The following is a 127,546-nucleotide window of genomic DNA, read 5'->3' as shown; positions in this document are numbered from 1 at the left end:
ACATCAAAATTTACTAGAATTAATGGTAATAAATTTATCGGATATGGACTTAAAGCTTAGCAAGTACTTCTTTCATGAATCTGCCCCTTAGTTCCCATTTGCTGGTGCTATTTCAATTCAAAATGGGTTAGTTGGATTTTGCTCCTTAACTAATAATCTGGTCAAAGTTATTGAGAAATTTTGAGGGGTCATGGACCATATATGGTCACTAAACGTCCTTCATGTTTATTGCTACCATGTAAATTCAATGATCATATAAAGGACTACTGTATAGAGATATCATGGTAAAACAATGAACTGGTAATATGATCGATAAACTTAAGAATATATGAATATTATATACAATTGGCCGGTGGTAAATGCAATATAAGATTCAGATTGATTCAACAAACGAATTCTACTCTCCCAAATTCTTACAAACAAGTATCACTAAATCTAAAGAACCAAATTTTGACCCACAAAACAGCGCTTCAACGATAAAACCGATACCTTCTTCAAGAACCCTCTCTTCTTTGCAGCTTCTCTATGCTTCTCTATATCACTATACGGAGCTTGATCAATTGCGTCAACCTCTTTCTTCAAACCTTCACATCCATCCATCGGAGAAACACTGGACATGCTTTTGACGCGACAACCATTGGAATTTACTTTTGAGATCCCCATCAAATCACCCGAATGGCTAAGCAATGAATCATTTGTCCCTTTGCAATCGGGCTTTTCTAGTTTCTCGACCTTTGGGGACAAACATGGGAGTACTGCTTGTTGATCAGTTGTATTTAAGCCTACAGAAGCCTTTGGTGAACTACTCATTACTTCACTACTAGAACTAGATTTGTTACCACACGAAGGTTTCCATGTCGGCGCCAACTTCATGACTTGATCCTTGATCTGCTCTGCTATCGTAGCAACGTCATCGTGTACCTTGTCAACTTCTTCAACCATATACTTGGCTATAGTATCCGGATCATCAACTTCCAAATAAAATGGGAATTCAACCGTATAGCCACGACCATCAAAATCAACTACTCTCATCTTTAGCATCACCATGTTATCTGCTTCATTCTTCGAGAGATCATTGTTCTTCTTCACACATGGGCTACCAAGTGACATCTTATCATCGGGCTTTGGTACTTCAATCAAATTTACCTTGATCGCCTCATTATCCACGCTTTCTAATTCTACTTTTATACTTCCTGATTGGGCAAGAAACGGGTCTTTAAGAAGCTCGTTGGCAGGCAAACGTTGAGACACCGGGACCAAACACTTCTCTATGAACTCCTTGGCTTGTGGATCCTTAACTTTTGAAAGACAAAGCGGTTTTACACCTGAAGAAACTTTCCCACGTATTTCCGACGGATCTTTACATTCACTATAAGGATACTCACAAGTAATCAACTCCAACATGCACATTCCAAACGAATATATATCAACAAGTTCATCATACTCGTCTTCATAAAGTTCCGGTGCCATGAATTCAGGGGTTTTAATCAAACCATTAACCGCAGGGCGTTTCATAAGAGTTGCTAACCCTAAATCACCAATTTTCACCTCTCCATGATTCCCATTAACAAATAGATTATCACAACTTAAATTCCTATGAATAATCGGCGGTTCGTGACTATGAAGATAAACCAACCCTCCAAGAATTTGTCTAGCCCAATTCTTGATTGCTATTAAATCAATACCTTTGTGTTTCATACGAAATTCCCTCAAACTCCCCGAAGTGAACAACTCGGTTATCATGTTGATTGTTTTCTTCTTGTCATCCACCCAAGAAACATATGATTTGATGATGTTCTCATGTCTTAGTGTCTTCAAGAAACGAATCTCGGAACAAATTCTCTCCATGTTTTGAGAAGATTGCATGGAATCGTTTAACGAAACTTGATTCCATGCAACTTCAACTCCTTCATCTTCATCAAACCCTTTGTATACAGTCTTGAAGGCTCCTCTCCCTAGTACTTCATTAAACCGTACGTATCGGTTTTTATAACATCTTTCTACAATGACATCTTCACCATCTTCTTCCTCTTGATCAAACTCTTGTTTCGATTTCATGGCTTCGGAACCCATTAACACCATCTCGATTAGTCACCAAAATAGAGAATCCAGAAAACGTAATAAAAAGCTACGTACGTAAAAATATAACCCTAAGAATTATTTGTGATGTTTAAAAAACTCTTAGACAAGCAATATATATAAATATACTTACCACGATATGTTTTAAACCCCAAAGAATGCGGTACACTAGTTGTAGAGTTTTGGTGTAATTATAATACTACTTCATGTAAAGTACGTAAAGATGGCTCCAAGTTAAGGCCTTATCCAGCCCGAATATATAGGAGACTTCACCCCATGGATGTATTATTGTTATTAATTTTTTTTTAATCTGTTTAACATACTTATTAGACTACAACTCTAATTTCTTACCATTTATTAGTTAATTTAATATCATATTTATATGTTAGATTACTAATCCCGCACACGCAGAGAAATATGTAAAACTACTAAAAGTTTATGTTCAACAGTTTTTACATTGTTTTTCTTTAGGAATATTTTGAAATAATGCTAAAAGCCACCACAAACAACTAATTAAATATTATCTTTGTACACATTTTTATATTAATTGGTTAAACGAAAATAGAGATAATACAATTAATTACTCACGCATTCAATTCCCCAGGTGGGCACACCAACATAGAGGCTTCCACACCACTAAACCTCTTATTAGACCATTTATAAGGCTGAGGTGAAATAATAATATTAACAAATGACATGGTTGATGAAATGGGATGAAACTATGAAAGTGGTATTATAGGAAAGTGAAATGTCAGATAAAAAGGTGTAGGCGAGTTCATTCACTTTAAGGTAAATGGGTAAAAAAAGGTGGTACTAATTATAAGATCGATTAAGATCAGATCAGTTGTAACTAACATGATACCTGCACAATACCGTGATGAATATGGTGGAGGTGGTATCGAGTTGTGTAAATTATTAATGTAAAAGGTTAATGAAAATATTTTGAATGATAAAGAATTAATAGTGTAATTTAAATGTTAAGTATGTAGTGTAGATAAATATATTTTGAGTGTGAAATGAAAATATTACACAAATTTTAACATTTTTAAAAATAAGAAATTATTATTTTTTAGTAATATAGTATACAAGTATAAATACGAAAGTTTGGTAGTGAACTAGTGACACTACTAACAGAAGATAAAGTTATGGTTGGCCCAGGAGTGACATCAGTTACAGCCCATTGGACCATGAATGAGTATAGCCCAATTAAGTTGTCATGTTAACTCTGTACATGTTTACGTTGGTTAGACCACCGTGTTAATATGCAGAAGTCTACTAGTCAGTACAGGCACAGCCCAACTGACACAAATAACCTTTAACCAACTTCAAATATTAAAAAGTTTAGAATCGACAAAATCATGACAAACTGTAAAAAACACAGATGAATAAAAAGAATTAATATTCGTACGATGGATGTATCACAATTATATATTACTGATTTGTACAAACAGTTATACAATTTATATGTACATTGTGATACATTACTCAAAAATAATAATAGTACGAATATTATGTCTTTTAATAAAATAGTGTTCTGTTTTTGGAAAGAGAGATTTTTTTATTATTATTGTTACATATGATAGTGTATACGTATACATATTTCAATTCAGCCAGAATAGTTTTAGTTGCATCTTTTTGGTCCAAAATCAATCATATGCTCATAGTTTTCAACATTTGAGTTTTCAGTTTAAAAAATAATAATTAACTACATAATACAAGCGTAGATAATTTTTCTAAATATATTAATATCAGCACTACTTTTTTTGGGGGGCAAAACCAGACTTTTATTACCAAGGGAAATACACCATTTACAATATTTGTTTTATGTCGATTACACATATACTCGCCCTGTTTATAACTACCACGTGAAATCAATGATCATAAAATAGAAGTTTGATGTTAACTGGTAAATTGATAAACTAAAGAAGATAGATATATATACAATTGGTACTAAATGCAATTTAAGAATTCATATTGATGCAACAAACAAATTCTGTTTTCACAAATTCTTACATACAATATAGTCACTAAAGCTAAAGAACCAAGTTACATCAACTTTGACCCACAAAACAGCGCTTCAACGATAAAACTGATGATACCTTCTTTAAGAACCCTCTCCTCTTTGCAGCTTCTCTATACTTCTCTATATCACTATGCGGATCCGGAGCTTCAATTGCGTCAAGTTCTTTCTTCATACCTTCACCTACTTCCATCGGAGAAACACTAGACATATTTTTGACACGAGAACCATTGGAATTTACTTTTGAGATCTCCATCAAATAACCCGAATGTCTAACCAATAAATCTATCCCTTTGCAATCGTGCTTTTCTAGTTTTTCGACCTTTGCTGACAAAGATAGGACTTGTTGATCACTATTTACAAGTAGAGAAGTTTTCGGTGAACTCATTACTTCACTAGAACTAGATTTGTGATCACACGAAGGTTTCCATGTCGGCGCCAACTTCATGACTTGATCCTTGATCTACTCTGCTATCATAGCAACGTCTTCGTGTACCTTGTCAACTTCTTCAACCATATACTTAGCTATAGTATCCAGATCATCAACTTCCAAATAAAATGGGAATTCAACCGTATAGCCACGACCATCAAAACCAACTACTCTCATCTTTAACATCACCATGTTATCTTCATTCTTTGAGAGATCGTTTTTCTCATTGTGTTCTTCACGCATGGGCTACCAAGTGACATCTTATCAGCCTTTGGTACGTACTTCAATGAAATTTACTTTGATTGGCTCATTATCCACGCTTTTTAATTCTACTTTTATACTTCCTACCTGGGCAAGAAACGGGTCTACTTTTATACTTACTACTATGAAGGTGTACAGACATGAACAAAGAAGGTAAGAGGAAGGGGTACCACACATTTTTGAAAACGTGATTGCACTACAGACTCTGATAAATTTGCATTGGTGCCAGCCACCAAGATGCAGCTAATACGTAAACTCTAGTGGTAGTGTTATATGCTAAAACGAAATGTTATGCATACAAGTTATGTGTCCTTGAAAAAACTAGCAGTTAATGCCAATAATGAGAAATAAGATCAGCTTAGCCAGGAATCAGTTGTTAGCTAGGTACAAATTTGACTTCAAAGAAGATGATGACTCCACATGGAATGTTCACTGTTTAGTAATATAGCGCGAGCTAATTATGGCAAGCTTTTTAAAAAGGACATCATTGATCACTTGGGAGGTGTTTGGATGTAAATGACTATGTGCTGTTATGTAAGCATGACCAGATACTTAGCTTTAAAATAATGGTTGTCGAAGAGAGGGTTCGAGCTTGCATCTAACCATTGAAATTGTAATGATCAGAAGTCGTGTGCTTAGGTGTTTGGCAAGTTCTGACAATTTAGGGAACTAACAGAAAAAAATGGACTTCTGTGGGGAAAAAAATAAAGAAAAGGAGAGACGTCAAATGGGAGTAAGAGCCTCTTGAATTACGTTAAATGAGCGATAGACGGGTCATTTTATCCTATCCCTGAAATATTAGGTTTGTTTCCGGTTTGTAAATATCGGTTATCGGTGTATCATCTACCGACCATTGATAAGCGATATATCAGTTATATCAACGATATATCGGGTACCCTAAATTGTAAAAGGAGTTTATTTTTTTAAAATATACATTAACAATGTATTTAAGATTTGTATGTTTTACATATAATTCCGCTTGTATGTCAAAAATAAAAAAATAAAAAATACAAACTACCATCACTCTAAGCATAAGTATTACAGTATGTAACAATATAGTGCCCCAACTCGTGTTTTTGACTTGATTTGTTTTCAGTCAATAATTTCATAAATCATCACCAAATATGAAATATGTGCCATAATACATATATAATGCACTTAATAAGAAAAATAAAAGATAGATATAATCATCTCCAATCATCAAGGTTATTGAAGATGAAACATGTTTAAAATAAATGTTGGAGCATTAAAGATAAAAGATTGTTGAAGATGAACTAAAAATATAAATAATTGAATTATGAAAGAGAAAGCAGTGAATGGAATCATGGAAGTCAGAAACCTAATTTTTGTTTTAACCCATTTTCATTTCGTTATAAAAAAAGAAAAAGAAAAGAGAAGTCAATTTTTTTAACCGAAATTGACCGATAAATGCCGAGTTTAGAAATTTGACCAAAACAAAAAGTTGGCCCGATAACCCATTTTTCGTATCAATTGAAGGTCGATATCAGATATATCGGCCGATATCAGATATATCGGCCGATATTTGCAAAACTTATGAACTGGTTCTTCAAGACCAATTAATTAATCCGTGAAAAAGCATATATTATAAAAAAAAACAAAAAAAAAACAAAATCGATTTACCCAAACACTCAGAATTGACTTCAGTGATTTCAAATTTTCAAGTCACAATAATGAATTAGTCATATCCAACCCACAAATCCAAACATCCCTTGCGCATAGCAATTATTGCGATTCCTTGCACAACACTTGGGGAGTTTTAACTTAGAAGGAAATCATTAATTGAAGGGAGGGACGTTATTTCGTAAAGTTACTTAGGCCAAATTTCCTGCCCATAGTGAACATATTCAAACGAAAACTGCCGTCAAAGCTCACAAAGAACTACTCCCTTTCCACCCAACCCAATTTTCAAATTTCTTTAATGCAGTATTTCCAGTCCTTGAAGTTTGCTATACAATTTCCAACAAAAAAAACTAGCAACAAGCATTTTGAAGTGCTTGCAGTGAACTGATATGTTAATTGTGCAGCCAAATGAATCAAACTTCAGTAGTTCAAGAAGCTCAACAGTCAACAATAATAAAAACAGAACTCAAGTGGCTTCATTACCATATATTTAGGTCTGTTTTCCTTCAGTCTTCACTTCATCTGAATCCGAGTCGCTAGCAGTGTAACCTATCAGAAGATTATTTATAACATCAGTCACCAAACTACATAGCGTCCTTTAAAACTACACAGCACCAAAATCAAAGCATACACAGTTAAGAACCTGGAGGTTTATAGGCAACTTTCCAAACCGAGCTACGGCTCCTGGAAGCTGCCTCAATCCATTTTCGTCCCTAGCAACCAAACCATCACTAATTCATTTTCTCCTAGAAAATAAAATGCAAACATGGCAATGCGCAACATATAGCCAACATTGTTCCAACTACAACTGGCACTTCCCGATCAATACAAACTTAAGACAAAGTCAAAAAGGCTAAACTTGAAAACTGGTCAACACGACTAACCCGTTTATTGAATTCACCAGGTCTGTCTTGACTATTGAGCTTCCCAACATCCCCCAACTACTAAACAAAGTATTTTATGTGCAATGCTATAATATTTATCGTGTAACATTCGATATATTTTGACTCTCACCTTCTACAAAGTATCATTTACGCAACACCATACCTAATCTATTACAGTACTAAGTGACACCAAGATGCAGGGGCTAAGGTTCTACTTTTAAACTACGAATAACTAAACAAAAGTTTCAGCTTTCAGTGTTGAGATATATAACCCGTAAACCGAAACATTACAAGAATTGCCAGCCCTAAACCGATCAGACCCCCATTTCTCAGTACTTAACAAAGATTACAACTTGGGAAACAAACGATAGTCACAATCACATTAATAAATAGTTAGATAACTGTCAATAAACTGTAAAAAAAAAAAACATTTTAAGTGAGGCATATGGTCGAACACCTGTTGTGCATCTTTAGGAGTGCCATAACCACTATAATACATCTGACCGACCAACACCTGCATATTAACATCACCATTTACAGCCGCCAAAAGCGTTTCTCGAAACCACCGCATGGAGCAATCCGACACGGCCTCCGACAAAGGAACCCGACGGTTTGAGATTTCTGCCAGTGTCTTCATCCTCTGCTTTTGTTGTTTTTCTTCTTGTTGTTTTTGTTGTTGTACTGCGAGCCGGGTGATCCGTTTGGGTTTGGCGGGTTCGCGTGGCGGGCCAACCCGGGTCTGAAAAGCAACGGGTTTGGGGCGTTTGGATTGTGGTTTCATTTGATCGGATGTTATGATTCTCGCAGCAGTTTTGATGAAAATGGAATTGATTTTCCCATGTAATTAAATGTAAATATAGGTTATGTTTTGGGTGAAAATTTTTTGAAACAGCAGTTCCGATTTCTTTTCCGCCTTTTCTTCAATTTTTTTTTATTGTTGTATCATAAATAATAAAATTAGGGGTTTTTTTTATATATAATATGCCTTTTCTAATGTACAATATCAACATAAAATTAGGATGTTTTCTTAAATGACAAATATTAGTTTCCTTCAACTAAAGCATGTTTTGTTTATGTTTATAATTTAAATTCATGTAATTATAGTTTCCAAATAACCAATGATTAATTTAGTTGGAATATCGGAGTTTGGTAGTGAACTAGTAACACTCATATTCGTAAATCTTGACTTGACTTGAAATCTGATTTTTAACTCATGACTCGAAACGTGACCCGAATCGTAAAGTATTTTTATAATTATGTGCAATTATTTATTGTAGATACTTTGTAATGTATTAAGCTAAAAATAGAAGATATTAATAAAATCAAATCAAATTTAAAAGTATATAAAAGAATAATGTTTAAAAAAAATATAAAAATAAAAAAAATTAGAAAATTATTTTGTGATTCGTGACTCGGAACATGACTCGAACCAACTCACACCACAAACATGAATCATGTTATGAGTCTAGAGCAAATCGAGTCATCCCATCGAGTCACCTTGTTTTCCCTTTGTTTTGACTTGACTCGACTTGTATGAGTCACCTCGTGACTCGTAAGAGTTTGACAACTATCACTATTAACAGAAGATAAAGTTAATTATGGTTGGCCCAGGAGTGACAGCAATTATAGCCCATTAAACTATGAATGAGTAGCCCAATTAAGTGGTCATGTTAACTTTTACATGTTGACGACTTGACGTTGGTTAGACCACCATTTTATTATGCAGAAGTCTACTAGTCACTTAGTCAGTATAGGCACAGCCCAACTGACTCAAGTAACCTTTAACCAATTTCAAATATTAAAAAATTTGAAATCAACAAAAAGACAAAGTGTAAAACACAGATTAATAGTGTACTGTTTTTGGAAAGAGAGATTTTTTTATTATTGTTACATATGATAGTGTATATACATATTTCCCTTAATAAAATAGTGTACTGTTATTGTTAACTACATAATACATGCGTAAAGTTTCTAAATTAGAATTAGCACTACTTTTTTTTTTGGTCAAAAGCAGACTTTTATTACCAAGGGAAATACACCACTTACAATATGGTTTTCGAGATTCCAGACAATGAAAATGCCTCATCCAGTTACAAGGAGTGAAGTAGAATATGACGCACAATCAACCAAAGTGACTAATATTAGTAGTAGGCGGCTGGTATCCTGACCACTTTTTTGGTAACTAAATCAGACTATTTGCAGTGATTATCGCTACAAATAGTGGTGTACGTTTTTGTCCATATCCAACTATTTGCAGCGATTACTGACAGGGGACCGCTATTTTTTGCCAGATTTGTCATTATAGACAGAAGGACCCGCACTATTTGCAACGACTATCGCTACAAATAATATGTGTGGTCTAGATACCAAAAATGTTTGGTTGGGATATGAATCCCTTTAGTAGTATATTACATTAAAAAAAAAGGAAGCTTTCAATACATGAAATTTCATGTCATGAACTATCTGGGCCTCCAAAAGAAACTAGCAGCCCATCAAAATACATGATTGGGTCGTCAACACGCAGTAGTTATACAAAAATGAAAAAGTAAATCAGCTGTCAGCATCTATTTATAAAGTCACATACTCAACAAATTAATCAAGATAAAACACCTAATCCGAATATTATAACACCATTTTATTTTATGTTTGGTGCACTAAAATGGAAAAATATATACACAAATATACATTATATTGTATGTAAATACCTAATCAGAAGTTATGACAAGTAGCCATAAAACTAAATGAAGGATATTTACTTCTTCACAAGATGTTATATGAGGGCCAAAGGTGTAATTGGTACAAGTATATTTCTATCGGTTGTACTTTTCTTTATTTTTTTTTTTAAAACGGCTATCGGTTGTATTTATTGGTAAAAATTGGCACATTGGTTTCTTGCCCAGCCCGGACTTTGTGGCAAAATTCGGCAAGGTGAAATTTGACACTACGGAGCCGATACACATGACCGAAGTTACCTTTTTTTTTTTTTTTTTTTTTTTTATTGTTTTATTGTATATTTGTCATTTCATTGGCAAAAAATGATAAGAATTGGCACCACCCCATGAATTTGGTATAAAAAAACAAGCTAATTTTGGTTCCTATATTTAGTGTCACGTACATGTCGATTTTTTGTTGGCTGGAAATTCTTGTCAAAATGTGATTTTTGACATTACAATACATCCTTGCTCCTTAAAGGGCCCGACCTCACAAATTAATTTAGTGAGAATAACAGTACTTCTTGCACCTTGGTGGTGGTTTAACTTCATAAAAAAAAATAATATAAACTGTATATAAATTTTGACGGAAATCGACCAAGCCTTATATATGCTGGCGAACATGTATAAGATCAGTTTTAAATCATAATGGAGGGGAAATATAGAAGATAAGACAGCTATATAACGGTTGTCCGTTGTTTCACTTCCATATTAAGAAGAAATAATAATAAAAAAAAGAGTGACATGCTTGTGTCAATGGGGCCAATGAACAGAACACGCCTCTTAATTATGTTTGATAGTAGTCTTGATGATTATCATTATACTTTGATTATTTGTTATTGCTTAGTTTCTAATTATCACTTTTAAGTTGACATATTTACCATAATCATCAAGTGACAAGTTGTATCTGCCTGTACACTTAAATTTACTTGCTTTAATAGTAATTTTTTTGTATATATCAAATCAAATATGATCTATATATGCATTGGCCGGGTCTCTTTCGAAACAAACGTGTGCTCCTAATGTAGGGTATGTTTTTGGTGGCCGCTAATAGAATTTATGCGAGCTCGATCTCAAGGTTTCCATTAGGTTAAGCTCACAAGTTTAATTTTGTTTAGAGTTATGGAAACTATTAGTAGCTTATGACCTATGGAAGACATATTTTCGTAAACCATAGGCTACTTGAAGTAATACCTCAAGCTAGCAACAATTTACTTTAAACTCTAAGCATATTTTTTCTTTACTTTTAATTAACCATGGGTATCTTAGTGGATTTGAATGGTCGTGTACGTACATAGCTAAAAAGTAAGGCCTCTAACTCTCTAAGGTAATGAGACTACATAATTTATTTTTTTGGAATGACGGAATATTCTACTCCGGATACATAAATTTTTGTTCTTGTTTTTTGTTTTTCCTAATTTGATCTTTAGAAAGTCCACACACAATATATCAATAAAATCATTAATTAGTATTCTAAAAATAGATATAATGTGAAAATCTCGCATTCTTTGAATATCTTTGTGCAAATGCCATCTTAATATGTAAAAAAAAAAAAAGTGAAAGTCTTAATATCCGTACGCATTGACTGGGCCAGTGGGCTACACTTAATTGTGAGAGTAACTTTGGACATGCCCAGATCTGCCTGACTGCCTGCCTCTACTTTTATTTTCTACAAAGATGCGAAAACACGATTCCAAATGGGAGTGGGTGTCTCATTTCCATTTGTAGTAATTATGGTCTTCATGAATAATGATTCTGTTCTTAAAAGAGCACAAATCTATGTGCATTGAACTTAAAACACTATTCATATGGAGTATCACCTATCAAACATATACTAAAGTCAATAAAGTGGATAAGCCATCGGATAGCTAGATGTATAAATCTATCTTACTAAATAAGTAAGCATACTTCATATATCCGGCCAGGCTACCATTTCTATTATCTATCTTCAAATGAAGCTCCTTTTTTTTTTTTTCAAACTATTAACGATCTTTATTATATTCGAAGAAATATATATATTCTAGCAAAATGCTTAGAGCGTAACAATTACACGTATCAAAGGACATGTTATACATCTATATATTACTAATCCAATTAAAGACAAAAGTAACTCCCAAATGTCGTATTCCACGGGGTTTGGGTCCCAATATCGTCTTTGACGATGTATGGAGAGATTGGTATGTAGACAGCCTTACCCCTACTAAAGGTAGAGAGACTACTTCCAGGTTCTACTAAAGGTAGAAAAGAGTACACGGAGTTAAAGGTTTCTCGTTTTCCTTTGTGGAATCTTGTATCATAAGTTTTTAATTTGTGGAGTTAGTGGTAGACATACATCGTGTTCGATCTGTATGGTTACAAGTAAGAACGACGTACGACTTCTTTATAGTTTATATGCGCAGTCGATCTTCTTTCTCTTCTTCTTCTTCTTCATCTTTATTTTATTATATCAATTATAATATATTTGTTTTTTTCATGACTTGTATCCACGCAAACAAACTTAAACATTCATTAAGCAATTGTTCTTACCAAAAATTGGGTCCTATTTAATTATACCAATTAATTAACCGTGCGTCTTAGTCTTCATTCGAACTCTAAGAAGGGGACTTGGAAGGAGTAAATTCACCAAATGTGATAATTCTACTACAATACATTCTGTATATATATTTGAAGTGTGGAATGAGATCATTCTAAGTAAATTTTACCCTGTATTGCCATCTCGGCGTATGGCCTATATATGCCAAACAATTAAGCTAGACTCAGGGTGAGAACACCTGCTGGTGCATGGTGCGAGAAAAGTCTGGTCTTCCCAAAACTTGGCTCTAACTCGAAAAGATATTCCCTTCATCCAATTTTTTATGTCCTACTAGCTCTGACTTTGTAAGTCTTTTTATCTTAACTTTGACTACATATATATAGGTTTCTACGTACTATATAGTAGCTAATGAAAGTTATATTAATGTAAAATATATTTAAAACTCAATTAATTCATATAAACATGATGTCAATTTCAGGTATATATATTGAACTGGCCGGGGACACAAATGCTAGCATACAGCTGCTAGCTAGGGGATAATTAATATTGAGGTTTAATCCCACAATTACTAGATAGCTAGATGGCCGGGGAATAAATATGAAGATCAGTAGTTGGGTAACATGAAATCTCAACAAGCTCTAACTGTTCCTAGCTAATCATCTCTCGTTGCAATGGATCTTAATTGCTAGCGCATTCGATCAGTTTTCTTTTCAGCTATACATGTGTAAGAAAAATTAGAAATCGGCCGATCCCCAACATGAATTTTGACATCTCAACTTCATTCTCATAAGGTGGATGTATGTGACCATATATATATAGTTCTCTATCTATTCCATCAAATATATATCGTGATCAAACATAACAGGACCAATTGATTTGCTTGCAGATTAATTTGTGGTCGAAATTAAGCATGATCGAGATACCTAAATCCCAAAATATCTTTGCATTTTCTCAGATATTTTGTCCTTTTAATTATGTGATTGATCATGTATACCTAAATTATTGGTGAAACTTTGAAGTGAAGACTAATTAAGCTAATTAGTCTCAATGTTTATCTTAATACCTAGATTTAGACCAATTAATCAAGAATGAGAGAATTAATTAGTATATATATATGGCAATATCTATCTGTCTATATATATATAAGAACACGCACCATTTGAAACCCAAAAAACCTTCCATTACATAAATTTTACACCTTGATTTGAAGCTCTTGTATATACATATAACCCCTAGCTTTCAACAATCGTGTGCCACGTTATTTATATATATATATATATCATCAGCGACAGGGACTTACTATATATATACAAACATAGGATTGATCGAGTTTTGAGTTGAAAACGGTTAATTCCACAAGTAGTGGACGTCCATCGCGTTTTCAGCTGTATTCTCGTCGTGAATAGGATCAGGCCGTGGTGGGCTAAGAAGCATTCCTTGAGCCATATTTGCAAGCACATTAGGCATATCAAATATCAAATCTTCGTCCACAAATGCACCGGCCCCTCCAATCAACGGCGGTTCAGCTGTAACCACACCACCACCGCCATGGTCAATACCGGCCAGGTAGGCATCCATTGCTGCCCCGGCTGCTGCTGCTGCACCAGCCGCGGCAGCTTGGATGTCACGTGGATTAAGAGAAGCCGGTACAGGATATGAAGAAATTGAATCGGGGAAATTGACCTCTGCATCACCACCCTTGAGCGCCAATGCTGCAACATCGTAAGCCACCGCTGCCATTTCGGGGGTGGAGAATGTACCAAGCCAAATACGGTTAGGAGATTTGGGCTCTCGGATTTCTGAAACCCATTTTCCGCCACTTCTTCTCTGCCTCACCCCCTTATATTTGATGTGTCTACTTCGAGAAGAACTAGCTGCATCATTTTTCGACATTCTTTTTCGTCTTCAAGTATGTATTTGCATGACATATGATTGATGTCTTTGTGGATGAAATGGTCACCAAAGCCATGCATATTTATAGGAAATTAAAATACTACTGCAGGAAGTTAGTTTTTTGGATTAATTAGGGTTTAGAGAGTGGGAATTGCAAACCAGTAAGGGATGAACTGCGTTTTGTGAGGTTTTGAGGTGTAAGGCAAAATTAAAGTTTTTGATGGATTTTATTTAAGTCGCAAAATGTCAATCCGACCACAGTAGTTGAATCTATGTTTATGGCTCAGTTCGTGACTTGAAAAGGTATGACATGATGGTTGATACTTGATAGGCACTAGCTAGCTAGGACAATTTCACTTCACTATATATTAATTTCAAGTTTCAAGCCAAGTGTATGTATGTGTGTATTTTTAAACAACAATAACCACGGTAGTTAGTATTAATTTTAACGGATGTAAAAAGCTAGGGGTCGTATACCTATTTCTATTTTAAAAGTTAACGGATGATAAATAGGCCTAATTAATATGCTTAATGATAAAATCATGACACATTGCATAATAAGTGGTAAAGATTAAGAGAGAGAACACATGCATGATACATTTGTCAGACATCTAATCTATTAGACATATCATTTATGCATATATTTTAAGCATATCAATCATTTTTTTAAGTAGCAATATATAAATTAGTTTACAAAGGAGATAAAAATTTTGAGATTATAAACTTTTTAATTGAAAAAAAAGTGATATGATGCTTTATATATACGAGTAAAATGCAGTAAGTACAAATATAGATTATTAACTTATATCTCATATCCCAAAAGCATGAATTCATAATTCTATTTTCCCGATCAAATATTTTATCCGTTTAATAAGTACTAACATAATTTTATTAGGACTGAATTTAATCTTAGGCATCGCGGCTCTTAGGTAGACAGGCTAAGTCCAAGCCTAGGGCCCCATTATTTATAGGGGCCCAAAAATGAAATAGTATATACTTTCTTCCCTTGGTCATGAAGGTAATTAACTTCAAAAAGAGTATATGAATGAAATTGACGGGAAACTATATATATGTTGAGGTAAACTATATGTATTTTGATGTGAATTAATACTCGATGTTACCGTGCTTATGTTTTATTATTGATTCTTATTTAATTCACCGAATATCATTTCAAGGGCTCGTTTTTTCCTTTTTGCTTCCGGCCTCCTTTTCTTAACGCATTTTTGGAGACAGATTTGCTTTTAGGAGCACAATTTAAATCCACCCGATTGTGATTCTGTCAGGGATGTCTTAGTAGTGGCATCACACAATCAGATGTTGGTTAGCTAGCTAGTCCATATTAAGTCTCACCATTTAAAGGAAAACTTCTTAAGCCTTTTTAGATGTCGGGGCAATATATATTATCATTTTTGGCATTGATATTATTGATATTTATCGGGGCAATATATCATTTTTGGTAAAGTTTATCTATTTAAAATAGTGAAATATGCTATTTTTCATTTTTAGCCTTTAGGCAGTCCAATCTTGTTTTTAATTTTTTACAACGTTTTAAGCCATTTTTAATTTATGTGGTCGCGCGAATAGGCCAGCAACTCAGAATCACCATTGGCCTAATTAGTTGGTTGTAAATCTCAAAAAAGTAAACTGTTGGTGGCTTAGTGTTCTTATAATGGGCGAAGGTAAAATAGATAAACATATTTTTTTGCTTCTCCAAAGTACTAGTGGCTTCCAATTCATTATTGCCACCCAATAAGTTAAGTTTATATCATAAATAAATACTCAAACTGACGTGTCTTTATATGAATTACTACTTGTGCACTTTGAATTTACAAGTTTGCAATTATAACTTAATATATGTAACTTTCAACTTTAACGTACTATAATAATCACATTTTGATTTATGTGATAGAATTGTAAATCTTATTATTTGTTTATGAATTTAGTGTATTTTTATTTAACTTAAATTGCCAAGTTCCCATTTATACCAACGTGGACTCTTTTTGTTCCGATCAAATTAGGGAATTACAACTTTATATTACGATCACAAAACAGTTACATTTTCTAAGAATTCTTTGTTATTATATTTTTATTAAAATGTCAATTAAACAAAGGAGAAAAGTATGGGGTTTGAGTGTGGTTTTAGATTTTGTGTAACACACCCAGGGGGACAACAAATACAAACTAGTGGGCCTTATGGACCCACTTCACAAAAGAGTAGAACTTCATGTATGGGCCATTATCAAATTAAACCGTGTTGCCCCCGAGGCCCCGAGTGAGCTTTAGACGGCAAGTGACCATTTGTCCATTTATCTTCTTTTTATTATATTTCATTTTTATGTATAAAATACCGATAAAAAAAAAATAAATCAAAGTATAATGTATGCTAGATAATAAGGTAAATAAAAAATTGTATTCACAATAAGCGTATGGTGTTGTACTCTAAATTAGTATAAAACTGTTTGATTGTTTTTGAGTTGTGAAGCTAAAATTAATTCTGAACAAACTTAACATTGAAGTATAAATTAAATGGAGTTCTAACAAGTGCCCCCATACACATCGGATAATTAGCATTAATAAGTTATGATTTTTTTCTAGACCAATTTTGTCCTTTCCTTCTTAATCTTTTTTAACTCCTAATAACTCTAAATTTATTTAACAGAACAAATTTCTTCCAATATTTTGATTGATCTAATCATTTCCCCCCCTTTTCATTATTTATAAGTTCTATACATCCCTCTATAATTTAACACTCCCTCCATAAATATTTTACTTAATAAATTCCCTCTAAAATTTTTCTCTTCTTTTTAATAAAACCGATTTGTAGCCTCCAATTTCTTTATCATTCGTAAGTAGATCACAAATAATTATTTATTATTGTTTTTCTCAACATATTCTGATTGAGGTTTTTCCTTTAATTTCTAAAGGTAACTATAAATTTTGTTTGTTTGAATTAATGCTATTTACTGTTTGAAATTCTAATACTATTACTCTGTTCCTTTATATGTTTCTTGTTTGTGATGATAAAACTATTCATGTTGGTGTCGTTAAGATCAATGTTTGTTCTTTCATATGTATAACTAAATTATGCATTTTATCTTTTAATTAACAAATGTTAATAAGCTTGTGAATTACTAAAAAGAAAAACAAAGAAGATGGAACAAAGAAGGGTGCCCTACGGAAAAAAAAATGATACAGAGAGGTGGCTCGTGACTTGGTCAAACAATATCAAAGAGAAATGGAAATAATTTTAGGCTAGCTATTTATTTTATAGGAATACGAGCATAGTCTCAGCGCGTTGCGACGGCTAGATTGTGAGGACAATATAAAAGGGAGGCGGTGGTGGAGATCGAGGGAGGCGGTGGTGGAGATCGAGGGAGGCAGTGGAGAAGGAGGGTGATAGAAGGTCGATGAGAGCGTGTTATGATTAAAGAGAAGGAGAAATGAGGGTATATAAGAGTTTTATGCTTAAGTAAAGAGTATTATGAAAATAATGAAAAAAGTGCTTAAATTTCAAAAATAAAAAAGCCAATATGCTTTATAGAAAAGCATAGATTATAAGGATGAATTAAAAAAGATTAAAAAGGAAAGTGCAAAATTGTTCATAGCTTATTAAATGCTAATTATCCAATGCCCATGGGGCACTCGTTAAAAAACTCCAAATTGAATTACACTAATTAAACACTTTATTTCTTTTTGAACAGGAATTAAAAACTTTTTTGATTAAGAGAATAAGTTCAAATTTAACTTGTAACAACATTAGATCCTAACAAGCTAGCACTTTTATATCAAATCACATAGACATATATAATCTATAATTTGTATAAGTCAAAATGAACAATGTTGGACGTGACAAATGTCATGTATTAATTGAATAAAATAAAATTTTGGGCACAGACGAATGTTAAATCTATGCCTCGATTAATTCTTACAACCCCACTACCGTAATCTTATGGGCTTTATTAGGCAGCTTCAACTTTGTCCATTTATATGGGCAATTCTTTTTCCATTTTCGCCCAAATTTGTTAAACAAAATAAATTACATATATCAAAGTATCAGCATTCAAGAAATAGAGTGATGGAATGATAGAATGAACATGTACACAAAATGACTTCTTTTCTTCTTTTTTTTCTATATTAATCATATCTTTTAATTTCCAACACGCACATCAATTTCTACAATCTCAATTCTCAAACTTTCCACAATATTAAAACTTCCAACATTAATCCTGGTTGAACAACCATTTCAACAATCTCAAGATGATGCTAAACCTTATACGTAGTATATTCCAAAAACTAAGAATGAAAAATAGTTAATATATATATATATATTTCGTACGTGGTGTGACAGTGATAGAGATACTATTAGAAAAAAACTTTATTGACGTACATGTCAAAAGATTCAGAATCTGGAAACTCGATTATTTTGGAATAAAATGCGGACCACTTTCAAAGAGCATGCAATTACCACAAGAATCGACGATCAAGGACATGAAAGTGAAGCTATATAAATAGTAAAAGAACCAAGTTCAATATAATGCTTTTATGGAAAACGCATATTTTGAAATTCGTGTTACAAATGTATCTAGAGAATTAATTGTATATGATTAAGAATTGAGTAATGCTAAGTTGACAAACAGATTATAAACAAAAATTTACAAACAAATCTTCAACTAATTAAATCAAGTTATGTTTTTTTTTTTTCTTTGATGATTGGTCCACATCACATGAAACATGTGTTACAGTGTTAGTAACCATTTGTTTATAAATTGTTTATAGATCTAGCATTTCTTGAAAGAATTTGGTGATGTAAATATAAGGGAAGTTGTTAAAAAGAAAACCGAAATCATTAACTCCCGACTTGACGTCTCGACCCTCAAAAAGTCAAGAAGTCAACAAACATTTACGTTTCAAAGGAAAGTGGAACCCTACCATTAACATAAAACGGGCGGATTGACACACAAAGATGTTGAATACATGCTAGGGGAGGGGGGAGGGGGGAAACACATAAATTCGAGCTAAATATTCATTTCTTTTAACGTCGTTGTATATTTAGCAACTTAGATTTTTAATTATTGTAGTGTTCTATGTATCGCGCGCTTTAAAAATTTATGTTAATTACGTATTATACTGGGTTGAATCAGTGGTTGAAGCTCATGCCTCTGGAAACAGAGGTCATGGGTTCGATCCTCATGCCCAACAAGGCTGGAGGTCCTTTTCTACCTATGGTAGAACCTGGAAGCAGCCTCTCTACCTTTGGTAGGGGTAAGGCTGTCTACATATCAACCTCCCCCATACACCGTCGAAGACGGTATTGGGACCCAAAACCCGTAGAAGACGGCATTGGGAGTTACTTACTTACTTACTTTTTTACGTATTATGTCTTAATTATATTGATATATAAATATAAATAAATGTGTTTTTATTTAGGGGAAAATCCATAAAATAGTAACATTTTTACACAAATTTCGTATGAAAGGGAACCTATTTAGTTTTCGTCTAAGATTTCATTTTTAAAACAATTTCAATAAGGGGAATATCGTTAATTTTAAATGTCAACTCTCCGTTAAGTGATACGTCAGTTTGCCGACGTGACCTTACACGTGGAAAAATCCATCACACCTTTCTCTCCGCCTTTGAAAAGAAATAAATGATCGATATTTTGCTTTTATTGATGTGGCAAGTTTACATGTTACTTAACAGAGGGTTAGCGTTAAAAATTGACAATATTCCCCTTATTGAGAAAATTTTGAAAATGAAATCTTTTTAATAAATGAAAACCCCTTTCTTAAGAAATTCACGTAAAAAGGTTACCTTTTATGGATTTTTCCATTTATTGATAAGTAATGCTGTTGATCATCGATATATATAAAAATGTATAAACAAAGTTGGTTATTCCTTTTCAGGTTATGCGGGAAGAACGATTCTTTGAGTTAGATGTACGTGATCCAAGTACAATATTCCTATGGCCATTTTCAAACTAGTTTCCTTGAAAACCCAGTCTATTTACCGGCCAACGAAGGTTTGAACATGAAATCATTTGAGTACTTTACCACTATAGCCATTGGTGGTTGTTATCTCCTTGGGGATGGTTCTGGAGCTGAGTCAGCTTGGACTGATTCAAGTTGAGTCAGCCTGAAAATCTTTAAGGATATTTATAAGAAGATGTCCAGGCTGACTCATCTTGGGTTGGTTCAAGCTGTCTCAGCTCCAGAACTAAAGACTTAAGAATATTTCCGAATTTGTTTGTCATCTTCAACTCTTTTGAATGAACAGCTTGGCTCCAACAATAATTATTGTTTATATAACTAATAGTATTATAAAAAGTTTTCTTGTATGTAGAAGTATATATATTGAGCTACATACATTGACCTATCCAATGAAACAAATAATACTTTTTGAACATCTCATCAATCTAGCTTTCACAAAAAGATCATATGAAATAATGATCACAAAAGGCAAAAAAGGAAGAGAGCTAGCTAGAGGATGAACAAAATTTTCATAAAGATGTATATAAAAGACAGAAGGAAAGACTCAAAGGATCGAGCAATAGGAAAAGGTAGGGGGGGTCCTAGATGACACTGTTGATCACTGTTGATGCATAAGCAAGCAGTGGATCGATTCACAAGAACATGTGGTTTTTTTCCCGGTCTGTTCACCTGTCTGTTTTTCTTAATTTCCCTCTCTTCGATAGAAAAAAACTTTTGATATCACACATGTGAAGTTTATCATATATATATATATATATATATAGGTGCATGATACTACTGATCATACTGATACACACACATATATATAATTACAAAAAATATTGTACCTATCTATGTATTTAATTTAATCTCGACTATATATATACTTAGGGTATAGAATGCATTTTATTATTATGGGTCCGACCTAGCTAGCTACCTCATGGTTATAACCTAATTAATCAATCAAACATTTTCTTTTAGATATATATATATACCTCTTCCTCTCTAGCCATCTCTATTACATTATTCCAAATTCCATCTCATTAATTTTCAAAAAAAAAAAAGTTGGAAAAAACCAATAACTACTGAGTAATTAAGATGGGAATGGAAGAAAAGAATGGAATGATGATGGATCTAATGAGCCACTACTACATGAATAATAATAATAATGAAAGGCCCATATTATTTCCTTCCATATCCCCTCCACAGCCTCATGACCACCTACACTATGCAATGGTCATGTTGGGAGGGGGTAGTAGTAGTGTTGGTGGAGGAATGATGTTTGGATCTGATTCAACAAATTCAGGAGATGATCATTATAGTGGCGGTGGTAATTATAATAATAATAATAATAATAATAATAATAATAATAATAATAATGGTGAGATGAATAATATTGGTGGTAATGGAAGATGGCCAAAGGAAGAAACCCTAGTACTTCTTGATTTAAGATTAAGACTCAATTCTAAGTTTAAAGATGCTACTCATAAGAGCCCTTTGTGGGATGAAGTTTCCAGGTATATATACATCTTCCATATATCTCTTTTCTTTTTCTGGGTTTCAAACAAGAATATATTTTGGGTTTCTATGAACATAAAACAACTACATGATCGAGTCATCTTAATTAATTGCTTTTGGTTGATCAATATTTTTAGTTAATCATCATTGAACCCTAAGTTCAACAACTTTAACAATCAAACATCTAAATCTTTGTACCTAAGCTAATTATTTAAGGACTTCAATTATTTCCCTTTTATTCGCTTAAGTTTTTAAGTCAAAGATCGATTATGGTTTGATACTCCATTATGCTGCTTGAAGGGTTTGATTGAATTTTTTGAGGTGTAACAGTATATATATACTTTAAGAAAGACTTGAGTATGAAAATGAACATTTGCTAAAGAGAGTTACCTTTTTTTTTCAATTTGAATAGTCATAAATTAAAGATTACTCTAATTTGGCTGATTAATAGTTTCACACCTATATATTTATTCTTTCTCACCAAAAATTATGCATATTAATGTTGTACATATATAATTTTCAGGATCATGTGTGTGGAGCATGGCTATAGAAGAACTGGGAAAAACTGCAGTGAGAAGTTTGAAAACTTGTACAAGTATTATAAGAAGATTAAAGAAGGGAAAGCCGGTAGACAAGACAAGAAGCATTATCGTTTCTTTCGTCAATTAGAAGCTATATACGGCGAAACAAGCGTTGTTAGAATCACTCGTGACCCTAACCTTCCTTCAAGCAGCACTAATGATCAAAATCCATTTGGGTTCAACCAATCCTCACGCGACTTCCAATACCGCAATACAATTATTAACGAGAGGAAGCAAGAGAAAAAGCATTGGAAGACCAAGATAACAGACTTCATTGAAACAAAAATGAAGACAATTATGGAGAAACAAGATGCATGGATGGAAAAGATGATGAATACAATTGACCAAAAGGAAAAAGAAAGAATCTTGAAAGAGGAACAATGGAGGAATGAAGAGATTTCAAGGTTAGAGACAAAAAAGAAGTTTCATTTCAACGAAAGAGCACGAATGGTGTCACGAGATTCCACTTTAATGGATGCTTTGCACAAATTAACATCATCAACCCATGATCATAATAAGGCTTCTACTTCTCATAAGTATTGTGATATTAATGATCAAAATCAAAACTGGGGAGAAAATGAGATTACACAACTCATACAACTAAGAAGTAGCATGGAAACAAGGTTCGGATCACAAGGCGGGCGTATGGATCAAGAGCTTCTAACTTGGGAAGAGATTGCTTTAACAATGTCTTGTTTGGGTTACAACAGGAATGCTTTAAGCTGCAAAGATAAGTGGGATCAAATAAATGTTCTATTGAGAACCAAGAAAAGAAAGGAGAATAACAGATTATTATGCTCAAATAATATGTATACGGATCGCGATAATTGTTATATGTATAATCAAGAAGGATTAAGAAGTTGTGTTGCACAGAATGATTCAGAGAATGGTGGTGGTGGCTGTAAGGTCTTGATGAGTACTACTAATGATCCTGAAATCATGTGCTATGGTAATATGAAGATGACAAAAGGAGAGAAACCATTTGCTTGGCCTTATTAGTTGATGTTTATTTTTTATGTAGTAGGGTTGACTTTATGTAATTGATTAGAAATTAAAGAAAAAGTTGTTTGTGATTCTTGAATCTTGATTTGTGTCATATCACAGTATCTTAGGGTTTGTTTGTAAGGATTATAAAGGTCCACTTTATGTATTTAGATTTTAGACCATTAATTTGGTCCATTTGGTACCGGCGTTTTGTGGCCAACACGCCGAGCCTTTGGCCAGTGCTGTGTGTTACAGCCACTGGTAGCAATTTATTTGTAAGAGTATCTTCAGGGATAACCAACTCCAGTATTTAGAAACTTTTAATAAAATTATGAGTGCGATCAACATTAACTTATAAAAATTAAAATCAAAATTAAATAATAAAATTGTAGATACAAAGTATTTTTTATGTCAGGTGAGCTTGAGCTATAAAGTATTTATAAATTATTTCAAGAACAAGATTTGTATAAACAAGATGATGAATGTTCTAAGAATTATAAAGATTTGGTATTCTGTGATGGATCAAATATTCATGACAAACCTTCATTGTGTTTATTGATTAGTCAAAGTGTGATTTCATAGTATGTATCTGCATGGAAATATCAGACTAAAAGAGGTAGATGTCAGTGTAGTAATAAAGTAAGCAAATTTAATACTACTATTTGGTTGTTTGTTTCAGTAGTATTCGATAGATTCTATCTTGTTATTTAATTATACTTTAAGATACCAATAACATTTCCTCAGTTTTGTTTTATTTGAGAATAATTAATTATCTTAACTAAATACGAGCAACATTTTCAATTGTGATATCGAGGGTAGGATTTCCTCCATTTTTTATTTTTTTCATTGGTTTGGAAAAGATTGAAATTTAAGAGTGATAGGAGTTATATGTAGGGAATGCATGTAAATTGGTGTAAAATGAAGTGTGAGGCATGTATACATGATAGACAAGCCACTGCCACTTTCTACTCTTCTTACACAACCTTCCTTTTCTTGGTGGAATAAACCAAATTAAACCACACACACATATATATAAAACAATGAGTCAAGGATCAACAGAAGAGCTTACACCAGTGTCAATGTCACCCCTGCACATTACCAAAAACTGCTACTTACACCATGTGCTAATCTTAGACCCTTCTATCATTTTAGAATATGGCTAGGATCGAGAGACATCATCTTGATTTAGATATTACTATATATCTTCTTCTGTGTTACCTATATATATTTGTCTTAATTAAGTACTCTTGCTAATATTTGAGTAGTAATTTACAGATAATAAAAAAGTTAATTGGTTTAATGTCATCATCACATCAATTTTATTTTTTTTTATTAATCACATGTTTTTAGGCATATCCTTGCATTTAAATTTAATTATTCTAAAAAGTTTATGTTTCACAATAAAAGAACAAAATATATTAGAAATAGATTCAAAACTCATTTATCATTTATTTGGCCTTTACACATGTGAACACATGAATTCTAGGTTGTTATATATGTCAACTTGAATACCACTAATTAAGTAATTAAGCTAAATGCTCTTCGTATTTTAGGCTAAAATTTTGTTTGGCCTTAAGCCCTTAAGCTAAAATTAATATTGAATTCCAATGAGATCGAATAGTAATATATGTGATTAATTATATTTAAGTTTGAAAATATAGAGTACTTAAAAAGAAGTAGTTATAACATATGTGACTAATTCATCCTATCTAAATCTTAACATTTGATGTGTCATGTATGAGCATAAAAGTTTTAGTCATAGGATGAAATTTTATTTTATTTTTCTTCTTAAATGAGGCTATATACTATGAGAGAGTTGATGATGCAATCTGATTTGACTAGTGAATGAAACCAACCTGTGAGGCTGCTGCTTTTGCTAGAAACTCACTCTTCTCTGATTCCTAAAACTGGAAACTGTATTCGTTTCTTTCTTCAAACTAATACTTCCTTTTAATGGCAAACATCCACTTTACTTTAGTTTTACTACCAGTAAACGCTCCTATATGGTACAGTACCACTTTTGTTTTATTAAGATTATTTATTTACTTTGTGTCGCGGTTCGACAATGGGAGGTCTAGCATATGTTGTCTTAACCGAGCTAGAGAGCTTCCTCGATGGGAAACCCCCTACTAATCCGCCAAGAGGCACGACAATTAATAAGGGTAAATTGTGTTCCCTCAGACTTGAACCTGGGTATACCCAAGTCGATCTCTCATAAAGGGACTTAATTCCAATGTTCTTCCCAAGACTTGAACAAAAGACCTCATACAAGGGGATAGTTTTTCAACCATTGAGCTAAAGCTCAAAGACGACAATAACTAGTACAATATCCGTGCGTTGCTCGGGTATATTTGTAATATAGATATTTCTGCTCTTAAAATAACTATACTATTCCCTTTACATTAATTACTTTTACAATGATAATCACACAACCATTATCACCACCACCGCTTGACACCTGTTTTGCTTGTATTTGTATGGGCTAAGTCTTCGAAATTTTTAGTTTGATTCTTTGTTATATAGGTTTTTGTTATAAAAAGTTAAATAAATGTAAAAAAGAAGTTTAAATAAATTAAACGAGAGGAAAATAAGTATTTCATATATCTTTTATCAATTCATCACAATAATTAAATTACGCTTCAAAGGAATAAGAGGAAGAAAAGCACCTGAATTATGCACAGTGTCCTCTTAACAATGTGATCCAACTATATATTAGGTTAGCCTAATATAGATCAAACTGTATCAAGTTACTCTAATAAAGATCAGACTATATATTAGGTTATCCTAATAATGCAGTCGAACAAGAGAAGCTGACTACACGTTCTCACATCTTGAGATGAGCCCGTGTCGAGACCAGGGGACTAAGTGCATTGAGGTATCTTTTAAGGTTCAAATGGCTACCTTATTTTTGTATTATTATTTCAGTCTGTATCCTTGATAAAGCTGGAAGTTTTCTAAGGAGCAAATCTTTACATGTTCCTGACCCTAATTGCCTAAGTGACATTAAAGTATTGATTTCTTATTTCAACTGTTACTTTGTTTTGTATTCTATCTACATGATGCTTTATTTATTGGGTTTATAGGGTCAGTTTTTTAATGGGTCATTAGGTATTCTTTTTCAGTTTCAATAATGGGTTTAGGTTAGTTAGCCCAAGTTGTATATGTTGTCCAATCCTGGTAGGTTATGTGACTTAGTCTTTCTTTGTGAGACGAAGTCTGGTTTACACAACTTAACAAGGAATTCTCCCAAACTGTCAAACTGAGTAATGGCAAGAAGCTGGCAGTCAAACTGGGCTTGCCATGTATGGAACAGGTACTTAAGTAGAAGTACTGATGACAAAGTCCCTTAAGAATGCTGGTCGGGTGTCAAACCATAGTTAGATCACCTCAAAGTCTTAGGTTGTATTGGTTGTGTTCATATACCAACGCAATTCAGGACTAAATTTGATGATAGGAAGTACAAGTGTATATTCACCAAACTCCCATTAAAGTATCCCAGTCAGATGAGCCCCAACCGTTCAGACAGGCCTGCTACACTAGAAAATGAAGTGCCACATTGCCCGGTTACTGAAGCCACTGAATCACCGGCTGTTTGAGGAAGCAAGACACTGTGTGCATGTCATTGACTCATTGTGTGTGGTTGAAAGGGCAGCTTAATGATCTAGAAGATGAGGTACCCACGGCTGTTCGTATACTGTGTGACAACACCTCATTCATTACACTCTCAAAGAACCCTGTCATGCATCGCCGGACGAAGCATGTAGATGTTCGTTATCATTATCTTAGAGAATTGGTGGAACAGGAGATAATTCAGCTGGAGTTTTGAGGCACCAAAGACCGGCTTGCTGATTGCATGACAAAGCCACTGAAAGAAGAAGTGTTTGTTCAAGCTCGAGAAATCATGGGAGTACTGGAAATTAAACAAGGAGACTGATGCCAGGGGAGAAGTTATTGGGTCATTAGGTACTCTGTTTCAGTTTTAGTAACGGGCTAAGGTTAGTTGGCCGAAGTTGTTAATGTTGTCCAAGCCCGGTAGGTTATAAACCGGTGACTTAGTCTTTCTTTATGAGAGTTGTGTTAGGCCAGGTCAGGTCATGTTTGTCATGTTTCCTTTCTTTTCGAGGTCACCAGAGATCTTGGTAAAGTTCGTGGTGATAACCGTTAGTTGTTCAAGCTATATAATGCCTTCTTTGGTATTTAATAAATTCCAGTTCAATCTGAGTGTTAGTCTGTTAATTGCCGCTGCTTTATAATGGTTGAAAACCTTTTTTTATGTAGAGTTGAAGCCATCGCACACCATATTATTTTGTAGTTAGCCGACTCTTTTGGCACACCATATTCTTTATAGGACAAATGCCTTCCGTCACGAAGCTTGATTCTAGGTGTTGTAATGGGAAGTCGATCAGGAAGTCTGAGTTTCTCTGGTGGTGGTGGACTAATTGATTGATAAGCAAACACTAAAAACCCGATAAAGAGGACAAGTAGCAGTTTCGTGAAAATGCCTGAAAATAACTTAATTGTAACCAGGTCATAATCAATAACTTTCTAAATGTATCAAGTTAGCAAAGATCATGGTAGAGATTGTGGTGATAATTATTAGTGTTACTCTGTTGAGTGTTATACATATAATGCCTTCTTGGGAGATCGAGAGCTAATAAGTTGAGTGTGAAAGTCTGGCCATTGCTGAAGAAACAAGTCAGATTATGTCCACTGGAGTATGGTCACGGAGAACCTTCTGCGTTCAAGAGAGTACTGAGGAGTCATGGAGGAGGGGTATGCTAAATCAAGGGAGGAGAATGCTACAATCACACAGATAAAGAACTATGAAGAAAATCTATTGAAGAAACTTATGCACCCTATCGGTGGATGAGCTACAGAGCTCTCTCCTTGTACATGAGCAGAAGCTGGTTCGCAAGTACACAGTACTTAAGATTGAGCAAGAACAGTCCTATGGACATGGACGTGGACGTGGTAGAGGATGTGGGTGTGGTCAATTTGACAAGTCGGAATTCGAATATTACAAATGCAAGAAATTGGGGCACTTCCAGTATGAATTCCCCGGTGATGAGAAAACGGTTAATTAGGCAGCATATGAAGAGGTAGAGGAGTTACTGCTGATGGCTACTGTGGATCCTGAACATGAAAAGGGAGAGAAGCCACTACTAATGGAATCTGTGGCCCGGTTGCTGAAGCCACTGAAGCACGGCTGTTCGAGGAAGCAAGACATTGTGACACTCTCATCCATGAAACATGAATTATCTAGAAGATGAGGTACCCACAGCTGTTCATATACTGTGTGACAACGCCTCTCCATTAAATTCTCGAAGAACCCTGTTATGCATCGACCGACGAGATGCTCGTTATCATTATCTTGGAGAATTGGTGGAACAGAAGATGATTGATCTGTAGTTTTGAGGAACCAAAGAACGGCTTGCTGATTGCATGACAAAGCCACTGAAAGAAGTGTTTGTTCTAGCTCGAGAAAGCATGGGAGTGTTGGGAATTAAACAAGAAGGCTGTGTCAGGACTCAGGGGAGGAGCTTTCGAGTTTATTGTGTCAGGTTTTTATTTGGTTTGTTTCAGGTCCAATAATGGGCTTAGGTTAGTTGGCCCGAGTTGTTTATGTTGTTCAAACCCGGTAGGTTATCAACGGGTGACTTAGTCTTTCTTTGTGAGGGTCGTGGTAGTCTAGGTCAAGCCATATTTGTCATGTTTCCTTTCTTTTTGAGACCACCAAAGATCATGGTAAAGTTCTTGGTGATAACCGTTAGTCGTTCGGGCTAGGTGAAAGTTATCTTAGGACCACTCCTTATTTTAGGACCAATTAGGACATGTGTTTTTTGTAACTTACACACCACCACCATCATCTCCGACCACCACCATGATTTTCCGGAGACGGGGACCACCGGAAAATCATTTTTAAGTTAACTTACACATGTGTAAGTTATATACAACTGAAACATGATTTTCCGGAGACGGCGGTGGTCGCCGGAGCCGGAGGATCATGTTTTTGGTCGGAGATGATCATGGTGGTGGTGGTGGTGGTCGGTAATGATGATTATGATGTGGTCCTAATTGATCCTAAAATAACTCACCATATTATGCCTTCTTGGTTTTCAATAAATGGAAAAATTTCATATATACCAATATCAAGTTACAAATTATCATATATACCCAACTAAATAACTATATATCAAAAATGTCATTATTAAGCTTCAAATATATCAAAATGCCCAAATGATTAGTTTTAAGCAACTGAACAATGACTTGATATTACACAAAGCAAAGAATTTGTGTTAATGTTCTTGATTTCGTCCCTTAGGAGCTGCAACTACTCCTGCAGCTTCCCAATAGTTTAAAACCTTCAAAAGAGTAACATTATGCAAGTTCGTTTGTCATTGTTGTGTTTTTAAGCACTCGATGAACAAAATGATGCATGAGAGATGACTTTTCAAATTTACTTGAGAAAGTATTTCAGCATTCCACGTCAATCGTCAATTCCTAGTTTATCAGAAGTATCATTGAGCACCGTTTCATTCTCTTGCACAAAATTAATGAATGGCTATGGATCTTGAAAAAACAAAATGGTCGACATAATCTTATGTTGGTTTTCCCCTGTATACGTGAATGTGCTGTCGGACATACATGATTAGTAATCATTGATTACCTTGATGTTCCTAACAGTAGTTCATTTTGAAAGACATGCAGATCATGTATGTATACAAAGACGGTGTTCCCAAGACCGCTGTGCTCTCAGGATGCAATCTTGCAAGGTTCCCAATACTTTACATGCTAATTCTGAAGCAAGTGGCCTATGAACACAACCTCTGTATTTGTAAGTGTAAGAAGCAATTGGCCTATGATTTGTAAGTGTAACCATGCCATCCCAATGATCATTTATGATGTTATAACTTTGGGTGGTGTCTATGCCGTTGTGTCACCTCATTGCATGCCAAGGTTTCAATAAGTGCGACTCCAAACAACACAACGTTTTGCGCCTTCCTACTTTGGTACCATGAGAACACAAATCATCATATGTTAAAGCCATGACGTATTTTCATGTCAGGAGTTCATGGACAATTTGACCAACTTAATTGTGAATGAATTCCGGGTCTTCTTGTATCTTTACACAAGTCAAATGGATATCTGTAAATATAAGTGTCTAGATTTTACCTCAAGTTGGACTAAAGTGATTTTTGATTATATAACTCGGCATTATTCAACTGTTTGGTTAACTGGTTACATATTAATAGAGGTGAGGTGGTTCAGTAGTAGTCTCGCAAACCTTTTCAGAGATCTTTCTGCATCCACGCAATCAATATTTATTATTTACTAACAGTGTGTTACTAGAGTCAGTTGTATAAGATAGAGTGATGTAATCTTTTTACAATCATATTTTGAAGGTCAAGACTTAAGACATTGTATGTTTGTTAATTACTATGACTCACTTCAAAGTTTGATAAAGGTATGGTTGAAACATATGGCTTAGTAATTGGTAGAAATGTCTCCAATACAACATTGTTAAGCGACATAAAGGAAATATTATAACTGTGGTGGATGCTATTGATTGTAATAGTTGGCTTGTTAATGGTGTCGAGATAGTTTGTATGTAATATTTTGGTGTGACTCTAAAATTTGGTAGAAAAATGAAAAAAAAAAACGTAAATTGATCAACAATGCATTCAAAAAGTCCATCTGAAAGGGAACAGAATTGTAGAAAATGAAACAGAAAAGTAAACTTTCGATTATCTTATTTTTGTTGGCAAACACTCACTGGTTTAAAGCCAAAACAAAATAACACCACTTACTTTCGAGAAAAGATATTTATCTTTCCGCCTGATTTTTTTAGACGCACAGATTTAGCTTTTCCAAGCATAACAGGACAAATACACACACGAAACAAGTAGAAAAGCACCCAAAAAAAGCACTTTTTGATAAGAGTAACACAAACAAATAACCATAAGGCTAAAAAGCACTTCGATGAAAAGTAAACATTCAGGAACCTCTGAACCCTTTTAGACCCGTTCTTAACAACTTTCATCAGCCGTTCGGGAAAAAACCCACAGCCAGGTGCTATTACCCAATTTTGGAACTTATTAACTAATAAGCAACAAGATAATATAAAAACAACCAACTATAAATTCAATCACAAATGCTAACCTCAAAACTAAAGCATCAATTCACAAATCATTACTACCTGACCTCAGATGGCTCAGTTGTGTGAAGAAAAACTTCAAATTGCCAAAAAGGATGGATAAAAACAAACACAAATATGGAAAACTAAACCATTCATATTCATAATATAAATCAAACCTTAAAGCCGCCGATGTTTTTATCATATTTATTGTAACCATATCCTACTTGGATCAGTCAGTTTTAAAATAAAACGCAGCATAGAAATAGGTCCAAAACCACCTCAATCAGACAAAACTGTCATTTAAAAACACAAAAAATAGTAACCGTAAGCAAATAGACCAACCGGCAGCAGCTTAGTATTTGTAGTCCTTGACGTGGAGGCTTTCAGATGCACCTTCGCTCAAACCTGAACCTCCCTGATACTTTCCGAGAGTAGCCTCAGAGTTGGCCTTGCACCTGGTAAGAAACGCATCCTGAGCCTTCTTAACGTTCTCTTCCTTTCCAGCCCAAGCCTTGAGGGTACTTTGTTGTAGGGCACGTCCAAAAGAGAAAGACAGGCTCCATGGCTTCTTCCCCTTGTATTGGTTCATGGCATTGAGGTTAACAGTAGCCTCCTCTTCACTCTGACCACCAGACAAGAAAACAACAGCTGGGACAGCTGGTGGCATGGTTCGTTGCAGAGCCTTGACTGTGTACTCGGCTACTACTTCTGGTGCAACCTTCTTGGCATCAGACCCAGGTGTGACCATGTTGGGTTTCAAAAGGGTACCCTCAAGAAGCACATGGTGATCGTTCAGAGCTTTGTAGCATGCAGCTAGAACACGCTCAGTCACATCAGCACACTTGTTGATGTCATGGGGTCCATCAACAAGGATCTCAGGTTCAACAATTGGGACCAAACCATTCTCCTGGCAGATGATGGCATAACGGGCCAACCCGTTAGCATTCTCATTGATTGCAAGCTGGGATGGCTCGTTAGGACCAATCTTTAGGACTGCACGCCACTTGGCAAACCGAGCACCAGCAGTATAGTACTGAGCACATCGCTGGGCTAGACCATCAAGACCCTGGGTAGTGGTCTCACCATTGGTTCCAGCAAGCTCAACGGTACCCTTATCAACCTTGATACCGGGAAGGACTCCAGCTTCCTTCATGACATCAACAAACGGCTTACCTGCAATCATTTAATTATTATCAGAACTCTACAAGAATTAGCAATTGAAGATAAACATAAAATAAAGATTTACTAACACCTGTTAGTATCATTACATACACTGTTCCAATAGAAATTATACAAACGGAGTCAAATGCTTCAAAAAGAAATGTAACCGTGTACATTAGTTCAATAAAACAATTTACAAAATCCTACTATAGCACTAATGTAGAGGTAAATTTGTGAAAAACACACACCAAAATGTCTATCCAATTAACTGATACATGTGCACTACTTTGTTTTGCCCACTAACTGCAATATTTCTATGATGATTTTACTGGTTAAAAGGGTAAGAACAACATTCTAGTTTATATCAGATTGTTAAACATACAAGTAGCTTGAAATTTTAAGTTAACAAATTGCAACACCTGTAAAATGACCAATAAGACAATCAAATTAGCTTCGAATTATATGATATGGTACCTGCAGCAGTCTTCTGGTATAGAGTTTCCTCAAAAAGGATAACTCCGCTAAGGTACTGAAGGGCACCAGGAGTGCAGAAAAGAAGCTCACGGAGTGCCCTCCTGTTTGACTCGACATTCTCAACGTTAATGCTGGATAGACGTTTTCCAATTGTGCCAGTCGACTCATCAGCAGCGAGAATACCCTTACCAGGGGTACCAATGTAAGCAGCATTGGCAATTAGTTCATCTGATAAGAATCAAAACAGTTTCCCAATAGTTATAAACATGTTTATTTAAATGATCAACAATTAAACAGTTCACATAATATTTACAAACTGTCTGATCAGAATAAAACACACAAAACCGAACAAATGTTTCAAGCTAATTCCTAAACCAAATTAAAAGTTTTAAGGTGTTTCATAGTGAAACTGTTTCCAAAATAAAAATTCAGCTGTCTATGTCCTCAAAGCAATTGTTACAACGCTAAGTCCACATTTACAAAGATCAACAGATTGACTTTACAAAAGCAAAATAAAATACATCCACATGCAGATTTAGATATATATCAAAACAAGATAAAATCAAGTGATGTGCCTGAAGGAACATAATTGTCATACAAATAGCATTTTAATCCACAACTATTACCATTTAATACTGTATGAAACATTGATAAAACTAGTTACAGAAAATCAATGTGCACATAGAGATCATATTACTATATTATTGATGATCAAATATAAGTTCAGATTCCAATCAGATTCATATATTCAGAATACTATATATCCTAATATTACAAAACCTATAGATCAAATTTTTAATTATTATTTTACACACATGAAAATCTAAAGCAGTTGATAAAAATTGAAATTTTCATTTAACTCAATACAAATTGAACTCAAACTAACATAACTGCAATCAGAAACTATCTATATAGTTGTCCAAAAAATCAGAATAAACAAAAATTAACCTGATTAAAATAAGGTCAAGTATTTTCTTCTTTCATCTAAATAGTTTAAATTCAAAATTCATATCAGATCTGTATTAAAAAGATCATTTGATCACACTAAACACTGATTAAATAATTTTTTTATTTTTATATAAGCAAAAAAAAAAACAAATATATAGTTAGAGAAAATGTTTTGAAGTGATTCAGTATGGAATAATTAACTTAAATTACAATAAATTTAACAACTTCACAGCATAGATCATATCAAAATAACATAAAAAATCATAGATCTAAACATCAAAAAATCCAACTGCAGATAGACATAGCAGATCAAATAACTGAAATCAAGTATATAGATATATGTGTATATATGCATATGAAGAAGAAGAAGGATGATGAGAAATTATACCAGCATACTTTCCTCTGTAGCAAGACATGGTTGTTGAGATCTGAAAATAAAATTGAAGTTTTTTGGAGAGAAAATATATAGATATAGATTTTTGTATATAATACTATCAAGAGAAAATGAGTGGGGGTTTTATAGTAGGAGACATAGGTTTTATCGCCCACCGAATCTGGCATCTCGTATAGAATCGGGTCATTTTGAGGCGGTTTATGTGGTTGATTTTACAGTTTTGCCCTTTCTTGTTCTTCAAGATGGTTTAGGTTGGATTTTTTTATGTTCGGTTTCTTTTTCTTCAAGATGTGTCAACAGTTTAGGAAAAAATATTAGAGTAATAATTTAAGATTAAGATTTGAGGTCAAGTATGGTAAAAATATCACGAGATAATAAAAGTAGATACTTTCCAAAGTTTTGTTATAATATTAAAAAGTTTAAGTTTAGATTAACATATCAATTTAATTAGGATCATATCTTTTACAAGTATTACTTAAGATCTCAAATCTTGGGGTGGTTTGAGAATATTTTCATTGACAGGCCATTTCTATAACCATTAGTTTGTTTATGTTTATATCAATAAAAAAAAATTCAAACCCGGATACAATATCAAAAATATCTAATCACATAATAAAATCTTACACATAAATAAAGTTTAGAAAATAGTTAGAATTGGCTTGGTTAGCTAGCATGTATAATCTGTAAAAATGCTACTAAATTTATGCATTATTAAAATACCAACAAATAGAAACTTGTATTACATTAAAAGTAATGAGTATTAATTAGTTAAAATTTCAATTACAAAAAATTTATAAAAGTTATAAACTTCATAAGCAACACAAATTTATATCACCGTCCTCTTCATAAGGGATCTATGAGTCACCCAGTATTCTTTATTCTCACCTACTCCTTGGGGAAGTCACCGGGATGCTAATATGCGGTGGTGTGACATGGAACCCAAAGGGCTAAGTGGTTCTCTCTCAATTACCATTTTTTTTTATTTAACAACTGGACACTAAATACTTTACTTTTGACTATACAAATAATAAAAGGAACAAAAATAAAAACTTAAAATTGCCTTAAAAAAGGTTTTTGGCTTAAAAGATAAAAAAAAATTTTCAAAATAACATAACAAAATTGAAACAAGACTAGTATATCTGGCTAAAAAAATATATAGGGAAAAAAGAACGATTGAAATTCTTTGACATTGTATCAACTTAGACTGAAACATCATTAACCATTGAATTAAAATCAAATGTCAATATTAAAAAAATAAATTTACATTTTAATTCTTAACTTTGACTAATAAGTAATCTTTATCTAAAAAATAAGTACTAAATAATCTTCTTTCATCCTCAGATTTCGTTGTCAAACAAGGTTGCTAACTTTGTCTATTTAATAGTTTTCTGTTTTCCCACGAAACAATTTTTTTTTTAAAAGGTTGCTCGCAACAGGGGATCTAGCTTACGTTGTTTTAACCGGATCCGCGCTAGAGATCCCCTTCATCCTTAATACCTATTAGGAGGAGAAACTCTCAACTAAACCGCCCAAAGGCATAACATTTAATTGGGATAAAACTCTGCCCCCTCTGCAGGACTCAAACCTGTTTCACTGGAGGACTTTGTGAAAACTCCTTAAAATGACTTTCTCATGTCTTGAACTTGAGACCTAAAGCATGTAAAACTGATGCTTAACCATTGAGCTATAATGGGAATTGCTTTCCCACAAAACAAATAAGTTTAGTTTATTGTTGACATGTTTTAAAGGCAAAATAGGACAACAAATGTGCCATGGCAATCACCAACACACTACACTTTCTAATATATATCTCGAACGTTCATGTCAGTGATGTCATTCATTGGAGTTGAAAGCTTAAAATATAGGTGCTTATAGAGTTCGATCTAGTTGTAATAAATCCGATAAATGAATAGGCTAAAGACTAAAGAGGCCCCTCATTAACTTAACGGATACAAACAAGTTATAGAGCGAAAGTTTAGGCGTTTCTTGATTCATATGATACCTTTATTTGTCGGACGTGATATCTATGATACATTCGATTTGATATTTTAATCTGTGTTCGTTTATTTTTCAAAAATTATTTTTATCCATAAATCCATAATTATTTTTTGGGGCTTAAGCGAGCCACTAATTTTTTGGGGCCTGATCTTAAATTTTCCTACAATACCTTCTATATTTAGCAGGATTTGAAACCGATAAAAATAAACTAAACCATTTATATATGATTGAGTTAATTTTTCTTTATTTACCTTTTGTATGTACAAGAAAAGTTTAAAATATTTATACAAATTAAGTTTATTTTTCTAGTTTTTTTAAAAGTAAATTTTTAAGTTCCGAGTCAAAAGGTAAATATAAGCCCAAAATTAAAGATACCTAAATCCAATACAGAAAAAATTGGAGGCTATAACATGTGTAGGCCTTAAGCTACCACCAAACCCAAAATTGTTAAGCCGGCTGTGAGGTTGAGTTTGGATAACGAGTCAAAATGGGCCATTTAAAAAAAGGCACAATTGATATGAGCTTGATCATAAATATTTACATTACATAACCATAAACTGGTAAACACACATGGGACTCGACAAACTTCATTAAAACTGAAATTTAGTTTATGTGAACTCCTCATCTTGTTATTATATGAACTAGCTAATCGATACGGATTCAACCCGGGTGTTGTAATTAAAATTTTAAAACCAAAAAGAATGTATCTAATTTTTGTTATCGATATATTATAACTTGATATGAAGAATACCTATTACATTAACAAAGTATAGAAAAGCATTTCAAAATATTATATAGAAAAAATTAAAGGATTAGAAATTTTAAATAAGCATTAAATGAGTTTTTTTAAATATGACATCATAAATGAAAGATAAACATTTTTAAAAAATATATGATCTTGACACCTCATAATGTTTCTAAAAATAGTTGTAAAAAACAATCCTTCTTTATTAAATATATGATCTTGACATCTCATAATGTTTCTAAAAATAGTTGTAGAAAACAATCCTTCTTTATAAAGAAGATAAGTTTATATGCATTTAAAGATAGTATTCAAACTGAATGAAGTTTGACTCGAACCAGCTGAAAGTAAATTCAACCTAAAATTATTCAATAAAAAGAATTGGTTTGTGATGGGCATTTGCTAGCTCTTTCTCATTGACTCGGTGAAGCTTTCATATATGTACCCAATCCCACAACTAAGAAGCAAGAAACAAATGTCGATAAGCTAACGACAACTTTCTATCTCTGATTGGAGTGAACGCTAAAGTGTATCAAGACGCAACAAAATATATCATGATGGACGCTGCAACATTGGCACAATATAGAATGTAATTACATGCATTTCAGAACGGTAACTTTCAACATATATGAAAGGAAATACACATAGATCTGCTTTACCGTAAAATTCCTTTTGTTTTTAGAACACGGGTTTTACTTCAGCAAACACTACTATTTCTGTTGAGCATGGTACTTCTCAATACTTTTGTACCAAGTCCACTGAAAGCACAATGCTGCAATACGCGCTACCCCAATGAAAATAATCTCAATGAATGCCATGAGGACTGATTTTTGAGGAGAGCAACCACTAGTTGCTATAGACAACAACATCCCTACAGCGTTGCATGTGACAAAAAACCGACCAGCTTTTATACCATTTAATGCTATTTTTGCAACCTCGTCAGTTTGCATTGCAGGAGAGGATGATATTATGATGCCTGTCAGTCTCGGCCTTCTTTCTCTGTCTGCAACAAACATAAAAACTGGTCAAAAAGATGGGAGAACCAAAAGGGTGACGGGAGAATTGAGATGGAGGTTAAACCTTTCAACAAAGCAGCTGTCTCTGTCTCGGGAGGGCATATAAGTGACACATGAATGTTGTCAGCAATAACTTCTTGTTGCAGCGCTTCTGCTAAACCCCTTAGGCCAAACTTACTAGCTGCATATGCCGTAGAACCATAAATGCCCGCCTACAATTGAAAAAGTAGATTAACAAACAATAATATTTAGAGAATTATATGTAATAGCAGTAAACTTAGAAAACAGACACAGTACCTGACCGGCCTGAGACGACATGAATGATATAGAAACTGGCTCCCTACCCATCCGCTTTTTCATTCCTGGCAACGCAGCCTTAACCAGATGAAAATTTCCTATCAAATTCACATCAATCATGTTCTTAATGGCCTTCATATCCAGATTGTCAATCTCTTGAGCTTCAAAAACGCCTTGATTACAAACCAAAACATCAATGGGGCCAGCACTTTCAATGGCATTCTTAACAGCTTCAAAGTCACATACATCAGCACTCACAATAGCGACATCCATGCCAGTGGAGCGATGGATAGAGGTCTTAGCCTCCTCCAGCTTCTCAAGGTTGCGAGCTAATATAGTGACACGAGCACCTTCAGCTGCAGCAAGGCGAGCTAGAGCTAAGCCGATGCCAGTGGATCCACCGGTGATAAACACATGGCGCGATTTGATTGGAATTGTGACAGGGTGAGGACGGACAATGAATTTGAGGAAGATGAGAAAAAAGAATGGGATGAGAACACAAATTGCAAGAAACGAGAGATCAACATCCGCCATAGATGCTGCAAGGACTAATTAGTTTAAACCGCCTCTGCCCAGTATATTCAACTAGTGATCAATATGAGTTCCAGTATGCATTTATAAAAGTAACTGTTAACATCAAAGAGTGTCCCAAATAAACAAATACTACTATCTGATATAAATAGCTAAATACATAAACATCATAGCATACCTAAAGTAAACCTAACTTTAAAAACCACTGGCTATTAGTGTTATGTGAATAACTGAATGCATAAACATCATAACCTACCTAAAGAAAACCTAACTTTCAAAACCACTGTCTATTAGTGTTATGAGGCAGTAACTCAAAGCCATTGGATCCAAAGAATGAATAGAAAATAAACACTAAAATACAGCTTATGGGTACGATGTATCAATGGCAAAAAAATTAAATAAAAAAAAAAAAAACCGAAACAAACTAAGAAATGGGTTGATCAGGGCAAACAAGTTGAAGGCTTATTATTGAAATGCATCTTTAATGCATAAACCATCTTAAATCATTTTATAAGAAATAGTCATTGTTATTGAAATAATCTAGTTTTTGTAACCATATTCTACTCACTGCTTGATTATATAAATACATGGTAATGTGACTGAAAGCATCTCGGGTCAGATCTACTCACCCTAAAAGCTTATTGTTTTGACCCATTGCCCAACCCATCAGTTTGGATAGATCAAATTGGAGTTATAGTACTTATAAAGGGTGTAAGTTTATTCATCAATGGTTTGATATTGGACATTTTTTAGGACTTTCTCCAAACTTTTCATGGTTTGGGTTGTTACTTATTTCTTGGTTAAGCATGGTGCGGGTTCATGGAGAGGTGTTTTGTGCTAACTTTCCAATAATCAAGGGCCTTCATAAATAATACTATTTGCACACCAGTTGTGCTACAGAGGTTACATGGATTAAACATAAACTGTGGTCCATTATAATCTCAATCTACTACTTCACATCAATAAACTAAAGGATGCTTGATCAGACCAAATGTTTGTTCATTAGTCAAAACTATGAAATGAACAAGTGTGAAACAAAGAACACGGCAATAATCCCACTTTTGTAGAACGATCCATCACCCACCGGTTCTTCGTAAGAGTATTTTCCAAAACTTTTTAAGACAATAAGGAGCAAATGGAAAAGAATTCTGTGAAGTGCAATACACGCAGATGCTGCTAGTTTGGCCTCAAATTCAGTCCATAACTAGGATCCTTACGTATTGCAGCATATAGGCATCCCAGCTCCGAAGATTGGATGATCTGCAATATCAAATCAAAATGTTTGTTGAAACTGGAACGCTCATAAACTCGTAAAGTATGTATGTGCGTATTATTATTCCATACAAGTAACAAGAGTGCTTTGTCCAAAATATTTCATCATGAAAAAAATAAAGCATAAGTAGACCTGTTCAAATGTTTAAAACATACATCTAGGAGGGATGATTAACAATGCAAATTATCTCAAACAGGTTGAATATTAAAAATAGCTAACACGTACAATCTCTATATCATTTTAATCAGATATCTATAATTCATAATTTGATAACTGTTTTTTAAATCATAGTTAACACATCATCATTCAAGACGTTTAGAATTGGATGCAGAGTGTTAATGGGTCACAAAAAAGGGGAACACTATTGTCACTGAAACAGGAGAAAAAAATACATATATAGGTTAAGCGTCCCATTTTATATGTACTTTAATTTCATACCTTCTTTTTAACCTGATGAGATTAAGTAATCTTTTTGCAACTATGATCAATGGCCCATCTTCGCTTGTACCAATTCGGGACATACCAAAATTAACCTATTATCCAAACCCTCCCGTCTAGCCGCATCTACTTGTGTCATTTTTAAGTGTGGAAGGTATTCCTGCTGGCTGATACTATCTGAGAAAGGACAATCTTTCTACTCCTTATTGAGTTCGAACTTGGTCCATGTAATTTCAGTCAATCAATCTTCCTCATTTGATCTTAATGCTAATGATTTGTGGGTTTGGCTATTCTAAATTTGGAAATATATTGATTATCATACTAGAGCCAAGAACGATTTTGGATCAATATTTCACTAAACACTTACTATTTCGGTTGTGCATGAAACTTTTCAATGCTTCCGTACCAGGTCCACTGAAAACACAATCCTGCAATACGCATGAGACCGGCAGAAATAACCTCAACAAACGCCATGAGATATGATCTCTGAGGAGAGAGACCAGCTGTTGCTATGGACAACAAGAATCCTTCGAAGTTGCAGGGGACAAAAAAAGATCCAGATTTGATACCATTCAATACTTTCTTTGCAACCTCATCAGCTTTCATTGCACCAGAGGATGCTGCTATGATGCTTGTCAATCGTGGCTTTCTTTTGTTCTCTGTAACAGACAAATGCTTATCAAAATGAAGTGAGAAAAGGCAGACAGAGGAAGCTTGTGATCAGATTGCCACTACACATCTCAGCCAATCAAATTCGTATCACAGAAATGTTATATCCCGCAAGATGTTAATTAACTTCCCTACAAAATATCAAAAACATCTACAGCCTCAAATAAGAACAAAATCAGAAAGTTATAATGGTGCTAAAGCTCTAAGTCTAAACTCTTGGGACATAAAAGACATCTTAAAACTTAAGGCCTACTAAATATCAAAACCATGACACACCCGACCTGAAACACCGTCATAAAGCAGAGTTTCTTCAAGGTAAAAACATTACTGTATTAGCTGAAGAAGACTAGAACTGGCCAAACTTAAACTCCTAGCATAGCGTCAAAGGTTATGTTTGAACACCAACGTATTTTATCCACGTATATTCAAATGAACCAATAAAGGTTATGGAAGATAAATATATCAGATATATTGCTAAGCTTACAAGATTAGAACAGAGCAACTTGCAATTTTGCATTGTGAGCCCATGAACTCCAAAATGTTTAGCAAGTAGAAAGTGAAAGACTGCCTAGCTAAATGCTTAATAACTTTAAAGACCAACCCTTTGACATGGACTTATTATTTGGACATCTATTATGTGTTTATTATCTCTATACAAACTCCGCATATTAGAAGTCATTTATTGTAAACCTTTATAGATTTTCCTTCATGTTAACTACTAAGCATACTGAGAACAGAACTAAACTTTGTTAATGACAGAAAAAAGAACACTGAACACATAAAGGCAATTGCATATAGTATAAGTTGCATACTTGCATGGCTAATGACATCACATGCCAGAAAATTTAAAGAGAGAAGAGGGAGGTTGAACCTTCTGCGAGCCCAGGTGTATCTGTGTCTGGGGGGAATATAAGTGACACGTGAATGTCGTCAGCAATAACTTCTTGTTGCAGTGCTTCTGCCAAACCCCTTGGGCCAAACTTACTAGCCGAATATGCTGCATAACCATAAATGCCCACCTACAATTGAAAAAGTGAATCAAGAAACATAAAATTTAACCAAAGCATTAAAAACACACCATAAAATTTATCGCTTACTAACCAAAAGCAAAAGGCATACCATCTAACAACTATATAAGCGTTCATATGTCAGATCATTAAAAGGATTATGAAAGAGAGCTATAAAAAAATACGAGGGGTAAGGGCTTGGAATGTTCCCCAACATATCATGTAAAGCCCGCTAAGTGTATCATACTTCCAATTCATATTTTCTGCAAAACGAACTTTTAAGTTCTCGCAATTTAATGTCACCAATGATCTTTTCATCAAGTAATTGGTATCTTTCCAACTTTTGTAATCTTATCCATGAAACAAACATGCATTAGTAATTCAATTTTAATTTTAAAATCAATCATTTCTCTCTCTCGATGGCGAATTGGCGTGAAAGTTAGTTACTTTTGTAACCGCTTTTGCCATTGATAAATCCTTCAATTCCACCTCAAATCACCATCATTTTTCTTCATTCTTTTTATATTTCCACTCTATTTTACCGTCCGCACATCACTATCGGAGTAATTTTCAAAAAAAATTTACATAATAAAAACCCTAGAATTTGGGATTTTTTCTATAAATGACGAAAAGAAGATCATCTTCTAGAAATACCAAAACTCCACTGAATTTAGGTGATTATGTGCTAAATAATAAGAAGGTAAGCCAGAATAAAGGTGAAAATGATGTGAATAGTAATGATGGAGATGCTGACGTCAGCAAAAGGCAGGGGAAGAAGAATACTGAGTTTTTTAATGGAAGTGAAGGTTCTAATCTTGGTCAGAATGATGATGGTGGGAGCCTGAACTGTTCCATTGAAGAATTTAGAAGTGATGAGGGAAAAAAGAAACTGGGAAGGAAATGGAGACAGGAGGTATGCAAGGTGCAAATATGGAGAGCAATACAGGTGCTAATTCTGTTCCTATTGGTAATAATTTTGCTGATAATAGTGTTAATATTGAACAAACTGGAAATGATGATATGTCATATGCTAAGATTGTGAATAAGAATAGCCAAGAAGTAGGAAAAGATCTGTTCCTTGTACCTACTGCTATGAATGATCTAGGAGTATGAATGATCTAGGAGAAGAGGTTGTTATATTTGACTATTTGAGGAAGAATTAGTGCTTGAAGGAAGTAAGAAATGGCAATTTACTGCTTGTGGATTTTTTGTGGGCTGTAAGATGTCTTTGAATGAATTAAGGTATAATGTGAGAAAGATGTGGGGAAAATTTGGTTTAGGAGAAATTATGAAAGATAATAATGACATATGTTACTTCAAGTTTAGGAATATGGAAAGGATGAATATTGTGATTGAACAAAGCCCTTGGATGGTGAATGGTAAATCTTTGGTGGTGCATGAATGGAATCCTGAAGTCAATGTCGAGAAAACTGAACCTAGTAAGATTCCTATATGGATTAAGATAGTGCATGTGTCATTAGAAGCATGGACTGTAAGAGGCATTAGTACTTTGGCTAGTAGATTGGGTACACCTTTGAAAATGGATAGTATGACTACTGCTATGCATCATCATGGTTCTGGTAGGCTTGGGTATGCTAGAGTTATGGTGGAAATTGATGCTAGTAAGAGTTTGCAAGACAAAATTGAGATAGTATATAAGGATGTTTTGATGAATACCAAAAGAACTAAAATTGTGGATGTAGAGTATAACTGGAAACCAATGATGTGTAGTCACTGCAAAGTATTTGGGCATTTTAATGAGGCATGTAAGGAAAAGGTTAGTCTTAAGGAGAAAGGTAGTGAGTTTGTTATTAAGGATAATGAGATGTAGAATGACGATTTTAAATGGGTAAGGGGTAGAAGAAATAAGCAAATGAAACAAGGAATGAAGAATGCATATAGAAAGACCCCTAAACAGAAGGTATGGAAAAGCAAAGGTCAGGAGAAAGGTCAGAATAGAGATGAGGGTAGTAAAAAGAAAAAGAATAAAGGAGAAAATACTAATAAATTTGCAGTTTTAGAAAGAGGATAATGGAATGGATGAGCATAGTTCTGAAGTGGAATATGGGGAAAAATTGATTGTTGACAAGTATATTTTGAGGAAACAACAACCATCTATAGAAGTAACTAAGAACTGGTCTAAGAAAATGATAAATTACTTCAAGAATAGATGGGAGAATGGACACATGGAAGGTGTCAGCTGTGAAGAAAAGGATTTTATTATTGATGAGACTGAAACAACCATTAATTTGGTTGCTGATGAAATAATAGGTAGTGATACTCAACTATTTAATTGAGTATTGCTAGTTAGAAATTATTTTAATGGAGTTGAAAATTGCAAGCTGGAATATTAGAGGAATGAATCCTGAATTCAAACAGAATAAAGTGGTTAATTTTATTAAGAATGAGAGGCTGCAGGTTTGTGCAGCGCTTGAAACACATTTGAAAGTGAATGCAGTGAACAAAATTGGTAATAAAATCTTTAATAATTGGGAATGGAGTTCTAACAGACAGCATAGTCCTACATGTTGTAGAATAATGCTTAGATGGAACCCTAATATGGTGAAAATAATGGTGATTGATATGACCAAATAAGCAATGCTATGTAGTATTGAGGTAGTTAGTAGCAAATTCAAAGTGTATTGCAGTATTATATATGCAAGTAATAATGGAGTAGAGAGAAGAGTACTATGGAAGGAACTTGGTAAGCAAAAGGCTTTTGTTGATAACTTGATAAGTGTCCATGGATTTTGATGGGGGATTTTAATGTTCCCCTTGGCATTGAGAAGCATTCATCTCGAGGTTCTGCTGCCACAAATGAAATGAATGAGTTCAGGGATGCCGTTAATTTGCTCGAGATTGATGACATTGGGAGTAATGGATTTTATTTTACATGGACTAAATCTTTAAAGAGAAAACAGTGTAATATCTTAAAGAAGCTGGAGAGGATCATGGTTAATGAAGAATTTTTAAGGAGATTTCAGAAGGCTCATGGGGTATTTTTACCATAGCCCTGCTGTATTGAATATTAGAGATGTGATTTTTAGGAAAACAAGATCTTTCAGATTTTCAAATTTCATCACAGAGAAAGATGAATTTCTGGATGACGTTAAAAAAGAGTGGGATGATAATATTTATGGCTGTTATACATATAGGTTAGTGCAAAATCTAAAGAAACTCAAAAAGCCTCTTATTAAAATTAGTTGGAGTAAGGGGAATGTATTTGAGAATGCTAGAGTTTTGAAGGACAAGTTAAGAAAGGACCAAAAGCTTGTGACAAGGATCCTCATAATGTTGATCTTAGAAAACAACCAATTAATTCTTCAAATGGATATGTTAATGCTGCAAATGAGGAAAATAAGTTGTTACAGCAAAAAGTGAAGGTGAAATGGCTTAAAGAAGAAGATAGGAATACTTCTTACTTTCATAGCATGCTGAAAGCCAGAAGAAATAAGAATAAAATGGAATCTATTTGTGATGAAGATGGTAATAGATATGAAGGAGATGAGGTAGCACCACAGTTTGTGAATCATTTTAATAAGTTTCTTAGGAAAACTGATGATGTGGAGCCATTAGCCCATTAATGGAGAGAATCTTCAAAAATGTTCTGAATGAGGAGGATGCAAGAGGAATGACCAGAGATGTGACTGATATTGAAATAAAAGAAGCCATCTTAGACATAGATAGTAATAATTGGAAGAGATGTATGTCTTGTTGTTAAGGAATTTTTCAGAAAAGGAAAGCTGCTTAGTGAGATAAATGCTACCCTTATTGCTTTAATTCCTAAGATAGCTACTCCTAATAAGGTTAAGGTGTTAGACTTTAGATCTATTGCTTGTTGCAATGTGATTTACAAGTGCATAAGCAAAATTCTCACTAAGAGAATTCAGGAGGGTCTTGTAAAGATAATTCATATTAATCAGAGTGCCTTTATTACTGGAAGACACATTCAAGATAACATTTTAATTGCTCAAGAGCTTTTAAGGGGATATAATAGGAAAAGTGGTCCCAAAAGGTGTGCTATGCAAATAGACATACAAAAGGCATATGATACTATGAGCTGGAGTTTTCTGAAAAATATTTAGAAGAATTTTGGGTTTGATAAGAAAATGGTGGGTTGGATTATGGCTTGTGTTACATCTACTAAGTTTTCTATATGTTTAAATGGGGAAATACATGGATATTTTAAAGGTGGAAGAGGATTAAGGCAGGGGGATCCTATATCTCCATATTTGTTTACCTTGGTTATGGAAGTTTTCAATCTCATTATGTGCAAGAACATTGAGGAATCCAGTGAATATGAGTATCACTTTGGTTGCAAGGAACTCAAACTATCTCATATGTGCTTTGCTGATGACCTTTTTGTTGTATGCAAAGGCAATGTTGGATCTGCCAAAGTGGTTAAGAAGTCTTTGGATGAGTTCTCAAAAGTATCTGGTCTACTTCCTAATTTAGGAAAATTATCATTTTCTTTGGAAGTATACCAGGAAGAGATAAGCAGAATATGATTCAAATATTACCTTTCAAGTGTGGTAAGCTACCAGTTAGATATCTAAGAGTGCCATTATTAGCAAAGAAACTAGGAATAGCTGACTGTAAGGTATTGATTGACAAGGTTAGAAGCAAAATAGAGTGTTGGAGAAATAAAACTTTATCATATGCTGGGAGGATTCGGTTAATTGCTTCGGTACTGGCCTCAATGCAAAATTATTGGGCTTCAGTGTATATGCTTCCTAAATCTGTGATAAAGGACATTGAAAAGCTATTTAAAAGCTTTCTTTGGAACTCTGGAGATTCTGCTAAGGGGAAAGCAAGAGTGGCATGGAAGGATGTGTGTAAGCCTAAAGAACAAAGAGGATTAGGGTTAAGGGATATGAAGAAATGGAATGAAGTCTTGCTAGTTAGGCAATTCTGGAAAATCTTGGAAAATAAGGAGTCCTTATGGGCTAAATGGGTAAATATAGTCAAATTAAAAGGAAAAAGTATTTGGGTTGTTGCAGTAGATAATAATGACAGTTGGGGTTGGAAAACCATGTTAGAAATTAGAGATATGATTAGAGATCATGTTAGATATGTGATTGGTAATGGAATGAGTTTCTCTTTGGTATGATAAATGGTGTGATGAGGGTCCACTTTCTAATTTTATATCTAGGAGAACAATCTATGATGCTAGACTAGAGGATGAAATGAAAGTGGCTGATATGTACTTTGAAGGAAGGTGGAACTGCCAACTCAATGGAGAGAAAGATTTCCATGTCTCAGGAATATTAATATTCCTAATTGGCAGAATAACAGGGAAGATAAAGTGCAATGGATGAATAAAGAAAATCAGTTTTTGGAGTTTAGTACAAAACAAGCCTGGGTGGATTTAAGGGATAATAATCCTACTGTTAATTGAAAGAATGTTATATGGTTTAATCAGATGATTCCTAGGCATGCTTTCATTTTATGGTTGGCAGTACAAGGCAGATTGATGACACAAGAAAGAATGGAGAAATGGCAGCATGATGGTGTTCTCAAGTGTGCTTTCTGTAAAGGCGAAGGTGACAGCCATGAACATCTATTTTTTCATTGCTCTTATACCATGAAAATCTGGGATGATGTGAAGGGAATGACACATTTAATGGATAATGGATCAAGTATTAAGGAAGTGGTTGATGAAATTGCAGTTAAGGAGGGCCAAAATAATATCAAAATTGTTGTTAGTAAACTTGTTCTGGCTGCATCTGTGTATTATATATGGTAGGAACGAAACCTGAGAATCTTCAAAAAAAAAAAAAAAGAGGAACGGGGATGTTATATGCAGGCTAATAAAAGATAATGTGAGACACAAGCTGTTAGCATTAAAAGTGAAGAAAACAAGGAATGTACTGAGCGATGCTGAAAGATGGTACCTATGTTGGAGGAATAATGCTTTGGTTGCTAACTAAAGACTTAGTTGGTTGATTCTTTCAAATGATAGTTGGTTAATCAGCTATTACATGGAATGTAAAATACATGGAATTTAAGATGTAAGGATAACAACTTGGTGGCTGCTGCTGAATAAAGGAGAGGATGGTTTGAAAATTTGCAGGCTGTTATGTTAGTGTATGCGAATGGGAATAGAGAGCGGTGAAAGATGACGCTTCTTGGTCCCATTTTAACACTAACGTGGAGCTTGCTGGTTGAATTGCAGTGTAGACTTTGTACTTGAATTGAGTTTTTTTGGATGATTGTAATTGGTCAGGAATCTTGTGTTCATGTATGTTTTTCATGTTCCTATTATTGATCTGTACAGTTGTATTATTTGTGAATATTAATGAAATTCACCCTTTAAAGTTAAAAATAAAAAAAAAACTTTTGTAAGACTTTTGGTGACATGAAAGTGATATCAGCCATCTAGTCATCCTAACACGTCATTTTAGGAATTTTAAGTTGATACAGACAAAATCCTGTTCGGATGCATGATACACAATTACACATACCGGAAACATTTTGGTCCAGTTTGCCCAAAATTCACTATTAACAAAATAAACTGAGTTATAACAACTTTCATAAGCTTCTGCCTTTGGTATGTAGCCTAGTCGGTTCCAGAAAATGGGTCATTTAAAATGTATCTAGGGTTGAAACACTGGAGTCCATCGACAGATAACCAACCCATTAACAGTCTCTCACCGACTAGTCTTACAACCAACATAAGAGAAGTTAAAACACATAACACTATGTTTAATGAGACAGGGCCAGGACGGTCTATCGTGGGCCAATTATTGCGGCTGTCATAAAGTTGATAACATACATATACTTAAAGGGGAAAAGTATGTTATATACTATGTATAATTAAACCTAACCTAACGTCTGACGGTCTATCGTGGGCCAATTATTGCGGCTGTTGTAAAGTTGACACCATACATATACTTAAAGGGGAAAAGTATGTTTATATACTATGTATAATTAAACCTAACCTAACCTAACGTCTGACGGTCTATCGTGGGCCAATTCTGAGGGTTGTCGTAGAGTTGACAACTTACATATACTTATAGGGAATACTATGTTTATACACCATGTATAATTACACCTAACCTAACGTCTAACGCTATCGTGGGCCAATTTTGGGGGTTGTCGTAGAGTTGACAACTTACATATACTTATAGGGGAAAACTAAGTTTATATACCATGTATAATTACACCTAACCTTATGCCTTGTAATTATCTCCAGCTAACTAAAAAACATGTTCCAATTCCAACAACTTAATCACAATACTTTTTTTTCCCTTTCCTTAAATTTTGAAATACACATATCCACATATATCTTCAACTTCTCCACCATAAAGATCAATACTTGATGGGTTTACTTCAAATAATGCTAGGCCATATTCTTATATTTTACACATTATACTATCATAGTTACAAAGCAAACCTAGTATTTTGTTACAAACATACTAAAAACATGTTCAAATTTAACCGAAAAACAAACGATACCTGACCGGCTTGGGACGACATAAAAGCAATCGAAACCGGCCTTCTATCCTTCCTATTTTTCATACCAATTAAAGCAGCTTTCACAAGATTAAAACTACCAACCAAATTAATATCAATCATTTGTTTAACTTCACTAATTTCTTGTTCAACAAACTCTTGAGCAACAAACACACCCTCATTACAAACCAAAACATCAATCTCACCAACATTTTCAAAAACTTTTTTCACACTTTCAAAATCACACACATCAGCTGACACGATACCCACATCAATGCCTGTTGATAACCGGATTGAATCTTTGGCTTCTTCAAGTTTGGACAAATTTCGGGCCAAGATTGTGACCCGGGCACCTTCGAGAACGGATTGATGGGCTAAGGCTAGCCCGATGCCGCTTGACCCGCCTATGATTAACACGTGGCGGGATTTGATTGGGATTTTGATTGGGTTGGGTCGGGTTATTAGTTTGAGGATGATGAGTAGGATGGTTAGTGGGATCAGGACGATTAGTCCGAGGAAAGGGAGATCTATGTTTGACATTTTTGATTGATTGATGGTGTGTGTGTTTATCTATATATATGTGTGTGTGTTTGTGTCTTACGTTTGTATTTTGTTTTTAATTTTTTCTTTGTATTGCTTTGAAGATGAATCGAGCATTTTAATTTTTAACCTTTGAATAACACTTGAATTTATGGATAACAATGGAAGGGAGAATATTTTGTAACAAAGTATTTTTAACCCATTTTGAGAATTTGAGGGGAGTTTAGAATTGCCTTTGAAAAAAACTATTTAATCATTGGGATTACAAAAAGTAACAAAAAATGTTTGACAATAAAAGTGATTGTTTACGTTTTATACAGAGAAAAAATGCAATTTTGAAAAAATAAATACGAACATGTTTTTGCAAAACAAAGTTTTAAAAAGGTAATATAAATCGCCAATGTCAACACTCCTGAGTGGGCTTGGGGCCTTGGGTCATTACCAGTCAATCAAATTTGGAGTATTGTATATCAAATTTGAAAGTTTTATTAATTTATTTTATCACTTGTTGTATCTAGACGTTAATCATTTTTCCACATTAATTTTGTTATTACAGTACACCAACGTACAACTTTTAAAATGGTTGTGATCATTTTATATAAGTATACTGTTTTGCTAGTTAATGTTCTCGTATGCATAAAGTATAAGTCACACATTTTTATTCATTTACATGCAAAATCTTCTCACAATGTACTATGCAAACCACTCCTTGGTCTAAACAATTAAGTAAATCCCAATTAATCTTCGATCTCAAATGGGATTCCAATTTTTGTTTTGAAACCAACTTTCCATCCAAAAATAGGATTTGATTCCCTCGAAAATTCCACTCTAGTGTCTTCACTTGAATCACATTTTTGTTGTCAATACCAACATATATATATATATATATATACATGCTCAAAAGTTTAGACTCGTCTTCATCTGCCATGCACGAGATCATTATACCATGTCATGTCCCCTTGTCGTCTGAGACCTTGGCCTTTGTTGAAAACTGATCGATCGTTACATAACACATTCTCTTGTTTTGAGAAAGTAACGAGCTTTTTGCAGAAGGGTAGCCTAAAACCAATTTGTTTAAGCATGGATCATCCTTAATCTCACCAATTAGAACAAGCCCAGAGTTGATCAAGATTGCGACATACCACTCATTGACCAGTTTAGTCCCCCCATTTCATAGACGATATTTGAAAGATCTCATATAAGTTCAATATTTGAGGCAAAAATTTCAACCGATTTGGACCCTTAGTTTGATAATGTTTTTAACAAGAAAAGATTTAGAATGCTTAAAAGGGTCTTCAATGAAGGTAATTGGGAAATAATAGTCAATGTTGTGAAATGACCATGTGAGTTTGGTAAAAAAAAATGCATTTGTGTGGAGAGTTTGACTTTGTATAGGCTTGAAACTTCATTTTGGATTGATGGGATGAAGGTTGAAAAACGTTATCGTTACTTGAATTCTTGAAACGGTATGAATCAGATATTGTGATTGCTTGTTTGTGGTGCCACGCTGCTAAAATTGCCATATATCTTTCATCTTGTAAACTGACAAAAGATTAACACTTGACTATCAATCATCAGAAAATCTAGGAAGCTTTTGATCAGCGCATTCACTGTGATTCCATTTTACCCCTTTGTATTAGCTGTGTGATAACAACATAAAAGATTATGATTTCATTCACCGTTAGTCATGCCTCGAATTGACTGTGCTGGTGACGTAATCGATTTCTACCGGACAATGAAGAGACAATGTTACTGAGTCTAATCGATCACCACTGCTGTTAAAAAAAATATACTATTAAATAAAAAAGTTGTTGATGTTACATACGTTAAATAAAATAGCGTGTTATGCATAAAATAGTTGTATTTTTATTATAAAATTTAGGATTAGGCCGGGTTTTTAATGTAGAAAGTACTTTTTTTTTTATTCATATTAATTATGAGAGCCCATGTTGTAGTTAGCATTTTTCTAAGTACGAGTAATACATATCGAAGCCTGATATTCGGCAAACATCCAAGTTTAATTTTGAAAATTTGAAGCTGTAAAATTTTTTTGAATAACGAACACTCGAGCTAGTGTGAACTTGAAATAGTTGAGGAACTAATTACTTTTTGAACTAATATATAAGTACGTTAAAGAACTAAATTTTTTTCTTCATAAGCTACGATTAAATTAGTTTTGTGGATCAAAGATTATGATATATGTCATATATATGAACTCGTATACATGATAAAAAAAAAAAAATCTACTAATTACCAACTATCATTACATGATATATCATGTAAATTCTACTAAAAACATAACAAGTTATGATATGTCATATATGAATTCGAATACATGATTTTAAACATATATGATATATCAAGTTCTCATCGAAAATTTTTACATGAGTCATCACACTCGTATTTTCTTAGCGAACGTCAAGATATATGGCTTATTATTTGGTTAATGTGTCCCGTGGCCAACCATTTGGTTATAACATATCGTAAGTGAAATAAAATTATCTCCATAATTGTATCGTTTTCAATGATACTGTCATTTTCTAGCTTTTTATTTCACTTACGATATTTTATTTCACCTAGCTACTATGCAACTGCTGCATCATTTAGTTGGGTTTGTAAATCAAGGTGGATCACCATTTTTTGGATTCAGGAGAGGGTTTCAAATTCCAACTCATCATTCTTTCAATATTCATAAAATATTAGTTGACCCGTGAAGGTGGTTGGAGCTTAAATTTCTTTGACATCATATCATTTTATATTTAAAAATGATTAATGTGAGTAATTTAATTGGTTTAAAATCAAACATATATTTAAATATCTAGTGTTGATACATAACGGCTTAAATATTAATAGCAAGACAGAGATTGAATACAACAACTGTACTCATCTCATCGTAGACAAGGTAGATATGATATAAATAATTTTTTTTAACCGAAGATAGAGAGATCGTTTTTAAAAAATTTTAGATGGAAAAAGGAAAAGAAACAAGTGCATGACCATACTTGCCAAGCCAAATATCACTTGATACCATAAAATGAGAGAGAAAATGAATGAATTTCAGATATCTAACTAAATTTTAAAACATGTGTTTAAGTTTATCAAAAGTCATGTGTATCATTTTTCATCTATATTTTCAACTAATAAAATTAAACTATGTATATATATAATCCGTATACGAGTTGTATATATAAGTAATCTTTTGAAGGCGTAAAAGTCATAACTAACTGAAAAGATGAATTCAAATTGTACGACTTAAACAGCTCGTAATTTGTCTATTATAATTTACAACAACCGAGTGACCGACTACATACCTAGATTTCTTGAAGTCAATTAATTTATGTACTTCTAGACTTCTAGTTTAGACTCTAAATTAAAGATTGGACAAATCAAGTATACATTACTAACATTAGCGAGTTTGGTTAAGATCAGTAATTCGGTTTAGTATAAATACGTGACCTTTTTATCAATGGTCTTTTATGAATTTATATATGCATGCTTTTCTAAAAAATAAAATTTTGGTGGTCATGGGTAAGCTTTTTTTTTTTTTTCCCCCAAGAGCGGCAGAAGATATTAGAATAAACGCTAGCATAACGCTAGATGTTAAAAGTAAAAAAAAGCAATAAAAAAGTTAACACTTACAAATCCACATACTCTAGAGTCTTCTCGAGACTTAACTACGAGGTTCGTACTCGTACTATAAAATTTATGAGTCTCTTACTCATTTTGCAAATTAATTTAAGAGGTGCTTAATTTTTCTACTATTTTGATAATCCAACTCTTGTTATACATAATCGTATGCCCTTTGGGCTATTAATTAATTGGAAAAAAAATTTGAAATAACTACAACCATTAATTTGATATGTCGACCATCTAGATCTATTCTCACAGTGTATGTACTTTAAGATTTAATGTAGGAGAAAACTACATGTTAAATTGTTGATGATATACGCAAATGTGTGAAATGGGAATGATGACCACACAGGTATACATTTGTAAACAAACCATTAACCAAGATGTGCAATAAAAAAGATAATCACAGAATGTAAAATATGAACGAAACTTTCCACACATTTTTTCATATGTTATTAGAAAAATAACTAGTTGATTGCAGGAAAAAGAAACATTTCATGATGGTAAAAAACATGATAGATATGTCTATCAAAGCTGACAATACACAATATACTAGTGTGAACATGTCCAAAACAAAATTTAACATTTTGAAAGATATTTATAGATAAGAAAATAATTACAACACAAATAGTTTTATTTACATATCCATAGAAAAAAATCGCAAGTCCTGTCACGTTATGGCCGGGTACAACCTATAATTATTTAAGTTATACAAAATAAAAATTACAGAAAAATTAGTATCGCGTTTCTTGACCAGCATGGATGGGTCCCATCAAAATCCATTAACATATCTCGGCCCATAAAGCGACATAAAAGTCAAACATAGTCAAAGTTTAACATACAAAACATTAAAAAAACGTCATTGAATGCGTCACCTCTCACTTAACTCTATAGACTTAAAACTTGATGTACCCAAATTTTTATATGGACCCACCCCACCATTCATCCCATCTTCCTCTACATACCCTTTCACCCCTCTATTTTCCCTCTTGTATAAATACATCCCTCCAACTCCCAATAATAACAGAACTAACCCACATAATAATCCTAATCCAACCCATAACCCCACTAACGTATTGTCTTTTCCATGACCAGCCCTCACCTTAAAATAACCCATTTTGGTCACATCTAGTACCTCAACTATTGATTGTATGGGGTAATCTATAATGTAGCAAAATCCGGATGTGTTACTATACACCGCACCCCAACACGTGCATTTTTGCTCACATGTACTTTCACATTTTTCTAACGAACTCATGATCGTGTAAGCCATTATCTCTTTGTTTGGTAGCTCGACTCCGGTTCGTCTCAAAATGCCATATTTTGTCTGACAAAAGTTGTCATTAGAAAGTTTATTCTCTCCCGTGACACATTGTCCAGATTCGTAATCTGTACGGTTATCTAAACAAGAACATCCTTTGCCAGGCTGGCATAGACCATAAGGTCCACATGAGCTAGGTAGATCACACTGGTTCGAGATTAGCTTGAAATCTACGAGCCAGGATGATCTCGCCCAATAATACCCAACCAGGTTACCATCGGGTTCTAATCGAACTCGACGGTTACCTTTCCCAGGTTGTTGGAAACTACTAAAAGGCAATACATCAACAGGAGTTGACCCATTTTGATACATACCTAAAAATCCATCCGGACTAACCATTGCCCGGATAGGACCCTGACCTTTCATAACTTGAGCTTTGGCTTCCATTGGATTATGTTGAAAGTAAAGATGACCCTGATCCGAGTTCGAATTTGCATCATATTTGGCATAGAACCCAATAAAATCGGGTCCAAGCTTCATCGAATACATCCCATTCGAAGAAACTAGTGTCATGGTACTAGTGAAATTTTGATTCTCCATAAGGGTATTATAGGGAAAGTCAAAACTTTGCCATAACATTAGTTTTTGGTCTCCACTACTTTCTATCAACAAATTAGACGTGTTAGATAACCAAACTCGATCCCCATCGGTATAACTTGACCATAATACCCCTACCCGTTTATCCGAAACCACAAGACTGCCATTAAACAACAAACGAATATCGGATGACCATTTAGCCAATGGACTCTTTCCTGCGATCCAAACTTGCTCTAGCGATTGAACATGGATCACTGCAAGAGCTAGCTGAGTTTGATCAACTCGGACAAAGCCGAACGAGTAGTTACCAAGTGAGTCACTCAGTAAAGGCTGAAATGACTTCACTGATGAATCAGGGGTGGCTGTGAAGCCTTTCAATAACTCTTGTTCCTTGGCAAAGATCGGTTGAGATATAAAAATGATCACAATGATAATAATGAACATATAAATCTGAGTCAACTCAACCATGGTGAAATGTGGAAGAGATTATATCATATTTATGTGGGAGTGTGTGTGTATATAAATATAAATGGAATAGTATATATATATATTGAGATATGTAGTAGAGCAAATGGGGTTTACTTGGTTTGATATGCATGGAAAATGATATATAATATTATAGTGTAAGTAGTAGTGCAACTTGGAAATCAAAAGTTATTTGTGTCTTAAATGAGGTGTGACTTTTTGCTTATGGGAAAACATAAGTGGTTGCTCATATAAACATTTATTGTTTTTTGACAATGAAAATGTCAATAAAAGATATCATTGACTTATTGTTAAATATAATAGTAATTGATAAACTTCTAGTGGCCCAAAAAAGCCGTAGCGGATGTATACGAGCCGAAATTTCGAGTACCGACCCATGTTACATCGACATATATCGAGATATAGTTATACGTAATAATTTTTCAGGAAATAAGCATTTTATTCTGTTAAATAATTATTAACATACGATATAGGATTGGCTATAATTGATGGTTTCAGGAAAAAAATTGATGTTTGCGATGTGTTTTGCCGTTATAGGAAAAAATTGTTATCGACACTACTATTCTTATGGAAATCAAATAGAACACACAACCTTATATATAAGGATAGATTTGAGCCTGTAAAACATGATATATGAAAAAATATTATGAATAAATATTAGATGGATGTCCATATATGTAACAATATCTTTGTATTATGTTAGAGATATTTATATATTGGAGAAGACTCCATCTTATATCTATATAAACAAATGTAATGATGAGATTAATAATATAAAACTACATTTTTTCTATATCACTTGTCTTTTATTCTTTAATGTATTGTTCTTGTTTTATAGTTTTACAACACTTTATCACGCTCTAAACCCTAAAAACGAAAAAAAAAATCAGTCGAACAAAAAATTTTTTTAAGCATCCCCTCTGTTTTGAATCACTATGTAACAAAATTCAAGTTTTTAATAAATTATGTTTTCGGTGGTCAAAGTTCTTTTCATACCAAGACATTTGTTTGTGAATTACTAATGCGTAAAGGGGAATTCAAAGTTAACTTTGCATTATCGACTAAAAATCTTCCATCAAAATTGAGTTATTGTTGGCTGAGTTTAGAGGTCCTATAGATGCAAGCAACTTTGATTAATAGAAGCTGATAGGTTAAACCGTTACGCATATATTTTTTTTTTTTCCATCGATCTGCCAATAACAAAATAAGAAAAGAAACAAATTTTTTGGGTTTGCTATTCCAGCCGTCAAACTCTACAATAATAATTGTTAATGTTATACGTACTAACAATAGTTTTTTGTTTTGGAGTTTTTAGTCGATGGAAACAATATAGAAAAGAAGTGATGTTTCAATGTAAATCAAGGCGGTGGAGTTCCAAGATCGGGTGGGAGAGCAGACGACTTTGATAAAAAATATTCGGATACGCTTCAGGTAAATAGTTCCACTTTATATTTCATATACCCGTTTGATAGTAAGGTTAAATAAAAACAATCGGATATATGCTCATTGAATTTGTTTAAGTAATGATATAGGTACACCTTCGACTTCTCTTTGAATATTCACGGCATGCATGATTTATATTTTACTACTATTTGTTTTACGGAGGTGTAGTATAAGTCACAATATGCATGGTACCTTGATATATTTAATTTATAATTTATATTGTTATTGAGAGTTTTTGGCTTTGACGATCTTAAGTTACGATAAACATAGGGTAAGTAAAATTTGAATAGAATCACGAAGCTATGACTACTTTTAATTACTGGCCCAATATTGAGGTAAATTATTTCGTTATTAATTGATTCATCCATGCATGATTATTTGATGTATTACTATGATGCAAACTTATAATATATAGTCCTATGTAATGTTCTTCTAAGAGATTATTTGCAAAAGCTTTCAAGTAAAGCAAATACAAATGCACGTTTTATACAAATATTTCGTTCGATCACTATTTTTACACTTTTACTAACTTATTGCGTTTATGAGTTTTGATTTTATATTTGAGAGAAAAAAAATACTTGAAGTCGACATTTAAGTAATCAATACATGCATAACTTTTAGACCATGAAACCTATATGCTATGTGTTATCAATATGATATACTTGAATTGATACATCGATAAGCAGTTATTTATCATGTGTGCTTCACGAATAATGCAACTTTATTAGTAGTAGTAGTAGTATAAAACATGTCTTTCCGATAATGCTATGTGTTCATAAGATATTATATCAAATGATGTGAAAATCCTCCAAGTGTGCACTCATATATAAATTTGTTTGGGAAAATAGAATTTAAAATGTGATGACACCCTACTGTTAAGGGATTTAGTATTATGCATGTTTTGTCATATTGAGAAAATTTATAGGTTATATTTTGACACGTAGAAAAAAAATTATATAACATAAGATTTTTAATTACACTCGCATTACAGGAGTTCATGCCTACATTGTGTTTATACTCAATATAGAATTCAAATGTCATGAGTATATGCTAAGTTGGTTAATGACATGTGAATTATTATGACAATACTGAAATAATGTAGAGTACATATATGTATTTGTCCATGACGCCCTCAAGATGGTAGTATTTTACATAATGGTTAAATATATGCGATTGCATGATATGTTATATCTCAATGTGGATATTATATTCTCTATTTAATTGTACTATTTTATTTAAAAGGCTATATGAAAGATATATAGATTTATCATAAGAAATAACTATCTTGAGATGTGATGATAATACATATGGCTTGTATAAAGCACATGTGAGTCTAAAACGGAAGTTGATAGACTTTGATTTAATTGATTAATTGGCATGAACGGATAGACCATCCCGGGTCAATGATGATGCGAAATATATTGAAAAGTGAAGAGATTATTCAACGTGATTATTTAAATTGAGGTCATTTGCTCCATAAGAAAGTGTATGCCAAGAAAGATAAGGATTGAAATCTTTTAAGTTAATGGAACATACGCAAAGGAAATGTAAGTAGGCCTATACATCGTCCAAAAGACCATTTAGTATTTTAAATCGATGCATCGTCTAAATGGGTCACTAAAGTCGCAACATGATGTTTGCGTAATTAATTGCTCATCCTGTAAGATTGAGAGCATGTTCCATATTGTATTTGCAATAAGGATTAATTTGGTAATGATTAATTAGAGCAAAAATGAATATGATTTGGGGCCATGTTATTTAACATGCAATAATATGAACTCGCATCATGCCAATAGTGTTCCTCCCCATTGAAATTGGTTTATGGTCAGAAAACACATATGTCTCATAAGAGTTTTGGATGTGCAATATATGATTAAGTTGCTCCACCACAATGCACAAAGATGAGACTTCAAAGAATGTTGGAAATAATGTTGGGAAAATAGGCGTACCTTGGAAGTGTGTAGACTCATGCTTTGATTCAGTTCGAAACGGTCTAATTTAACTAGACATTAGTATGGCTGTTTTGGGTATGAGTTAAAACATGAAAGAAGTGTACGTATTCTATCAAGCCATCATTGGAAGATTTGTATATGGCTAAAGTTTATCATTGACATGATTTAATTTCCCAACATTAGGGGGAGATGTTCCCAACATTAGGGAAAGTGGAAAACAACTAAAGAAGGTAAGAATGAATTATCAAAGATCCTCACACCAATGAATATAAGCTTAAAGTTTGTAGGATAATTCATTGAGAATATTTAGTAATTGCCAGCAATGTTAACTGACCCAAAAAGCTGCTTATGCTCCTATTGATAATGAGTAATATAAAAGTGGATTCCAAAATAAAAGCCTCGAAATAAAAGGAGCATAGAATTTAGATGGTCAAAGTCGAGGTATAAAAGACCCCATAAGAGATTGATAATGAGAAACTAGACATGAAGGTTTTGAGAAACCCAGGATACTTGTAAATAATGAGATCTCAATGACTTGTGACATGTCTAGATACTTTTGGAATTGAAAATAGATAAAACGACGTCGAGATTGAACGAATATGATAGCACTAAAAGTATATATCGTGAGGATCTTGAAAAGCATGCATGTACATAAATTGAAATGATATGGAAAATTGGCCAAGATGAAAAGACGCTAGTAGTTTGGGACATGAACTCCAAGCACTTTAAAGTGCAGAAATTATATGGTGGAAGCAACTAAATTAAAAGTCTGGTAAAATGAGAAAGTATTGATTCGCGTCTAAAGTATAAAAATAGAGCTCGTTTGATATTGAGATTCCATGAGGGATATATAATGAATGAAGCATGTCTCATGATTTAGAATGCTTGAAACACGCATGAAAAATTCTCGAGAATAGAAAATATTATGTTTGAAACTTATAAAGAAATCCGGATATGAATATGATATAAGTTTTATGTATTTTGATGATTTGATTATTAATAGACTCTAAAAAAATGTCAAATGATGATTGAATAATTAAATGTGAAATAAAAGACAATGTTTGTCTTGTTTATGAATCTTAGTGATAAATGACGTTCATGCTTATGAGGTCAAATGATAATGTAATGCCCCTTTTTGACTTTCAAGATAATGATCACAATGTTGAGTTTGAAAGTGTCACTGAAGCACTGAAATTGAAATAAAGAGATTTATTCTATTCAGACACTTAATATGTCAAACATCGAATATGTTTGAGAATGATAAGTATTTTAAGTGATGTGATCATGAGGGGGAGAAGATACGCGTTGCACTCTTTTTCTCTTGAGCAAGGCTTTGTCCCACTGGGTTTTCCTGTCAAGGTTTTTAATGAGGCAACATCCCTAAGCGTATCAAAAAAATTATGTACTCTTTTCCCTTCACTAGATTTTTGTCCCATTGGGTTTTCTCTAATAAGGTTTTAACGAGGCATAATGTCTTTAATGGATGGACATCCAAGGGGGGTATTATGAATAAATATTAGATGGATGTCCATATATGGTAACAATATCTTTGTATTATGTTAGAGATATTTGTATTTTGGAGAAGACTCCATCTTGTATCTATATAAACAAATGTAATGATGAGATTAATAATATAGAACTACATTCTCTCTATATCTCTTATCTTTTATTCTTTATTATATTGTTCTTGTTTTATAATTTTACACAAAAAACTCATTTTGGCGAATATTCCTTGTTTTTGTATACTGAGTATTTCCTAAGCAAACAATGCAAGTATGCAACTGGAAGACAATGAGAAATATTTATGATTTGATTGAATTTTAAATATATTTTTATTAAATAACTTTTATCAACTAATATATAATACAAACAAAAATATTTACAATCAAAATTGAAGAAAGAATCCAACTATCGCAATAAAATTGAAAGAGAAAATTTTGACCACTCAAAATAAAACAATGAAAATATAATGGATAAAGTACCACATTAATTTTCCTGAGATGCTCACTTAAAAATTTTCTTTGGGGAATAATATATTTACAACAAGTTTTTGTCATCTACAACAATATATGATTTATACAGTTGTACACTGTGCAGTATAATATGTACGTTTGTTATAGATGGTAAAAAATTGATGTAGATATATCATTTTCCATTTTCGTTTTAGTGCAATGTAGATGGGTAAAACATTTAGTACTTACCTTAGGTAAAGCAGGGAGATTATGTAAAATTCAGAGAAAATTATGTAAATTTAGAAAGCTATATATATTTATCAAATTTAAATGTTTAATTTGTAATATTTTATAAAGTGACAGTACCTAAACTTAAATAAAATCTACGGATTATTTTCCCATATCCTTTTCTTTATAAATTCCTTAACATAGAAGTTTTTCATTTTGCACGAGATCCTTCCTCCGCATACCAATACTAAACCCTGATTGGTCATTCCCACATACAATATATTATATTCAAAAAAACAAAACAAAAATATCTGCCACACAAACTATGGTCGGGCCGTCCAGTAACAACCAACAGTGGTGTTCTCCACCGCCATTCTCACCAGATATTTTCATTTCTTTATCACATACACATTACCTATATATATCTCATTTCCCCTATCTAACCCACCGACCATTCCTCTCAAACTCTCTTTTTCTTCAATGAATCCTTCAAGTTCTTCAGCAGGATCCGACCCGATTCCACCTGGGTGGTTTTTTTCGCCGGTTCCGGTCCAGCAAAAGCTTCCGAGTTCAGCTGAATATGGTGAGTATTCTTTAATTTTTATCATGATTTCTTCTTAGTATTTTTTGCCCTGCATTTTGATTATATATTATAATAAACTGGTGGTCAACTTAATAAGATAAAGAAAATGGGGGAGTATAATTTCACAAGTTTTACAATAATATCATTAGTTTTATTATACAAAAGCTTTTAGCAATTTAATTTATATTTATGAATGTAGTATTGAAGTTCACACATTATGTATTCAACAAAAACATATTTTATTGTAGGGATAAGTGTCTAAATATATAGTGAACTATACACATATGTCTATTGTGTATATCCAACTAATATTTTGTATATTGTGTGTATGTCAACCACTATAAGCTGCCTCATTTGTGTCATGCATTTGATTTGCAAGTTTTTGTTTGGTTAGGCATATCCAATTACTAGTATTCGAAAATACAACCACGTAATAGCCGAGTGGCCACCAGGCGCCACTTCCTAGGGGATCTTGGGTTCAAGTCTTGCAAACTTGAGATAATCAGGAGATCATTAAGTGGTTGAGATTCACCTGGACACTAGCCTGAATTGGGGATTAGTAGGTATTAAATAGTAACAATATCAAGGGGTTCCCATCCAATTAACCCTTTAAAAAAAATAAAATACAATAGACATAATTTTTAGTTAGATACACATAATAGACATACCTTCATAATTAACTACATTTCCAAACACTTATCCCTTATGTATCAAACTATCAATTATTTGAGTTATATGTATATGACATCGTATAACATGTAAACCGTTGAAGTGACACCATGTATAAAACACAGAGTTTTTAAGTACGATACATGCATTACCGAAACGTGTAACTTTCAATATACTTCTAGATAATTTCCCTTTTTCTATGCAAACGGATACTTACATGGGGGAAATTCGAGCCTTAGATTGTGACATATACAATCTAACCATTATTCATGTGGCCATTACCTAGACTTTTACCTTGGCCATCTAAGATGTTTACGGACTGAGGTTTGAACTTTCTAAGACCTTCACGACATCTTACTAGACCACCTTGGAAATGGTTCATCTCCTTTTTTTATGAAGTTTTAAATTCCCCAAAACATTGTGTTTCTGCCCCTCAGATTGTTCTGTATTCAATTTGTTATTCATGTTTTGTCAGAAGTTGATGGATTCTCTTTGTTTTTATTGGAAATTGGTAATAGGTGATGCAACTATTCCAACAATCTTAGAAGAGGAAATGCTTCCGCAACCTTTGGAATGTTTACAAGGAGCACAAATCCCGCCATTTCTGTCAAAAACTTTCGATTTTGTGGATGACCCATTACTCGACCCAATTATCTCATGGGCCCGAAATGGGCAGAGCTTTGTGGTTTGGGATCCAATGGAGTTCTCCAGTATAATCTTGCCTAGAAACTTCAAACACAACAATTTCTCAAGCTTTGTTCGACAACTTAACACATATGTGGGTAAATATTAGCTTCAAACACTTAAACATGGGGTCAATGTGTTAGACTGTACGTAACTTCTCATTTTTTGCTTTTTTGTAAGTTGCTGTTTTGATTTTTTGTTTTTGTTTATACTCCACTTTTTTATCTGTACGTTTTTTCTTCTTTGGTATATGCCTATGTTACTTGCATTTTGTATAGATTTCAATGTAATTCCTCGATTTTAGGCATATATCGAATGGACATTTTGTTGTAATTCTTGAGTTTTACATTATTATATGGTTTTTCTTGACGGATATAAAAGAGTGTCTACTCTTTTTCGCGTTACTCTGATGCAAATTAATATGGTTTCTAAGTTATGTTCATTATCTTCACATGTGCCAATTGAAGGTGCGTGTTTCAGTTGCATATAGCATCTAATAGTGTTCTTGATGTTATATGATTTCTTGAGCATTTCTGTTTTTATGAATTTGTCTAATTCAATTCAGGGATTTCGCAAGATTAATACTGACAAATGGGAGTTCGCAAATGAAAGTTTCTTAAGAGGAAGGAAGTATCTTTTAAAGAACATTCAAAGGCGTAAATCGTCTCAGTCTTCAAGCAGTTTTTTTGCTGGTGAGTATTCAAACAATCCATCTATGGAAGCCGAGATAGAAAGACTAAACAAAGAGAAGGCAGAAATGATGCAAGAAGTAATTGACTTAAAAAACGAGCATCGTGAAACACATCAATATATGGAATCAGTAAACGAAAAACTCAAAGCGGCTGAAAACAAACAAAAGCAAATGGTCTCCTTTATGGCTAAAGTGTTGCAAAACCCAACTTTCCTCTCTTCTATAAAAGAAAAGAAAGCCCAAATGCTTCAAATATCCTCACCAAGAACTACACGGAAGTTCATTAAACATCAGCCCCATGAATTAGATGCTCTTCCAATTGGCGACTCATCAAGAAGTCTCGATGTTGATCATGCCTCCAAAGGAAAAAATGTGTTAGACATGGAACTAGAGGCTGCACCGGAGTACTTCTTAGACCCGGTTTCTGGTGGAATAGACGACTTTAGTATGAAACAAGAGGACATTTGGAGTGATCTTGGAAACTATGAGTTGCCTGAGTTTGGTGCCCGAGGTGAAGACTTGTCGAATATTTGGAATATTGGAACTTCTGGTGGCGATGCTTGGCAGAACGATGATATTAACTTTGATGATATTGAAAAGCAAGAAGATGATAGTTCTAAGAAAACAAATCCATAGGTGTATATTTTGGAACAATTTGGTATATTGAATGTTTCATTATCATGATTTTTTTAAAGCATTATGTTCATCAGTTCATGTGAAGCCAACTGTCTTGTGTTTATTAGCCCTGTAGAATGGGAAAAAAAAAAAAAGAAAGAAAAAAAAAAGGAAGAATCAGAAAGAGCATTGATGAATACAAAGAAAGCTAGAATGCTAGATTTTCTTGTTTCTTATGCATCAGCTTCGGACTCTTGCCTAATTTTCCTTTTCATCTTAGAAAATTCTTTATTTTGTTTTTACTTTACCAGCTACACCAATACAGTTAGTAAACTTCTATGTTAACTGGGTGCTTACTTGACTGCTTTGATAGGATAAATAGAATACACTTTGATCACAGTACTGAGAGAACATTTTGTAAACAAATATTTTTGGTATGTTTAGAAAGAATACCAACTGGTCTAACCTACACAAACTAAGATGCTGTAACACTTACATGTCACTTACTATTATCTATACCATATTTATATTAATTATTTTTATTTTATATTATAAAGCACACAGCATATTAAGTTTCAACTTGTACACATGCTAATCTATAATGTACAATACATCAAAACCACATTCCGTCAATAACCTACACTACACGCCACCGCGCGCCACCACAATTCCTCACCGCCGCCGCCACCATCACCTCCATTATACCGCCTCATCGCGCGAGTACCGTTCTAGTAAATTTCAAAAGAAATTGCATGCACGGGAGAATACAAGAGGTGTCAAAATGGGTAGATTGGGTAAACCGTCAAAACAGGCAAACTTTCAATATTTCAAGGCTCTCTTTTAACTTGTTGAAGCTTGTAAGTAACCAATAAGAAATGATACCATAGTCTGTTTCTAGACCCACTAACTTCTGTAATTTCTGATTGCCTATTAAGGGGTCTCCCAACAATACCACTATTCTCACCTCATTCTCACTTCCGCATGAACGTCACACCCCATTGACACCCCATTTTCATTTATCACATGGACCCGTCCTTAACCCCCACCCCACCCAGAATTCGAGTGAGAACTGTGGTGCCAATGGAAGACATGAGAACATGGTGAGAATAGAAGGCATGAGAAAATGGTGATAACATGGTTGAAGAACATGTCATAGGGTGCCCCCTAAGGATTCAATAGGCAATTATGAAATCCTAGACAGAGTAAGAGCGGAATAAGAAATCAATTTAGATCTGAGAATGATCTGAACAAATACCTTTTGTCATATGCAAGGGTAAGGATTGGCGAAAAACAGGGAAAAATTCCACACCTTATGATAATCCTTACCTAAGGATACAGAATAGATAAAGAATAACAAAAGTGAAAGATCAAAAGGAAGTACTAAATTTAACATTCAGTTTAGTGTTACTGCTATAAAACTGATATAAATAAGAGAATCAGCTAGCAGTATGAACTTTGAAAGATAACTTGATTCACTTAACATTTAGTTCAGTTGTCCGGTCTCATGGGCTCTTTCCAACAAGTGTAGACCCATAGTCAATTCTTTACAATAATGATAACGAACATTTACATGCTTCGTCCGACTACGCATAACAGGGTTCTTCAAGAGTTTAATGGGTATCTCATCTTCTAGATCATTCAGCTGCCCTTTCTACCAAACACAATGAGTCAATGACATGCACACAGTGCTGCAGCCACCTAGTCAGCTTCCGTGGATGAGAGTGTCACAATGTCTTTGCTTCCTCGAATACCAACAGATGGCCGCATTGCTTAACAAACAGACAAAACCGTAAGTGCATCTCCTATCTTCAATATCACGTACATAGTCACTATCAGTGTACACACTACACACACAGCTATTTACCTAGTCACTATCAGTGTACACACTACACACACAGCTATTTACCGCTACTTATTGACCTGCTTTTTGTTGGATATTTTAGTGTAATTGGGTTAACTTGTTTGATCAATAACGTCATAATAATACATCATATAGGATTGGTGGTGCGGAGTGCACGCCTATTTGAATTTGTTATGACCTTAGGGGCGAAGCCCCTAAGGTACGGGGGTCCGGGGGCAGCGCCCCTGGGAGCGGGGTCCAAGGGGCAGAGCCCCTGGCTGGGGTCGAGCTGAGGGACCAAATGTGGCAACTCGAAAAACCCATATTGTTAACTGCCGTTTATGCAGTTTTATGGCCCAACAGATATATATATATCAATATATGTCCCATATGTAAAAGGTTCTGATCATTCTTTTCTTTTTCTCTGGTTCCTTCTCTCTCAAACACATCCACACAGAAGATTCTTAATCTTTGATTGTATCCGATTGAATAGTTTGGGTGAACCGCCAAATTGATTCAATCTGAAAGCGATCACGTACCTTCAAAGATTGATTTGTATCCGGTTATCTGTTTGTTATCTTGAATATCCCCAACACTTTTCAGCTATTAATCGACCTGCTTTTCATACCTTAATATTCTCTTAGCAGGTACCTTAATATTCTCTTAGCAGCCATTAGATGAATAGATGATCTTCCTTAGGGGCACCCATGAACCTCAAAATTAGGCTAACCGCATGAATTAAATCTGGCCTCATGGCTATAAAGTACATAAGACTCCCAACAAAGCACTTCTATGCAGATTCATACACATCCTACCTTGCTCCTGCCTTAGTTACAGCTGTATCGGGCACAATGGAAACCTTTACCTAATTAGCCTCCCACATCTGAAATCTATCCAATATCTTCATGGCATACTGAATTTGACACAGTATAAAAGAACCTGCACTTTAGACTAATTTCCACCCCAAGAAAATACTTCATTTGCCCGTGATCAGTCATGTCAAACTCCCTCATGAAGTTTTTTGAGCTTATTTATAACCTATCGGACTTAAACAACTTGGACTAAATAACCTGGCCCAATAAAGAAACGACCCAATAAACCCAATAAATAAAGCATCATGTAGAGAAAATTCCAAAACAAAGTAGCAGCTGAAATTAGAAATCAATGTCACTTATGCAATTAGGGTCAGGAACATGTAAATATTTGCTCCTTAAAATCTTCCTTTATCAAAGGTACAGAATGAATAATAATAATACAAAACTGAAATATAAAAATGGAGAAACACGTTTTAGAATGCCCTATATAGTTGTTACATAGCATAAAAATGATACTGATAAGGAAGTCAGGTAGCTATTTGAACCTTGAGAGATACCTTAGCGCACTTAGTCCCTGGTCTGGACACATGCTTATCTCAATAGGTGAGTAGGACGTATAGTCGACTTCACTTGCTCGGCTACATCATTAGGATAACCTTAAAAACAGTTTGATCCTAAACTGCAGTTAGATCACATTGTTGAGAGGAAACTGTGCATAACTCAAGTGCTTTTCTTCCTCTTCTTCTTTTGAGGCGTAAGAAGGTGACAAACTTGGTTCAATCCAAGTATGAGCGGAAAGATATTTGGTTGTGAGGACATCCCCTAATTTTTCTTGAATACTTTTGCCATTGAATGTGTAATACGTGCATGTTTCAAGTGAATAAAACACTACCTTCTTGTTTGCCGTTTCTGCAAGGTAGATCTTGTTCTCCATTTCGGGTGTTTTAGCTTCAACGCAGAGACATGTTGTATCACAAATATAAATCATATGCTTTCCTACACCATTTACTTTCTCCCATTCTTTAGAATCAGTCAGCTTGAATACCTCTATGGGTTCTCCAACGCCGACCATAACGACTAGTAAAAGATGTTGGTCACATTTCACCAAAAAATACCGTGCCAGAGATAGCTACAACTTCTTGGGACTTCAGCTTTGAAATGTTTCTGAGATATCAGCTTCACTTAAATCTTTGAACACCCTAAGTTGTCCCCTCGAAAACAAAGTATAAAGATCTCCATTGTGGAATGTTGGAAACAAAACTGAACTTAGTATTAGATCTTTTGGGTCTAAATCAAACACCCGCCAGGTTTGTTCTAGGGCTACATTAAGGATGACAATTTTTTTAGATGAAAATCCAACAACCATACATTCAGAAGAAGTAGGTGGGGCTGAGAACCATAACTTATATATATAATAATACTGGCATGGAAGCTCAAGGAGATCATTTGTGAAGGGGTTAAAAAATGTAGGGCATAAATTACTGTTCTTAAACAGCAACCAACCAAACCTGGAGCAACATATTGCTTCATCGAAGATCGATAAATGTGGACATCTCATAAAGTATCTATCACCCATCATCGGATCTGTGAAAGTGATAATGCCTCGAATTTGGTCTACAACCATCAGCGAAGGCGAAACAAAGGAATAATTATGTAATGCTTTTTGGTTGCGCCATTGTATCAGAGGTGCAGCCAGATGACAACGCGTGCATGTAGCACGGAAGTTCATGTATTCCACGCCAACACAAAGCTTCATAATCATCTCCAGGACATCAAGCGGAATATCAAGCAGGCGAGATTCACTAGCTTCAACAACATTGTCTGTAATTAAAGCAACCACTGTCTCATCCTTTTCTTGTTTAGAATCCACTATGAATTTGGCTTCTCTACCTTCATCTTCTAACCTACACAATGATTTTAACTTTTTAAGAAACGTGTTTATTTGACAGATTAAATATAAAAATACAGAGATGAAGAAGCAATACCGGCACTCCCACATTGATATGTGGCTTGATGGAAGCACGGAAGAAGGCATGGGAGATCGAACAATGGTTTTATCATTCAGGTGATACGAATATATTACCTTTTCCGTTTTGTCATGAATGTGAATATAACCCCCTAACTCCGAGGCAATTGCAGGGTTGTAAAACTCCGAGATCTCACGGGCAATATCCACGACAAATATGGTGTCACTAAGGTCTTGCACTTCTTCCCATAACTCTCCACTAATTTTCAAGTCATTGTGGTAATGGCATTCATCATCCCATGTTACCACACCAGTCATGTCCCAGTCTTTGAGACATTCCAAACTTTCCAGTTTATACTAGTCATGTCTAATTTAAACAAATACACATCACTAGGTATTTTGTGACTTGTACGGAAACCAACTATAATGTAAAATAACTCATCACAAGTTCCCGTCAAAAAATAGAGGTATTCGGACCAAGGATAGAAGTCACGACGAATAGGACCTCCTCCAAAGGCTAATAGTTTTATCACAACTTCTCTGTCCTTAACTACAATTTCAACCCGTATGACAAATTTATTAATATGACTGTCGGTACACAAAGCAAATACATGACCATTGCAACAAGTTAGACTATGTATTAAATGACCATTTAGGGTAATTCTCTTGAGTTGGTAAGCATATGACATCTGAGTCCATCTCGGCTTTTTTCTAAGGCTTTTCTTTCTTTTGGGGGATAGTTGACAAAAAACAAAGGCACGCTTATTGGACATCACTAATAAGAGGAGGACTGAATTTGGATTATCAGGATGAGCAGACAAACAACATTCTCGGATCGATAGAATCATAATCTCCATCTTTTAAAATCAAAGGAGGGAGTGACATGATGTTACCAGTTGACGGGTTCCAAAGAGACCACATATCGTTGTGTGGATGGTTGGAGAGAGTGATCCATCCATGGAAACAGCCTCGGATACGTTTCCCGGACAACTCAAGGATTCGACATTGATGCTTAAGCAACGGGTCGTGTAAGGTGGAGAACAGCTGGGTCTTCCAAATTTTGAACAACAAACCATGGGTATTTTGCGGATAAAGGAGGTAATTTATTGTTATAATCACTACACACCTCATCATCATCATCATTATGCTCCATAATAATCATTCAAAATAAAAGAAAAAAGATTTTACTAAAAAATAATATAGCGAATTAGCAACCTAGACTAACCGCTCAAAAAAAATTAAAAAATAATCATCATCTAATAAATTTTCAATGTTTGATATAATAAACAACAAACAAAAACTCCAATTCAAAGAATAACAACTGTAGTAATCCAAATTAATTGACGAAATCATTGCTTTAAAGACATAATTCGTACCTGAAGTTACACCGTGCACTGCAGTCGATGTTACTAAATACTAATTGCCTTGTTCATTACCCAGGCCATACTCCGCCATAGTAAGCAAGTTACCTTTTACTATCTACTGTCATTTATTATTATTATTATTTATTAATCTATCAATGGTAAAAACCTGATCGATTTTTGGACTTGAATTTGGGTCTTACCTAGGTTATTTAATTTAACACGTTTTGGAAAAAGCTAAAAGAATTTGAACTATTTATTGTACTAGTGTAACCAAATCAAATTAGGTGGGTTGCTCAGTATCTTTTAAACCTACTGTATAGGCTCCGGAAGTGAGTTTTTTCAAGGTTTCGGGTTCGAGTCTTGGATTTTCTATGAGGAAGATGTTGGAGGTCCAGTAAATCGTTGGTTAAAATTGTCTCCGACATGTCTAAATCGAAACTAACTTTACCAAAAAAAAAAAAGTTATTGTACTCGTGTGTTGTCGCGAAATATGTTTTCTACCTGATAAAGTTGTGGACTTAATTTATATTAAATATTTGAACTCAAAATTAAAAAAAAAAAAAAAAACAGCTAAACATGAAGTAATAACAATAGAAAGAATATAAACAATAATATAATGTATAAAAAAACATAAACAATAATTATATTAATGTTTTGAATGTTACATGAATGAATACGTAACGAGGATGAAAGTTACTATATATATTAAAAATTATTAAAAACGACCGGATCATAAGTGGCTGATTTACAAAATCTATATCCTTATGATGTTTATGTTATCGTTATGATGTTTATGTTTGTTTTTTTTTAAAGGTGAATTTCGCTGGAAACTTCGTGTCGCGATTCGTCAACGGAAGGTCTAGCATACGTTATCTTAACCGGGTCCGCGCTAAAGAGTTCTCTCGAAGTAGAAATGTCTATTTCAAATACCCGATGGGGGGAAAATCCCTTACTAATCCGTTCGAAGGCACGACGATCAATAGGGATAAACTTTGTCCCCTCAGACTTGAACATGTTTGTGTTTTCATAGATACCTTTTTAACTGTTGATTTACAAATACTATTAAAATTAAAATGGATCAAAAGTGTGTGTGTGTGTGTGTTTGTTTTTCTTAATGGCTGTCAACTTTTTTTTACAGTGCTACCTTGTACCTACTTGCTTCATTATAAGTGACTGGATCATCAAGTGAGCTAAGCACGGCATACTCGGCCACCTCCTCGACTGATGTCGATCCAGAATGGTAATCTTTCATCTAGTTGGGTGGTTTTCCGTCTGCTATTATTCAGTGGCTTCTATATACGGTCACATCGTGGTACTAGGAAGTGGTACCGAATCCCAAGTGGGACTTGTACTTAGAAATGCCCGAGATCCCAAATTAGTCCTGGCAGGTCCCGTATCAAGGTATTCTATATTCAAAACTCAATTCTTTCCGATCTAATTTAACTTAAATAATGACAGTTTAGTATTATTGTGATGAATTTTTATTGGAAGTGATTTCCACGTTGCTAGGTTATTTTCTTGTCTATATAAAAAAGGAAAGATTACCTATATGGTCAATTTTAAGGGTGCATATCCAATTTTAGACACCTATGGAAAAAATTACCTATTTGGTCATAATTTTTTTACCACCTAACATTCTTAGTAAGAATTAAAAGTAAGCAATTCAATATATGACAAATGTCATTAATTAAGTGGCTCCATAATTTTGTATTAGCTTTATTATTTGTTAGTATAAGTATATATATTTAGTGTCTTTTAATGTCGTTACATATATATATATAGGTTAGGGTTTATGTGACTGTTAGACACTTAATTTAAGTTATAACCCTCACGTCTTATTTTTTAATCCATAAAAAGCATGGGAGGCCAAACATTTATATATATATATATATATATATATATATTAAAACAGTAGGAATCCTAGACTTTTAAGTCATCCTCCCTAAATCAAAACTATGCTTAAATGTTGTCACATAAGATTTATCCTATGTGGCATCTTCATGTTTTTTTTTAAATTATCAATTTTTATAATAGAAAATATAGTATAAATTAGAATATAGAAACTATAAAATTGGATATATCGTATATGAAAAACAATATATTTATGGGATTGATCAACATTAATTTGGCAAGAATATTACAAATCCACAAATTCTTACATACCCTTTATTATTGTTGTTGTTGTTGTTATTATTATTATTATTATTATTTTATTTATTTATTTTTATTTTTAATAAAATCGTCACTTTGTACGTACGATTACAAATTCTATATTACTAAATCCTTATATTTGTTAATTAGAATTAACAAATATAAGGATTTAGTAATATAGAATTGTACGTACGATTACAAATTCATTTGTTATTGATTCCATTTGTATGTATTTAGGATGAATGGTAATATAATCTAATCACATTAGTAATTCTATAAAAAGGGTTTTTTTTAAGCTTTATTTTGTGTATGTATTTAATTGCTATTTAACAAATAGTTAAACATTCATCAAGCTATATGTAGTCAAAAGATTCAATCATCATGATGTGGAAATAATATACTCTATATGAACTAATAGACGATAATAGATGTATCAAAATAGGTTGGTTCAGAGTCTAGACATCTTCACTTAATTCTTGATCATATACTTTGGGCACTCCAATAAATCGAATTCGCGTGTTTCAACTTTACATGTAGGTCTACACTACACTTCATTGTTTTGTTTTGTTGACCTAATTGTATGTTGCGGGTATTCGACCAACTATAACAATTCTGTAAAGTATAGCCAAAGTCCTCAATGCCAAATTTCAACCTGAATTTAGGTCTATTTGTATGTTAAAACATTATGCATGGAGTTCACATTACATAATCTATTATCCAAGGATTAGAGGTCACTATATTTTTCATTTTTCATAATATAGTTTATTATTATACTGCTTTAAAAAAAATTCGCACATCGTGCGGGTAAAAGACCTAGTATATATATATATTAAAAAATTAGTATGTAAAGAGTTCTACACCCAAGTTTGATTGTATAATAGCCACATACTTCATTTTCTCATATATATATATATGCTTGTTAGTATTTTATTAACAAAATGATGAACTAATTGGTTAATATTTGTTGGTACCCATCTCTAATACATACATGTCCACTTGTTCGTAAAAAAATGTCATTTGTTTTAGTTTTAGTTTTATTTCTATCATATATATTTCCAAAAATGAACTATTTCAAAGAATAAATACATTAAATTCTTTATTGTTTGTGGTGATTTAAAAAAGAGGTTTTAAATGATTTTGAAATTATATATATTTGAAATTAATAATAAAATATCTAAAAATGAAATTCAATATTTGAATTTATATAAAAAATATATTAACAGTGACTAATGAATGTATGAAATTGATTTTATCATATGGGCTACTATACCAAATGAAAATATTTTTGTAAAAAGGTAGATAAACAAGAAAAGAAAGAAACTCTGGTAAAAAAATTAAAAAAAAAAATACAATGAAATCAACAAATTATGGATAGAAAAACTTTGTAAAATAAAAAAAACTTTATAAAAAATACATATGATATTGGAGAAAATGACAAAATTTAATATGTGAGGCCCATCAAAAACACATGGAATCATTTAATTGGCTATTGGTATTTCTTACTAATATGAAGTAATGGTAAATATGTCTTGACCATTATGAAAAAGATTTGTGTAGGTGTCTATATTTGGACATAGTCTCTTAAATTTGACCATTATAGTAATTTTTTCTATAAAAAATGTTGTCACCAATGCTTGTGTACTTTAAGGCAGCGTGCTACATCTAATAATCTTGGAAGATTTTGAATGCTATTAATTATATATTCTAATCTCATTTAAGGCGAGCGTGATGAACAGTGTCACGTGTCATGTGGCGTTGTTCTAATCTCATATTGGATCACGTTAAGGTTATTTTTCTTTCGATTTTTGTTGGTTTATTACATTGTTTTTTTGCTTTTGTGTTTTCTTTCTATTGGTTCATCGTATACCTCACATCACTATTTAGATTTTGCCATTTTGGATCTCGTATATATATATAAAAAACAAAGTCTCGAAAAGCGTGTAAAGAATAGTATATATTTTTTTTTCACCACATAAGTTTCAATCTTTACATTTTTAACAGTAAATTATAATACTTTTTAGTAACTTTTTGTTCTACTTATTTTCACCACAAAACTTTCAATCTTTACACTTTTAGCACTAAACTATAATATTTTTTTAGTAATAGTATATTTTTTTATTCTTTTTACTTTCACCACGGAAGTTTCAATCTTTACACTTTTAACACTAAACTATAATACTTTTTAGTAAACTTTTTATTCTTTTTATTTTCAACACAAAACTTTCAATCTTTACACTTTTAGCACTAAACTATAATATTTTTTAGTAAACTTTGTATTCTTTTTATTTTCACCACAATATTTTAACTCTTTACACTTTTAGCACTAAACTTTCATAGTTTTTAATTTTCTTTTATTTTAAGGTACGAGAAAGTGTGTATAGAATAATATACTTTTTATTTTATTTTTTATTTTCACCACAATAGTTTCACTCTTTACACTTTTAGAATAAAACTTTTATAATTCTTAGTAAACTTTTTAATCTTTTTATTTTCACCACAATATCTTAACTCCTTACACTTTTAACACTAAATTTTTCTACTCTTTGATAATCTTTTATTTTAACTACAACATTTTAACCTCTTACACTTTAACAACAAACTTTTTAACACATGTATTAAAAAGAAATGTACGGGAAAACTTGTAAAGAATAACAAACTTTCTATTCATTTTATTTTCACCACAACATTTTAACCCCTTATACTTTTAGCACTAAGTTTTTATACTTTTTGATTTTCTTTTATTTTCACCACAACATTTAAGTCTCTTACACTTTTAGCACTAAACTTTTACGCGAACAACTTTCACTTTCACACAAAACTTTTACAGTTCATTTTTTAACTTACAAATGTTAGTTTTTAATAATTTGAATAATACATGTTTTCTTAAAAAAGTTTATGACACATTATCTCTTGAATAATATTTTTTAATCTTTAACAAATGTAATGTCTTCCGGGGCAACGCCCGGGTGACATATCTCGTATACACTAAATTGGAATGTCGGTTGCTGAGGGGGTGGTACTGTAGCTAAAAGTACACCCACTCATGCATGAGGTATAAGTAACAATAGCACAACCAAGATAACTAACGGATTTAACGACCATTACATTAGATTTAATGACCGTTAATCAGTAACGGTATTTAGAAAAGAGTATTTAACGGAGTCTCTTTTCACCTTTAAGTATTTTCATATTTACCACTAACGTTTTGCTTTAGTTACTTTTTGCCACATAACTTTTGGTTTTTAAGCTTATGCCATCAATGGTTTTCTTCATTCTTATTTTTACCGCGTAACTTTTACCTTTTAAACTATAATGAGGTACAAGAAGATTAACGGCCTTAATGACCGTCAAGTGTTGCTTGGATAACTAATGGTTATTACAAAAGGGTATTTAACGCAGCTTATTTTCAAGTTTAAGTTTCTTAAGTTTTCTAATTTTTCTTACATAACTTTGTGTTTATTAAGTCCTTTACCACATAACTTTTGGTTTCTAAATTTTCTTACCAAAATTTAATTTTCTTTACTCTTAACCACAACTTTTGTTTTCTTAAGTTTTGCCACGCAAACTTCGTTTTCGACTTAATATTTTTAACTTTTGTCACTGGAGTTTTGTTTTATATCCGAGGCAACGTCCGGGTAAAAATATTAGTTTATACAAAATATGAAGTCACATTTTGGTTCACATTTTTTCCTTGTAATTGAAATTGTAAATTCTGGATCATCACTTCAAATTAGTAAATTCAATGTTAATTCACAACCTTTTCTTGTTCATGTCTTTTTGTTTGTAGATGTAATGAACTTTTGTTTTGTCATATGATCAATAGACAATAGTCTAACATATTATAATAAGTTGTGTGCCTATTTATATTTTTGAATCTTAACTTTTGATTTAATCTAATGATCAAAACTTTTTAATTTTATCTTTTAAACTGGATAATTTTAGATAATTTGAGAGAATCTTTACTTGTAAAAAAAGTGACTTTGTATATCATATTATCAAATGCTTGGTGTAACGGGCCTGCCTTTTTGTTGGAGCATTTGGAAAGCAAGAAACGAAATCAAATTTGATAACGGATCTGTCAACACTAATTACATTATTCAAAGCATTAAGTGGATAGAGTACCTTTGGTTTAAGAATAGATCGAAGAACAAGGTTATTTCTTAGGAGAATTGGTGTAAATTTAAGGGCTTTTAGTTTTTGATGTAAATATTTACACCGCCGGTTATTTGCCGGGGTGAGTGTGAATGAAAAGTTACTTTTCAAAAAATAAAAGGGGGGGGGGGTGCCTGACTTTGGGCTCATCTGATTGGGCTGTTTTATTGGTCTCTTGCCGAATAGCTTGCTTATTGCTGTTGCGCTCATTTTGATGACTTGTCAACCAAACTTAAATTTCATTCATATTCACAATCCAAGCTAAATAACTTTTACGAGTAATTAACTGTATATAGTAAAATGCTAGAAAGATAGCATCGAAACAAATGATGACATGTGACAATATTGGTAACTGTAGAGGGTCACAACCTGGATAGCTTGAAGCCTTGAACGAAACATGGCTTTTTATCTTTATTTATATTATCTTATAAAAAGAATAACCCCGTATTAAAAATTACATGGTGCAAAGTATCTAGAATATCTTTAATGATTAACTTACGTTATTAGTCTTTTATCTTTCAAATTTAACCATTTACATCAATTACTTTTATATTAATTATCTCACCACTCGCCGCCTACCAACAGTCATCCCCACGACTACACCATCGCCACCAAAAACACCGTCAAATTGCACAGGTATCGTGCTAGCTACTATATAAAAGCTTAAAACTTATCACCCTTCCAAAAGCTTTAAAAATAGTTACAAAAAATTTATTCGGAACATAACCTAATTCCCCTTAATGAACCTTTTATTTTGGAAAATTTATATGAAATTTTCCAATTTGCTCTTAATCAACTGATTTACACGCTAAACCCTTATCTTACTAATTTACACTATAAATATCCCTTTTACATCATCAACCTACACCACTCAACGTCCCACCACTGCCGCCACCAGACCGGTGTCACCACTGTCGTCGTATTGCGTGGGTACCGTGTGAAATTTGTTAGCGAACCATATCCTTAAAACATTTTTTGATAAACGTGATCTCTATTTAGATAAGAAACAACTGACCCATTATTAAACACAAAGTCCAAACTGTCACATTCTAATATAAGTGGGCTAATAACTTTTTACAACTCTATCCAATTTATACTTATTCCCGTGTTATAGTGTTAGATATTCACACCACTTGAGAAATTATATGTGTATGTGGATGTAATCAATAACTTAAACAATGAGAAAATTATGAGTTCAAGTTTCATATAAAAAAATGATTTTCATGTTAAGTCAGGATGTTTTCTTTTACTTATGATGAGTTTACTTTTGATATTTTAAGGTGTTTAGATAATTTAAGAATTAAGTAAAAACGTTTTACTTACATCATAACCCTTACATGATGCGTTGATGGGTGTTGTAGAAATATAACTCTCCCGTTATCTTTTACCTTTTTTACAAAATATGAACATGTAACACGAATTAACTTAATTCAACACTATATTTATAGTCAAGATATGGTGAGCATGTAAACAATATTCCCGTTACTAATTAGGTCCAGACTTGCAAGATGTGAGTTTGATTTTTGAGAGTGTTAAGATCATGCAGGAATTGTGTGAAAACTAAAAACTACTATTTCGTCTATGAACCCAGACACAAAAGTCATCTTTGTAACATGAAAAAAGAAAAAAAAATTGCCTCGAATTACGATTCTACCCTTTGAAACATCCCCCTTTCTCTCAAAACATTTTCCCACTTGTGTCACACCATTCCAAACCACCACAAAAAAAACCACACAAGTTTACAATTCTACCCTTATAAGAAACATCCCCCTTTCCCTCCTTAATACCAACCAAAAAAACAAAATCCCACAGAATCTTGCAACAAAACATACGAGACTTTTTAAAGTATAAAAAGTCAATCAAAAAAAAAAAGGAAATATATTTCTACATATGGAAACACCATTCATTAAAAGATCAAACTACACATTATTAACACAAACATACCAAGATTCTGATCATAATAATTCTAATAATATGCAAAGACAGTCAAGTGTAAGCAGTAGTTTTGGTGATGATCAAAGTTCATATTCTGGTGATAATAATAGTTATGTTCATTATATGAGTGATGATGTTGTTAATAATGGTGAATATTATGGGTGTTTGAAAAGCTGGGCTAAACAAACTGAAGAAAGTTATCAGTTACAGTTAGCTTTGGCGTTACGCCTTTCGTTAGAAGCTTCGTGTTCTGATGACCCGAATTTGTTGGATCATGTTACTGATGATGATCAGAATTTGAAGTTGCGGGTCGTTGGGGAGTCTGCCGAATCTTTGTCACATCGATTTTGGGTATATATATATATAAATTTGTTTGTGTTTGTGTTTTGTTTATGGTTGTTAGAATAGTGGTTGTTTTATGTTTGATATTATGTTAGAAACTTTAGCAATTGCTTATGTACTAGTTGATAAAGAGGTAACCGGATACATAATAAGAGTGAATTTAAAGTTGTGTACATAAATTGGATAAGTTCTGTTACATACATATATGACAATTTGATATGCGATTAAGGTCTGATTTTATGCTTACTAATTAGTTATTTCAATTACTTGTTTGTAGTTCTCGCAGCTTTTGTGATTCTCATTTGAACCTCCTTCTTGTTCCCTTAAGAGTTTTTACAGGGACAATATTCCATAAATAGTTCATTATTGCTTAGGATCATTCTATTCTCTTGGTGCCCTGTTAACATGAGTTTTATATGAATGGTTGTCAATTAGCATAGGCAGTTACATGTTTTTATGACATCGTTATGTGGGAAGCTCAACTTCGTATCATATATGTATTTGCTGGAAGATTCTTACTATTGGGTAAAATATATAAAAGCTGCTCTCGCCTAGCAATCATATGTGACTATGACTATGACTTTTGGACATAATAGCAAGCTTTTTATCTTGTGTCACTTTTGTTTCAACTCAGAGTTACAAAGTTTCAAAATGTACATTTTTGAAATATCAATGGTTTTTATTTGTATCAGGCAAATGGCTGCTTGTCTTATGGTGACAAGGTTCCTGATGGTTTTTACTTCATTCATGGAATGGATCCATACATATGGACAGTATGCAGTAATCCACAAGAAAGTGGACGAATACCATCACTTGAGTCATTAAAAGCTGTTAATTCTGAGATAGAATCTCCATTTGAAGTCATTATAATCGATCAACTTATTGATCCCAACCTCAGGGAACTGCAGAATCATATTCTTAACATATCCCGTGGTAGTGACGACGTTGAGCAACTTGCGAAGCTTGTTTGCTTCCAGATGGGGTAAGATTCTATCCCGTTCTGTGATATACGCTAATAAACTTCAAAAATGTTTCTGTACAATTTAACAATTTTATTTTGTTATTTTCACAAGAGGTGCAGCTTCAGGTGGAGAAAATGAATTAGTTCCACTGTGGAAGGAGTGCAGTGATGGCCTCAAGGAACGGCTAGGATCTGTTGCACTTCCGATTGGTAGTCTCTCCGTTGGCCTTTGCAGACATCGGGCTCTTTTATTTAAAGTATGTTTATACACATATACCAGTCAGCCTATGACCATGTCACATGTGTTTTATTGTTACTTTTTCGAATGAAAGAAAAGGGTGTCTTACATGCCTCTTATTATAATATCTACAGGTCTTAGCTGACACCATTAATCTACCATGTCGAGTTGCAAAGGGTTGTAGACACTGCAGAAGAGATGATGCTTCATCTTGCCTTGTTCGTTGTGGCACCAACAAGTAAGGTTTAAGGGGTTCAACTATAGATGGCAATTTCGGCCAATTGCTTACAATTGGTCACTTTGGGCAATGTTTGTATCAAATGGGTCAAACGGGTAAAATATCAAATATAAAATAAAACATTATCGGTTGAACTGAAAGACGCCAAATGTGTAATATTCATGCATAAAAACCTCTAAAACAATGTATACTTAGAATATTAAAAAGAAAAAAAATTTGGCCAAAACATTGTCAACCTGACTCTCCCCGTTTCTACTCATACCAATAATTACTCATCTTGAACTGCCACCCACCCTATCTATTTTCCACCTCTTAGTTTAACCATGGCCAACGAGACACGTTGGAACTAGAGTTTTTAGCTCTGGTGTGGCAAGGGCTCAAAAGGGATGGCCCCGCCTATAGCATCCATACTATTCTTCGCTATTATGATAGTTAAGTAGTTAACCTTCACCTAGGTTTGATAAAGGAATGGTATTCTACAACCGAAATAAAGGAACAATGGTGACTGCTAATTTCTGATGTGTTGTTTGTCAAAATGATTCATGGCATATTGTCTTAACAAAAGGTCCCCACAATATCATGCTTCATGACAGTGTTTTTCAGCCTAAGACAACAAAGTCCCAACTTTTTTTGCAGGGAGCTCCTTGTTGATTTAGTTGAAAACCCAGGTTACCTTTATGAACCGGATTCTCTTATAAATGGTCCATCTTCCATCTCAATATATTCCCCGCTGCGTTTTCCACGATCTAGACATATTAACCCCACAGTAAATTTCGAGTCAATTGCCAAACAGTACTTCGTTGACTGTGACTCGTTGAATGTGGTGTTTGAAGATCCATCCACTGGTAAGTTTCTCGGAAACATTCTCATTGCAATATTAACATTACTGTTTGAACATTTATGTTACGAGTAATCAAGTATAGTTACTTTTGAGGAAAAACCTATGTCTACATCATAAGTTAACTTGTTACAAAAAATTCAAAGTAATAATTGGTGCTAAACTGGTATTATTACTTACAATAGAAGTTGTTATTATATTAGATATGAATATGGCTATTCCAGTCAACAACAATGAAGGTCAACCTAGAGATCCACAGCTTGTGAATGCATATAACCCACAGAATAATCTAGTCCCAACAAGAATGATCGAAAATGCGCCATTACAACATGTTGCTCTTGATGTGGATGTTTTTGACATTCCATGGAATGATATAGTTTTGAAAGAGAAAATCGGGGAAGGTAACCTCCTTTCACTGCTATGTATAGGTGAACCAGGTGGCAAAATGGGCGGGTCAGACGACGGGTCAAAAAGGGTCAGGTTGAGATGGCCCACAACTACTTTTCTTGTCTTCAATTAAGCAAATAATCTATCTTTTAAGTACGATTACAAAAACTGTAGTAAATAAATGCTAACCAGATTTTGATATAAGAAGATTCAGAGTTTATATGCATTTTTTGATAAACTATGAAGAATTTTTTAACCACTTTAATCCGTAAAACCCATTTTCTATTGTACCAAGTTTAATTTGGCGACCCCTTCAATAGGAAACATAGACAAAATCTACCCATTCGGTAGTAAATGGGTCAAAGACTCAAAATAGCCGCCTCTAGTGTGAATTGTGTTGTAAGCACTGTAGTGCTTGCCATGTTTTCTGCTAGAGTTTCCAATTCAGGCGAGTCACATAGTGCATTTTCAGGTTCTTTTGGTACCGTTTGTCGTGCTGATTGGAATGGAGAAGTAAGTAGCACACACTTGTCTTGATTTTTTATCTGCTACTTTGTCTGAACTTTTGGTTCTTGTGGAGGATAAGATCTTTAAATGCCTCTTACCGTAGCTTCATGATTGATATTCTCAGGATGTAGCAGTCAAAACTCTATCGTTTGAACAAGATTTTCATCCTGAGAAATTCAACGAATTCTGGCGGGAGGCAAGTCTTAATTATGTTTCTGGTTAATTTAGTTTGCTAATGATATTTATTTCGCATAAATTATATATCTACTGACTGTTGCTTTACTCTACCATTGGGTTATTAGGTTGCAATAATGAGACGCTTGCAGCATCCAAATATTGTTCTCTTTATGGGTGTCGTCACCCAGCCCCCAAATATGTCAATAGTCACTGAATATTTACCAAGGTCAGTCTCTAGTCCTCTACAGTTTTTGTCTGTGCTTTAATTATGGCCACTTTGTAGATGGGCAAGATGGGTGGGTTGAAATGGGTTTCTTTTTTAGTAGGGTGGAAAGGACCCGCCAACACTTTTGATTCCATTCTAAATAGACTTTTGGTGCCTTTCAATCTGTTCGACCCATTTTGCTCATTTGTCTCATTCCCCTTTTAGCAAAATTCTGTATTTGTCTATTTGACCTGTATGAAGACAACCCAAATCCTTCTGGTTATAAGTGGATGAGATGAATTGCCACCTTGACATTATGTAATCAGTGAAGAGAGTCAGATTTCAATATGTATGATGGCCTAATTTTATGGTATTTATTTTGATTTGTAGAGGTAGTTTATTTAAGCTTTTGCACAAACCTGGTCCAAAAAAGATATTAGATGAGCGGCACCGGCTGAAGATGGCTTTTGATGTGGTAATAACTAATAACTGTAAACACACAATACTATTAGTACTACTATTAATAATAAATGATGACAATGATCAGTGTTTTTGTATCATTGTTTCATATAATAACTTGGTGCTTATATTTAGGCAAAAGGAATGAATTATCTTCACAAACGTAATCCTCCCATCGTTCATAGAGATTTGAAATCTCCAAATCTTTTAGTTGACAAAAATTATACCGTGAAGGTAACTGTGTGGCTTTGCTTTTTCTTATTCGTTATTTCTGATTATTTTGTAGTGCATCCATTTACAAATCTAATGATACTGTGGTGTTGTCTAAATCAATGCCATTGTTGCATAATTATGTAGTGCATGTCTAATATATAATGAATTATGTTGTATTTATGTATTCTATATGAATTGGTAATCAGGTCGCTGATTTTGGCTTATCACGGTTAAAAGCAAATACATTTCTTTCATCCAAATCTGCAGCGGGGACTGTGAGTTTATTTTTATTCGACTATAGCTCTATTGTCTTCAACCAAAAATAATTTATCTTACTTTCACTATGTTCATTAATTATAATTAAAACAGCCCCAGTGGATGGCTCCTGAAGTCCTAAATGATGAGCCATCTAACGAGAAATCGGATGTGTATAGCTTTGGTGTTATTTTATGGGAGCTTGTAACTTTGCAGATGCCTTGGAGTAATCTAAATGCTAATCAGGTATATGCCTTTGATTAGTCTTTGATGGTAGAGGTTGGAATTTCGACCAATCTTCTTATAAATAGGTTAATGCAGGTTATATTTCATCTTTAAATTGTCAAATGGGTACAATAGAAAAAACACTTCGAAAGGAAACAGGTCCAAAGGTTCTTAAAGGGCATCTATTGTGCATAAATGTCCTGAATCATTATATTTGCAAGCATTAGATTACAATTGAAATATTATTGTTGTAATAAACGAACCATAATAAATTTGGACCAAAAGGATTTAGTTTCAACTCAACCTGACCTATTTCAACATGTACCAAAGTTATCCTGAGCCAATCCACCTCACCTGCCCATTTTTCCATCACTATTGGCAGTGAAGAAAAAAGAACTTCTGACGCTTTTTTTGAATCTTCTTGTAGGTTGTGTTAGCAGTAGGTTCTAAGCAAAAAAGACTTGAGATTCCTCATGATGTAAATCGTCAAGTAGCGGCCTTGATAGAAGCTTGCTGGGCAAAGTGAGTTCAATTGCACGTCATATAGGACAATATGGGTGGGTCGGGCGGGTCAAAGTCTACTTCAAGGTGAAAATGGTCATTTTAGTACTGGTTGAACCAGATGTGTTAGCTTGGGTTGACCCGCCAACAGTTTTTGTACACTTATTAAAAGCTATATATATTTTATTAATATTTTACAATGCTCACAAAAAGTTCTGCACAATAAAGATAAACTCCGGGCTACTTCAACCCATTTGTTTAGTTTAATCAGTTCCCTTTTTAGTTAATGATTGTGTTGTTCCACAATGAGATTTGGCAACGTTGATAGAAAGAATGAAACGATATTGCAGTGATCCATGGAAGCGGCCATCCTTTGCCAGTATCATGGAATCTTTAAGACAATTGATAAAACCTCTTACACCACAACCCAATGGTGTGGACATTTAGCTGCTAGTGTGATCATGTGAAGAGTGCCTTAGTGTCAGTTGCGTAAATAAACAGTGGTATGAGATCTATAACTCAAGTTACGTTCATGTAGATATCAGTTCAGGTTGGTACTTGATCTCTGGATAGCTTTATCTAACTTATATCATATAGTTCTGAAAGTACATGAACAAATCCAACGCGGAATTCAGTATTATCATTACTAAATATAAGTTTTTTTTTTGTTGTAAAATGTGTTGATATTAGTTCCCATTTGAGAGTTAAATGTCAAAGCTGTACAATTGTAGTGATTATACCTTAAATTCAAGGTTATCTTTGACTTGGAATTGGGTTACTTTGACAGGTGATCAACTATTTAAATAGATCTTGATTTTGACACATTCCAGCTAATGACTTCAGCATATCTAAATTCGTCTTCTCTGTCTACATTTGTGAAGTTACGGGTACATTGATCGTGTTTATGCAATAAAAACATCTTAGTTTGGGTTGAAGCTGATTGTAGTCTATCTGAAGTCTTTCATGTCATACGATCGAAGTCTATAATGTGTGACAAGATATTGAAAGTAGATAAACACTAAAATATGTCAGGAGCCATGAGACAGAATCATAACCTCTAAGTATACGAAATGATGTCTAACACGCAGCAAGTTTAAATAATGCCATTGCGGTCTTGTTCTGTTGTCATGTAAAGCGTAAACAAATTGATACGAAATCGAACAATGTATTATTATAGTAAATGGAACTTGTATAGGTGTAAGAGCCACGCAAAGTTTTGAGTTGTTAAAATGGGGTAAAATGTTGATTTGGTGAATGTTTATATCGTTGCAAAGTTATTAATTCCTGACACGACGTGAGAATGCCCAAAAAGTACAACCAATATAGCCTATAGCTTCTATAAGTTTAATAACGTTGATTGTTTTATACAAGCTCATACGGGGTCGAGTTTATGATTTTCACAAAGTTAAAGTTTGTAAGTTCTATCTTATTCACAAAGCTTTTATGATGACTTTATAAAAAATAACAAGTTTATCAACCAAAAGCGAATTACAAATATGTTTTGAAGAATTAGTTGTATTTATTGAAAAAAACTAAATTACCAAAATACATTTACCTAATTGTATTACATTTACATGTATATTGGTTTTCCTTTTATGCCATTTCTTTATGCATAAGCTTTGTCTACTTTATCAAATATCTATATTTATACTCTCTATTAAAATAAAATTGGAAGGAGATTCTCTCAAGTTCAAATATTTTGATGAATAAAAGCTCAATTTAATGTCCGAAATAATTTGATGCATAAGCTTTGTCTACTTTATAAATATCTATATCTATGCATAAGTTTAATGTATTAGCAATTTATAAAAGCTCGATTTAAAGGTCCGAAATAAAAATAAAAAATATCCCGAGGAAATACTAATAAAAATTGACAAACTCTAATTCGACATTTAATTAGCCTAAACCATGGTCTGGCGTAGTAGTGGATTACACCTCTCACATCCCGCTCTCTCCATATAAACTCCGTATTCGTTCCCCCCAAACCCTAAAAACCATTTTATTTTTCCACACATCAAAAACACACACACACACACACTCCTTTTCTCTGCCGCTACATCCTTCCTTCTCGAATCTTCTCTCTTCTCTTCAACAACAAATTAATCAATGGAGTTTTGGGGTAAATAACCTTTTCTCTCTCATTTTACATATGTTGTATATATATTATTTCGATATTTATTTCTATTTTAGCGTTTATATTTTCCGATAAACGTTATTTCTGCTTTTATAATCACGCGTTTGTTATGAATCGTTTATCTGTTTACATTTATATATATGTTATTTATGCATTTCATTTTGTGTACGGATTATGATTTTTTTTAATCAATTTTGTGAGCTTAGTTTTTGTTTTGTGAATTATTGTGGATATATATATATATATACAAGTTATGCATGCGATTGTGAATAATATTATCATTTTATGTTTATTTTGTATAAAAAATGCTATGAATATTGAAATAATGGAATGGATTCAACAAATAATATTCGTTGCTAATATGTGTATATTGTTAGGGTTTATATGCTCATGTAATTATGCGCTTTTTATGAATCATTTTCTTGTATATATATTTTGAGATTTTGTGTTTGGATTTTATTATATGATTTTTTTAATACTATTTTTATACAAAGTGAGCTTCATTTTAATATATTTTTGTTATTATGTTATGTGTTTACTTGTAAGAAAAGAATTTTGTGAATAGTAAAGTATCTGCTAGTGTTTTTGTCTGATCTGTCTCTGTGGTGCGTGTTTGTATATTCTGTGTAAATATCGAGTTTAACTTACGAGTTTTGCCGGTTTATGTGTTTATTTGTATTTATATTTATTTTGAGATTTTGTGTTTGGATTTTATTATATGATATTTTTTCTAGTTTTTTTATACAAGGGAGCTTTACTTTAATATATTATTGCTATTATGTTATGTGTTTGCTTGAAAGAAAAGAATTGTGTGAATAGTGAAGCTTTTGCTAAGTTTTTGTTTGTCCGCTCTGTGTCGTGGGTTTGTGTATTCGTGTAAATATCGAGTTTAGTTTTTGAGTTTTGCTGGTTAAATAAATAATGATATGAAAATGTTCTAGATTGAGGGGTATTGTATGAGCAAAGTAATGTTTGTGTATGTCAATTGATACATATCTATATCTATTTGTTGAGAGATAGAGTGATAGTGTTGAAAGAAATAACAGATACTGTATTACTGAATGTTATTTGATATTACGTTGGTTGTTTCTGGGAAAATGATATGGAGGCATATCTGCTATAATGATCTGAATATGATTAATGTAACTTGTATTGGACACATGTTTTTGATTGATGGATTTGTTTGCTTTTTAATTTGACTTTATGGTTATTTATAATTTATGTTCGGTTCATTTTTTAGAAACTGTTGAGCAATTAAGATATTAGCATATGTTTAGGCATCCGATTTGATAGTTATGTAGGAGTTCGTTTGTATGTTGTATAGCTCTGTATATACTAGAGTCAAGATGCTTATCTTTTTTTTTGGGTAAAGGGTTGAGTCAAGATGCTTATCTGGTAGTTCATTTATGAATGGTCTTCTTGGTGTTCAAATTATCACATATGAGCTAGTACATACTGCGCATGTACTTGCATAGGTGGTCATTAGTATATTTTGAAACGGAGTTTGTAGAACGTTTGATGTTGGGTATAATTTTGTTTTCAGCTTGATCTGTTTGTTTTAGTGCAGTCCCTTGTGTTTTTTCCCCATGCAGGTGTTGAAGTTAAAAAAGGTGACACGGTTGAGGTAAAACTTGGTGAAGGCAAGGTTTTGCATCTTTCACAGGTATGCTAGAGGGTATAGTACTTTGGAGTTTATCATTTTGCTATATTAATTGTAGCATGTACTAAATTAACTTGTTTGCAGGCTTGTCTCGGAGAACCTAAGGGTAACAAACCAAGTGAATCAGTCTGCTTGCACATCACTGTTGAAGGGAAGAAGCTTGTTCTAGGAACACTTCATCCTGAGAGGCTACCTCAGCAACTATTTGACTTGGTGTTTGACAAAGACTTTGTGGTTTCACACAACTGGAAAAATGGACCTGTGTACTTTTATGGATACAAAGCTGATCAGCCTGAAGATGATCAAGAATATCCTTCTTGACTTTATATTTTGTTATCATCTTAGTTGCATTTAATCTAATTTGGTTTATGTATTTTTTGTCTTTCATGTTTTTACCGAATCTGTGTATTGTCAGCTCCTTGACCTGTTTGCTTTTGTGCTGTGGCCACTGAGTCTGAGGATAGTGGTTAGTGAAACTCTGCAATATTATTTCCATTTAGTGTTCATTATGTTACCTTGTGTTGATATTTTGATCTTTTGTCCAGATTCTGATGAGGAAGAAGAGGATATCCGTCTTCCAATTTCAAATGGTATAGAGCTACCATATGTTAATTTACTCAAATTTGTGCATCTTGATTAACAGGTATTAATATTTTAGTTGGATCTGCAGGCAACAAGCAAGAGACCAAGAAAGAAGAAAACCAAGCTTCAATTAAAAAGAAAGAAGGTAAGCAGAAGGTGAAGATTGTGGAACCTGAGAAGGATAGTAAAGGTCAAGAAGACAGCTCTGACTCTGATGACAGTGATTCTGATGATTCGATGTCCAACGGTTCTGATTCTGAGGAGGTACATAGTAGCCTGTTTTTTACGTATTTTTCACAGTATTTGACTTATGTAATACTGGGTTATAATTGTCTGGTCATTTACTCTGATAAAGTTTTGCACATATATTTATTATATGCATTACTTGTAAAATGATTTGTTTGTTTTTAAGATGATTTATTGTTTTGGGTAGGTCATGTTATCAACTCGGGTTCATTTGTCTTTGTTTTTGTTGATAATGTTGGTGAATTAAACTTGTTGCATGTTGCCTTTCTAGGATAATGATGATTCCTCAGGCAGTGAAGAAGAAAGCAGTGATGAGGAGGAAGAGACACCACAGAAGGTTAGTGCTATTTTATTTATGTGTTATGCTCTAAATGTATTTATTTTATTAGTTTTCCCATGGCATTTGATGATCCACCTTGATAAAAAAAAAATTCTGTTAATTTTGTTTGCCAATCCATCTTGATAATTAAAACTTTTTTTTCTTAATTTTGTTTGTCAATGTTACTATTGTAGGAGCAATCTGCAAAGAAGAGACCTAATGATTCTGCTATCAAAACCCCCTCTACTGACAAGAAGGCAAAGCTGTCTACCCCCCAGAAGACTGGTTAGTTTCATCTGTTACGAAGTCCTAATTTATTTACAACCAAGTTAATTTGAAATAGTCTAGATGCCAACAACTAAAATTTTAATTCATGGCCATCTCTTTTTTTTAAAAAATCGATTTACAGATGGCAAGAAAGCTGGAGGCCATGTAGCCACGCCTCACCCTTCAAAGCAGGCAGCCAAGACTCCAGCAAACAAGTCTAACCAGAAAAGCCCTGCCTCTGCAGCGGATGGTGCACACTCTTGCAAGACTTGCAACAGGTTTGTCTTTTTACTATATTGAAGGAACATTTTGATTCTACTTGAATTTTTGGTCAAGATTAACTGTATTGTTTTTGTCTGTTTGTTTGCAGGAGCTTCAAATCTGATGTTGCACTTCAATCTCACAACCAGGCTAAACACAAGTAAATGTTTGAGAAGTGATTTTGCATGGATGAGTGGGTGGCAGATTTTGTTGAACGATTAAGTGGGTAGCTTTTATTAATGTCTTTGGTCTTGAAGTAGTAGGTTTGTTTTTTAGTATTGAAAAGAAGCCATACTCCTATTCTGACTTGAATTGTTGTGGAGTTGAACAAGGCATTTATGCCCTTGCCATTTTGGATTTGGTAGTTCTGAGTTCTTTACTTCTATATTATTCTATTTGCCATGCATCTTTTGTGATCTACAATGTACTGGAAAGTTTTCTACTAAGAAAACACCCCAGTGCTTTTATTGGATGCCGTTGCTTTGGAGAAAAAGTAAATAATTTCTCATAGTGAAAAATTGTCTAGTACCACAAAACTGATGTTTTTTAACCCCCTTTATGCGCAAGGGCTTTTTGAACAGGCAAAAAAGACAATTTTATTAACTCTAACCTCTGATTAAATTTGTTTTACAAACGAGAATTGCAATCCCGGCCTCTAAACATTCTTGATTGAACTGGTTTATGTTTTCACCTTAAATAATCACATACTTTGAAAAAAACATTCACATCAACTTAAAAAAAACATAATGTTTAAAAAAGTATGCCCCCAAAAAATGGTACCAGAGGAAACTCTGAGCGCACCATGCAAATGCTGATCGTAAATATAATGAAGAACAGCAAACATGTTCGATAATTGTGTAGATAACTATGTTTTGTTCTTTCTTTTACTTTCAAAGTTGATCATCTGAGCCTTTCTTTTACTTCTTGTCGATAGGCTGCCTCAATGGGAAAAATGGCAATGTGTGCTTTCAAGGATACACATATACTGATAAATTTGTCCTTGCAAACATACTGTTATTTCTTTCAACTTGAGTCTTTGATCTCTCATTAGCTATGGCCAGTTTTTCTTTCTTATTGACCAGTTTTCCTCATGTGCTGCCTTTTTGACCAACTATACTTTGTGTAGCATGATCACTGATTCTCACTATTTAGGTAGGTTTGCATTTTCACCAGCCCCAAAGATTAACCTATGCATTTTCACTGCAGATTACCTGTTTGGCGCTTTATTCTAAAGCGATCCTCCATAACCTGCCTGATCCATTTATCAATGGGTTTACATCATTTATTTGTTGATTTGGGTTGTGCCTAAAGCAGAGGCTAAGAAAAACATGCAACTGTTGGTTGTTTGTAAGAGGGATGGCACGGCTAACTCAGTTCATCTTTACAATTATGTTGAACTTTTCGTGGATGAGTGTGTAGCTTACTAGTTTTTGTATATGTCATATACTCGTACATACTGTGTGTAAAAGTGGGCCGTAAAACTTTCGTGGAATTAAAAGATGTTGCATATCTTTTCTTTTGCAATTATTTGTTTTTTTCTTCTTCTTCTGGAAACCCACAAGGCTACAAATGGCTGATCGCATGACAATCCACCATGGATGCTGATAATACTTAAATACCATGAAATCCAAGGAGAAGGTCCGCGAGGACTGAACATCTACTTGTTCATATCTTTTATCACATTGCTATTTATGTGCTATAATGTTCATCATTATGCTAAAAGCATAGACAAGATTTTGTTTCAACTCTTGGGGTCATTTTGGATGTCTAAATTTCGAGGGCTTGCAAGTAGTTGATCTCACCTTTGATCGTAACATGAAGATTAAAACAATCGTGAAGGCTTGGGTTGTAAACTGCTAATCTAAAGATATGTCTACACAAACTGAGGCTAACCTCCAAATGAGGTTATTTTCGGTCGAAGTACATAAAATTGAAGCAGGATCACGCTCATTAGGATCGTTTAATCTTACAATCCTACTAACCAAGACCTTCTCGAGTGTACACAGGATCATTGTGTAGGTGAGATTAAGGTGGGATTGTAATCTTTTGGGAGTCCCATTATGCAGATGAAATTAAAGCTTTTAACATGAACTTGATATTACTTGAAGATCCAAGATTTCAGACCCTGTTAGATAGACTTTGATGTTCTTACAAAAGATACACAATTAATAAAGAAAAATCTCCTAAACACCAACACATCTAAACATTCAAATTCGGTGTCAGAAATCAATTGGAAATAAGTCGTCTCTCTAAAAAATGATATAAAGCAAATGCAAAAAAAAACATGTAATCATCCATTTAAATAGTGAGCATATAAGAGCAGTACATAGATGATCTGAAACCAGCAAAACAAAATATTCCCAATACAATGATTAGATTTTACATAATCCTATGATCACACTTCTTGATTCAACAGCAATTCTTTAGAAGGCAAACTAAATGAAGTGAACATACAAGAGAAGTACATAGATAATCTAAAACCAACAAAACAAAATCTTCCCAATACAATGATTAGATTTTTAAATGATCCTATGATCACACTTCTTGCTTCAACAGCAATTCTTTAGAAAGCAAACTAAAATGAACTTCTGGTCCCTCGGGATTTCTTTACTTCGATGAGCATGAAGAAGACAACCTGTATACACAAGTATAATGGTAAACGACAATAAAAAGGACCATCCAGGATACCTGAACCTGCAAAACTAGAAAATTACGTAAGATCACATTCTAAGTAAATCGAGGCCTAGCATGTATGACTTCAAGAATCATAACCTACTCCTTAGAGGTTTGAGGTGGCAATTTTGACCAACTTACTTATGAATGGTATGGTCACCCAAGTTGACCCAACGCATAATTTCGTATCGCCATATTTAACACGAACTACTTAAAAAGTAAAAATTTTCCACCAAAAATGAGTTTCTGATTAACTCAACCTTCATCGAAAGATGTAAAGTTCTTAAACAGCAAATGTTTTAGGTCGCCCATTATGAAAGGGAAACCACTTAGACCCATTACAAAACCTGCCCACAACCCACCCACCCTTTCTGCCAGCTCTATACTACTAGAATGGTTTACCAAACTTGAAAGCCAATTAGGCAATTACAAGTAAATCCTCCGGTTGTCTCCTAAAATAAAAAGAATAGAAGCTGAACAGGCCTGCAAAAGTAAAAAATCTAGCTATCTAATTTTGAAAGACAAAATTGAAAATTTTCCTGGAACCCCTAAAATTTATTTGTTGCAACTGCTGGTGCCTTAGCACGTGAAAAATCATCTTCATTTTTCCATAAGATAAAAAAAGGTTGCTGGAGAAAAATCTGAGATTAATGGTTGTGGAAGGGAAATCCTAAAATATATGTATATATGCCAACAAGATATACACAGGAATGAATAGCTAGAAAGATGGAAAGATGAGGTGCTATGCATTCAGTCAATTAGGCAGCTAGTGATCCTTTCTCAGTCGTCCCTGTAATCTTTACTCAATTTCCTTAAAAAGGTAACGAGAAGAAAAGTAGAAAACAGATTTGACCAGTCAACCTGTACCCTGTACTCCTGCACAGTGGAAAGCCGGCAGTAAGCCATATCTTCCAAGTGGGGACTCTTTGTTTTCTAAACCTAACTATCTTTCTTTAATTATTTAGACTACTTCACGTATGTTATAAATCAGGACACATAACCAAGAAGAGCTTAGGGAACAAACCAATGAATCTATTTTGTTCAGTAATCGTATCCCGCTTCATCTTGTTGTGGCTTCTGCTGATCATGGTGATGGGCTCGGTCTCCATCATGCAAAGCAGTGACATCATTATTGTTATCATTACCATTATAGTCATTACCAGTGGCGGTTTCAGGAGCTGATTTTGCTTGTTCTTTTTCTCTATTCCACTGTTCAATCTTTGCCCTTCTCTCAGCACTTCCTTCTCTGACTGGACTACGGTTTCGCTTTCCTCCTGGGCTTCTACTACGTCCTGATCTCCGTGGAGGACTCCTACTTCTGGGCCGCCTGCTTCTGTCGCTCTGACGGTGATCAGGGTAACCACTGCCTCCTCTTCTCCCTGAACCACCACGCCCACCAGGATATGGACGATCATCATGATTCCGGTGCCTTGGAGGACTACGGCTTCTGCTCCTGCTTCTCCTACGTCTCCCGAACAGCTGCCTCCTCAGATCTCTAGATAAAGATAGAAAAAAGATTAGATAGTGACATAAATATAGAGCATATAGAGATGAGGGATATAAAAGTCAGCTCACTTGTTGATCTTCTTTAGATGCATGAAGTTGCAGTAACCACCTCGATTACAAACGTTTTCTTCATACTGCCTACATGTAGCCTCACGAAAATCTGTCACTGGAGAGAAGTCCACAATAATAGGACGACCTAAATGTAAAAAACAGTCAAGATGTTAGACAGACTACGGGCAAGCATTACATCATTATTGTATTATACAAAAACTTGACATTAAGCTCACCTTAAATTTATATGACTGTTTATAGAAGACACAGGTGGCAATAATAACAAAAGGTAAACTAACTCTGTTGATCTAAGGTCATTGTGTAAAGTAAAAAGATGAAAGTTACATACAAAGCCAAAATGGGGATCACAATCCAATGGCATTAAGAGAACTATTATTAAGTATATGGAATAATATCCAACAATGGTGTGAGAGTAAGCTATATAGCAAGACATTCTAAGATTACTAACAATAATACAACGATGCTTGATTGGTCATATAGCTTATACAGCTTTTTACTACAAGCTTCCAATATACCCTTCAATTCTTGGGGTTACAATACAACCAATACGATCCCTAGCTAAATGTCAAAATCTCATATGAGAAATCCTGCAAGCAAACCTTGGCTGATCCCTAGCTTTATATCAATCCCTAGAGTCTTTTGAAAATTTTGACGACTACATTTAACAAAACTAATAACATGAAAAATTCTATACCTGCATAGAACCTTCCGCTCAGATTCTGGAGAGCAGCTGCAGCATGCTCTTCTTCCCTAAACTGTGCGTACACATTTCCCACCTACACATGTTGACAAAACTTCATCTTAAAACAAGTATTTAAACAGAAGATGATGAGTCAAACTGATATAAGAAAAAACAAATATACCATATGGTCAGCCAAATTATCACAAATGTTGAGACTTTCGATCTCTCCATATTTTCCAAGCTCTTCAAACAGATCTTCATAAAAGTCCTGCACGTAGAATATAATAACAAACTCAAAACAAATGAAGCAAGGAGTTGAAAACCTAAAACAAAGCCTAAACTGTTGGCAATCAGAATCACATTTGCACTTTGCACAACAATAGTTGTCCACTATTTATAGCATGTAGAGAAAGATGCGTAAAAAGGGCCCGTGAACTTTATCTATATGCCAACAAGCCGTTTGAAGGTCATGTAACTCACCATCAAAGCCATCCTTCTTAATCTTTATACAATTTCATAAAGTTTACTTCTTTTTTTTTTCCACAAATACCAACTACCAACAAACAAAACAGTTTTCCATCTATTCCTTCCAAACCGTGCAATCGTGCATCACTTTTCGTCCAATTAGTTCAGTATATGATAATTTTGTGTCTCGTTCGGGTCATTTAAAGTTTGTTTTTGTAGAAAAATGATAACTTTTCAATGTAGACATCATATCACAAAGTCAAATTTTAACGACCCTACGCCACGCCTAATACGACATTGTCTACGCTTAACTACAAACGGAAATCTCGCCTAAAATATTATCACAAAATAATAATAATAATAATAATAATAATAATAATAATAATAATAATAATAATAATAATAATAATAATAATAATAACATATCTAACTAAGTATTCTCTAATTAAATTCCAACAAAACATAAGATGAAACAATTTAAAAAAAAAAAAAAAGAGTAAATGGGGTACCTCAAAGTGATTTTGGATTTTGGTGGGATCAAGGGGTTGACCTTGAGGGTCAACGCCTGGAGTGATGGAATCAGGGCGTTGATACATGTTGGATAATAAAAGAGTTGGGGAAATGGAAGGTTTGGTGTGAAGGCGTGAACAGCGATCGCCATGTCTGCAAGCTCCGATCTTGAAATAAAACGGACAGTTTACTCTGTCTTTTTCCGTCCCAAATATTGATGCCAGATGCTCCGCCATCTCTCTCCTCCTCCTCCTGCTGCTGCGGCGGCTGCTATTTTAGGGTTAGGGTTTGTAAATTTGTAATTTTGTATGTGTGTGTGATTTTGGGGGAAAGTGATTAAAACAAAAGGACTTTTTATTTTGTCATGTTTTTCTTTTTACAAAGAAAAATTAAAAAAAAAAAAACCTTGTTGGGTCGGTTTAAATTGGGTGCAAGTGCAATTCGGGTTGAAGTTGTCTGGGCTAAGTCAAGCTTTAGGTAAATCAACTGTTCATCGTTTAGACCAATCAATTTGAAATCAACAAATCAAGTGGACAATTGTATATATATCACCCGATGGTTTTGATTGTCTCAATCCCATTAGTCTAAACCACCATCAATGCTTTGAACTTTGAAGTATACAATTGATTTAATCCCACGAGCATGATACCCACGCAATGCGGCGACGATTGTGCGAATGTGGTCTAATGGTGTCGGTGATGGTACTATTGGTGGTGGTGACGGTGTCAAGTGGTGTAGGTTGATGTAATTGTGATAGTGAAATTTTTTAAAAAATACAAGCTTAAAGTGTTAATTGTTAAAATAAAGGTTTAGAGCATAAATTATAATTAGTAAAGGACAAAACAAAGTCAATGGTAATTCTGGTAATTCATATATGGAATTATCTAAAATAAAAATAGGTCTCTTTATAAGGGAGTAAATATTAGTCTAAACGACTAAACCACCATCAATGCTTTGAACTTTGAAGTATACAATTAAATTGAGTATGTTACACAGAATTTATATATATCGCGTTTGAAATGATACGGCGGTTGGAGAGGTCAGTCAAATATGGTGGGAAATTTGAAACGATGGGACAAACAACTCTCTTTCACGTGGCACTCTAACATGTGTCATCTCTTTCGTATTCTTTCTCCGACAACGTGTCATGTGAGGAAAGAGAAAGAATTAAAAATATATAAGTTGAGAAGTATGACAAGATACTATTACTCGTAAAATTAGTTTCAATAAAACAAAATTTTTATAATAAAACAAATAAAACAGATACGAGTATATCACATGTTCAACATTGTATTAACTACAAATTTTGTTATCAAGAGCATGTTAAGGATTTGAACCTCCAAAGAAACTTACATCACTAATGTGTTTAAAAAGAAAGATGTATCCATCAGGAATGTATTTTCCAAGATTTATTAGCTGATGCATGTAAAAAATTATAACATTACTTCTGAAAAAAATGCTAAAGTGACAAATATATTCATAAAACATATTTTTACTTTTGAAGAAAAATACAACGTTATGTTTATAATGCAAAAATTGATAGAGATTTAAGATATAACGATGCGTATGAATAAAAGAACTTTTAGACATTCATAATGCTTATTCAGCTTTAGTTTATCTTATTAAAATTTTTATCAACAGGATTTTTAATTTTTACCAACATCTTTTTAATTCATCAACATCTTATTCAGCTTACCTTTTTGACTAAAAAATATTGAATATATAATATTTTGATAAATATATCAAGACAATTAACTTATATTTTATTTATAAAGACATCACATATATATAATTATACTATATTATATAATTATTAAAATTGTCATGTCTCTTCACAAGTCAACAATCATGTTTATATTCTACAAATATAGTTATTTTACAAATTTAACTATTTTTTTTGGCTAACTTTCATTTTTCGTCATTTTTATATGGTTAAATGTTAAGTAAAACATGCAGTACCTATCTTAGGTAAAGCAGAGAGATTATGTAAAATTTAGGGGATGTGGGTTATGTAAAATTCAAAAAGATTATGTATGTTTATCAAATTCAAAAGGAATAATATGTAACTTTTTTTAGTGGGACAATATCTAAGCTTAAATAAAGTCTGTAGATCATTTTCCTTTTTTATATTTCGCATAAAAGATAAAACTCTCCAGTGGATTATGGATTTAGAAGCCATTTTGGGCCCACGAGTAAGATGTCTGTACTAGTTTGCAAATTGCAACTTTACATAAGTTCCTCCTTTCTACTTTTTCTAATGAAATACTATTATTCTACAAATAGTTTAAATTAACATTAATCTTATATTACTAAATAAATAAATATTTTTTTGAATGATATTCTATTATACTCTTATTCATATGTCTCAAAACCAGGACTATCGAAAAACTCTCTATTAATCCACCCCACAAAATGTAGGAAGTGGGAATCCAGGTGGACCTTTCTAAGGTCAAAAACCTTACCAATGAGTTACCAATCTTATTGACATTAAATATTAAATAAATATTAAAAGGTAAAGCTATCATTTGAGTAAATATAATCAGTAATAATTGTGATTTGTTAAGTTGTATGTTTAATATTACGTGTCATTGGACAATAATAATATAATATTAACACGAAAGGTATATGGAAAGCGTATGAAAAATATAAAGTTTGCATATATGAATATTGTACGAATGCGAAGAACTTGTATGCTTGGCATAATTATTTCTTGATAATACAATGGAGATGCAAGGTGCATAATAATTTAATCAACTACTCGTATTTGAGATGCAAAATGGTGCATATAGACATTGTTAACTCGTGCATGACTTGTCATCCTTCAATACACTACTTGAAACGAATTTTGATTTTGATAACCAAAAGTTGAAAAGTGAGAGGTTCGTTTGAAGCCAAACTCTAAGTCACCACTTTGAAACATACCTTACAAAAGGTCAAAGACAATGATCGACTTTGATTTGCAGCAACCGAGTCGTTATGGTTCTGGGCTGTCTTAGAATCTCATATGATGCTAACTCTGCTTGCCAATATACAAAACAACCTATAGAAAAGGTTAAATTCCGAAGCTCTTTTAGCCAGAACTGCGGAAAAATTGGTTAATTCATACATTTATGAAAACAATGCCCAAATGTATTTTGTCATTCATTTACAGAATTTTCAAAAATCCATGTTAAATTGCAAAAGGAATGCTAAAATGAAAATTTCAAGCACACTCATTTCTAAGCTAAAAGAAGTTATGGTCATAAACAATCAATAGTATTGATTCAATCTTCAAGTACATACACCAATGCAAAGAAGTTGAACATCAAAAACTAGAAAAGAGGAAAGAGAAAAAAAACAGCTCGGTTCCATTATAGATCAGATAGTTAACGGAACAAGGGCTAAAAAGATAAATCATCACACAAAAAAAGTCCATTTTATAATACAACTAACTCGGCCTCAAAGCTTCATCGTTGCCACAAACTCGTACGTTGTAAGTCATAAAAAGATTGAGTTGCGTCCATCCATTATTGTGAGAGAAGGGTCTCTTTTGCACTTCCCTGGGTTTTTATTTTGGATGGACATTCGATAATCAAATTTAATAGGGATCAACAGGCTTGCGGAAGTTGGCTCCAGCATAAACCGCATCTGACCCAAGCTCTTCTTCAATTCGCAAGAGCTGTATACAGTGAAAAAAATGAAATTAGTCAGCCATATACTTATGGCTTCTAATTAGAGGTGCATATTTGGAGCATTTTACTTACTATGAATAATTTGACTTGAGTTAGTTTTATCTCAGTCATGTTAAATAAATACCCTAGTTACAAAAAATGAAATGGTTCAATGTCTGCCCTGAACGTAACCTCTATAATCATTTCATTCCAAAATTCATTATCATGAAACTTTACTGAACAAGTGAGTGTTCAACAATAAGTCATATGGTGATGAATCATGATGACAACAAAAGTGAAGCTCGTTGACTAATAATCAAATCACACTGATCAGTTATTTAAAATTGACTATTTGGGTCAGGAAGATGAGAAATACCAACCTGATTGTACTTGGCAAGACGTTCTGACCTGCATGGTGCTCCAGTCTTGATTTGGCCCTGAAGAGTGATGATTTACGTTGAATAATCATAATTGGTCTGACATTGTTAATTACGAGTAATATATATGTTTGTAACCATAATTGTTCCTTACCGTTGCCAAACCCACAGAAAGATCAGCGATGAAGGTGTCTTCGGTTTCCCCACTACAACACAACATCAGATCATTGATCATTTAAGCAAATACGGTCAAAAGAACATCAGGAAACGCCTACTTTCATAAGAGATGGCAACATAGGCTGGTCAAACCGCTTTGGTAACATGTCAAAATGATTTATTGTTAAAAAAATGTGCATACTTAATGTGTCATTTGTTAAACATGATTACAAACACACTGTCATATATTTTGGTAATACTCTACATCTTTGAAAAACATACTGTCAAAGTGACAAGTGTCAATTACTTGCAACCTCTCAGACTCATTTGACATATAAAACACAAGCTAATTCATCTCATTCATAAGTAAATGGGTCAAGCCACCTCTAAATGTAATTGACTTGGCATACCTGCGATGACTAGCCATCACACCCCAACCAGCATGCTTGGACATTTTCACTGCTTCAATGCTCTCAGTCACAGATCCTATTTGGTTAACCTAAAACCGAACATTAAAAAGAGATGACTAAACTTATTGCTTCTGGAAGCTCAGATTTGTGGTAAATGATCAAGCAGGTGACTTGTGATATACCTTGAGGAGAAGAGCATTGCATGTCTTCTCGGCGATTGCCTTCTTAACTCTCTGCATAACAACAGATTGAATATCCATGACGGGGTTAAGATTGTCAAAGTTGGAATAACATTACTTCTAAGTTCAAATTCAGACTGTTTGGTTCTTATATTTTGAAAGTGGTAGATCTAACCGTGGGGTTAGTGACCAAAAGATCATCTCCAACAATCTGTACTTTGTCACCACATTCTGAGGTCATCTTGCCATAGTGCTCCCAATCATCTTGGTCAAATGGATCTTCAATTGACACAATTGGGTAATCGCTTACAAAGGATTTATAGAGATCTTTGAGTTGCACTCCTGAAATCTTTTGGGAGCCATTGTTGTTCTGCATAAAGGAATCAGTGAAACAAACATGTATCAAATATCAACTACGCATGAAGCATAAGTAGGAAAGTAAAGATTTTTATTATCATTAAGATAAGATTACTATAAAAATGAATCAAGGACCCACCTCTTCTTTGAAGTTAAGATCATAAGTCTTATCCTTTTCATAGAATTCAGATGCAGCGACATCCATTCCAATGACAACCTACAAGAATGTAACATTAAGAAGGTATATTAGCATAATTTATAGTCTATAGAGGTGTCTAATGAGCAGATTACATAAAGGTGGTAATCATTTTATACACGTAGAAACGGGTCAAGCCGGTTTGGCCAAAACACTTGATGTCCAAAACCACTGCTTTTGTAAATAATTAGTTGATTAATCATGATAAGATATATCAGATTTCAGGAACTTTGGCCTTTAAGCCAATTTTAATTTTAACTTTTCCGTCAGAGTTAAAACATGATCAGATTGACCCATTGTTAAGTCAATGAGACAAAATTGGCAACAGCATTGAAAGAAGATATAATTTTGTTTATCTTATAAAGATCACGAAATCAATAGAAGATGTCATCCTTCAAAGAAAGGGAGCAATTTTAAAGTAGTCACCTTTCCTGTGTAGCCAGCTTGAGCAATGGCTGTCTTGAGCAGCTCAAGGCCCTCCTTGTTTTCCTAAAGCTCAAAAACACATTACCATTTTAGAAGGCAAATATAAACTTGAAACTGATTGGCACGATCAAATGAAACCACAACTACCTGAATATTAGGAGCAAAGCCACCTTCATCACCAACATTTGTTGCATCCTGGCCATATTTCTTCTTAATAACAGACTGCAAACAAATGGCAGAATTTTTCCAGTATTAGCATTCACACAAAAATACTAACGAATACAGTATTTTGTTTTTGGAGATCAAGAAATCTGTTTCAATGCACCTTCAAATTGTGATAAACTTCAACACCCATTTTCATGGCTTCCTTGAAATTGGAAGCACCGACAGGAAGAATCATAAATTCCTACAAAAACAATCATCGTGAGAAACGTTTCACAAAGCAACATCTTAATAATCACAAACAGAATACATAATAAAGATTTACACCTGCATAGCAAGCTTGTTTCCAGCATGTGAACCACCGTTAATGACATTAAAAGCTGGCACAGGTAAAACTAATTTCTTGTTGCCAGCCAAGTTTGCAATATGCTGCGACATGTTTCCGAGTTAATTAAATCAATCTACTTCACGCTGGAAAGAGAAAAAAGCTTGAATCTATAAGTCCTTTATAATAAAGTTACCTTGTAAAGGGGAGTATTGTTGACACTAGCCCCTGCTTTGCAGACTGCAAGAGACACTGCAAGGATAGCATTTGCTCCAAGCTAGACAATACGGTTAGCCATCAGGTTAACATCAAAGTATGTTCACAAAAAAAAAAAAAATCAATATGAAACTTGCAATTATACCTTTTGCTTGCACCAACCCCACTCATTTTTAGTACCATCGAGTTCTTGAACCATGAAATTGTCGATACCTGTTTGATCAGTTGGGTCCTGTCAAATTAACATACAATTATACAATCAGATCAGATCACATATATTAGAAGATTTAATATAACAGTTAAATATCAAAGGGTGAGGCTGATGAAACATACCTTGCCTACAATAGCAGGACCAATAACAGTGTTCACATTTGAAACAGCCTAATATAGAATTTCAAAAGTTAAAATTATCAGTATATTCATTCATGGGGTGTTATAAATAGACTGACTGCATCAATTCAGATTGTTGGCTCACCTTTGAGACACCCTTTCCCAAGTAGTCTGAGCCTCCGTCTCTAAGTTCCAGTGCTTCGTAGACGCCTGCAAAGACAAGAATTATAGGCCTATCTTATTATAATGTCAAGATTCCATCTCTCCCTTACATATTCACATCATCATAAACTATATCAAAAGGTTATAATTTGAACCAATTTGTTCAGTTGAGAACATGCAACAAGGTTTTTCTCATGAAATAAAAACGAATCTAACCGGTGGATGCTCCACTAGGAACAGCAGCTCGGGCAGTAGTACCATTTGATAAAGTAATATCCACCTATACATATTTCACACAAAAATATATAGAGTATCAAATCTCAAGTGATTAAACAATATACTAATTATCACTCTTCAAATCAAAATAACAGAACATGCACCATTCCTATGGCATAACTTATATGAAATTCATAGATACAAATGATAGATTGATTAAAGTTAAAATTGTGTGTCCATATATGATTATTGCATATCATGTAGAGCTTATAAACCTAAGCATGCATGCATGCATATATAATTTTATGTTATACAATAGCGATGAACGAAAAATCTGTAACGGAGGATATATACAATATGACATTAAAAGGTCGGTTTAATTTATAACTTTTTTTAACATAGCAGTACCTAAGTACGGATTATTTTCCCATATATATATATATAAGGAGAAAGAATAATTATAACCTCAACAGTAGGATTGCCTCTGCTATCGAAGATTTGACGAGCAGTTACGGTTTTGATTGTTGCCATTTCAAAATTTCAATATGTGCCGATCGAAACAGAGATTTTGAAGAATGCGAGAAAGAAAGTTGAAAGGAATGAAAAGAGACAAATGGAGAATGATGATGAATGATATGTATTTGTAGGGGAGTTTGAGGTTTTTATAGCCTCATAGATTTTTCGTGATTAATAAGTCATCTTTTGTCCGTAATTCAAGAAGAAAATCTTTTTCGATCTATTCGTACACAAACTGAATTTATTCTTTTTCTTTCATAATTCAATTAAGTAACACAATATTGAATTAGTTTAACTAAGATATTGATTTAACATTTAAAAGATGGTTTTGTTATTGACCTGAAATAAGAATTGTATTGTGGAATTTTAATAAAAACTTTTTCATCCCTATTACATAAGTCGTTGGTTTGAAATTAACAAACTACGAGTAACACGTTGTATTGTCACTGTAGCATCACACATTTCCTCAATTCCCCATCTAGTTCCAAAGAATATTTTATAATGTTATCATTTTCTTACATGAGTGTTTGGGCCTAACACATTGGGTATTGTCGTTGAAGTATCACTTCATCTTTTTTTGACATGTTTGAATCAAAAACTAGTATAGACTATTCATTTAGTTTATAAAAAAAACACACAAAAATATCTTTTAAGTAATTTTCATGTGGTTAAAGATCTAACTAAATACATGTACATGCTCTCGTTCTCATGAGTCATGAGTGATGGATGAAACCACTCTCAAATTGTTAATTGGGATACGAATTCATTGGCATGAAACAACATGCACTTAAACAAATAACTCAAGAACAAAATGATGCAACCAAATTGTGGCATGGGCCGGTGCATCTATCTTCGAGTCTTTGACTTTTTCTTCTTTTTATTTTCTAGACAAAAGTTAAAAACTTTTCAATTGCTACTCGGTTCGAAGACGACAACCAATTACAGCAGCAATACATTTTACAAGGAAGGATGATGAAAAATATGTAGTCACAAATGGTGTTATAATCGATCATTCCCGTTGCGTTTTATTAAAAATTAAAATTATACTCATTTAGTTTCACAATAAACCAATCACGCCTTTAATTTAAAAGTATATTAGTGCATAAACTTTGAATCAGTGGATTGTTTGAAATAAATAGACAGGTACTTGTTAATGTTTTATATATATATGAAGGGTTTTAGTAAAAAAAACAAAGAGTTACTCGTATTTACGAGAGATAGTGTCCGCGTGTTGCGGCGGTGAGATGGTGAAGATGATTGGAAGTCATAAAGTATGATAGCCAAATGCCTTAGCCGTACGGGTTTCGCCCTCGGATTTAAAAATTCGTCGAAAGTATATCGAATGACATCTCTAATGAAAAAGCATGAAATTCTAAGAACACCCACACAATTTTATAATATATCGATATATGGTTTTTGAGATAAAAGATTTTGAATGAATTAGAGGAATAAAATGATTTATGAATGAGAGAAAAATAAATGAGTGGTTGAGATTTGAGGGGAGGGAGAAAATGAATAGTTGAGATTTAAGGATATTATAGGTACATTAGGTAGAAATGTTTATATTAGTGAATAAAGAAATAAGGTAATTTAGGTAGTTACTTAATTGAAATTTGAAAAAAAGGACAAAATGTTTTATAAAATATATTAGATTTATATTTTATTTGAATGTCACTCATAACCATTAGTTTTGACTTTTGATGGAACCATTTTAACATAATCTGCCCATTCAACATAGCAACAGCCTAACAAGTCAATTAGTTAAGTGCATGATTGGTTGTACATTTTCATCAGCCAGAAACTTATTAAGTCATGACTTGATTTGCCACAAAACATGTGCTTGACAATACATAGATGGCACCAAAGTTGGAACCAAAATCTTTTGAATTATGCAGAGTACTAAGCCATGCCCGAATTATAAGAGCAAACTACCCCATCCGACATTTTACCTAAACTTTCACCTTTGAATTTATCATGTGTCACTTTCATTATATAGACATGTTAATTTGTAAAAACATATATATATATATATATATATATATATATATATATAACATGGTATCCGTACAATGCGGCGATAGTGTCGGTGAAGATAGTCTGTTGGCGGGCAAGACATGTGTTTATGACGACGACTATCGGTGGTGGTGGTAATGCTGGTGTCGAATGGTATATATTAAAATATTTTAGAAGATAAGAGCTTAAAGTGTAATAGTAAGATAAAAGTTTAGGGTGTAAATCAGTTCAAAATGAGTAATCTTTAATACAAGTAATTCATTCCATTAAGGAAGGTTCATTAAAGACAATTGAGTTATTTAAGATATAACTTATAACTATTTCTAATTAGAACGGAATCTAGAATTTTTAAAACGAGTAGGGAAGAAATTATATACACTGAAACACATACATCTACAAATTTCATTTCTATATATAACATAAAGAGAACTCTGGTTCCCTCATTTTTTAGAGGTCTTTATATAATATAGGCTCTCTATCCTTGATTTTGGCAAGACAAAGAAAATTATCCACTTTATATTCACATTAGCTTGCGTGCTGTTAGTGCAACTTCGAAACTTGTATAATTACGATGTACACAAAGAACTTTTTTAGATCATGTAGACTGTAGAGATAGTTTACACTTTACAACCACTAATGGGCCTGTTACAAACTGGCCAAAGCCCAAAAAGGGTATCAACATAGCAACAGCTTGATTGATTGGTGATTTTTCAATCTTTGACTTTTTTTTTTTTTTTTTTAATTTCCAATCATGACTTGATTAGCCACAGAACATATGCTTGACAATACATAGATGCAATGCAACCAAAGTTATAACGAAATTTTTTCCTAATTATGTAGGTTTGATACCATGGCAGAATGATAAAATAAAACTACGAGTACTCCGTCTGGCAATTTTACTTGAACTATCACCTTTGACCTTATCACATGTTATTTCCATTAATTAGACATGTTTATAGGCACATTATGTACATCGATCTATAAATTTCATTTATATTTATGTATATAATATAATATATAAGAATAAAAATGTGTTTCTTTGTTTGTTTTTGATAATACAGAAAGGAAATCACCCACCTTATATTTTCATAAGCCCGCGTGTCGTTAGTGCAACTTTAAAACTTTTAAAATAGTGATAATACACAATGAAGTGATAGAACTCTCTATATTACATTATCACATACGAACAAACTACTATAATGATTGTAATATGACCAAATAATGTTTAATACAACTTCAAGCACATCTACTCTTTCCCATTCTAAAGTTCATACCGTTTGTTCATTTTAAGAATATATATCCAAAGAGCCCTTAGGTTTACATAGTTCATAATTGATGCATCATGCATGCTGGTATAACACAAGTGTTTTATGATAATTAAGGTGCACCGATATAGAGGAATCAAAGATATGATCTTCTTGTGGTTGATTGTTTTCTTTCTGTCTTCCATCTTTCAGATTTAAATCTTAGATGAAGTTTATGTTTATTAATGCTAGTAATCTGTTCATGTTAAAAAGATTACTCAAGCTCCAAAGATGATTTAATCTATGTACTTAACTTGTTTTGTTATAATTGTATGCACATAAAAAAAGAGACATCCTAATGAAGTTGGTTAGACATCCACAAGAAATGTGCTGAATAGTTGTTTCTGTAAAATGAATGTACTTTTTATGCCTTTTCTTTAAAATAGTTGTAAAAGATGTTAAATAAATGTAAAAAATAGTTCCTGTTAATTTTTATTGTGAATTTTTTTACTAGCATAAATATATGCATGAGCTTTAGAGTCTCTCTTTGTAAGACTTTTTTGTACACGCTAATTTTTTTTTGGGCGACTCAAAATTTTCTTTCACCACGCTATTTTTTGTGAAAAGTTTTAAATTTTGTCACGCTAATTTTTGTAAACTTCAAATTTTGTGCACGCTCACTCTAGTGAACAATCCCAAACATTTGGTCACGCTACTTTCTGTGGATATTACAACCATTTCTTCACACTAAATCCTGTTAACATGGCATAATTTCTTCACATAAGTTACCGTGGACTTTTCATATAAATTTTAACGCCCGTTTTGTGCACGGTTTTGTTGTCCGTGAACTACAAAGTTATACACATGTTTAAACATGAGGATTTAGCAATTATATTGTGTACTTTTGAACACTTTACTGTAGTGATTGGAGTATGTAGTATTGAAGGTAGATGTATAATTTGTAATGTATAGAGATAATGTTCTTTGATTGTAAATCTTTGAGTTAAGGTCACCTGACACTTCACAAGACCACAGCTTGCGGTTGTGGTTTTCCTTGTTTCTATTTTGCAGTCTAGAGTTTGCATTGTTTGTTCATCTTTATTTCATTGTATTTAGTTAGTTTGTCATGAGTTGTGGCCACATTTTTGTAATAATTTATCTGTTTTTATATTACTTTATCATGTAATTGTAGTATGTATGTGCTGATACTTGTCTGTTGCTGCATGTATAAAATGGTTTTTTCATGTAGCCGTATATATAAAATGGCGACTCCTTCAGAAAGCTCTTCCAAAATTCCACAATTCCCGACGAATAAGAAGGAAAGGTACATATAATTTTGATGTGGCCGTATCCCTTTTTCATATATATGTCTTTTGTTATTGTTTGATCATATTTTCTACTTTTGTTACAGCGATCAGTTTGTTTTACTAGTGTCGCCTAGTGGTACATTACATCTCATCTCAAAGGACGGTAGAAACATATATTGGTCCTATGAAATGCGCATTGAAATCTGCAAGCCAGAGTATGAGAGGCCGGGGTTAGGTCTTTACGAGTACTTGGAAGCAAGATCAAACAAAGATGGACAGATTGAATTGTTCCACAAGCCTTTTAAGGGCGAGGGTGAGAAGGTACACTAAGTAGTTCTAAATCTCATCTATAATGAGCATTTAATTTTTTTTTAACTTTATTAGGTGAATTTTATTAATATGCACAAATATACAAATTGTACAGAACAAATAAGAGATACCATGGATACATCCATGAACACTAGATTCCTGACCTAGTACATTCAGTCAAACTTAATTTAATCACAGTTATACCACTGCATGAAAAATACATCCCGCAAGTTCCATCATAGTATTAGAATGAGACCAAGAAGCGTTATCCTTCACCGCTCTCTATATTCATTCTCATACTAAACAAAGCAGTCTTCAATCCAACTCTCCTTTACTCAGAGACAGCTACCAAATTGTTATTCTTCCAACTCAAACTCCATCTTCCAGTTCAATATTCACATTCTTAGAATTTTTTACTTTTAAAGACATCATCTTATACCTTACATTCTCCTTTATTAATCTGCACAGGACATCCTCACTCTTTTCTTCCTTCTTAAAAATTGTCAGATTCCTTTCCTGCCATACAAAATACACAGTTGCAGCCAATACAAGCTTGCTAACAACTACTGCAGTATTATTTTGCACTCTCTTAGCTGCAATTCTTGTTAATTGGCATGTAATTTTATTAAATGGTATATTGCAATTTATGACTACATTTGTTCCCCTTCAGATTTTGTGGAACAGTGCTAAAGATCTCAAGGAGTATTTCAAAAGCAAGAACATTTTTTATGAAGCTTTTGATGAAGATTTATATCTTGACTTCAAATCTGGCAAGTGTGTACCCGCTGGTGGCCAGTCCCTCGAGGTCATACACGTTAGGCGACTTGCGTGCTTAATATCTAAGTTTGCTAGCAAGAATCTTTGGCGTATAGAGTTTTCAAGATTGGAAGGAACCATAAATGGCAAAGGGGATATGAACTTTAGATGTTGTGTTCATCATGAGTGTAGCGAAGAGGGTTTTATCAGCTTTTGTGAAAGATTCAAGTCTTCACCCCTTGTGGATTTATGTTTTCCTAACAAACTTAGGCAGGCAAAACTAACAAAAAACCCTTTTGAGAAACTCAACAACAGCAACTATGTTCATGGGATGTATAATGGGTTAGATGCTGCAGTTAAGACCATGAACACCAAAAATATAACAGAAAAATACCGTAATTTGGTGAGAACGAGTTTGCACGAAAATATCTCTAGATTCTTCGGTGCAGAAGTTAACAAAACTGGAGAGGTGGATTTTGCCTTCGAGATTCATCATAATATTCTACCTGATTGTCTACGCATCAAAGAGAACATCAGTGAGACCGCCATAATAAAAATACTGAGGTAGATTTCATTTATTAGACTTTATTGATTATAATATATAAAAGGTACTAATTTGTTTTATGTTTTATTTACAGGGGGGTTACAAAGGGACTTAATTATCTCCACCAGAACAGGTTATGCCACGGAAGTCTCACACCCTGGAAGATCATGATAACCAGTGACTCCATTCCTAAAATTTGCGGACTTGGTAATTGTCAGCCTCTGACAAAAGAATTAATGAGTAAGTTTCCTTCTATCTTTGCTTACTTGTATATTATGAGATAAATAGGTTAAAGTAATGTGTACTTGTATGATTTATTAAGTATTTCTTCTTGTTCATGATGGGATATAGGTGCCGACTTTGAAGCACTCGCAAATGTAATTGGATTCTGTGACATTGATGAGAGTCTGAGAGAGGATTTGGTTTCGGAGAAAGTATACATTGAGTTCATCGGACAGTATACAGTAGAAAAGTTTTTAGCATTGACCTATAAAGAGGAAACCATTGATTTTGGAAAGCTGTTAGTACGGAGGTATGAATATATATACTTAAGATCAGAAAAATATATATATATATATATATATGTATATCTTTTTTGAGAATATAAGATGTCGGCAGAACTAAAAGTCTAAATGCCATTGCAGGCCACCACCAGGATATACGGACATTGTGCTCCATCCACGTTCGTGGGTCCCAATCCGATGTCTACACTTCATAGTACATACGAGAGACTATATACATGATGTTAGAAACCCTTCAACACTGAAAAAGAAGATAAATATCAAATTTTAGAGTCACTGGATTGGCGTACTTTATTTCCCCTTGAACTGATGACTTTGATGGGGCAAAGAATGATAGATATAATGGAAAGGAATAACAAGAACCTTCCAGAACCTTTCCTATGCCCCCTCTGGTAAGTATGCCTCTGACCCCATCCTGCAAATCGTACCAGATTCTGGCCTCTGAACCAGCCCATCTCGATCCCTCCCAAAGCCCCGCCTGTGTTCTCGAGCTTTGCTTTCTCTACCCAGATTACGAGCTCTCCTAGCACATATAGTACTCCTATGGCGACCCTTCCAATGACATCCCAGTCCAGAATCCAGAAACCACCATACAAAGCGTCTGTTTCAGATCTGATAAGACTTATCCGAAATTTGAAGAGTCATAGAGGATCAATTTATAAAGATTTGGTGAAGGGTGATTCAAAGAAAATTACTGATACGGAAGAATCACTCGCAATATATATACAGGAACGATGTCCAAAATTATTGATGACTGTGCACTGTCTAGTTTAGAATGATAAAGAAGCAAGAGCAGAGTTATCGGGGTATTTTGAGGAATGAGAAGAATTGTTTTTCATGATAGCTGCTTTGTTTCTATTTGGAATTAGATATTAATCAACTGGATGAGTGAAGATGGTAGATACAGAATATTTGGTCGGCTTCAGATAACAGTCCTTAATTGTCATTTTTGTTGTTGATAACATTACTAATAGATTGTTACTAATCTTTTGGAGTATTGGTAATATTTTGGACTATTATCTTGACACGTTTGCTACTAATATGGTATAATGTTGGAGAAAATGAAGTTTCATATTTTTATTTTGATGGTGATTGTGTTTTATGAGATCGATATAAAAAATTGGAGTGTAAAATAGATATAATGAAAGAAAGGATAGTAATGTTTTTGTGATTTGGAAATGAGAATCCGTTTCCAAACACCGAAGGATCTGTTCATGTATGGCAGGGCGATGATTACTTGCTGGAGCTTATGGAAAGAACGGAACAACAAAGTTTTCCATGATTCTACTCCTAAGGTGATTGAGGTGGTTGCGAATGTTAAATCTTTGTCTTTTCAATGGTTTAAATATAGATCGAGTAGGTCCGATATTGAGTGGAATGAGTGGGTGAAATACCCGTTGTATATATTGTAACTTGGTTGTTTGGGCGGGCCTTGTTTTGAGGTCATGCCTTTTGTTTTGAATGAAGTTTTAGTTCCAAAAAAAAATGTATGGCAGGGCGATGAAGATGAACTTGTTCCTGTAATACTCCCTATCTGTTTTTTTCTGTAAAACTTTTTTTTCCCCCTATATACAATAATACAAAACGCAAATAATCACTAAAACATTTTATTTTTATTTTTATTACTTGTGTGTCGTAAACCCAATAGTTAAGTAGCTTTTTCTAAAGGCAATTCTAAACTCCCTTCAGAATGGTTTAAAAATGCTTTGTTATAAACATATTCTTTATCTATATCCTAGTCAAAAGTTAAAAATAAAAGGGAAATGATTATTGGTGGTGGTGGTAACGGTGTTTATGACGACAACTATTGGTGGTGGTGGTAATGGTGGTGTCGAATGGTATATATTAAAATATTTTAGAAGATAAAAGCTTAAAGTGTAATAGTAATATAAGAGTTTAAGGTGTAAATCAGTTCAAAATGAGTAATTTTTAATACGAGTAATTCATTCCATTAAGGAAGGTTCATTAAAGACAATTGAGTTATTTAAGATATAACTTATAACTATTTCTAATTAGAACGGGGTCTAGAATTTTTAAAAAGAGTAGGGAAGAGATTATATACACTGAAACACATACATCTACAAATTTCATTTCTATATATAACATAAAGAAAACTCTAGTTCTCTCATTTTTTAGAGGCCTTTATATAATATAGGGTCTCTATCCTTGATTTTGGCAAAGACAAAAAGAAAATTATCCACTTTATATGTCGGAAATAACAGTATAATAACAATATGTAATTCCTTAAATATATATATATATATATATATATTACAAAACGATTAAATAATGATAAAGGAATTAAACAGGTTCAGAATGGAGGAACTAAATGAAAGAGGCAATTTGAAAGCTTCCTGCAAAACAAGAAAATGTAATAACAATAAAGAAGAACCGGGCTTGTGTTTGACACAATTCCCTTAAACAGATTCGCCGTCTGTTCCCAGGGTACACCGGTTAAAAGCAGCGTACTGCCGAACGTTGAACACTTGCCTGAAATACGAATGGAGCACAGGGATGGTTGCTGTTTCGTGACCGAAATTGCAGAGAATGTGTGTGTGGTATGAACGAATTCTATGTGTTGTTGTTGTTGTATTTTCCAAGTCCCTGATAGGACCTTATATACACAAATTGTAACTCCAAATAATTAACTAGCACTAATGGTCATTTAATTATTTATCAGTTTCAGGAGTTCCAAAAGCTTCTTCTAGATCATTCTCGGGTCGGGTTTATCTCAGGTCGAGCTGCATTCGTGCAGAGAATTTTGACCTAGAAACCCGTTTTCTGCACCCCCCCTGCGTGTAGGTAGGAGCCAGAGTAAAACACAATACAAGATCTTGACATAGCTTAGAAACCTCCATTTATAAACTAGTAAAAGTTTATATCCCACACCAATGTGGGACAAAGCTTTTCCAACTCCAACTTATGCACCAAACACACAACTTTGAGACTCGATATCTCATTCACCTTTAACCCAATTTGGACGCATCTTAGTTTGTTACGTAGCCTTGGCCAGAGACTACAAAACCCACTAAACGGTTCGCGATATATGTCACACGACTATATATTTATTGATGTCCAAAGTGGTGGAAAAATGCACTTTTTCCCAACATTATATTCACATTAGCTTGCGTGCTGTTAGTGCAACTTCGAAACTTGTATAATTACGATGTACACAAAGAACTTTTTTAGATCATGTAGACTATAGAGATAGTTTACACTTTACAACCATAATGGGTCTCTTACAAAAGTTGAAAATAAAAGAGAAATGATTAATCCTTCTAACCAATCAAATTAATAATTCTCTTAATCATAAGATGAATCAGGAGACAAGATTAGGAAAAAGAATTAGTAGATAACACATGTCATATTCTTAATGTTTTAGGAGAATTATTAGGCTATTTGGTTCAAAACATTTATTATTTTCTAAGATAAAATTATCGATTCATTTTCAAAGCAATACAAAGAAAAAAAAATACGGAGTAAAAAAATACAAACGTGTACACACACACATATATATAGATAGATACACACACGTATACACACACACCGTCAATCAAAAATGGCAAACATAGATCTTTTCCCATTCCTCGGACTAGTCGTCCTGATCCCACTAACCATTCTAGTCATCATCCTCAAACTAATAACCCGACCCAACCCAATCAAAATCCCAATCAAATCCCGCCACGTGTTAATCACAGGCGGGTCAAGCGGCATCGGGCTAGCCTTAGCCCATCAAGCCGTTCTCGAAGGTGCCCGGGTCACAATCTTGGCCCGAAATTTGTCCAAACTTGAAGAAGCCAAAGATTCAATCCGGTTATCAACAGGCATTGATGTGGGTATCGTGTCAGCTGATGTGTGTGATTTTGAAAGTGTGAAAAAAGTTTTTGAAAATGTTGGTGAGATTGATGTTTTGGTTTGTAATCAGGGTGTGTTTGTTGCTCAAGAGTTTGTTGAACAGGAAATTAGTGAAGTTAAACAAATGATTGATATTAATTTGGTTGGTTGTTTTAATCTTGTGAAAGCTGCTTTGGTTGGTATGAAAAATAGGAAGGATAGGAGGCCCGTTTCGATTGCTTTTATGTCGTCCCAAGCCGGTCAGGTATCGTGTGTTTTTCGGTTATATTGAACATGTTTTTAGTATGTGATTGTAACAAGATATTAGGTTTGGTTTGTAACTATTTGTATAATGTGTAAAATATAGTTTTTGAAGTATGTTTGTGAGTTACTATTAGGAATTTGGCCTAGTATTATTTGAAGTAACCCATCAAGTATTGATCATTATTCTTTGGGGAGTGATATATCTACTTCTTTATGGTTGACAAGTTGAAAATATATGTGAATATGTGCATTTTAAAATTTAAGGAAAGGGAAAAAACGTATTGTGATTGTGTTGTTGGAGTTGGAACATGTTTTTTAGGATGCTGGAAATCATTATAACACATCAGGTTAGGTGTAATTATAGTATTATACATAGTATAATAAACATAATTTTCCCCTATAAGTATAGTATAGACTGTCAGACGTTATGTTTGGTGTAATTTTTTTTGGGTAAAAGGTTACCCCTTGTTCATGTATGTTTGGTGTAATTTATGCATTGTATATGAACATAGTTTTCCCTAGAAAGTATCTGTAAGTTGTCAACTAAACCACAACCCCAATAATGGGCCCACGATAGACGGTTCTGGCCCCGTGTCTCATTAACCATAGTGTTATGTGTTTATACTTCTCTTATGTTGGTTGTAAGATTAGTCAGTGCGAGACTGTAAATGGCTTGGTAATCTCAGACTACTTATCTGTCAATGAAGTCCAGTGGATCAACCCCAGATACAATTTAAAAATATAAATGACCCATTTTATGGAACCGCCTAAGCTACATACCTAAGGCAGAAGTATATGGAAGTTGTTATAAATGTTTTTTTATGTTAATAGTCGAATTTTGGGCAAAGTAGACCAAAATGTATCCAGTATTTGTAATTGTGTATCATACATCCGAACAGGAATTTGTCTGTGTAAACTAAACATTCATGCTATTATATGTGTCTCACCTTTTATAACATGTAAACAATGTGTTAGGATGACTAGATAGCTGATATGACTTTCATGTCAGCAAAAAGTCTTACAAAAGTTGGAAAATTACATATTACTTGATGAAAAGGTAATTGGTGACATAAAATAGCGAGAACTTAAAAGATCGTTTCGCAAAAAAGATGTTTTGGAAGTATGATACACGTAATGGGCTATACATGATAGCTCTCTTTCATAATATTTTTGAGTATCTGACAATGAAGGCTTATATAGTTGTTAGATGTTATGCCTTTTTTTGGTTAGTAAGCGATAAATTTTGTGGTGTGTTTTTAATGCTTTGATTGGTTTTTATGTTTCTTGATACTTTTTCAATTGTAGGTGGGCATTTATGGTTATGCAGCATATTCGGCTAGTAAGTTTGGCCTAAGGGGTTTGGCAGAAGCACTGCAACAAGAAGTTATTGCTGACGACATTCACGTGTCACTTATATTCCCGCCAGACACAGATACACCTGGGCTCGCAGAAGGTTCAACCTCCCTCTTCTCTCTTTAAATATTCTGGCATGTGATGTCATTAGCCATGCAAGTATGCAACTCATACTATATGCAATTGCCTTTATGTGTTCAGTGTTCTTTCAATAACATGTTGCTTTTCTGTTTTTTGTAATTTGGGTTCTTTTTCTGTCATTAACAAAGTTTAGTTTTGTTCTCAGTATGCTTAGTAGTTAACATGAAGGAAAATCTATAAAGGTTTACGTTAAATGACTTCGAATATGTGGAGTTTGTATAGAGGTAATAAACACATATTAGATGTCCAAATAATAAGTCCATGTCAAAGGGTTGGTCTTCAAAGTTATCAAGCATTTAGCTAGGCAGTCTTTCACTTTCTACTTGCTAAACAATTTGGAGGTCATGGGCTCACAATGCAAAATTGCAAGTTGCTCTGTTCTAATCCTTTAAGCTTATCAATATATATAATATATTTATCTTTCATAATCTTTATTGGTTCATTTTAATATACGTGGATAAAATACGTTTGGTGTTCGAACATAACCTTTACGCTATGCTAGGAGTTCATTCTTGTTCGTATGTTTAAAAACTCAATGAATACACTGTGTTCTTGAGTTTATATTTAAAAGAAAAGAAAGGATTGGGAGATATAGAAAAGAGGGGCTTTATTTCTTTCCTTCCAAATCACCCCAAAAGTGGCATGATTGATTTTGCACTAAATTTACTTAAATCTTCCATCCATTTCTTTTCATATCACTTCACTTCATTCCTTAAAAAAGACTCAAGAACACAAAAAGTTATAACATTTTTTACTTTACTTTCCTTTTCTTATCAAATAAAACTCAAGAACATAGTGTTAGATTCCCGGCTTGGCCAGTTCTAGTCTTCTTCAGCTAATACACTAATATTTCTATCTTGAAGAAACTCCGCTTTATGACGGTGTTTCAGGTTGGGTGTGTCATGGTTTTGATATTTAGTAGGCATTAAGTTTTAAGATGTCTTTAGTCCCAAAAGTCTAGACTAAGACCTTTAGCACCATTGTAAATGTTTCTGATTTTGTTCTTATTTGAGGCTGTAGACGTTTTTGATGTTTTGTGGGGAAGTTAATTAACATTTTGTGGGATATAACATTTCTGTGATACGAATTTGATTGACGGAGATGTGTAGTGGCAATCTGATCACAAGCTATTTCTGTCTGCCTTTTCTCGCTTCATTTTGATAAGCATTTGTCTGTTACAGAGAACAAAAGAAAGCCACAATTGACACACATCATAGCAGCATCCTCTGGTGCAATGAAAGCTGATGAGGTTGCAAAGAAAGCATTGAATGGTATTAAATCTGGATCGTTTTTTGTCCCCTGCAACTTTGAAGGATTCTTGTTGTCCATAGCAACAGCTGGTCTCTCTCCTCAGAGATCATATCTCATGGCGTTTGTTGAGGTTATATCTGCCGGTCTCATGCGTATTGCAGGATTGTGTTTTCAGTGGACTTGGTACGGAAGCATTGAAAAGTTTCATGCACAACCGAAATAGTAAGTGTTTAGTGAAATATTGATCTAAAATCGTTCTTGCATTTTCAGCTCTAGTATGATAATTAATATATTTCCAAATTTAGAATAGCCAAACCCACAAATCATTAGCGTTAAGATCAAATGAGGAAGATTGATTGACTGAAATTACATGGACCAAGTTCGAACTCAATAAGGAGTGGTCAAGTAAGATTGTCCTTTCTCAACTAGTATCAGCCAGCAGGAATACCTTCAACACATTAAAATGACACAGGTAGATGCGGCTAGACGGGAGGGTTTGGATAATAGTTTAATTGTGGTATACTGATATGTCCTGAATTGGTACAAGCGAAGGTGGGCTGTTGATCATAGTTGCAAAAACATTTCTTAATCTCATCAGGTTAAAAAGAAGGTATGAAATGAAAATACATATAAAATGGGAAGCTTAACCTATAGGTATGTATTTTTTTCTCCTGTTTCAGTAACAATAGTGTTCCCCTTTTTTGTGACCCATTAACACTCTGCATCCAGTTCTAAACGTCTTGAATGATGATGTGTTGACTATGATTCAAAAAACAGTTATCAAATTATACATATTTAATTAAAATGATATAGAGATTGTATGTGTTAGCTATTTTTAATATTCAACCTGATGAGATAATTTGCATTGTTAATCATCCCCCCTAGATGTATGTTTTAAACATTGGAACAGGTCTACTTGTGCTTTATTTTTTTCATGATGAAATATTTTGGACAAAGCACTCGTTGCTAGTATGGAATAGTAATACGCACATGCATACTTTACGAGTTTATGCGCGTTCCAGTTTCAACAAACATTTTGATTTGATATTGCAGATCATCCAGTTTTCGGAGCTGGGATGCCTATATGCTGCAATCCGTAAGAATCCTAGTTATGGACTGAATTTGAGGCCAAACTAGCAGCATCTGCGGGTATTTGCGCTGCTCAGTCTTCTTTTCCATTTGCTCCTTATTGTTTAAAAAAGTTTTGGAAAATATTCTTACGAAGAACTGGTGGATGATGGATCGTTCTACAAAACTGGGATTATCGCCGTGTTCCTTGTTTCGCACTTGTTCATTTCATAGTTTTGATTAGTGAGCAAACATTTGGTTAAATTGTATGTCTGATCAAACATCCTTTAAATTATTGAAGTAGTAGATTGAGATTATAATGGACCACAGTTGATCTTTAATCCATGTAACCTACTGGTGTGCAAATAGTATTACTTATGAAGGCCCTTGATTATTGGAAAGTTGGCACAAAACACTTCTCCATTAACCTGCACCGTGCTTAACCAAGAAATAAGTAACAACCCAAACCATGAAAAGTTTGGAGAAAGTCCAAAAAAATGTCCAATATCAAACCATTGATGAATAAACCTAAACCCTTTATAGGTACTATAACTCAAATTTTGATCTATCCAAACTGATGGGTTGGGCAATGGGTCAAAACAATAAGCTTTTAGGGCGAGTGGATCTGACCCGAGATGCTTTCAGTCATATTACCATATATTTATATAATCAAGCAGTGAGTTGAATATGATTACAAAAACTAGATTATTTCAATAATAATGACTATTTCTTATAAAATGATTTAAGATGGTTTATGCATTAAAGATGCATTTGGTATAGCCTTCAACTTGTTTGCCCTGATCAACCCATTTCTTAGTTCCTTTTTTTTTCTTTTTTCATTGACACATCGTACCCATAAGCTGATTTTCCACGTCTCATTCATGAATAAATGGGTCCAAACTCGCACCTCTATGATATCTTATTTGTTGTCTCTTCAAACTCTTTATTATCAGATGGATAATATCTGTTTGCTGTATTTTAGTGTTTATTTATTTATTTATTCTTTGGATCAAATGGCTTTGGGTCACTGCCTCATAAAACTAATAGACAGTGGTTTTGAAAGTTAGGTTTTCTTTAGGTAGGTTATGATGTTTATGCATTCAGTTAGTCACATAACACTAATAGCCAGTGGTTTATAAAGTTAGGTTTACTTTAGGTATTGCTATGATGTTTATGTATTTAGCTATTTATATCAGATAGTAGTATTTGTTTATTTGGACACTCTTTGATGTTTAACAGTTACTTTTATAAATGCATACTGGAACTCATATTGATCACTAGTTGAATATACTAGGCAGAGGCGGTTTAAACTAATTAGTCCTTGCAGCATCTATGGCGAATGTTGATATCTCGTTTCTTGCACTTGGTGTTCTACAAATATATTTATTTTACAAATATAACTATTTTTTTTTTTGGCTAACTTTCATTTTTCGTCATTTTTATACGGTTAAATATTAGGTAAAACATGCAGTACCTCTATCTTAGATAAAGCTAGTCAAAGCCCAAAAAGGTTTCATAGTTAATACTATAATACCCCCAAGGCCCCAACTAACGTTAACCTTAGCTATAAAGGAAAAACTAAATTCTTTGTTAAGACTAACAAATCATTCATATACTACACATTATTTACACACTTATAAGGAATTACATTTTAAATGACTGTATTTTATTTTTATTTTTACATTTAAAGAAAACTAAACACGTTACACGGTATACTTTAAGTGTTTGAAATGATAACAATAAATAAATAAATAAATAATGATGACGATTAACAAGTTCAAACGAATTTTACTTTTTAAGACTAGCAAATAAAGCTCACCTATATGATTGTTGGTTACCCCGGTCCACCTTGCAGCTCTATATAAAGAAATGAACTAATAAAATCTCAGCTAAAATTTAAACGTATGATATCATCAGTATAATCGGGTGATGGTTGTTTTTGATATGGGTAAAATGTAATAGAAATAAATTGCAAATTTGGCAGTGAAGGGCCCACGTGAAGGTTTAAAAACCAAAAGAACGACTTTTGATTTGAAAAGATGAGGCTATTTAAATCATTAACTGGGGTCTAGGGGTATGATGTGAGAGTGATTAATTTTGATGTATGGTTTCTAAAGCAGAGGGGAACACCATCAGGTAAAAGTCAACCCGACTAAGATATTAGCGATGACGTCGCCGTTAATATTCCGACACTGACAGGGAACCCGCTAATTTCTCATTCAAATTTATCATTACAGACATGGGGACCCGTGGTATTAACGACGACGTCCTCTGTGGTGAGGTTACGCACTTTCCATGATAGGGTTACACATCCAGTTTTTAAATTGGGTTCTCAATCCCCAATACAAATATTATCATCCAATTCAATCCAAGAACCACTTACCATTTATTGTCACAAATAATATCTCTCATCATAACTTAACCTTAAAAATGGCAACCAAAATAAGTTCTAACACCACCACCACCAACATGAACAATGTTGCTTCTAATGACACTAATGAAAAAGAAACAAGCTCGAACTTCTCTGTTAATTTCTTCATCTTTCACAAGTCCTTGAATAACATATTGTTTATGGGTTTTTTTTTTATAACTTAAATAAGTCTTAGAATAACATCACTTTCTTATTAAATATCATCACCTACAATAGGGGTAAATATAATTCGGTGTGGGTCGGTTTTGACTAGACCAAAAACTAAACCGTTATAATTCAGTTTTTGAAAACTAAAATCATTGGGTATCGGTTTTTTAGGTCTAGGTTTATTTCGGTTCGGTTTTAGCGGTTTTTAACCCTTTGTGGGTTTGGGCCAACTTGAGCTAGAAAAGTTTATAACTTTATACATTATGATTACACTATAATTTCAACAACTCTTCCAAACACTATATTTTTAACATCTCTTCCAACAAATCTATCAATATAAGTTGTACAAACTTCAAATACTTATTTTAAACAAAATTTTATATTGAACTATTTATATTTTTACGCGTTAATTAATTATTCAATTATTAAACTAAATTAATCTTATCATGTATTTTCACTTATAACATATAAATAATATTATTGTATACACTTAAAATTGCAAACATATTAACATATTTACCAAAAATGAGTAATAAAAAAACATAAATGTAAACTAAAGTAAAATAGATATATTTTTGGTCCAGTTCGGTTTTCACTAGAAACCAGAACCGAACCATAACTTTCGGTTTTTAGAAAACTAAAACCAAATAATTTTAACTGGTTAGAACATCTTACTGATAACGTGTTATAAATCTTGATCTTTGATCAATCATCATTGCTACAATATGAATTAGAGAATAGATGTTGGTGGCTACAAGAAAGAGAGGAAGAAAGTAATGTATAAGGATATGTTACAAGTATTAGGGTTAAGTCCCTTATATATAGACTAATTACAAGGGTATAATGGTAAATACACATTACTTTATATATTTGTATTTAACACATTTGGATTTTTCGGTTTTCATGGTATTTTTTTGTTTTCAGTTCGATTTTGCTCACCTCTAACCTATGATATATACTTAACTATTTTGAAACCTGGTCATCCCTATCTACTACATGTGATATCTGACCTTTTTTACTTCTTGCCATATATGTAATTAATCATTTTTTTTTACCTTTCGTTGGATTCTAACTTTTAAAGCAAGAATCATGGACCACGTAAAATTTAATTGCCAAAATGATAGTTCACATTATCATTTTATTTTGTTCCAAAATGATAGTTTGGGACTAATAAATTGATACGGATAAATAGTCTAATCTAATTTCCTATGTTACCTAAGTCAAATTAGAAAAAAACTATAATTTTCGTCCATGTGATTGTTCAAGAAACACACTCTTCATCCCTGTGGTTTTTATTCTTTTAAAAAAACTCGTCCCCCCACGTGCAAATTACGTGAGGTTTTTTTTTTTCCCTTTTCCTTTCCCTTTTCATCCATGTGGTTTATATCAAAATAACACACTTGAGCATTTTTTTTCTTCAACCTATCCACTTGAGCATTTTTTTTCCTTCAACATTCCTTCCACAATATCGAGTACCTACAATGTATATTTTTGTTATTGATGTGTATCTTTTACATCTTTATCTCTCTATCCACAATATCGAGTACCTATGATGATCGGCAGACATGATCTAAATATTTCATCAAAAAATAATAAAAATAGTATATACAAACGGTTTATACAATCTTACCTGAAATTTAAAAATATTTAAAATATCTTTAATCGTCGCGCAGATGTGATTTCTAATTTCTAGTGATGATCAGTTAGTTCAAACCAAATGTATCGGGAATAAAACTAGTTAAAATATGTTAGTGGTGGGGGCCACGTGAATCTTAAAAGCCAAAAAGACTTGACTTTTGACTTGTAAAGGCAACGTAGGTGGTCGTTGTTGTTTATTAGTCGGGGCATAATTCGGGTGTGATGTGATCGGATTGGTTGTATGTTTCGATCCCCAATACAAATACAAATATCATTCTCTTCAATCTCCCTTCCAACATATATAATCACAAAACAATATCTCACATCAAAACAGTAACAATAATAATATAATGGCAACCAAAATAAGTTCTAAAAGCAACAACAGCGTTGCTTCTGATGACGTCGAAAAAAAAGACGAAAAAGAAACAAGTATCGATATCAGCATTTCGTTGGATAAACTGAGTCTTCGTCCAAAGAAGAAACTACTTGTGCTCCCTCTTGCTGGCATCATTGTTTACCGAGCACATCGTAGTAGGCCAAACACTTTTCCCAAAAACCGACGACCTGATTTTTCTTATGGAAGTTTTCATGGTGAGTAAACCATCATATCTATATCTATATTATACATCTATATATGATTATCTATCAAGAGTATCATTCCTGTTAACATTTAAATGTATAACAGTTTACAAAAGGCCCTTTTGTAAAGAGTTTTTGGAGTTTTGCTTTCAAAGGTTTCATGTTGCACTCTGGTCTGCTGCTAGAGAGTAAGTATATTTATATTTTTCTAGATTACTTTTTGTTGTTGGATATACTTATTGAATTTCATGTCCCTTTTTTTAAAAAAAATGTTATTTTCTGTCTAGGTATAATCTACAAGGAATATTGGACCATGTTATGGGAGATCGGAAAAGAAAGTTATTGTTCACTTGGGTTAGCCAAATTCCTTCACTGATATAATACTAGTATTTTGTGTCATTTGTGTGTATAAGTTTATAGGGTTTGGGTAGTGTAAACTAGTATTAATGTAAAACAAATACGGCAAGATTTTGACACTTAGATCATGGTTAAATTGATGGTCACGAAGCAATTGATCTACGATGACTTTCATGATGCACGGTGATCTTCAGTGAAGAAAAACCTATTGTTTTATTTGTTTTACTTAAGTACTTGTTTTATTTTACCTAAAACCTAAGTTTATAAAATACATAAAAGTTGTTTACTTAATTATTATAAGTTTTTTTGATGTAATGTTTTACACTTTTTAGGATCAAGAACAATGCACAGATACTGGATTTATGTGTTTGGATAGGAAAGACAAGCCTTTGTTTTTGAAACAACTCGATTATATATGGCAGAATAAGTACTCGAATCTTCCATGGCGTGCTGGAGGATATTCGCCATCTAACACGTTATTAATCACTGATCCTGTGAAGGCCCTTTTAAATCCTGTATACCCTATACTTGTGTCTCTTAGTTACTAGTAGTCATGTTAGTTTACTGGCATATAATATGCAGATATTTACTGTGAATATATTTTGGGTTGTGGTTTTTTTTCCTTCTTGCAGCCTAACAATGGGATTTTTCCTGAGACTTATGATCCCGAGTATAAGGAAGATCGCTTTTTAGGTAAATATGTAATAGATTTTTATAGCAGGATTTGAATATTTTATGACCAGTTCAATCTATTTGAGTTGTGTTCTTAGTTAGGGATTTATAATTTTTATTTAGTTAGAATAAAAGCAACCCAAATCAAGTAAATGTTAATTGTTCAATAGGTCCAAATGGTGAGTTACGGATGTTCTTGGAAGGGCTTTCAGAAGCAAAGGATGTGCCTACATACGTGAAGGATCACCGCATTGGACAGCCACCAATAATACCTGATCACTCTGATTGGGGCTATTATTCGAAGATAGTTCGTGCTTTTGAGAAGAAAGGAACTACCGATGACAAAATCTGATGTGATCACAGAGACCAAGAGTGCTTTTGTCTGGTGTTTTTTCAATGATCTCTTGTTGGTCTTTGTCCCTCTTGAACAAAAGTTTGTTTCTATAATTCTGGCATGGTTATAGAACTACATAATCTGGAAGTTTTGGTTAGAATTTTGGATGCTCAGTATGTTGTCAAGTAAATTTTTTGTGGCAAATCAAGTCATGACTTGTTAAGTTTTTGGATTTGGATGATGAAAAAAACAACCAATTATCTAATTTGTAATGTGTGTATGTACTTTACTACTTTATAAGAGCACTATTCTAAACTATTTCAAATCCAGTATCATCAACTAGTACAAATAATATACTGAACCCACAAAATCTTGTAATTTTGAGTTACGTCCGCAATTCAATTCTACATCCGTTAAACTTACTCGTGTACTCCTTCCGGGATTTTTTATTTTTTTTTTTATTTTTTTAAATCAAAAATTTGTCATGTGCCATGAGTCATCCTTTATATAAACATGCTTGTAGCCACATGTTATGTACATCGATCTATATATAACATGATAGGGTCTCTTTGTTTTTTATTTTTTTCTTTGACAAGACAGAAAAGAAATCATTCCACGAGTGTATCTTTGTAACTTGTATAATTATGATAAACAACGTACAATGAACGACTTCTCTAGATCACGAACATTTAATTTACAGCTTATACGGTTATACCTGTATATATATATAGTCGTGCCCTATAGAGTGAGTCCGGACCCATTGACTTATTTCTACATAAGTCTTTCACAATGGCCTTATAAAGTATTTGTAAGGGGAGGAGGGGAATGGATACAGGCATACAGCTGATCTAAGACCAATTTGTAGTAGATGCCAACAAATTTGGTGTTAACAAACCCGAGTGCCTTGTAGGTCACAAGTAATAAGTAATAATCAAGTGACTCAAATAAATATATGTCACTCACCTTATTGTTTTCTAATGTTTTCTTAAGAGAAAATCCCTACCTGCTTTCTCGAGATAATCTTTTGAGAAAATATACATATCATCCATGTCCTTGAGAAAGTCAGAAAACTAATTTTGATTCTTTGGGTATCTCTATGTTATTTTGTTCTCTTTGTATTTAAGAATGAGAGCTAAATTACACCTAAGCCCTTTGATCTTTCATAGGGAGTACTATTTAAAATTAGTCAAGTGTGAATGGGTATTATAGTCATTTACCTTTCTATTCCTTTCTATTGAGGAATCAAACATAATACTACTGATCCATTCAATTACCATATTTAGTTCAAACAATACCCAAATGTTTTGTGAGGGGAAAAACATTATAATAAAAACTAGGGTTTTTTATTTGGAAAGTACCTTAACTTGTCACTTTTTACTTTATTGAGATCAAATCAAAATTTCGTCCTATTGTGAGGAAAAAAACCGGCTAAACCATCTATGTTGGGCTTTAACCGGCTAATAGATGAATTGGAGCCGGTAAACACTTATGTGGCAGCCTTGTGTCACTGGAACCCCATTAACCAATAATTATTTAACTAAATATAAATATATAAATAAATATATATACTTGTAGGCTTGATGACATGTTGTCATATATAAACATGTTTCTTTTCTTCTCTATCTCCCTCTCCAGATTCCGGCCCCCACACTAAAACGCCGCTCCATCTTGCCGGAAAAATTGGGTCTCACCTCAAAGCTACAAAAATAACTTCCATCATCATTATTAAATCAACAAAGGGCAACTATCCAACCCTCAACACCACCTCACAACACCTCTGCCGCCACCCCTACGTCGCGCCGTCGTCGCCACACCACATGAAAGTCACCATCGCGCCGCCACAGACACCTAATACCACTCTTTCTTGGTTATTTTCGGTTTCTAGCAAAACCCACTAAAACCTATCTTCTCTTTTGCTTAAAACCTTTAATTGTCAAAGAACATTACTTGCAGCATATGGGCTTTTGGCATCAACGGTTATCGCCATCCAAGAATCACCGGCTAACAAAACAACCGATGGACATAGATGTCCGATCTATGTTATAGTTGTTTCCATTCTGACCCTCGTCTATCGAAATACCATTTTGACCCGTGTATCTCGAAATAGATCTAAAATCCATTTTTTCATTGTATTGCAGGGATGGCCATGGTTGTTATGTGAGAAAGTATGGATGATTATATGGTGAAAGTAACAAATAATTCAATTATTTTTGAAGTTTTATCTTCTTTTAATCATCCCTTGTTTGCAAGTTATGATTGTGGGGCATTAACTGATACAAGATGACTAGATGAGTGGTGTTAATTTTTTATTATTAACGTTTTTGATTATGAATTAGAATTAGTCCTTATTAAGATATGATGTAGGTGATGGTAGTTGATGACTAGTTATAAATAAAAAAAATAAGAAAGGAGGTGGAATTAGTTTAATTAATAAGAAAAAACAAAATGCAATATAAAATAGAAAATGACTGGCTACCTGATAGGAGACCCAACAAAGTTGGTTTAGCCAGGTTTTTTTCTCACAATAAGACGAAATTTTATTTTGACCTCAATAAAGTAAAAAGTGACAAGTTGAAATACTTTCCAG

General features: G+C 33.5%; 16 protein-coding genes and 1 long non-coding RNA gene across 23 annotated transcripts; 6 read left to right on the top strand and 11 right to left on the bottom strand.

Annotated features, from left to right (window-relative positions):
• Nucleotides 1-435: 435 nt before the first annotated feature.
• Nucleotides 436-2,082, bottom strand: LOC122583680 (probable serine/threonine-protein kinase WNK3). Its single transcript, XM_043756060.1, has one exon. It carries the CDS (start codon nt 2,080-2,082, stop codon nt 436-438), a length of 1,647 nt encoding a protein of 548 aa, XP_043611995.1.
• Nucleotides 2,083-6,668: 4,586 nt separating this feature from the next.
• On the bottom strand, nt 6,669-8,222 carry LOC122583904. The gene is made up of 3 exons (XM_043756276.1): nt 7,773-8,222; nt 7,075-7,144; nt 6,669-6,980 (listed from the first exon to the last, which is right to left on the bottom strand). Exons 1-3 carry the CDS (start codon nt 8,094-8,096, stop codon nt 6,922-6,924), a joined length of 453 nt encoding a protein of 150 aa, XP_043612211.1. The 5' UTR covers nt 8,097-8,222; the 3' UTR covers nt 6,669-6,921.
• A 5,684-nt stretch (nt 8,223-13,906) lies between these two features.
• Nucleotides 13,907-14,505, bottom strand: LOC122584032 (ethylene-responsive transcription factor ERF024). Its single transcript, XM_043756390.1, has one exon. The coding sequence runs from the start codon at nt 14,450-14,452 to the stop codon at nt 13,907-13,909; it is 546 nt and encodes a 181-aa protein (XP_043612325.1). The 5' UTR covers nt 14,453-14,505.
• A 7,011-nt stretch (nt 14,506-21,516) lies between these two features.
• LOC122583679 (trihelix transcription factor PTL-like) lies at nt 21,517-23,516 on the top strand. Its single transcript, XM_043756059.1, has 2 exons — nt 21,517-21,935; nt 22,460-23,516. The coding sequence occupies exons 1-2, from the start codon at nt 21,517-21,519 to the stop codon at nt 23,514-23,516; spliced, it is 1,476 nt and encodes a 491-aa protein (XP_043611994.1).
• Nucleotides 23,517-31,772: 8,256 nt separating this feature from the next.
• On the bottom strand, nt 31,773-34,718 carry LOC122581093 (fructose-bisphosphate aldolase 6, cytosolic). The gene is made up of 3 exons (XM_043753242.1): nt 34,610-34,718; nt 33,274-33,501; nt 31,773-32,811 (listed from the first exon to the last, which is right to left on the bottom strand). The coding sequence occupies exons 1-3, from the start codon at nt 34,635-34,637 to the stop codon at nt 31,991-31,993; spliced, it is 1,077 nt and encodes a 358-aa protein (XP_043609177.1). The 5' UTR covers nt 34,638-34,718; the 3' UTR covers nt 31,773-31,990.
• Nucleotides 34,719-37,752: 3,034 nt separating this feature from the next.
• LOC122581095 (3-dehydrosphinganine reductase TSC10B-like) lies at nt 37,753-39,315 on the bottom strand. The gene is made up of 3 exons (XM_043753244.1): nt 38,669-39,315; nt 38,436-38,583; nt 37,753-38,358 (listed from the first exon to the last, which is right to left on the bottom strand). Exons 1-3 carry the CDS (start codon nt 39,200-39,202, stop codon nt 38,066-38,068), a joined length of 975 nt encoding a protein of 324 aa, XP_043609179.1. The 5' UTR covers nt 39,203-39,315; the 3' UTR covers nt 37,753-38,065.
• Nucleotides 39,316-40,029: 714 nt separating this feature from the next.
• On the bottom strand, nt 40,030-50,610 carry LOC122581094 (3-dehydrosphinganine reductase TSC10A-like). The gene is made up of 4 exons (XM_043753243.1): nt 50,045-50,610; nt 42,451-42,598; nt 41,278-41,569; nt 40,030-40,459 (listed from the first exon to the last, which is right to left on the bottom strand). Coding segments are annotated over exons 1-4 (978 nt in total). The 5' UTR covers nt 50,582-50,610; the 3' UTR covers nt 40,030-40,458.
• Nucleotides 50,611-55,082: 4,472 nt separating this feature from the next.
• LOC122583678 (PAN domain-containing protein At5g03700) lies at nt 55,083-56,537 on the bottom strand. The gene has a single exon (XM_043756058.1). The coding sequence runs from the start codon at nt 56,535-56,537 to the stop codon at nt 55,083-55,085; it is 1,455 nt and encodes a 484-aa protein (XP_043611993.1).
• Nucleotides 56,538-62,475: 5,938 nt separating this feature from the next.
• Nucleotides 62,476-65,451, top strand: LOC122582383 (heat stress transcription factor A-7a-like; the record flags this gene model as incomplete). The annotated part of the gene is made up of 3 exons (XM_043754766.1): nt 62,476-62,713; nt 63,901-64,160; nt 64,632-65,451. Coding segments are annotated over 3 exons (1,260 nt in total), but the record flags the coding sequence as incomplete, so codon positions are not given.
• Nucleotides 65,452-68,341: 2,890 nt separating this feature from the next.
• On the bottom strand, nt 68,342-71,562 carry LOC122582055 (F-box/kelch-repeat protein At1g57790-like). Of its 2 annotated transcripts, XM_043754402.1 has the most exons (3): nt 71,370-71,562; nt 70,013-70,543; nt 68,342-69,931 (listed from the first exon to the last, which is right to left on the bottom strand). In XM_043754402.1, the coding sequence occupies exons 2-3, from the start codon at nt 70,309-70,311 to the stop codon at nt 69,175-69,177; spliced, it is 1,056 nt and encodes a 351-aa protein (XP_043610337.1). In that variant the 5' UTR covers nt 70,312-70,543; nt 71,370-71,562; the 3' UTR covers nt 68,342-69,174. The 2 variants fall into 2 exon arrangements, with proteins under 2 accessions (XP_043610337.1, XP_043610336.1); XM_043754401.1 differs by lacking the exon at nt 71,370-71,562 and having other exon boundaries at nt 70,013-71,290.
• Nucleotides 71,563-79,515: 7,953 nt separating this feature from the next.
• LOC122583051 (serine/threonine-protein kinase CTR1) lies at nt 79,516-86,371 on the top strand. The gene is made up of 15 exons (XM_043755492.1): nt 79,516-79,946; nt 80,630-80,919; nt 81,011-81,155; nt 81,271-81,374; nt 82,011-82,219; nt 82,416-82,613; nt 83,072-83,112; nt 83,231-83,302; nt 83,409-83,509; nt 83,879-83,963; nt 84,083-84,181; nt 84,367-84,435; nt 84,530-84,661; nt 85,068-85,162; nt 85,492-86,371. Exons 1-15 carry the CDS (start codon nt 79,551-79,553, stop codon nt 85,586-85,588), a joined length of 2,133 nt encoding a protein of 710 aa, XP_043611427.1. The 5' UTR covers nt 79,516-79,550; the 3' UTR covers nt 85,589-86,371.
• A 764-nt stretch (nt 86,372-87,135) lies between these two features.
• LOC122581809 (histone deacetylase HDT1) lies at nt 87,136-91,000 on the top strand. Of its 2 annotated transcripts, none has more exons than XM_043754097.1 (10): nt 87,136-87,260; nt 88,868-88,938; nt 89,020-89,243; nt 89,385-89,401; nt 89,481-89,525; nt 89,594-89,781; nt 90,035-90,100; nt 90,277-90,367; nt 90,492-90,627; nt 90,720-91,000. In XM_043754097.1, the coding sequence occupies exons 1-10, from the start codon at nt 87,248-87,250 to the stop codon at nt 90,772-90,774; spliced, it is 906 nt and encodes a 301-aa protein (XP_043610032.1). In that variant the 5' UTR covers nt 87,136-87,247; the 3' UTR covers nt 90,775-91,000. The 2 variants fall into 2 exon arrangements, with proteins under 2 accessions (XP_043610032.1, XP_043610033.1); XM_043754098.1 differs by having other exon boundaries at nt 87,137-87,260; nt 89,606-89,781.
• Nucleotides 91,001-92,881: 1,881 nt separating this feature from the next.
• Nucleotides 92,882-96,863, bottom strand: LOC122582039 (splicing factor U2af small subunit B-like). Of its 2 annotated transcripts, none has more exons than XM_043754383.1 (6): nt 96,518-96,863; nt 95,725-95,811; nt 95,556-95,637; nt 94,859-94,985; nt 94,308-94,778; nt 92,882-94,159 (listed from the first exon to the last, which is right to left on the bottom strand). In XM_043754383.1, exons 1-5 carry the CDS (start codon nt 96,752-96,754, stop codon nt 94,325-94,327), a joined length of 987 nt encoding a protein of 328 aa, XP_043610318.1. In that variant the 5' UTR covers nt 96,755-96,863; the 3' UTR covers nt 92,882-94,159; nt 94,308-94,324. The 2 variants fall into 2 exon arrangements, with proteins under 2 accessions (XP_043610318.1, XP_043610319.1); XM_043754384.1 differs by having other exon boundaries at nt 92,882-93,245.
• A 2,983-nt stretch (nt 96,864-99,846) lies between these two features.
• Nucleotides 99,847-104,237, bottom strand: LOC122582251 (enolase). The gene is made up of 17 exons (XM_043754618.1): nt 104,146-104,237; nt 103,681-103,744; nt 103,448-103,512; nt 103,306-103,353; nt 103,118-103,204; nt 102,953-103,033; nt 102,759-102,860; nt 102,595-102,675; nt 102,417-102,491; nt 102,270-102,332; nt 101,787-101,864; nt 101,466-101,660; nt 101,294-101,344; nt 101,112-101,200; nt 100,700-100,751; nt 100,549-100,605; nt 99,847-100,176 (listed from the first exon to the last, which is right to left on the bottom strand). Exons 1-17 carry the CDS (start codon nt 104,209-104,211, stop codon nt 100,096-100,098), a joined length of 1,335 nt encoding a protein of 444 aa, XP_043610553.1. The 5' UTR covers nt 104,212-104,237; the 3' UTR covers nt 99,847-100,095.
• A 5,172-nt stretch (nt 104,238-109,409) lies between these two features.
• Nucleotides 109,410-111,252, bottom strand: LOC122581060. 3 transcript variants are annotated; one of them, XR_006320966.1, is made up of 4 exons: nt 111,036-111,252; nt 110,675-110,856; nt 110,220-110,590; nt 109,410-109,585 (listed from the first exon to the last, which is right to left on the bottom strand). It is a non-coding gene; the product is annotated as an uncharacterized LOC122581060 (long non-coding RNA). The 3 variants fall into 3 exon arrangements; XR_006320964.1 differs by lacking the exon at nt 111,036-111,252 and having other exon boundaries at nt 110,220-110,339; nt 110,462-110,590; nt 110,675-111,018; XR_006320965.1 differs by lacking the exon at nt 111,036-111,252 and having other exon boundaries at nt 110,675-111,018.
• Nucleotides 111,253-114,444: 3,192 nt separating this feature from the next.
• Nucleotides 114,445-119,146, top strand: LOC122581057 (3-dehydrosphinganine reductase TSC10A-like). The gene is made up of 4 exons (XM_043753198.1): nt 114,445-114,989; nt 116,294-116,441; nt 117,664-117,955; nt 118,787-119,146. Coding segments are annotated over exons 1-4 (981 nt in total). The 5' UTR covers nt 114,445-114,449; the 3' UTR covers nt 118,788-119,146.
• Nucleotides 119,147-123,221: 4,075 nt separating this feature from the next.
• Nucleotides 123,222-125,224, top strand: LOC122581058. Of its 2 annotated transcripts, XM_043753199.1 has the most exons (6): nt 123,223-123,608; nt 123,703-123,784; nt 123,884-123,950; nt 124,286-124,468; nt 124,586-124,646; nt 124,796-125,224. In XM_043753199.1, the coding sequence occupies exons 1-6, from the start codon at nt 123,368-123,370 to the stop codon at nt 124,975-124,977; spliced, it is 816 nt and encodes a 271-aa protein (XP_043609134.1). In that variant the 5' UTR covers nt 123,223-123,367; the 3' UTR covers nt 124,978-125,224. The 2 variants fall into 2 exon arrangements, with proteins under 2 accessions (XP_043609135.1, XP_043609134.1); XM_043753200.1 differs by lacking the exon at nt 124,286-124,468 and having other exon boundaries at nt 123,222-123,608.
• The last annotated feature ends 2,322 nt before the right edge of the window (nt 125,225-127,546 follow it).

Source organism: Erigeron canadensis, chromosome 9, assembly GCF_010389155.1.
Source record: "Erigeron canadensis isolate Cc75 chromosome 9, C_canadensis_v1, whole genome shotgun sequence".
In the NCBI taxonomy this organism is placed as follows: domain Eukaryota; kingdom Viridiplantae; phylum Streptophyta; class Magnoliopsida; order Asterales; family Asteraceae; genus Erigeron; species Erigeron canadensis.
This window is presented reverse-complemented; position numbering and strand designations above follow the sequence as displayed.

Coding starts and splice junctions, on each gene's coding strand:
- LOC122583680 (XM_043756060.1), bottom strand. CDS start 2,082: ATGGTGTTAATGGGTTCCGAAGCCATGAAATCGAAACAAGAGTTTGAT.
- LOC122583904 (XM_043756276.1), bottom strand. CDS start 8,096: ATGAAACCACAATCCAAACGCCCCAAACCCGTTGCTTTTCAGACCCGG. Junction 7,145..7,772: donor CTCCTAAAGATGCACAACAG/GTGTTCGACCAT, acceptor TTTGGTTGCTAG/GGACGAAAATGGATTGAGGC. Junction 6,981..7,074: donor AGTTGCCTATAAACCTCCAG/GTTCTTAACTGT, acceptor ATCTTCTGATAG/GTTACACTGCTAGCGACTCG.
- LOC122584032 (XM_043756390.1), bottom strand. CDS start 14,452: ATGTCGAAAAATGATGCAGCTAGTTCTTCTCGAAGTAGACACATCAAA.
- LOC122583679 (XM_043756059.1), top strand. CDS start 21,517: ATGGGAATGGAAGAAAAGAATGGAATGATGATGGATCTAATGAGCCAC. Junction 21,936..22,459: donor TTGTGGGATGAAGTTTCCAG/GTATATATACAT, acceptor TATAATTTTCAG/GATCATGTGTGTGGAGCATG.
- LOC122581093 (XM_043753242.1), bottom strand. CDS start 34,637: ATGTCTTGCTACAGAGGAAAGTATGCTG. Junction 33,502..34,609: donor CTACAGAGGAAAGTATGCTG/GTATAATTTCTC, acceptor GATTCTTATCAG/ATGAACTAATTGCCAATGCT. Junction 32,812..33,273: donor ATACCAGAAGACTGCTGCAG/GTACCATATCAT, acceptor AAATGATTGCAG/GTAAGCCGTTTGTTGATGTC.
- LOC122581095 (XM_043753244.1), bottom strand. CDS start 39,202: ATGGCGGATGTTGATCTCTCGTTTCTTGCAATTTGTGTTCTCATCCCA. Junction 38,584..38,668: donor TGTCGTCTCAGGCCGGTCAG/GTACTGTGTCTG, acceptor TTTCAATTGTAG/GCGGGCATTTATGGTTCTAC. Junction 38,359..38,435: donor GACAGCTGCTTTGTTGAAAG/GTTTAACCTCCA, acceptor TGTTTGTTGCAG/ACAGAGAAAGAAGGCCGAGA.
- LOC122581094 (XM_043753243.1), bottom strand. CDS start 50,581: ATGTCAAACATAGATCTCCCTTTCCTCGGACTAATCGTCCTGATCCCA. Junction 42,599..50,044: donor TGTCGTCCCAAGCCGGTCAG/GTATCGTTTGTT, acceptor TTTCAATTGTAG/GTGGGCATTTATGGTTATGC. Junction 41,570..42,450: donor TACACCTGGGCTCGCAGAAG/GTTCAACCTCCC, acceptor TGTCTGTTACAG/AGAACAAAAGAAAGCCACGA.
- LOC122583678 (XM_043756058.1), bottom strand. CDS start 56,537: ATGGTTGAGTTGACTCAGATTTATATGTTCATTATTATCATTGTGATC.
- LOC122582055 (XM_043754402.1), bottom strand. CDS start 70,311: ATGACTGGTGTGGTAACATGGGATGATGAATGCCATTACCACAATGAC. Junction 69,932..70,012: donor ATATCAATGTGGGAGTGCCG/GTATTGCTTCTT, acceptor ATCATTGTGTAG/GTTAGAAGATGAAGGTAGAG.
- LOC122583051 (XM_043755492.1), top strand. CDS start 79,551: ATGGAAACACCATTCATTAAAAGATCAAACTACACATTATTAACACAA. Junction 81,156..81,270: donor ATCGGGCTCTTTTATTTAAA/GTATGTTTATAC, acceptor TAATATCTACAG/GTCTTAGCTGACACCATTAA. Junction 84,182..84,366: donor ACAAAAATTATACCGTGAAG/GTAACTGTGTGG, acceptor ATTGGTAATCAG/GTCGCTGATTTTGGCTTATC.
- LOC122581809 (XM_043754097.1), top strand. Junction 89,526..89,593: donor CCGTCTTCCAATTTCAAATG/GTATAGAGCTAC, acceptor TTAATATTTTAG/TTGGATCTGCAGGCAACAAG. Junction 89,782..90,034: donor ACGGTTCTGATTCTGAGGAG/GTACATAGTAGC, acceptor TTGCCTTTCTAG/GATAATGATGATTCCTCAGG.
- LOC122582039 (XM_043754383.1), bottom strand. CDS start 96,754: ATGGCGGAGCATCTGGCATCAATATTTGGGACGGAAAAAGACAGAGTA. Junction 95,638..95,724: donor ATAATTTGGCTGACCATATG/GTATATTTGTTT, acceptor CAACATGTGTAG/GTGGGAAATGTGTACGCACA. Junction 94,779..94,858: donor CATCTAAAGAAGATCAACAA/GTGAGCTGACTT, acceptor ATCTTTATCTAG/AGATCTGAGGAGGCAGCTGT.
- LOC122582251 (XM_043754618.1), bottom strand. CDS start 104,211: ATGGCAACAATCAAAACCGTAACTGCTCGTCAAATCTTCGATAGCAGA. Junction 103,513..103,680: donor TCCTAGTGGAGCATCCACCG/GTTAGATTCGTT, acceptor TTGTCTTTGCAG/GCGTCTACGAAGCACTGGAA. Junction 102,861..102,952: donor ACAATACTCCCCTTTACAAG/GTAACTTTATTA, acceptor AACATGTCGCAG/CATATTGCAAACTTGGCTGG.
- LOC122581057 (XM_043753198.1), top strand. CDS start 114,450: ATGGCAAACATAGATCTTTTCCCATTCCTCGGACTAGTCGTCCTGATC. Junction 114,990..116,293: donor TGTCGTCCCAAGCCGGTCAG/GTATCGTGTGTT, acceptor TTTCAATTGTAG/GTGGGCATTTATGGTTATGC. Junction 116,442..117,663: donor TACACCTGGGCTCGCAGAAG/GTTCAACCTCCC, acceptor TGTCTGTTACAG/AGAACAAAAGAAAGCCACAA.
- LOC122581058 (XM_043753199.1), top strand. CDS start 123,368: ATGGCAACCAAAATAAGTTCTAAAAGCAACAACAGCGTTGCTTCTGAT. Junction 123,785..123,883: donor CTCTGGTCTGCTGCTAGAGA/GTAAGTATATTT, acceptor TTTTCTGTCTAG/GTATAATCTACAAGGAATAT. Junction 124,647..124,795: donor TAAGGAAGATCGCTTTTTAG/GTAAATATGTAA, acceptor ATTGTTCAATAG/GTCCAAATGGTGAGTTACGG.